Genomic DNA, 144179 nt, shown 5'->3' with positions numbered 1-144179 from the left:
GCTCAAGCTATTAAACTCATAAAATCACAAGTGTGATGGGGTTTTTTGGTGGAGATGGAGGGTATGCAAGGTGTGCACACCAATAGCTGATCTGAGGGGACAAGCACAGAGGCAGGAATTGAGGGCCATGTGGGCGGAAAGCCAGGGGCATGCAGAAATCAGGGAAGGTGTGAACTGACACAGGCTCTGCAACTGGCCAGTCAGTACATACTAGCTCCCATAGTCATTGGCTTAATAATGGACACATGATCCTAATCAGCCAATGAAAATCAGCCCTGTGACTTTTGCTGGAATGTCTAGAAAAGAGAATTTTGTCTCCCTCGCTCGCCCCCTCCCCCAGAGCTGCTGCTGATCACTGTAAGGGGAGCGCCTGCCTACGAAATGAAGCCGACATAGGGGAAAACATAGTTTTACATGCATGATTTAAGCTTCTCAGCATGACTGAAGCTCCCTGCACCATGAGATATTCAACTACACAAGCCAATCATTTTTCCTTTTTTGTCTAAGGGTATTTGAGATGGTTTATCACACTGGTGACCTCTAGGGTGGTGACAGTGGGTGCAAAGACCTATAGGTGGAAGATGGTCGGTGTGTCCAGATGCTCCCACTCAGCAGGTTATAGAAGGAAATGCAGTTTTGTGTAGGCGGATGGTGGCTAGGTCATAGAGAGCCATGATGTGAAGCCAAGCATGGGCTGTGGGAAGCAGGAAAGGACTTTAAGCAAGGCAGCGGTACAATCAGATATATATATATATATATTTATGGACTCACTCTGTTTATTCAAATGTGTTTAAAACCTAGAAAGAATTCCCCAAGTAGAATGTGAGCCAGACATTTTTCTTCTCCAGTTTTTCAGCATGAAGGTGCTATCCAAAGTACTAAGATTCCCAAGCGGACTCTTCCAGGAAAGGGAGCTTGCTGAGGCTTGTGGGAGGAAATTGGCATGCTGGCTCGTACATTTGAAATGCCAGCTAGTTCCCGTCCCTTGTTTCTGCACAAACTAAATCAGTCCTGAGCTGTTTGTCTCCCTGCTCCCATAGACAGGGAAGAAAGTCTATTTGTGCATGGCTGCTCCCTGAAATCAACCCCAGGACACACACCAATCTTTTGTCCTTGCCTCTGCCTGGGCTGATGGAACAAATACAACTTATAGACAAGAAGATGGGGTAATGAGTTCTTTATACTGGATGTTTGCAAACAGCCAGAATGATTCATACTTGTCTAGGGTTGGTGGTAGATGGTATTATTGGCCCCAATTCTTCAGTTTTTCCTACATCCAAGCCCTTTGTCATGTGATGAGTCTCTCTCATTTAAAGAATAGGGCGTAGGGAGTTCCCATAATGGCTCAGTGGTAATGAGGACTCAGGTTTGCTCCCCGGCCTCGCTCAGTGGGTTAAGGATCCAGCATTGCCATGAGCTGTGGTGTGGGTTGCAGATGCATCTAATACCTGGCATTGCCACAGCTGTGGTGTAGGCTGGCAGCTGCAGCTCCAAATCTACGCCTAGCCTGGGAACCTCTTTACGACGAGGGCACAGCCCTAAAAAGACAAAAAAAAAAAAAAAGAACATAGTGTATTTCCCCTTTCTTTGACTTTGGGCTTGGCCATATGATTTGCTTTGGCCAAAACAAGTGGATAAAAGTGACCAGGAGCCTGTTCCAGACCTAGACACTAACAGACCTAGGCATTTCCACTTAGCTTCTTGCAGTTCTGACATCACCAGGAAGAGTGTGAACCAATCAGGCCACTGTTGGAGGATAATTCTCCATTCTCCACACATCTTGTGAGCAGAGCCACAACAGGCTACAAATTTTCAGGTTCCACTGCAAAATGAAAAGGCAGGGTCTCTTATTCAAAAAGTATCAATAATCATTCAAGATCAATGATTGCTATATTCATGGCCCTGTGCATCTGCACAGTTCACACACCCAGAAAGTCAACCTGGCAGAGGCAGCGATAGCTTTTGTTTCAAACCAGGGGCAAGCAAACTACGGACTTCAGGTCAAATCTAGTCTGTCACTTTTTTTATTTGGCCCTAGAGCTAAGAATGCTTTTACATTTTTAAATGGTTGGGGGAAAAATCAAAAGAAAAACACTATTTTGTAACATACAAAAATTATGTGAAATTCAAATGTCAGTGTTCATAAATAAAGCTTTATTAATACACACATCTGAAAGGCACATTTCTTTTACATTGTATTCAGGGCTGCTTTCACACCACTACAGCAGAAACAAAGTTTGTCAATGCAACAAAGACTGTGTGGTCCATAGAGTCTCAATTGTTACTTGTTACAGAAAAAGTTTGCCAGCCCTCTTCCCTACTAGAAAGAAGAGTCACCTAATCAATTCCTGCCTGGATGGGCTGAGCACCAGCTAAACCACAGAGCTCTGAGAATGAGGGCTGTGGTTGTACACCCCTGAGATGTTGCATCTCTTGTGTAATGAGGCAGTCACTAACCCATCAGGCTTCAATCTAAGTTAAGGTTTCTCAAAGACTGTCATGTGGGATGACTTCACAAGTAGGTGGAGGAGTCCTCCATGGCATTGAATTGCATCATAAGAAAGCACTACTGTTTTCCATTCTCTTTAAGTCTTTATTTCATCAAGTAGAAAGCCTCTGTTTGTTTCTGGTAAGTCTTCAACGCTTTCCTCACTCCCAGCCATTCTTCAAACAGAAACAGAGCAGACCTTGAGCTCAGTACCTCTATCAGGTAAGGCATCTCTAGAATAGATACGAGTGTTGTTTTCATTGTATTTCTTTTTATGATTTGCCTTCTATTTCTGGCAAGCAATACTAATTTTCTATTTATGCCAGTGTGTTTGTTTCCTTTTAAAATGCAGTTGTTGATATAAAACTGGTGAGTTTATTTGAACAATAATTAGAAAGGGGGTATTATTTAAATCAAAATATTGAGCAAATCATTGTGAAGGTACAAGTAAATATGAGAAAAACATTACAAAGGTGGGGGACAAATGGTTGAGGTTTGGAAAGCATGGATAGAGATGACTTCTGAGAGGAGTCCCCATTGTGACACAGCTGAAACGGATCCAGCTAGTATCCATGAGGATATGGGTTCGATCCTTGGCCTCACTCAGTGGTTAAGGATCTGGCATTGCCATGAGCTGTGGTGTAGGTTGCAGAGGAGGTTCAGATCCCACTTTGTTGTGGCTGCAGCATAGGCAGGCAGCTGCAGCTCTGATTCAACTCCTAGCCTGGGAACTTCCATATGCTGTGAGTGCAGCCCTAAAAGAGAAAAAAAAAAAAGGGGGGGGAACTTCTGAGAGCCTCTCTTCTCTGGTTGCAGAACATGATGCTAAGCAGGTTAAATCTGGGATGAGTGAGAAAAAAGAATGAATATATGTAGGTGTGACTGGGTCACCTTGCTGTACAGTAGAAAATTGACAGAACACTGTAAACCAGCTATGATGGAAAAAAATCAAAATCATTTTTAAAAAAAAATCTGGGATGACCCTCCCTGGTTCAGGCTCTCTCTCTGATGCTCGTTAGCTGCGCAACCAGAATTGCCTCACCTCTCAGAGCCGTTATCCCATTGCCACAAAATAGAGATGATGTACTTGTCTCTAAACTGCAGTGAACACTGCTAGCTGCCTACCAGCGTGCCTCTTCCTCTGGCTCCTGTAAACAGAACCTCAATTTTGTTCAGGTATTTACTATCCCCCAGGTAAACACGAGCTTCAGGAAAGCTGATCCCAGCTCCAGATGTAGCCTAATTACCCTTGTCAATGATTTGTCCAGAGGTAGATTATAATCCAACGCTGGCACTGAAGCACAAGAGACTTGTGTGAACATTTCGTAGCTCCCAGGAGAGAGTCACTGGAAATAATGTTCTCTTATCTTTGCCTGGATATTATTGGTTCTGGATGTGATTCCTGGAACCAGTGTAGCTAGCTGCTTCTGATGAAACCAACAGCAGAACAGATGGGTGGACAGACCCCAGGCTTGGCAATATTGCTGAACTGCCCAGTCCACCGACCCCGAAGCTAACCTTCCCCTTGGAAGTAAAATATGTGGCCTCACAGAGCTGGGGTTTCTCACACAACCACACATTGGCATTTTATATTCCAGGTTCAAATCACTATGTTAGTACATCTGCCAAATGGTCCATTTATACCATTCTGGTCTGTGATTATACAGACAATCTTTGCACATAGGCATCTGTAACAGAGTCTCCCATTTGCCAGCCAGTGTTCCTTCCTCTTCTGCCTTACAAACAGAACCCAGATTTATTCAGGGTAACAATGTGTCCAGTTAAAAGGCTATGTTTCCCACTCTTCTTGTGCAGGTAAGTGCAACCACATAACTAAGTTCTGTCCAAGGATGTGCAAACTAAAGTGAATTGCAGGCATTCCAGGAAGACTGCCTCAAAGAAGCTGATACAGCCAAAGCACACTCCTTTCTGCCCTTCCTCTCTTCCTCTTCCTCCTGCCTCCAGTGGAGCTGTGAGAGTGGGAGGTCCGGGAGTCTTCTTGGATCACGTGGTATCCTTGAGGATGGAAGTCTTGTGCAGCAGAGCACAAAGATGGAAGGAACCTGGGTCCCTGATGAATTTCTGAAGCTTCTATATCAGCCCTGCACTCTACCTTCCTGCCTATTTGATACAGTAAAATAAACCCCATGTGTTTAAGCTCCGGTGACTTTGGGATTTCTGTTACATACAGTAGCACCTAATCCTCCCTGATATGTTTCTAATTGGAAATTCCTTGTTCTTTATCAAGAGGCTCATGTCTGCAAATATATAACAGTGTGGCTGGAATAATTTTCAGATACACAAAGAGCTAAGATTTAATACGATTTTTATTGACACTCAGATTCTTCAAAAAAAAAAAAAAAAAACCTTAAGAGCTGTTGGGAGAGTGAAAATGGATGATTTATGTCATGCCCTTAACTCAGAATCTCATGCACACAAAGCACCCAAGCAGTGATGCCTTCTAGGTAATTATTATTGTCCGCTGGTCCAATGCCTTGATTTGACACATGAGTAAATTGAGATCCAAAGAGGGAGAAGTGCCTTGTCCAAATCTTGTAGCCACTCAGCAGTGCAGGCAGGACTAGAATTCATACTTCTTTGCTCTTGCTTCAGAGGTCCTTCCCCTCTCCTGTGCCCTTTTGCAAGGTAATGCATTCTACCACCAGGGAAGTGTGTGGGGTGGGCGTGAGGAGGGGGGCTGGATACCCACATCCTTCCAGAGACCCTTCTTGTAGTGATCTTAGTCCACTGAAGCTGCTATAACAAAATAACACAGACTGAGCAGCTTATTGATTGCTCACAGTTCTTGAGGCTGAAAGTCTGAGATCAAGGTGCCAACATGGTCAAGCAAGGGCCCTCTTCCAGGTCACAGGCTTCTCATAGTGTCCTCACATGGCAGAAGGGGCTCGGAAGCTCTCTGGAACCTCTCTTACTAGTGCACTCATCCCGATCCTGAAAGCATCACCCTCGTGATCTAATCACTTCCCAAAGGCTCCCAATCTCCCACTGCTATCACCTTGGGGATTAGGATTTAGACATTTGCATTTGAGGGAGATACAAACATGCCAACCATAGTATCCCTCTCCTAGGCAGCCAGCCCGGGGAACACCTCAGTTTTCTTCCAAGTCCAGGATTCCATAACTTGTTCAGGACCAGGATGAAAAGGAAGAAGTGAAAATCCTTCGCTCTCCCATCTGTGTGCTTCCCTGTTTCTATGATGCCTGTCAGTGGGTATAATAAATGTGTGATGGAATGAAAACAAAATTGGAGAAAGTAAAGAGTCTAAACCTCAAGTTTTACCAACACCAGCTGCCCATGGAGGTGGCAGCCATCTCCTGCCTCCGCTCTCAGACCCCTCTTGAAGCCCAAGATCATCAAAAAGAGGACCAAGAAGTTCATCCGGCCCCAGTCAGACCAATATGTCAAAATTAAGTAGAAATGGGGGAAACCCAGAGGCACTGACATAGTTCAAGGGCCAGATCTTGATGCCCAATATTGGTTATGGGAGCAACAAGAAAACAAAACATGCTGCCCAGTGGCTGCCGGAAGTTTCTGGTACACAATGTAAAGGAGTTTGAAGTGCTGCTGATGTGCAAAAAACCTTACTGTGCTGAGATTGCTCACAACTTCTCTTCCAAGAACCGCAAAGCCATTGTGGAGAGAATGGCCCAGCTGGCCATCAGGTCACCAATCCAAATGCCAGACTTCACAGCAAAGAAAATGAATAGACAAGAGTTCTGCTGTGGCTCAGAAGGTTAAGAACCCAGCTAGTATCCATGGGGATGCTGGTTCGATCCCTGGTCTCAGTGAGTTAAGGATCTGGCATTGCCACAAGCTGTAGCAGATGTGGCTTGGATCCCGAGCTGAAGTGAATAGTGGGCTCGTGTGCACATTGTATCTGTGTTACCAAAACCATGAAACTTGAAAAAACTGTTTTACCAATACCTGGAACACAAGCAGGGTGGGTTTCTAACCTACTTCCTCCTATCTTTGGGGTTTTTGCTTGCCTTCCTTTCATTCGCTCTGTCTCCTGCTGGGAAGGTGGGCGCCATAGGACTTGGGGGTAGATAACACCCCCGTGGAAGAGGGGCTGGAGGTGTCTGATCTCACTCTAAGGCCTAAAGAGAAGACTCAAAGGCTCCAGAAACTGTTTGGATGCTGCCTCCCTGCTGAAGGAGTAGCTGTTATTGGCAGGACTTTATCAACATTTTCTTGGTGCTGTTATTAAGGCAGCCAGCTTGCCCCAAGCTGACGAAATTTAAAAGCAGCATAAAATGTTTTTTTTGAAAAAAAAAAAAAAAAACCTTAAAGCTGAGAGAGTAATGAATGTTTAAAAGCTTGGTTCATTTGAAACTTCTCTCTGGAGGAGATTAACCCATTCACTGATTAGGGGTTCCAAAAAAATGATTATTAGTGAATTCCCAAAACCATGTTAGACATTAAAATATCTCCAACCATTTAATTCTTAGAAGAACCCTATGAGGCAGGAATTACCAATCCAGGGGTAGCTGAGGGAGCTAGACTCACACCTGGGCCCATGAGATGGCACCACACACTCTGGTCTCCACTCTGGGCCCTCCTGTGTTCTGGTCTCCACCATGGGTCTGGCCTGGGATTCAGCCAGGACAGATGGCCAATGCAGCCTGCCCAAAGGCAATCTCTCATACTTGCCTGCCAGTTCTCAACTCTTCCAGCTTGGCCAAGAAGGTCAGAAAGCTTTTGGGGTGGAGCGTGGGGGAGGGGAGGGGAGAAAAGGGGATGCCATGGGGCATCTGCTTGGGCTACTTCCTCCATTCTGGTTCTCATTGCCTCAGAGGAGAAGGCTGCCACACTCCAAGAGAGTGGAGGGAAAGCTAGTCTTGGTGGCCCCCAGGGCAGAACTAAAGACCCCAGAGAGGACGCCCACAGAGAGGCAAATTTGAATTCCATAGATAAGCTTCTAACAGAGCTGTCCAACTAGACCGTAATGAATGTCCTGCCACTAGAGGTATGCAAGCAGAGGCCATGCCGCCACCTTCCAGGAATTCACTAGGAGCCTTGGGTGATCTGAGCACTCACTCAAAACAACCTTTTTTCCAGGAGAACATATCACAACCGACCTTGTGTTAGTATGTGCTGAGCACTTGCCCTGCCTGGCTCCACTCTGGGTGCCCATTCACTCCTAACAACTCTGCAGGGAGGGGTCATTGGATCCATGTGCAGAAGCTCAGAGAGGGCAAATATCTTGTCTAAGGTCACACCGCTTGACCCACGTCCTACTGTCTCCTGCATCTCTGCGTTAGTCACTCTGCATCCTACTTGATGTCAGCCCCATTGGCAGAAGGCAACATTTCCATAGGGGAGAACTTGTCTTCCTAACATTGAAAGTCACTACTATTTATTGTAAGTTTGCTACGTGCCAGACACTCTCCCATGTAGATGTTACGTAACTTAATTCATCCATTAAAATCATCTTTCTCCTTTGATATGTGAAGGAACTGACTTCCAAAGTTGAAGTCACTTGCCCAAGGCCACAGCTAACTAGTCAGTGGCAGAGCAAGCCTGACTGTGAGCTCGGGCTCTGCTTCATTTTGATGCTTAACTGTTCAGGCAGGGGGCAAATCCAGCTGTGAGAAATGGAGAATAAGAAGAGAACAATGAGAAAGAGGGGGAAATCGGGATGGTCTGGGGCAGCCATATGAACAAGCAGGGCTTATAGGGCTGTTGGGAGCCTGAGGAGGACCCTTCCAAACAAAGCTTGGCTGCAGAACAAGGGAGGCTGCCCAGGCTCCACTGGTTTGTATGGCTAGCTGTGTAGCCCTAGTCAAGTCACTGCTCCTCTCTGAGCTTGGAATAGTCCATGGTTTAAAGCAGAGCTCCAAGCCCAATGGGAAGAGGACAATTTGGGAAACTGAGGTAATTAGGCAGAGTTAGAAAAAGGTAAGAATCCATAAACCCAGACCCTCCCAGTCCCACTCACCAGTTGGCCATCTGGGAGTGCTAACTCACCTCCCTGTTCAGGAGGTACTTGGAAGTGGAGATCCCACCATCTGCAAAGCATTGAGTCCCAGCTATTCAGGGAAGGAGCTGCAGTAGCTCTTAGAATCTGTCTTAGGCTTCTGTACTCTCAGATCTTGGATATTCATGTACTTTGCCTTCTTCCAACCAGAACCTACCAGGGGCTCTCTTTCCCAAACCAACCAGCTTCTAGGGAGTTGACACTCTGGGTCTCTTTCATCCATTTTTTTATCCATTCAACAAACATTTGTTGGGCACCAGCAATGTACCCATCCCAGAGTTAGGCATGTTCAGGTTCATACTCTTGTTACTCAGGGGTAAGGTTAATTATTCCCCTTGGGCCAGAAAAGAGAGAGCAATTCAGCTATGGTCATATGACTAGGAAGGGGCAGGGTCCATACTTGAACCCACGACCTAGCTACCACACTGGCCAGCCCTGGTTCCCTGTGACTGAGACAAATCCACAACCCAGGGCCTGCTACTGGTACCATGTGCGTGTGGGTCTGAAGGTCCTGGATTTCCCACCGTCCTGGCACCTGTCACAGTTTAGCAGGTTACCATGGTATCGCTCCCCAGCACCCCGGGCAGCGGGGACCACCATCTGTTTACACGGCTGTCAGAGGAATTGATGTCATGCGAAATTGTCAGCTCAGCAGGATGGGAGGAGGAAGAGTGGGCGGCTCTGAAAGCTTCCAAGCCATCAAAACTCATCTCAATCAAAGCCACGAGCAAGTGCTGCTCCCCCGGGTGGAATGGAAGAGAAGAGGATAGGCTGAGACCAAAAAAAAAAATCCCAGGAGGAAGAAGCAGGTAGCAAGAGTAATGGTTAGTATCATTCTTTCCATTCTTACATTCCTTTACAAATCACAAGCTCATTTTGGCCTCTCACAGCTCTGGGAGTTGAGCATCACCATTAGCTCCATTTGACAGATGTTCTCAAATATACAACTGAGGCTCAGAGATGTGAACTGCCTGCTCAAGGTCATAGAAAACTGGATGGCAGTTCCAATAGGAAACAGCTCCCTGTTCCTCAGACTAAGAGGCAAAGAGTTGCTTTTGGACAAGATGAGAGGCAGGCCTGCTCTAGGTGGCCCTGCTTAGGGATGCAAGGGCATTTTGCCTGTTGATCACACCAACAGACACTGGAAGCATGAAGAGCATGGGCTGAGAGTCCCAACCTCTGATTATAGCTCTGACACAGCCGATGCTGCAATAAGGGACAAAGCAGCTGGTGGTTGCCCAGGACTCAACTAGGAGACATTTAATATCCCTAGAAATATAACTGGAGAGTGGAAATCCGATACTTGCTGCTCAGCATCCAACCCTCTTCCTCAGCAACAGCCTACTGATTCTCCTCTGGAAACAAAAAACTCCTTGAGTCTCACTCTGCTGGGGTTTGAGAGAGGCTGGCCCACCACCTATATAACTCAAGTCTAATCCAATAAATATCTCAATTCTGGGCCGCAGTGACTGTCTCAGGCATAGGCACATGACCCAAAGTGAGCCAATGACAGCCAGGAAGGAGACCTCTCCCTCCCTCTCCCTTCTGCTGGGCTGATGAAAGGAGATGATGTGGGCAAGACACGGGCCATCATCTTGTACTAGAGGGCAGAGCCTGCCTGAGAAGGGAGACAACATCAGTGAAAGCAAGGCCAGAAAGGGGAAGAGGTCAGATTTCCCCTGTATCCAACCAATCCTGAAGGAGAACCTATTGGACTTGCATGGACCAACACATTTCCGCTTTTGCTGAGATAATTGAGTTGGGTTTTCTGTCACTGGCATCACCCCTACTCATCTCAGTGAGGGTGCCCTATGGGATTGGGAGGAGTCACTGAAGAAGCTGGGGTAAGAGTGAGACCTCCAGGGCAAATTGAATAGCAGATGGTTGCTAAACTGACTTCAAAGGAGTGTAGGCAGGGTAACTATAGGATTTTGGTCCTACTGGGTGGGTTATGCAAGTTGGGACTGAAATGGAATTGCTAGAGTGAAGGGCAGACTGGGGCAGCCACCAGAGTCCCCTTTCTCCACCCTTCTCTGTGTAGCACCCAGCTTTGCCTCTAAATAAATGCTGACCAAATATTTTGAAAATACTGATTTGAAGGAACCTAAAATATTAGCCCACTTAAATGACCTGCTTGTCTCCAACTAGCCCAAGTACTATCAAATCTGGTAACCTTGAAAAAATCCTGTTCTTTTTCTGGGGCTCAGTTTTCTCATCTGTAAAGTGGGGACTCTCCTTTGCATTTTGCTGATGAGGAAAGGGAAGCAGTGAGGGGACAGGACTTGATTGACCTGCACTGTGGAAGCATCAGGAAGAGCTTAGAATCTCTCATCCCTCACTGAAGATCCTGGTCTTCCATTTTCGAATAAGCAAAGGCTTTCAGCTGGGAAGTTTTCCTTACTTTAAAAATAGAACTAAATAGAATGTCTTTCCTCCACTGAACGTTCCTGCCTTTTTTTTGCCTTTTTTTTTTTTTTTTTTTTTTTTTGGCTTTTTGGCTTTTTGGCTTTTTGCTATTTCTTGGGCTACTCCCGCAGCATATGGAGGTTCCCAGGCTAGGGGTCGAATCGGAGCAGTAGCCACTGGCCTACGCCAGAGCCACAGCAATGCGGGATCCGAGCTGCGTCTGCAACCTATACCACAGCTCACAGCAATGCCAGATCCTTAACCCACTGAGCAAGGGCAGGGACCGAACCCGCAACCTCATGGTTCCTAGTCGGATTCATTAACCACTGCGCCACAACGGGAACTCCTGTTCCTGCCTTCTTTGTCATAGATTAGTTGACCATATGTGCCTGGGTTTATTTCTGGGTTTTCTATCCAGACCACTGATCTCTATTTCTGTTTTCATGCCAGTACCATACTGTTTTGATTACTGTAGCTTTATAGTATAGTCTAAAGCCAGGAAGCCTGATTCCTCCAGTTCTGTTTTTCTTTTTCAATACTGCTTTGGCTATTCATGGTCTTTTGTGTTTCCATACAAATTTTAAAATATTTTGTTCTGGTTCAGTGAAGAATGTCATTGGTAATTTGATGGGGGGAGGGACTGGGATGGACTGGGAGTTTGGTGTTAGTATATGCAGGCTATGACATTTAGAATAGATAAGCAATGACATCCTACTACATAGTACAGAGAACTATATCCAATTCTTGGGATAGAACATAATGGAGGATAATATGAGAAAAAGAAAGTATGTACATGTATGACCAGGTCATTTTGCTGTATGGTAGAAATCGGCACAATGTTGTAAATCAACTAGTCTTTAATTAAAAAATAAAATAACTCTGTTGCTCATTTATTTTATATAATTAAAACTAATATAATATTGTAAATCAACTATACTTCAGGATAAGTAGATATACATGTAATTACTCCCTTAAGGACATAAACTGAAATATTTATGGGTAAAGGATTTGCCTCAAGATCATATGGAAGAGAGATCATAGATTAGTTGACCATATGTGCCTGGGTTTATTTCTGGGTAGAGTTAAATAGTAAAGAAGAACAGCCAGGAGATGTTGAAAACGGGGTGATGAATACATAAGGGGTTTATTATACTGTTTTTCTGCTTCTGTATAAATTTGAAATGTCCATAATAAAATGGTAAAAAATAAAAATAAGCCCCATGGCCTCCTATCAATGTGAGCTGCTCTGACATGTTTTAACACATTCCACCCGCAACCTGGGACAGGTCCAGCCCAAGGGAGTTGAAAAGAAGTGTTCCAGGATAATTAATGGAGATAATCATTTGCGCTTTTCTCTTATTGTGATTTTTGTCTTCCTGCATCTCAAACACATTAGTGACTTTGTGCTTCCTGACTTGCAGGCAGGCTGAGGCAGGGCAGGAAGGTAAGGTTGCTTGGGTCTTCAGTGAAGGGCAGGGGGAATATTATTGAAGTTGGCAAGAGGGGAATAGAAGAGGCTTCCCCAGCCTGGATGGGGTCCCACCTTGACAAAGCTCCTGAATCTCAAGGGCAGCATAGAAACCACAGAACCACTAGTTCTGCTGGAGCCGGGACTGGAACCATTTCCGTGGTGACCAATGGGCACCACTGATGCCTGGTGACAGAGGGGACCCTTTGGAAGCTTTGGCAAAGAACATGTGGTTTTATCTTAAACCAGGGGGGAAAGCTGCTCCCCTGAAGCCTGACATTGACCTTCTTGTCTGTCAAACAGGTTGGGGTGTTTGGATTTTAATTTAAGCCAATTTAAAGAAAATGGAGGAGTGTAGACATAGTGGGCACACAACAGGGATGGCAAAATAAAGCAAGAGGCTCTGGAGGCCAAAGAGCAAGATTCTGGTCTGGTTTTGCTGCTTTCAGGGCTGTGAGACCCTGGTCAAGTCTTTCCCCCTCCCAAGACCTAGCTTCCTCACCTGTAAGATGAGGGTGACGAACGGACACAATGGGCTTGCTGGGAGGAGGGGGATGAGGAGATGCCCTGCACAGTGCAAAACACTTTCCACTACCTTCTCTCTCCACCATCCCACCCGCCCCCCACCACCCTGCCTTTAGGAAGAAGCCATTTAAATGGAACTGTATGTAATCAATACACTGGCTGCAGAGGCTAATTCAGAACTTATTTCTGTTCCTTGATTAAATGACAGTTTAAAATCTGGTATCTCATTTTCTGGGTTGGCTCCACAGAGTCCTCTGGAGTCTTCTGCACACAGTGAGGAGACCCCCCCAGTTAAATCCACACACAAGGATAGGTCATCTGGAGAGCCAACAGCCCGGCTAAGAACCATCTTGCCCTCCAGCCCCCACATGGCAAGGAAGACGAAACTCACACTGTGACAACTCCTGATGTCCTCTAGTCTCGCTTCTCTTCTGGACTGCTCTGTCTCAGGAAATGGCATCCCAGCCCCCACCCTGAATCATCCTTAATTATCTCCATTCCTCACATCTCCACATCCCATCTATCAGCAAAGCTGCTGGTTTCCCCCAGCTCCTGCCATCCACCCACTTCGCTCCATCCCCACGCCGCCTCCCAATGCAAAAGCTGCCATCTTCTCTATCTAGAGCCTCCTCACTGGCCTCCCAACTTTCCCGGCCCCCCTCTCCTCCCTCCACATGACAGCCTGAGTTTGTCCAAATATAGAACATACTTAAAATATTAATCAAAATCCTCCAATGGCTTTGTACTAGGCTTAAAATAGAAAGCCACTTCTCATATTGGCATACCAGCATCTCCTAGCATCCACCTCATCTCATTGATCATGGACCCATCTTTGTTCATTCAGCTCCAGCCCCTCTGGCCTCGTTCTGTCTCTTAAACACACATGCTAAGCCTTTTCCTACTTACGAGGCTTCTGTATCTCCTCAGAGCTGCCTCCTTCTCATTCCTCAGGTGTCAGCTCAAAGGTCCCTCTTCAGAGAGGCTTCCCCTGACTGCCCCACTTAAAGCAATCCTCTCATCCTAACCGAACTTCATTGTGTAAGTGAGCCAAAGATAGTCGCTGTATATTAGCCACCTAGGTTGTTTCTTCAAGGAGGGCTGAGATCTGCTAGCTTGAAAGCCCATCAAACTCACATTGTTAGGCATTTCATTACTTTTTTATTATTTATTTATTTATCTATTTTCTTTTTAGGGCTGCACCTGTGGCACATGGAAGTTCCCAGGCTAGAGGTCGAATCAGAGCAACAGCTGCCAGCCTATGCCACAGCCGCCAGCTTATGCCACAGCCATAGAAATGTGGGATCCTACACTGTGGCTTGTGGCAATGCCAGATCCTTAATCCATTGAGCAAGGTCAGCTCAATGGATTGACCCACATCCTCATGGATACTATTCTGGTTCTTAACCTGATGAGCCACAGTAGGAACTGCCATTTCCTTATTTTTGAAAACTAGCAAGCAGGTTTTTAGCTATTTAAGACCTGCCTGCTTTTCACACTCCATAAAACTACACCGCACATCTGCTGGCCATTGATAAGGTAGAACTGGTGGTTATAAGACCTCAAGCTACTATGGCTGTTCAGAGGTCTCTGACCCAGGGGCTCCCCACTGTGATGCTGAGTGACACCACCTAGACTTGTAACCCTCATCTATGTCCCCCCTCCCCCAGGAATCCCTTCCGTATGTGACCCCTTTGCCATGAGGCTCTGGGCAGGCTCCTCCTATGAGAGACTTCCCCCGCCTCATGAAACCCTATTGAAGTCCCACCCAATAAAGCCTGCTGTGTGTTACAACCTCTCAGGGTCATATATTTTTCCTTAATGAGGCCTGAATTTCTTGACTCCTCTCCTCCCCCCACCCCAGACTCTTATCCACTACCTTGTTTTATTTTCTTCATAAAACTTATCACTCTCTGAAATTAGCTGGTTACTTTGCTTGCTTGCTTTTTGTCTCTCTCCTTTATTATAACGTAAAAATCCATGTAGTCAGTCAATAAGTCTATGAAAAGGATACATGCCCACTCTAGGAATCAAAGAAATTGCAGAGTACAATAATGAGATGTTATTTTTTCACGCACGTTGGTAAAATGTCTAAAGTTAAGGATGTGTTATTGCAAGAGGAAGGGGGAAAGGGTTACCCACATACTCTGCCAGGGGGAGTGTGAATGAGCATAGCATCAGGGAGGATAATTCAAAACTTAAAACATATACAACCCCTGACCAAGCAATTCCACTTTTCAGTAGCTACCCTTTTATTTTTTTGTCTTTTTGCCATTTTCTTGGGCCGCTCCCACGGCATATGGAGGTTCCCAGGCTAGGGGTCTAATTGGAGCTGTAGCTGCCAGCCTACACCAGAGCTACAGCAACGTGGGATCCGAGCTGCATCTGCAGCCTACACCAGAGCTCACGGCATCGCAATGCCGGATCTTTAACCCACTCAGCAAGGCCAGGGATCGAACCTGCAACCTCATGGTTCCTAGTCGGATTCATTAACCACTGAGCCACAACAGGAACTCCTTCAGTAGCTACCCTTTAAAAATCCAGGAGTTCCCATTGTGGTTCAGCAGGTTAAGAACCAGACATAGTGTCCATGAGGATGTCCTTGATCCCCAGCCTCATTCAGTAGGTTAAGGATCCAGCGTTGCCATACACTGTGGTGTAGGTTGTAGATGCGGCTCAGTTCTGGTATTGCTGGGGCTGTGGTGTAGGCCAGCAGCTGCAGCTCCAATTCAGCTCCTAGCCCAGGAACTTCCATATGCCACAGGTGCAGCCATAAAAAAAAAAAAATCCTTATGTCTGCATAACGAGGAATGTTAAGAAATAAATCAACAGAAGAGGACTCACACTTCCAAGAAGATGGAGTAGTTACACTTTCCCTATTCCTTTGTTAACTACAACTAAAAACCCTGGATGCTATATATAAAAGAGACATTAAAAGACTCTGAAAGGTGAAAGAAGGTAAACTGGCTAGGGACTTCAGAATCCAAGCAACAATACGGTGGTGAATTCCCTTGGGATTTTTGTTTGGTTTGGTGTTTTGTTTTTCTGTTGTTGTTTTTTTTTTTTTGTCTTTTTTTGCCTTATCTTGAGCTGCTCCCTCGACATATGGAGGTTCCCAGGCCAGGGGTCGAATTGGAGCTATAGCTGCAGGCCTATGGCAGAGCCACAGCAATGTGGGATCCAAGCTGCATCTGCAACCTACACCACAGCTCACGGCAACACCAGATCCTCAACCCACCAAGCAAGGCCAGAGATCGAACCTGCAACCTCATGGTTCCTAATCGGATTCGTTAACCACTGCGCCACGACGGGAACTCGTGGTGTTTTGTTTTTCTGCTTTCATTGGTTTTGTTTTTGCCTCATACATCCCAGACTTAGAGCCAAAAAAGCCAGCAACCAAGAAATGCCAACAGGCATAGACAGAAAAGACCCAACAAAAGCCTGCTTTCTCTAGCCAAAAGACTGGGGAAAGGGCAACCTAGAAAAACAGAAAACTTCTGGACAATAAACACTACTCTACCAGAGTCTCACCCTCACCCATACCAGAAAAGACTAAGTGGGGAGCCTAGAACTCCATCCTTAGCAGGCTATAAAGAGGCACCCCAAGCCCCCATCCCATCAACCCCAGCTGATGTCAAAGAAAACCAAGCAGGGAGAAGAAATGAGCAACCCCCTCCATCCATGGTGTCATGGAGGCCACCTGAGGAATAGTAACAGGGCACACCCTTCCTTCCTTACCAGATAGGTGTCAGTGGGGGCCACATGGGGAACTAGAACTCCCTCACACAGCCAGCAGTAATGAGGAGTTCATACCACCTTGGGTGTCAAGGGGAGCCAGATGGAGAGTCTGGACTTCCGTCCCTATCTGGCAAAAACAGAATAGCATTCAACTTCCCTTGCCAGAGAAGTTTCAAAAGAAGCTAGCTAAACTGGAAGGCTTAAGTAAGATACAGAGCCTAATAATTCCCAAAATGTCTAGGCCTCAATCAAATCATTTATCATACCAAGAACTAGGACAATCTCAAATTGAGTCATAAAAAGCATTAAGAGATGCTAACACTAATATGGCATAGATATTAGGGCTATATGACAAGGATCTTCAAGCAGCCATCCTAAAGATGCTTCAACAAGCAATCAGGAATATGACTGAAGCAAATGAAAAAAAATTGAAAGTTGGGCAGAGAAAGAGATAGTCTCAGCAAAGGGGCAGATAAGCGTAAAAAAGAATTGAATGGAAATTTCAGAACTGAAATATATAATAACTGAAAATTTAAAACTCAGCAAATGGGTTCAGCAATAGAATTGGAGAACAGAGAACCCAAAAATAGAACAATAGAAATTAGCCCTTCTGAACAACAGAGATAAAATAGATTGGAAAAAAATTTAACAGAAACTTGGGGACATAGGGGACTATAAAAAAGACTCAACATTCATATCATCAGAGTCCCAGAAAAAGAAGAAAAAGAGGGCAGGGCTGAAAAGGTACTAGAAGAAATAAGTGGCTGAAAGTTCCCAAAGTTGGAAGAGACATAAACCCACAGATTCAAGAAGCTGAGCAAACCCCAAAGACCCAGCAATGAAACCTCGGATATCACTTTACCTATAGAGGAAAAATGATTTTAATGACAGCATATTTCTCATCATAAAACATGAATGCCAGAAAGAAGTAGCACAATAGTTTTCAAGTGCTGAAAGGAAAGAATTGTATGCATCAAAAATATTCTTCAGGAATGTAAGAAAAATCAACATCCTCAGATAAACGAAAACTAAGAGAAATTATTACCAGCAAAACTACCCTAAAAAATGGCTAATGGAAATTCTCTACATAGATAGAAAATGACAAAAGAATAAATCTTGAAAAATCAGAAAGAAAGAATATTGGTAAGCAAAAATATGGGTAAATACAGTACAATTCCTTCTCCTCTTGAGTTTTCTAAATTAATCAGGAGTAGTGATAGTAATATATCAGCTGAAGTGGTTTCAGAACAAAGAAAATCACCAGAGACAGAGAAGGATATTATGTAATGATAAAAGAGTCAGTCCACCAAGAATACAGCAATTTTAAATGCATACGCACCAAAAAACAGAGCTGCAAAATATAGGAAGCAAAACCTGATAGAACTAAAAGGAAAAAAAATACAAATCCGCATATTCATTTGGAGGCTTTAACACACTCTCTCAATAATTGAGAAAATCATTAGACATAACAATTAGGGAGAAAATCAGCAAGGATATTAAAGAGCTTACCAACAACAAACAGTATCTAATTGACATTTATAGAACCACTCTACTCAACAACAGCAAAATACACATTCTTTTCAAGTGCGCATAGGACATATACTAAGGTAGACCATATCTGGGGCCATTAAAAACCAAAAGAAAGCAAACAAACAAAAACAATCTCAACTGGTTTAAAACAATTGAAGTCACGCAGAATATGCTCTTCAAACACAATGAGATAAAACAAGAAATCAATAACAGAAAGATAATAGAAAAATCTCCAAGTATTTGGAAACCAAACAACATGCTTCCAAGTAATTCATCAATCAAGGGATAGCAAAAAAGACAAATGAACCTACATATAAAATAGAAACAGACTCAGAGAGAGCAGGCTTCTGGTTGCCAAGGGTGAAGGGGAAGGAGTGGGATGGATTGGGAGTTTAGGGTTAGTAGATGCAAATTATTACATTTAGAATGTATAAGCAATGAAATCCTACTGCACAGCACAGGGAACTATATCCAACCTCTTGGGATAGAACATGATGGAAGATAATATGAGAAAAAGGATGTATGTGTATATACATATATACAACTGGGTGAGTCACTAAGCTGTATAGCAAAAATTGGCACAACATTGTAAATCAACTATAACTTAAAATTTAAAAAAAAAAACTACATTGAGCTGAGTGAAAGTGGAAATAGGGTATATCAAAATTTATGACATAACATAAGCAGTGCTAAGAGAGAAATTTCTAGCACTAATGCATACCTTAGGAAAGAATAAAAGTCTCAAATCAATACTCAAAGCTCCCACCTCAAGAACTTAGAAAAAGGAGAGTAATAAACTCAAATAAGCAGAGAAAAGGAAATAATAAAGAGAAGAGGATAAATAAACGAAATTTAAAAATAACAAAACAATGGAGAAAAGTCAATGATAGAAAGAGCTTGTTCCCTAAAAAGATCAATAGAATTAACAAACCTCTGGCACAATCAAGGAAAGGAAGAAGAGAGAATGATGAATGAAGCCAGGAATATTACTACAGACCCTGCAGACATCAAAGGGATAAAATACTCCAACAATTCTATACACATAAATTGACAACTTTGATAAAATGGATCAATTCCTTGAAAAACACACACCTCCCCCAATCACCAAATATTAAGTGATCCCCTGAATAGCTCCAAAACTATTAAGGACATTAAATTCTTAATTTATTTTTAGAACTTCCAAAAATAGAATCTCCAGGCCTGGATCACTGGACGATCTCCTGCTAAACATTTAAAGAAGAATGAATATCAATTCTCCACAATCTCTTCCAAAAAACAGAAAAGGAGGAAAGACTTCTTTTTTTTTTTTTTTTTTTTTGTCTTTTTGTCTCTTTAGGGCCGCATCCACGGCCTATGGAGGTTCCCAGGCTAGGGGTCTAATCAGAACTGTTACTGCCTGCCTATGCCAGAACTACAGCAATGCCAGATCCAAGCCGTGTCTGAGACCCACACCACAGCTCATGGCAACGCTGGATCCTTAACCCACTGAATGAGGCCGGGACTCAAACCCACAACCTCATGGTTCCTAGTCAGATTCATTTCCACCACACCAAGGCGGGAACTCCGGAGGAAAAACTTCTTAACTCTTTTTTTACGAAACTACTATTACCCTTATAACAAAATCAGATAAAGACATACAAAAAGAAAAAAAAGAAACTACTTACCAATATCCCTCATGCATATAGACACACAAAAAAACTTAACAAAATATTAGCAAATAGAATTGGCAGTATATGAAACAAATTATACACTATAACCAAATACTGGTCAATATTTTAAAAACAATTAATGAGACTCTTATTAACAGCCTAAAGAAGAAATATTGCAGGATGCATCAATTGATGCAAAAAAAAAAAAAAAAAAAGTATTTGACGAAATTCAACAGTCATTCATGCTCAGAACTCCCAGAAAAATAGGAATGGAGGAAACTTCCTCAACTTGATAAAAGCATCTACACAAACTCAACAGCTAACATTCTACTAAATGGTGAAAGCCCAGTGTGTTTTCTCCCTGTAAGATTAAAAACAAGGCAAGACTGTCTGATCTTGTCATTCTCCTTACTCAACACAGTGCTGCAAGCTTTAGCCAGTGGAATAAGGCAAGATAAGGAAATAAAAGGCATCCAGGCTAGAAAGTAATAAATAAAATCATAATCATGTCATCTGTCAGTATTAGCAGATGACATGATTACGATTTTACATGTAAAAAATTCCAAGGAATTTAAACCAACAAACCAAACAAACAAAAAACCCAAAACAAACCTATAACTTATTAAGTATAAGCAAGTTCAGTAAGGTTGCAGGATATAAGATAAACACACATACAAATACAATTACACATACAATTACACACATACAATTACACACATACAATTACACATACAATTACACACATACACATACAATTACATTTTTATATACTAGCCATACACATGTGAATGCCAAAATTAAAAACACAATAATGTTTAGAATCACTCAAGAAAAGAGAGAATATGTACAAATCTAAAAAGATGTGTATGAGATTTACATGCTGAAAAATATAAAATGCTGATGAAAGAAATCAAAGAAGATCTAAACAAATGGAAATATTTATTCTGTCCATGGATTGGAAGACTCAGCATAATAGGTTATTGTTTCCCCAAATTAATATACAGGTTTAACAAAATTGCTATCAAAAGCCAAGCAGTTTTTTGTGGATATAATTTCGATTATTCTAAAATTTATGTGGAAAGGCAAAGGAACTGAAATAACTAATGCAATTTTTTAAAAGAAGAATAAGGTGGAGGAAATCATTTTACCTGATTTGAAGACTTATTATGTAATTATAGTAATCAGGATTGTATGGTATTGGTGGAGGTAGACACACATAGATCAATGGAGCAGAATAAAGAACCCAGAAATAGACCCAAGTAGATACACTCAATTGACTTTCGATAGAAGTTCAAAAGGAATTCGGTGGATTTCAGCAAATGATGCAGAAGCAATTGGACATCCCTAGGGGGAACAAAACTCAACCTAAACCTCACATCTTAAATAAAAATTAACTCAAAATGAATTATGGATTTAAACGTTAAAATTATAAAACTTTCTGGAAAAATAATAGAAGAAAATCTTCAGGGTCTAGAGCCAGGAAAAGACTTCTTAAATTTGATGCCAAATGTGAATCCATAAAAGGAAAAATTGATAAACTGAATGGATCTCATTAAAATAAAAAAAAATATTTCTCTGTGAGAGACCCTGTTAATAGGATGAAAAGACAAGCTAAACACTAGAAGAAAATATTGCAAACTATGTTTCCAACAGGGATATCTAGGGAAAAGAAGTGTGTGAGCGTGTGTGTGTGTGTGTGTGTGTGTGTGTGTACATATATATGTTTATATATACATACCCATATATGTAAATATGTATTTTTGTGTGTATATATATATTTGAGAAGTTCTGAGAGTATGTAAATTATATATAATACAAACATACATAATATAATAATATAGTATATATATCAATCATCTTGTGATGATAGAATGGTTCTGTATCTCTACTGTACCAATGTTAATACCCTGGTTTTGGGAGTTCCCGTCGTGGCGCAGTGGTTAACGAATCCGACTAGCAACCATGAGGTTGCGGGTTCGGTCCCTGCCCTTGCTCAGTGGGTTAACGATCCAGCGTTGCCGTAAGCTGTGGTGTAGGTTGCAGACGCGGCTCAGATCCCGCGTTGCTGTGGCTCTGGCGTAGGCCGGTGGCTACAGCTCCGATTAGACCCCTAGCCTGGGAACCTCCATATGCCGCGGGAGCGGCCCAAGAAATAGCAACAACAACAACAACAACAACAAAAAAGACAAAAAAAAAAAAATATCCTGGTTTTGATATTTCACTATAATTTTTCAAGATGTTACCATGGGGGAAACTGGATAAAGGGCACATAGGCTCTCTCTGTATTATTCCTGACAAGTGTATGTCAAGCTACAACTACCTCAAAATAAACAGTTTAATTAAAAAGTAATTGTTTGCCGCATGGAAAATATTGTATTCAGGAGAATAAAACTGGAAACAGCCTACATCTTCTTAAGAAGCAAAATGGTTGTCTATAATGTCAGCTCCATAAAATAGAATATTGTGTAAAACCAAAAGGAAAGAGAAAAAACTTATCCCTGACCTGAAAAGCTGGGTTGCAGAACTCTGTATAGCATGGTGCTATATTAAAAGGCACACACACAGTGTGGCTATCTAAATGCTCTCACACTGCATTCTCTGTGATGGCAATATTACAACCAGGGGGTCGATACTTAATTTCAGGGAAGCTAAGAAGTCTTACTCTTCTTGTGTATAAAGCACAGCTATACCCAGAGTACATAGCAGACAAACAATATATCTACAGTATTAAAATATTTCATGGGGAGGGGAGATGTGTTAAGTATCAAAAACCAAAAATGTTTCAGAATTCCCTGGTGGCCTAGCAGTTGAGGACCTGGTGTGGTCACTCTTGTGACTCGGTTCACTGTTGTGGTACAGTTCTGATCCCTGGCCTGGGAACTTCCTCATGCTGTGCCTTTGGCAAAAAACTTTTAAAAGTTTGGGAAAAAACAAGAGAGAGATTCTTTTTTTTTTTTTCTTTTGTCTTTTTGCCTTTTCTAGGGCTGCTCCCATGGCATATGGAGGTTCCCAGGCTAGGGGTCTAATCGGAACTACAGCCACTGTCCTACCTCAGAGCCACAGCAATGAGGGATCCGAGCTGCGTCTGCAACCTACACCACAGCTCACAGCAATGCCGCCAGATCCTTAACTCACTGAGCAAGGCCAGGGACCGAACCCACAACCTCATGGTTCCTAGTCAGATTCATTAACCACTGAGCCACAACGGGAACTCCAAGAGACAGATTCTTTAAAAGGGCAATAATGAAAGAAGTTGAGAACTCCTAGCCTAGACTTGAATTTCTCAACCTCAGCGCTGCTGACATTTTGTGCTAGATAATTCTTCATCATGTAAGGCTGTCCTGTCATTGCAGGATGTTTAGCAGCATCCCTGACCTTTACCCACTAGATGCCAGTAGCACCGACATGCAGTTGTGACAATCAAAAATGTTTTTAGACGTTGCCAAATGATTGCCCCAGTTGAAAGCTACTAGACAAAGACTGGAAGTCACACACCAAACCCCAGCTGTGGGGCAGACAGTGCAGTAGGAGTGATGAATCCGTAGTGCTTTCATTTTTGACAAGGAGAATATATTCAAGGTTCACGTGTGTCATTAAAAATTAATTTTTCAAAAATTGCTCTAGCTGGGAAAGGCAGTCCTAGAGGGGGGAAGGGACATGGGTAGCCCTTGGGACTTGGAGCTAATCCCAGCCCCTTCCCTCCCTGCTCTAGGACCACCAGCAAGCGCCCCCAGCCCCCAGCGAGCCTCTGTTTCTCACCCTCCTCTTGCACATGCACCCCCATGCTGACACTCTCCACCAGGCCCTCCATTCTCCATGCTTTGCACCCAAACCCCCATGCTCAGGCAGCTCTCTGTCAGGAATGCTGTCTGCCTCTCCTCTGCCTGGAAAGCTCTTACTCATCCCTAGATTCCTTCCTCCAGATAGCTCTCATCACCTCCCATCAGCATTTAAAAGGGCCCTGTGCTGGGATCCCACAGAATGGTCCCACCATGCAAGATACACACACCATACCTGCCTGGTGGATAATCCACCTTGACTGCCCCTCCCCCTCCACTGCTCTCCACCTGGCCCTCAGCTGGGCTCCTCTACCCTCTGAATCTGGTTGGCTCAGCAAATGTGAGGCACCAGCAATGACGGAGTGGGAGGGGGGAAAGAGTGAGGTGGATGTTGAGTTTCCCGCTTCCTCCCTGCTGGCCAGCCCCATGGCCCTGCCTGGAGTTCTCTTCCTAATACCACAGCTCTGGCAAGACTCCTTCCTCTTGTCCTCTATCCTCTGAGGGTAGTCGCGGCTTCCCTCTTGCTACCCCATCTCTTGTTAGTGCCTCAACCTGGTCCCCATGCAGTAAATGCTCCTTTCACTGTGCCCACTTCTGCTGTCCTCAAATTGTTCTTGACAGGGCCCTGATCTGATACCCATCTCCATTCCCACAACTCTAATATGAGCTCCCAGGGGGCACAAGGGCTGAGTGCTTTCATTCTGTTTGATTTTGTTTCTAATCTCAGAACCCCAGTGGTCAGCACTGATAAGAACTAGAACATGGGCAAGGTTCAGGGAAAGCTCACTGAAAAAATGGATGAAAGAATAAAGAATGGATGGATGCACTTGCCAATAGAGGGAAAGACAGATGGGCGGGTGGACAGATGCATCCATGTATGATGGCAGGACGTTCAGACTCCACTTTTGCAAACATTAATAACCACTGAAATTCCTTGAATGCTCGCTACTTGTCAGGCATGGCTCCAAGCCTCCACCCGCTCTCTAGCCCGTAAGGCAAGAGAGGTTTTCATGAGAAAAGAGAAGCTCGGAAGGGTTAGGTCACTTGCTCAAGGTCACAGCTGGGAAGTGGCAAGGCCAGGATTTGGTCCCACCAGCCTCCAGAGTCTGCAAGTCTGATAACAGGGAAATGTGGCTGGATGACTCCAAGGTCCAACACTGCCGCAGGGATACTCCCCCAGGGCCTCTCCTATCCCATGCCTGCCTCTGACCCCCAGGCCCTGGGGGGCCCTTGCTCTTGGCACAGTGGGTGTGGCTTCAGATGCTTCCCTCTGAGACCACCCCCACCCCCACCCACCCTGCACTCTGAGGACATCTGGTTTGTACCTGTGGGGCCCAGAGAGGCACCAGGCCCCTTCCACTCCAAACTGACGAGACCTTGTTTATCTCTTAAGCAGGCAGGAGCTTTGCAGGTCTTTGGGTTTCTGCTCAAAGGAAAAATCTCCTCCCCAGGGAACTGCTGGGCTTGTGAAGAACAGCCTTAGGCACCTGCTCCCAGTTCTGGCTCTAGAGACACAGGCGTGGCCCATGATCCCAGCTCTGGAGTATTGTGCTGGACCCTTCCCCTCTGAGCCTCCGTAAACCAGGACCCCTAGTGCTTCCCCACTGGAAGGTGCGAGCAGGAGATGAGAGGTCATATAATTAAACTGCACAGGTAGTGAACAGCCATCACCATCACTCTCTCACGTGCCTGGCTCACCTGCTCCCTTTTCCACAACCATTTCGGCAGAACTGTTTGATTTAGCCATCTCTGTAAGGACAGCCAAGAACCTTTCCTCCTCATTTGGCAAATTAGGAAATTGAAACACAGAGAGCTTAAGGGGCCTGTCAGAGGTCACGCAGCAGGACGGAGGCAAAGCAGGGCTCAAACCCCAGGAAATCCCTGCCACTTCCCAGCACCCCATGTCCCCCACCGCACCTGGCCCCAGGCTCAGCTCTGTTGGGGGAGCAGCAGGCATTATTTATTTCCTGCATTATTTATGCATGGCACGTTTGGAACAGGGCCCTTGGTGATTAAAGCGCCTCGGGACAGAAAAGCCGAGCTGAAACATGAGTGAAAATATTAAAAGGAAAACAAAACAGCAGCATCAACAGGGATGTCTCCCGGTGAAAGCGCAGGAATACTGCTGAGGACGTGACCTCATCTCAGGCACTCAGGAGGTGACAGCGTCACCTTGGATTCTTCTTCTGGATTCTAGTCACCCTAGGATCTGGTCAACCAATGTCATCATCTACAATCTCTAGAGTTCTGGGGTCAGGCACACCTGATTTGCATCCCAGCTCTGCCAGTTCTAGCTGTGTGACCTTGGACAGGTGAACTTGCCTCTCTGGGCCACAGGATGCTGGCTGCTGGGGGCAGCTAAGGAGTAGGTGAAATGCTGGAGGTGAAGGCACAAGCAGAAGACCTGCTACATTTTAGCCTGAATCAGCAATAGATTTCTATTCTTCGTTTACATTCTAAAAAGCTTTTTTATATACAGTTTAGAGAGGGTGAGTATTCAAGCTCTGCAGCAGGAGGTCTGCAACACAAGCCTGGCTCCAACTCTTGTGATCAGAGAGAAGGTTATATAACATTTCAACATCTCATTTTCCATGTTTTTAATTGGGGCTAACCATCACCTCTATACCTGAGTTGTGTGAGGTTTAAATGGGATAATACATACAGGGGCTTGTCACAGTGCCTGACACAGGACATGCACTCCATAACTGTTACTAATATTTCCCATCTTCCCAACATGCATCCTTGGTAGTCAGGATATGGATCATTGTCCCTTTTTGCAAGTGATGGAAGTCAGGCTCAAGGGGATGAAATGGCTTGACCAGGTCACAAAGCCAGGTACTGGCAGGGCCGTGACCTCTGCAGCGGGCTCCTGACTCTGTCGGTACCTGATCCATGACAAGAATCCTAAGGTCATTTATTCACAGAAGCCTGTGTTCTTGGTCAGCTCTGCCCAAGTGAAATAGACTGGAAGACCGTTCGTTTAAAAAAAACAAAAACAAAAACAAAAACAAACAACCCTAGTCCAAGCTTCAGGCTGATTCTGGTTTCAAACCCTCTCCCTAGCTGTGTGACCTTGGTTGGTTTACCTAACCTCTCTGGGCTTCAGTTTTTCAGATTTAATTTGGCGGTATGATTACTGCCTATTCCTCAGGGTGGCCACGAGCGGGAAATGAGGATAGGTGTAAAAGTGCCCAGTACTGTGCCAAAGACACAGCGAGGGCTCAGAAAATGCCATCATTCCCTCCCCTGCCCCCATCAGTGCATCTGTTGTTGCCTCCCCTGGGGCTCCTGGCACCAGCTTCATGCCCAGCCAGAGGGACCTGAATGACTGGCGGAACCTGACATTCTGGCTGACAGAACAGCTTCGTCTCCATCAGCCTGCCCCGGCATCCCAGGCACCTGCCACAGCAGGGTCCTTCTACCTAGACACGGGGAGCTAATGAGACCACGAGGGGGCTGGGACAGGCCAGCCCAAGCCCCCAGGTCCTGCCTTTCTCTTCCTTTCCCCTTTCCTTCTCTCAGCTCTGATTCCTCTCTCCTTCCCTTCATCCCTTTTGAAACTTTCAAGGAAGCAGCCTAAGCCCTCTGATGATGATTCAAAAATGATTAACATCAAAGATGTACAAGGGGACTCAGAGCATCTTACTCTGCTCAAGGGGCACTGAGAATGCAAAGGCGAATCGTACACTGCGTTGCCCTTGAGGATCTCCAGAGAGAGTGATGCTTCAACAGAAATGTGCAAAACTCCTGTGGAGTTCCCATCAGGGCTCAGGGGAAACGAATCTGACTAGTATCCATGAGGACACAGGTTCAATCCCTGGCCTTGTTCAGTGGGTTAAGGAGCTAGCATTACCATGAGCTGTGGTGTAGATCGCAGACATGGGTTGGAACCTGCATTGCTGTGGCTGTGGGGTAGACTGGCACCTATAGCTCTGATTCGACCCCTAGCTTGGGATCGAATGGGAACCTCCATATGCCAAGAGTGTGGCCCTAAAAATTCCAAAAAAAAAAAAAAAAAGAGAGAGAGAATGTCCGGTAATAAATTAGAATGATAACAACTGCCTTTTATTTATTTGGCGCCTTGTATGTGCTACTATTGGAGGTCACAGCTCCAGTTCAGAGAGGTCATGAGTATTACCTCAGGTCACACATCCAAGAAAGGTTAGAATTGGAATTCAAAAGCAGGAGTTCCTTGTCATGGCTCAGTGGAAACAAATCTGACTAGCATACATGAGGACAGGTTCGATCCCTGGTCTCGCTCAGTGGGTTAAGGATCCGGCATTGCTGTGAGCTGTGGTGTAGGTCGCAGATGTGGCTTGGATCTGGTGTTGCTGTGGCTGTGGCATAGGCCAGTGGCTACAGCTCCAATTCACCCTTAGCCTAGGAACCTCCATTTGCCATGGGTGTGGCCCTAAAAAGACAAAAAAATAATAATAATAAATTAAAAAACAAATCTCTCTGTTCTCAAATTCTGGGTTCCTTCTACTTCATCAAGTTTATCTCTGAATGTCTAAAACACAAAAGAAATAGTTATCGTGCAATATGCAAAATGAAGCAGAGCATGCGAGTTCCACGGTGGCCCAATGGGTTAAGGATCAGGCGTTGTCACCGCTGCAGCTCAAGTCACTGCTGTGGTGCAGTTCTTCTGATCCCTGGCCCAGGAACTTCTGCATGCTGCAGGCATAGCCAAAAAGTAAAAACAAAATAACAGCACAAAGAAAATAAAAAATTAACAATAAAAAACAAAACCTATATTTTAACTTTTTTTTAATTTAAAAAAAATTTTTAAAAAGAAAGTGAAGCAGAGGACAAATGACAGAGTGAATGCTTTTAAGGCCCAGGGAGGGGGCAGGAAACACTTCACAGAGCATTCTCATAAGCTGGATGTGGAAGGACGGTGGCGGCGAATGTATCTCCCTACGCCTATGTCTTTATTTCCACTTTCCTATCTCTGTGTCTCTGTAGATATATCCTCCTACCTCTAGATCTATAAGCTGGCCTCCCAACTTCTCAGCGACCTGAACAAAAAAGTGTCACCACTCCTCACTGTGTATGGTGATTACAACTGAATTCACAGAGTTGGGGCTGGTTAATCAGAGTTGAGTGGTTAATCCAAAAAGTCCATTAAAACAGGAAATAATGTAAATGAAATGTATGCTGCCTGTCTTAATTCACTCAGGTTGGTATAATCAAATACCTCCCACTGGAGAGCCCATAAGAACAGAAATTTATTTCTCAGAGATCTGGAGGCTGGAAGTTCAAGATCATGGTGTCAGCATGGTCACGTTTCAGTGAAGGCTCCCTTCCTGGATCATAGCAGCACCTTCTGGCTGTGTCCTCACATGGTGGAGGGGGCTGGGGAGCTCTCTGGGATCTCTTTTATAACATTAAGCCCATTCTGAGGGCTCCATCCCCATGACTTACTCACTGCCCAAAGGCCCCACCTTTGATACCATCACATTGGACACTAGTATTTCAACATATGAATTTGAAGGGGACTCAAATATTCAGACCATAGTTCTGCCTAAATATCTTATTCTAACTTAGCATATACATGTGCCTGTATCTGAACAGTATTTAGATGGAGGCCTTGAAGAATAGGTCTGTTGATGGAAATCTGCCTCTCTTTTCTCCATAAACTGTAGCCATAGAGTTCCTATTGTGGCTCAGCGGTAATGAAACTGACTAGTATCCATGAGGATGCCAGTTCCACCCCTGGCCTCACTCAGTGGGTTAAGGATCTGGCATTACCATGAACTGTGGTGTAGGACACAGAGGTGACTCGGATCCCATGTTGTTGTGGCCGTGATGTAGGCCGGCAGCTGCAGCTCCAATTCGACCCCTAGCCTGGGAACTTCTATATGCAGTGGCTGTGGCCAAAAATAAAACAAAACAAAAAACACCAAAACCCCACAAAACTGAAGCCATAATATGTCTAACATTTACCATTTACATTTTAGGCACCCTCAAAATGAAATAAGAAAAAGCATCCTGAATGCGGAATCCTTCTGGATTTTTATGCATATTTTCCTACTACTTTACAGGTCTCTCATCCACACATAATTGGACAGATTTCTTTTTTAGCAACTGACCTTTATGGAGTGTGTCCAACACATTCGGCTTAGTTCTTCGAATAGAAATAGAGCTTTCTTTCCTATACTTGTATTGAACTCCTTATTGTAAGTTATGCAGTTAAATATGATGTGAACTCATAAAATATGAGTGCAGAAAAGAGAAAGTGGTTGTTCCCAGGAAAGCTAAGTTGAATGCTTTGGATGCTCTCCATAAAAATGAGTTATTTCAAGGTAACAAGTACAACTGATTCCTGCTACACAGCAACTTGACTGGCAGAGCATATAGACTTGTGGCAACTCAACTAGAGAGTAACCTACTAGCCTTGGTTTTCACCCCCCACCAGCTTCAGAGTGGTGGGTCTAGTGACTCCAAGGAGTTTAAGACATTTTTCATCTCAGTTCAACAAGATTTTCCTGGGCTCCCCTGGGTGCTGGCAATTTAGGATGAGCTTCCAGTGTTTGCCATCTTTCTCCCCACTACACATGCACACATCTAAGCAGACGGTAGTGATCACCAAGGGGGGTTCCCCCCAGTTGCGTAAGAGCTCTCAAGGGCAGAGTTAAACAGACACTGCACGCTGGGCCCTGGGCACAGCAAGAGGAGTTGTGCCAAACCTACACCCTGGGGGCTTAGAGCCCAGTGCTGGGCATCAGTGAGTCTTGAATGAGCTTTTTCTCCAGGAACCAGTGTCCACCCCCGCCTCAGGCTCCCTGCCCATGCACAAGGCTGCCAGCCCATCTGTGTCCTTGAGAACATGCTGGGCTCCTGACCCAGGCAGCAGCTGGTCCACTACCTGCAGCCCCCAACCCGGCACCTGTCCAACTCTGAGACAGTGAGGACAGAGAACTGGAATCTGTGCTGGGAAGGAATGTGGAACTCATCCAGGGCATGGAATGTGCATCTCACTCAACCTGGAGCCAGAAAAAGCCCTGATTTTCAGCAAATTCGGCTCTCTACCAGCTCTGCAGAAGGAGGCAGGCACTAAGTTTCAGTTTCCTTATCTGTGAAAGAGGCATAATAAATGTCTACCTCATAGAGCTATTGTAAGTACTGAATAAGAGAGATGCCATTAGAACTCTTTTGATCGGAAATGACAGACATTCATTGAATTCTGGCTTAAGGGGGAAAAATGAGATGGTGTATATTGGTTCAAGGTGTAATTGAAAAGTTTAAGAGTCCATCTAACCTGAGAAACTAGGTTCTCAAATGACATCATCAGAAATCTTTCCATGTCTCTGTCTGCCTCTCCCTCTCAGTTTCTCTGTGTCTTTGTCTCTCTGTTTGTCTCTCCATCTCTCTCTCTCTCTTCTACTGTCCTCCAAAACAACCTTTATTTTCAGACAAACTTTCCCTTAAAGCAACCCTAGGCTTATTTTCACCAGCAAAAAGATAGTGTTTCTTTACCAGTAGTCTTTTATATACATATATATGTAGTGATTTTTATTTTTTTCCATTATAGCTGGTTTACAGTGTTCTGTCAATTTTCTGTTGTACAGCATGGTGACCCAGTTACACATACATGTATACATTCTTTTTTCTCACATCATCATGCTCCGTCATAAGTGACTACTACCAGTAGTCTTAAGATTGGCTTTAATTGGGCTTTGCTTGGCATACTTTAGGTTAAATGTCTACTCCTCAACCAATCACTGTGGCCAGGGAGGTACCATATTCCCACTGGCCAAGCTTAAGTAGATGTGTCTGTGTTTGAAACCCCAATTCCAGGTTGGCTCAACCCCACACAGTTAACAAGGACTGGTTATGAAGAAAGAGGTATCCAATAGAAAAATCAGGATGCTATTATACTGGACATGTCAAAATAATAGATATCGATAAATATGTATAGGAAGTCTGTTAAATTTCAACAAATGGGGTTATTTGCCATCCTTATCAACATCATCATCATTATCAGTCATCACTATTAACATCACTGTCATCCCTGTCATCCTCACAGGCACATAATAAATCCTACTTGTGTTCCTATGAGCCACTGCTCCCGTGTATCTTCTTCTACAACAACCCTATACCTAGAATAGGGCTCTTTGCACTCAGATAGGGTCTCTGAGAGCTCAAGGCTCCTCTGTTTGCCTGATCCCCTGAAAGTGTCCAGCCTCTGTCCTCATCCTTTTTCTGTGTTCTGAGATAGATAGGTGTGGTCACTGCTCTCACCCCAGCATCAGACCCCAGCCTCTACTCTCCTCATATCCTCATAGCTGAAGCCCCCTGACCACCACTCTACAGACTCAATTCTTCACAAAATCAAGAAGTTTGACAGAATTCCAGCCCCATCCTCTAAAGCACATCACACACAGTACCACAGTCCTGCCCATGACATTAGGACTTGTTTTCAGCAGTGGAATTTATCCTTGGCCCTATAGGCTCTCTGCATTGGAATTTATTCTGAGTCCTAGCTGGCTATCTGTATTGGATGAATACATCAGCAAACTTTTGGTTGCAAATAACGGAAAACCTCACTCAAAATGACTTTTAAAAATAAAAGGAGGAGACTTCCTGTCATGACTCAACAGTAACAAACCCAACTAGCATCCATGAGGACATGGTTTGATCCCTGGCCTTGCTCAGTGGATTACGGATCCAGCATTGCCATGAGCTGTGGTGTAGGTTGAAGTGAACCTGGAGGTGAAACCAAAGTTTGCCTATATTCCCAGGGACAGCCTGCCCTCTCTTTTCACTTAAACTCTCTTTTGGAGTTGGGAGACAAATAGTTTAAATTCTTTATCCTGAGTCTGGGTAAGGAATAAATTGAGTTTCTTTGTACTCCACTTGCTATTTTTCTGTAAGCTTGAAATGATTTCCAAATAAAACAAACAAACCAAAAACCCGATAGGACATGGCCCCCATGTTTCTTACCCCCAGGTGAGATTCATATAATCTTGATATTTGCTTTATCTTTGCCACAGAAATGATAGGAAAAGGGGAAAATCGACAAAGTTGTTCAGAATACAACTAAACAACTGGGAGTACTGGTCTGGGAAGGAACTTCTGAGCTTTAGTTGGCTAGATGTACATAAAGGAACAAAATAATCAAAGCCTTCCAGACAAAGATTAAGGGAGGGAACCAAAAAAATAAACACCTCCAAAGTGGAGCCAAATGTTACTTTATCAGGAGCACGTCTCCTGTCTAACTACCCCAAAGATTCATACAGGATGTGGGTTGATGAAAAGAGACTGACTTGTTTTCTCCCTTTCCCAATGGAAGTGTTTATAGCAATTATACTGTGCTTGCCTCATCATTTAGGTTGAGGGGAGGAGCATATAACTTGTCTGTTTAGTTCCCTGGTCTTTAGATCGAGAGGAATGGCACTCCAGGAACTGTACCAAGACACTGCAGCTGAGGAGCCTTGTCTACACCTGAACCTGATTTAGAAGACATGATCCTAAACTTGAGTCTCTGCCTGACAACACAGTAGATTTGGGGGGAAGTACTAGCATGAGTGAATGTATTTTACACATGGGAAAAACGCAAACTTCTGATTAGAAAGAGGACCATGGTTGTTTTAAAACATGGCCCCCAAACTCCTTGATGTTCCTCCCATTGAGAGGTTGCATCTGTGCCCATTCCCCTTGAATCAAGGTCAGGCATAGAGATGGGTTGACCCATGGAGTTTGATAGAAGTGACACTATTTGACTTCTGAGGCTAGATTAGAAATGGCCATGCATGCAGCACTATTCACAATAGCCAAGACATGGAAATAACGTAAATGTCCATCAACAGATGAATGGATTAAGAAGATGTAGTAAATACACACAATGGAATACTACTCAGCCATAAAAAACAACAAAACAATGCCATTTGTAGCAACTTGGATGGAACTAGAGACTCTCATACTAAGTAAGTCAGAAAGAGAAAGACAAACACCATATGATATTACTTATATCTGGAATCTAATATATGGCACAAATGAACCTATCTACAGAAAAGAAAAACTCATGGAGTTGGAGAACAGACTTGTGGTTACCAAGGGGTAGGAGGAGGGAGTGGGATGGATTGGGATTTTTGTGGTTAGTAGATGCAAACTATTGCATTGGGAGTGGATAAGCACTGTGATCCTGCTGTATAGCTCAGGGAACTATATCTAGTCACTTGTGATGGAACATGATGGAGGATAATGTAAGAAAAAGAATACATAGATATATAGATAGATGATATATATATATATATATATATATATATATATATATATATGACTGAGTCACTTTGCTGTATAGCAGAAATTGACAGAACATTGTAAATCAACCATAATAGAAAAAATGAAAATCTTAAAAAAAAAAAAAAAGAAAGAAAGAAAGAAAAGAAAAGAAACAGCCATGCAGCTTCTGCCTAGTTCTCTTGAGATGCTCACTTTTGGAATCCAGACAAGAGGAAGGCTGACCAGCCTGTGGCAAAGTCAAGAGGAAAGATATCCCTCAGTTCTCAATCCCAACTGAGCCCCCAAATGACCATCGACACCAACTTGCCAGCCATGTGAGTGAGCTGTCTCGAGGGTGACATCACCAGCTCCAGTCAAGTGTCCCCCATTGATGCCACATGGAGACGAGACCAGCCTTCCCCACAAAGCCTGCCCAGATTGCAGATTAGTGACCTAAGTAGATGATCATTTCTTATCAAACCACTGTCTTGAAGTGGTGTATTGTGAAGCAAAAGTAACTGGATCACCATGCAAATGGATGCAAAGGCACTTCAAAAGAGAATGATTTTGATATCAAGTATTGAGATACTCTTGGGAAAATTTTTTTAAACCATGAATATTTGTTCAGAAATGAGTCTCTTGGAGTTCCCGTCGTGGCGCAGTGGTTAACGAATCCGACTAGGAACCATGAGGTTGCAGGTTCGGTCCCTGCCCTTGCTCAGTGGGTTAAGGATCCGGCGTTGCCGTGAGCTGTGGTGTAGGTTGCAGACGCGGCTCTGATCCCGCGTTGCTGTGGCTCTGGCGTAGGCCGGTGGCTACAGCTCCGATTTTACCCCTAGCCTGGGAACCTCCATATGCCGCGGGAGCGGCCCAAGAAATAGCAACAACAACAACAACAACAAAAAAAAAAAAAAAAAAAAAAAGAAATGAGTCTCTTGATAAATGTGCTACAAAAATCAAATGAAAAATAAAGAATGTTGTAATGAACTGTCCAATTTTACTGAAAAAAATAAACTTCAGTAGTTGATGCAATTCTCACCTGTCCTTAAAATCAACACGGAGTTTTAATTACCACCTTTGTTAATTACATGCTATCATTAATCTTATTATTTTTAAACTCTTGGCAAAGTCCAAATCAAATCTGTTAGCCTGCATATATTACAAAAATGGTTCCCTACTTGAAGTCATTTTTATGGAGTGGGATATTTTTCTCCTGGTCCCCAATTATTCTTAGAAAATCAGATCTTCTTGGGAGTTTCCATTCAGTGACGAACCTGACTAATATCCATGATGACATGGGTTCAATTCCTGGCCTTGCTCAGTGCGTTGCCATGAGCTGTGGTGTAGGTCACAGATGCAGCTCAGATCTGGCATTGCTGTGGCGGTGGTGTGGGCCGGCAGCTGTGGTTCTGGTTCAACCCCTAGTCTGGGAACCTCCATATGTCATGTGTGTGGTCCTAAAAAGACATGGAAAAAAAAAAAAAAGAAAGAAAGGAAGAAAAGATCCTCTTCGATGTGCCTTGACCATGTCATGCTATTGTTGTATCCTTTGGCTGCCAGACTTGCTTCTTCCTTAGCACCAGAACGAGAGGATGTTTCCCAATCTTCCAGGATACCCTCCCAAGGCCAGCCTGCCCATCCTACAGCATATGTCCAGCCCTGCTTCACATCCACTGAGAAAGGGCATCAGGGACACCACAGCCCCACCATGCCCTGCGCTACCTCAGTACCCTGCCTCCGACTCAGCTTTTCCATTTATCTGAACCTCCCTGGTCTTTCATCTTTCTTCACCCTCTTCTCTGTGCTGTCCTCGGCTCTCCTCTTCATTGCAGATGTATACTTGGATTTTACCATCCTCTTCCAGGAAATAACCCAGACCTGTTCCAGCCAGTCCCCAGTGCCAGTTCACAATGCTGACATTTCTGCCAGATTGGCCTGATTTTTCACCAAGACAAATCAGTAGTAGTTAACCACACATTCTCAAGGAAAACTGAGGTTGACAAACTTCACACTGCCTTGGGGCTGGGTCTTGGGGCAGGAAGCTTGTGGATGGGACTTCACATTAGAAAATTCCAGCAAGGCATCTCGAGGGGGTGGCAATCACCGAAATAATTACCAGCCATACTAAAGGGGGACATTGGAGAAAACAGCGAGAACTTCATTGCAGGCCGTGTGTCACCCTGATCACGTCTATCTCTGGGGGTCGCACGTTTTCGGGCAGAGCCCAAGGCATACACCAGAAAACGCTGTCCTGTGGAGGAGATTGCTAGAGTAACCCATCTTGCAGAACAACGCTGAAGATTGGTCTTCCATGATTATTTTGTAAAAGACTTTCTAGTGTACAAGACACAACTGTGCCCAACTGTATATAGCTGCCAATTAGTTTCCTTGGTTTTTACTTTGTCTTTTGCTATCTGTGTTATGACTCAGTGTGGATTTGTGTTTATATAAATTTTATTTGTATGATTTCATGTTATTACTATTTTTTTTTTTTTTGTCTTTTCTAGGGCCACTCATACGGAGGTTCCCAGGCTAGGGGTCTAATCAGAGCTGTATCCCCAGGCGTACATCACAGCCACAGCAACGCAGGATCTGAGCCGCATCTGCAATCTATATACCACAGCTCACGGCAACGCCAGATTCTTAACCCACTGAGCAAGGCCAGGGATTGAACCCACAACCTCATGGTTCCTAGTCAGATTCGTTAACTACTGAGCCATGACAGGAACTCCTGTGTGATTTCATGTTAAACCTCAAATAAATGCTTCCTTATGCGATTGTTAAAAAAAAGAAAAAAAGAAAATTCCAAATCTAGTCCAACCTTCTTTCATCAAACTTCAGGGGCCCAGAACCCATATATAGGGGTTAGAATTCTTTTTCTTTTTGGATTTTGATTTTTCCATTATAGTTGATTTACAGTGTTCTGTCAGCTTCTACTGTACAGCAAAGTGACCCAGTCATATATATATATTCTTTTTCTCACATTATTCTTTATGTTGAAAGTATCAGAACACCCAACTCCAATTGGTTTAAACAATAAAGGAAAGGTGTTGCCTCATATAAACTGAAAAGGGCAGAGGTTGGCCTAGCTCAGGTCAGGCTTGACTCAGACTCTCAAACGATGGCACCAAGAATCCAATTTCATTCTAGCTCTCCTCACTACAACAGTAGATGCATCCTAAAGCTGGCTCCTCTCTTGTCATAGGATATCTGCCAGTATCTCCAAAGATTACTAAAGTCCTCTCACCAACAGCTCAATACAAGTCTCAGAAATAAGTCTTTATGTTAATTCAGCTCCATCAGAGAGACCATTATCTTCCCCCAACATTCTCCCTGCACTTCCAACACACACATGTGTACACACACACACACACCCTGAAAAGTATAAAGGGATGTAAAGAAAAAAATGAACACTCATACCATCTTAGCGTATGTTTTTTTCAGCATTTAAAATATCTGTATGTCTATATATCTATATTACTAGAGAGAGAGATTATATGTATTATATATATATACATATTTGTATACAACAAAAATGTTATATATAGTTTATACCTAACAAAACATTTACTCTATGCACTCATTTTGAACTTTTCCCCATGTTAATTAATATTCTTTTATAATATAATTTCTAATGGTACCACCTAATTCTGTCTCCTGTATCAGGGACCAAGTACCTGTTTATACATATCATTGAGTTTTCACAAGGACCCTGCCACACAGGCATCTTTGTTTCCATTTTGCAGTTAGGGAAACTGAAGCTTGGAGAGCCCATCATCTCTGGTCCCTGAGACTGGATAAACACTCACAAAGGACTTGCCTCTCAGTTGCCCCAGAGAGATACGAATAATGGTGTCCTTAGTCCCTGGATGCCACCCATAAACAATGAGCCAGGCTCTGCTTATCTGCTATTCTCTCTGTTAGGACTATGCCTCCCACCTAGTCATTAGAACCCTCTCTACCCCCAACCAGGCAGTGCCAGAGAAGTTGCTGACCCTGATCAGCTGGACTGCTTGTCTACTGCTACAATAAGCAGCTTGGTGGAGAGATAAATGGATGTGATTATTAGCTCAAATGAGGTTTAGGGATTATCTCTGGATTTTCTCTATCCTTGTGGCAGACACAATGGCCAAGGGAGGGACTGTGATTTCAGAAGCCAGGGGAGGGGATCTTTGTGACTTGAATTGTACCAAAGCTTGAGAGTCAAATGGGTTTGGGTTGGGAGCCAAGCTCTATGACCTTGGACAAGTCAAGATCTCTCTGAGCCTATTTCTCTGTACAAAGAAGTGGAGACATGCTCAGAATGTTCTTTCCCATCAGAAAAAGATCACTGTCAAAATTTGAAGGATTTTGTGTACAATTCTATAAAGTTCTACATGAGTTACTGTGAAGCATCTCATCTCCTATTGTGACTTCTCAGCAACATCTTAAAAGAGCAACTGAATTACTATTCAAAACAACAACAATAATAATAGCAGCCATGGAGTTCCCTTTGTGGCGCAGCAGAAACGAATATTGACTGGTATCCATGAGGATGTGGATTCCATCCCTGGCCTCACTCAGTGGGCTAAGGATCTGGCATTGCCATGAGCTATGGTATAGGCCACAGATGTGGCTCAGATCTGGTGTTGCTGTGGCTGTGGTGTAGGTTGGCATCTGTAGCTCCTATTCGACCCCTAGCCTGGGAACTTCCATAGCCCTAAAATGCAAAAAAAAAAAAAAACCAACCAACCAAAAAAAAAAAAAAAAAAAAAAAACAGACAGCATTTACTGAGCTCTTTTTTCTTATTTATTTATTTTGTCTTTTTAAAAATTTTTATTTACTTTTATTTTAGGGCCACACCTGCAGCATATGGAGGTTTTCAGGGTTCGAACTGAAGCTGTAGCTGACAGCCTACACCACAGCCACAGCAACACCAGATCTGAGCCACATCTGTGACCTGCACCATAGCTCATGACAATGTGGATCCTTAACCCACCAAGGCCAGGGATGGAACCTGCGTCTTCATGGATATTAGATTCATTTCCACTGAGCCACAATGGGAACTCCCTGAGCTCTTTTTATATGCAGGCACTTGACAGGCATATTACCATTTAATCCTCTCAATAATCTTAAAAAAAAAAAAAAAAAACAGATTCGATTCTATTCTCACCTTATGTATGAGGAAATTTGGTTTCATGTGGCTTGCCCAATGTCACAAATTTGGTAAGGGGTTAGACCAAGCCTAGAATATAAGTACTATTCCACAAAAGCAATATATATATATATATATATATATATATATATATTTTTGTTTTTTGTCTTTTTAGGCCCACACCAGCAGCATATGGAGGTTCCCAGGCTAGGAGTCTAATCAGAACTATAGCCGCCGGCCTACACCACAGCCACAGCAATTCGGGATCCGAGCCACGCCACGTCTGCGACCTACACCACAGCTCATGAAATATGGGACCCTTAACCCACTGAGTGAGGCCAGGGGTTGAACCTGCATCCTCATGAATACTAGTCGGGTTCGTTAACCACTGAGCCACGATGGGAACTCCCCCAAAACCAATATTTAAAGCTTCTGCTAAATTCCTTACTTGCATGTGCCGTGAATCATGTGGAATATCTTTTTTTTTTTTTTTTTTGTCTTTTCGTCTTTTCTATGGCCGCACCCTTGGCATATGGAGGTTCCCAGGCTAGGGGTCCAATTGGAGCTGTAGCCACCAGCCTACACCAGAGCCACAGCAATGTGGGATCCGAGCCCTGTCTGCAACCCACACCACAGCTCACGGCAACGCCGGATCCTTAACCCACTGAGTGAGGCCAGGGATCGAACCTGCAACCTCATGGTTCCTAGTCGGATTCGCTAACCACTGAGCCATGATGGGAACTCCAATCATGTGGAATATCTTGATATGGACTTGAACTGGCTTCATTTGACCCCTAGCCTGGGAACTTCCATAGCCCATAAATTCCACAGTAATTTTTATGCAACCTGATTGTACTGTTTTATGAGCATTTACCATTCTTGCTTCTCTGAGTCGTTGTTTCTTTACCTGTAAACTGGAGGTGATAACATTTCCCTTCAAGTGGCTGTTTAGAATTGAGTAAGGTAAAATAAGTGTTCAAGAAATAACATTTTTCCTTCTTTTCTCCCTCAACAATTAGTACAAATTGATTTGTTGGAATAATGACAGCTAGGATCTTAAGAACATCAATAAAAACAGGAAAACAAGTCATGTGTGAAATTGATAATGGTGGAATTTTTCAACCTACCTAGTCAGTGTGTCACACTGTGCCACAACTTTTGAGATGCTCTGCACCACACAGACGTAAGAAGTGGATGGCCTGGAAAATAGAGCGGAGAAGGTATCATTCTCATTGAGTCAACCAACATTCATTGAGCCACTTTTCCCAGCTCTGTGGGTTCAGAGAGAAACACAGCTGACTTGTTCTCATGGAGATTACATTCTGATGAGAGAAACTGAAAACAAATAAATGTCTCAAAGAGTAAGAAGTGTTTTCAAAAACGAAACAAGGTAATCAAATAGAGTGTAACTTATGATGAGAAGGGGCTATTTCAGAGAATGTAGACAGATACAACTTCCCAGAGAAGACGTTTGTACAAAGGCCTGAATGCTGAGAAGTAAGCAACAATGAAAAGAGCCGAGACCCTGAGCTGTGAATGAGAGGTGCACATGAGGAATGAAAAGACACTGTGTGGCTGGTGTGGAGGAAGCAAGAAGGTGAGAGGTGGAGCAATAGGATCTGAAAGATAGCTGGGACAGACCATGAGAAATTTTAAAGGCCTTGAGAGGAACTTAGTGTTTTATTCTGAGTTCAGTAGGAAGATTTATTAGAGGGATAGGAGGCTAATAACTTTATCTGTTTCATATTTTTATTTATTTTTATTTATTTTTTATGTTTTTGTCTTCTTAGGGCCACACCTGAAGCATATGGAGGTTAGCAGGCTAGGGGTCAAATCAGATCTGTAGCAGCCCACCTACACCACAGCCACAGCAATGCGGGATCCAAGCTGTGTCTTCGACCTACGCCCAGCTCATGGCAATGCTGGATCCTTAACCCACTGAGCAAGGCCAGGGATCAAAACTGGGTCCTCACGGATACACATCAGATTTGTTTCTGCTGAGTTAGGACAGGAACTCCTGTTTCATATTTTTAAAAGCCACATAGGGCCCAAACAAATACGAATACTTGATTTATGACAAAGATAGCATGCAGAACAGTGCAAGGGAAATTGGTCTTTCTTTCAATAAATGGTGCTGTATCAATAGGGTAGCCATATGGTCAAATAAAATTAATCTTAACCCCTACTTCACACCACACATTAAAATCAATTCTATGTGAATCGTAAATTTGAAGAAAAAGGTAAAATAATAAAGATTCTAAACGACAACAAGGAGAATGTTTTCATGACCTTGAATAGATAAAAATTTCTTAAACAGAAGACAAAAAGCACTAACTGTACAGGAAAAATTGATAAATTGAACTGCACTAAATTTAGCAACTTTTGTTTTTCAAAAGACACCATCAAGAGAGCAAAAGAGAAAACCACAGACTAGGAGAAGACAGTAACAATATATCTAGTCTCAAAGGATTCCTATCCAGAATATATAAAGGATTCCAGTACATCAATAAGAAAACAACAGATATGACAGTAGAAAAATTGGCAAAAGACATGAGCAAGCACTTCACAAAAGAAGTTTTCTAAATAATTATTAAACATGTAGATAAGTACTTCACTAGCCATCAGGTAAATTCCAATTAAAAGAACTACATGCACAGAATGGCTAAAAGTAAAAACAGATTACAATGCCAAGTATTGGTAAGGATATGGAGCAATGAGAACTCTCATACACAGCTTCTAAGAGTATAAACTGGTATCCCTGCTTTGGAGAACTGTTTGGAAATATCTACTACTAAAGTTGAGTATATGTACACCTCACACATTTGTTTCATTCATGGGACAATAAAAACGCTTACATATATATATATATAACAAAAGATTTTATATATAAAAACTCTTACATATATATATATATGCACAAAAGATTTATACAAAGTTTGAAGGCAAAAATTCATCAACAAATTGAGATATAGTCATAGAGTAGAATAATAGAGCGATGAAAAGCAACCCATTGCTGACAAAGGCAGCATGAATGAATCTCACAAACACAATACTGAGGAAATGAGGCCAAACAAAAAATACATTCTGTATGGTTCCATAAGTCAGCAACACTAATTTAGTGTCAGAGGTAAGAACTGTGGAAGAATAAGGTGATAATAACTCTTCTTTGAGGAAGAGTAAGGTGATAATAACTCGGGTGTCATGAAGGGGACATGCAGTGTTCCGTTTCATTCTCTGGGCACTGGCTGCACAGGTGTGATCACTTTGTGGTAATTAATCAAACTTGTTTTCACGATTTGCATTCTTTTCTGTATGGGGTATTCCTTTAATTCCTTAAATTATAGTTGATTTACAGTGTTATGTACATTTCTTCTGTACAGCAAAGTGACCCAGACATACACACACACACACACACACATACATACACACACATACATATATACCATATACATACACATATATATATATATATATATACACATTCTTTTCCTCATATTATCCTCCATCATACTCTATCACAAGAGATTGGATATAGTTCCCTGCACTATACAGTAAGACCTCATTGCTTATCCATTCTAAATACAGCTGTTTGCATCTACTAACTCCACATGGGATATATGTTTTAAAAATCACTTGGGGGGGCAAGAATGGAAACCAGGGACACCAGTTAAGAAGCTGTTGTAGTAGTCAGCTGAAGATGAGGATGATGTATACAAGATGGGATGTAGAGGAGAGGGAAAGAAGTAGACTAATTTAAGATATATTTTGGTGGAAGAGCTTAAATGATTTGCTGATGGATGGGATACTGAAGGAAAGGAAGAATTCGACAGCGGACCAAGCAGCTGGGCAGATGTGGAACCAGTGGTCCAGATGAGGAAGACCAGGAAAGGAGCCAGCACCATTTAGACACCTTCATATGTTACCTCATTTCCCACCCATCCCCAGCAACATTCCTTTTTATCTCAATTTAACAGAAGAGGAAACTGAAGCTCTCAGAGATTAAATTATTTGTCCAGGCTTATACAGGTCTGGGAGGAAGCAGAGTGGGAAAATCTGTACCTGGGAGGCAGCCATGTACAGAGTTGGCGCCTACAGACCCAGGTCAAACAGCCAGGGTTTGAAGCCTACCTCTGACAGGGTGCAACCTTGGGCAAGTCTCTTGATGTCTTTTTTCTTTATGTGTAAAGTAGAGATGAGGCACACCTCATAGGATTAATATATGTCAAAGGCTTTAAAGGGGCCTGATAAAAGTCAATTGTCTGTAAGTTAGCCATTATCAGGGTCCATGTGGACTTCCCAGAAGGGTGGAGAAACAGAAGGTAGATTTAATTCTGGAGCCAAGACTGAGTTTCATTAACATGGTGATTGGCCTTTTAAAACACTGAAACAAAAAATGGCATGTAATATTATTGCCACATAATAGAGACCATTGAGACCAAAATCCAGGAGCCAAAAGACCTAAAGTGCAGAGGAAATCCTGGCTTGGCTGGGTGTTGGCCGCCTAGGTGCCAAGATGATTTTCTGTATGTTGGAGAGGAAAACTGTTGCAATTTTTCAGCAGCCATTATGGATAACTAAATTCCAGCCTCCTCAAAGTGCTCAGAGGTAAGGGCCATGGGTTTTTAATTTTCCAGAGTCAGTAGTTCAAAGAATTCTGCGCTCTTAATTAAATGATGCTTCTCTCAAACCTCTCTTACTTAAATGATTACAGCAGCCTCTAAACTGATTCCTCCAATTTCTTCCTCTTCAACAAATGCTTAGTGAGCGCCTACATTGTACCATGGTCTCTGCTAGGTTCTAGGAACAATAAGAACAAGCCCAAATGTATGGACTCCTCATGGAAGTTCACGACCACATCACTCCAGAGTGATATTTTTGTTAGTAGAAAGCACTTTACATACTGTAAAGGACGGACCCAGTGTTGCTACTGTGAGATGATCAAGGTGATGATGCCAGTTGTTAAAGCAGAGCTCTTGCCTTTCAATGGCTCTCCATTGCCTGTAGGATAAAAGCATACAGTGAAGTCCAAACTGAATTCCACACTCATTTCCCATCTCTCATCCCTTTTGCCAGGTTTACTTTCCATTTCTATCGAAGCACAACCAGTCCCCTGGTTTCCATACCTTCGAAGGTATGGAAAGGATCTCGAATATTCCATTTCCTCTGTCTGAAACACTCTACCTCAGTCTGCCTGGAAACTCCCATTTAATCCTTCAAGATCCAGTTTCGACTCTGTAACTCCTCCCCACAGACAGTGTTCATCCCTCTGCCTCACCGTCTACGTGAGCATTTCTCAAATGGGATGAAGATATAAAAGAATGACCTAAGAATCACCTTAAAATCCTAGGTCCATCCCTACTCACCAGACACTCGGATTCAGTAGATCTGGGGGTGCATAATGATTGAGAACTCCAGCTTCAAGTCAAACAAACTCAGGTCAAGTCCCAGCTCAGCTCTTTACCGGCCTTATGACCTTGGCCAAGTTACTTAACCTCCCAAAATCTCTGTTAGCTCTGCAAAATGGGGATAGACATAGGCAGGAATGATAAGTTGAGACATCATGTGTAAAATACTTAGGACAGTACCTGATACCTGGAAAGGGCTGAACAAATTGAAATTGTTATTGAGAAGAATTCTATTCTGACCCTAGCAGTCTATCCATTTCTTTTCCAACCTACCCATCCCCAGCTTGAGAACCACTGCTGGACTATTTATAAAATTGTATTATGATCTATTGTTTCTGTGCCGTGTCTCTTACTAATGTTAAATCCAGGAGGGCATGGGCCATGTCTTAGTTCTAGATCCTCAGCACACAATACAGTACTGGGAATAGCATCACCACATAGACTGTGTGATCTTGGTCAAGTTAGTCTTGCTCTTTTAGCCTCAGATCTTTTCAATGTTGGAGAGAATAATATCTATCAGATAAGGTTGTTATGAATATCCAATGAGATTATGAATGTGAAAGTGCTTTTTATGATGTGGAAAGTGAGTTGCTATGGTGAAAGGGGACTGTGACTCGGACCTGTCATCTCACAGTCACACATCTATAACCCTCCACCTTCTCTTCTTCCCCAGCCCATGGAATATAAATGTGACCTTCTTTCCTTAAACATTCTCGTTAATTTATACCTAATAGAAGATTGCATGATGACATGCACAATAGCTCAAACCATTCCAGGAAGAAGGGGACTACAGATTCATTGGTGTGAGGTTAGTGCTCCTCAGAATGCTAACTACTGAGAATACTGCAGGGAATTAGACATTCACAACCTTTGCCCTAGTAAAGTCTCAGTCCCATTTGAGGGAAAGCCAATGATAGGCAAGAAAACATATAAATAAAATTTTTTTTGTTGTTGCATTTTTAGGGCTGAACCCGAGGCATATGGAAGTTCCCAGACTAGGGGTCCAGTCAGAGCTGCAGCTGTCAGCCTACACCACAGCCACAGCTACACCAGATCCAAGGCATATCTGTAACCTACACTGCAGCTTGCGGGAATGCAGGATCCTTAACCCACTGAGCTAGGCGAGGGATCAAACCCGCATCCTCATGGATACTACTTGGGTTCTTAACCCAAGAGCCACAATGGGAATTCTTGACCTCTCTCACATGTACATTCACTCAGCAGATATAATTCAATTCTATTATATGTCAGTCACCATGCTAGAAGATGGAAATACAGAGAAAAATAAAATATGCAACCACTTTTTATGAGCCTGGTAACAGAGAATATAGATACATAAGTAATTACAATACAATGTGACAAGAAGCCTTGTAGAGAGATGTAGAGGCTGGGGGATCTTAGAGAAGAGAATGGTTGTGCCTTAGGGATTAGTTAATATTCTTTGAGAATGAGGACATTTTAAATTGAAGATAAAGTACAAGTAGTAAAGGGAAGAACATTCCAGACAAAGGGAGCAGCAGGTGCTAAGGCACTGGGGTAAACCTGTTCCAAAAGAGTGGATATCTGCCCTCGTGGGAACAAGCTGAAGAGGAGACGCTGAGTCTTCCTGGCAAAGGGTCTTAAATGCCACAACGAAGAGCTTGCATTGTATTATAGGTACACGATACATATGGAAGGTTTAGAATGCTCCCTCTCAGGAATGGTGGGTGAAGGACTAGAGTGAGGGGCTGTAGGCAGCTGAATCAGTGAGTGGAGTTTGCAACAGAGAGGGTACAAGATCTGCATTTGGTCGTTAGTCACAGAAATGGAGAGATAGATATTTCCAAGGCAGGATGTCCTTTGTTCCCTAAGTAACAGGACCCCATTTGTCCCCGAACTTCACGGCAGACACGACTGTATGGGGAACTCCCACATGCCTCCCTCTTGTTTTCAGACACCTCTGCTGGCGCCCTCTCTCGTCCCCGTCGCCAGCCCCCGCCTCCTTTCTCTGGAAGCTTGGGTCTCCCTGGGAGCGGGTCTGCCCTTGGGGGAGGCCTCTCGGCTCTGTGCCCGGCAGCTCGGCTGACATTCGGGGCGGACGGAAGAGGGGTTCAGTGCCCCCAGCGTGCACATGTGCTAGTCGGGGCAGGAAGGAGCGCCTCCGCGGAGGAGTCCAGGAAGAGGGGGAGGGAGAGGCGCTCCAGAAGCTCGGTCCCGGGCACCCTGGTCGGCCGCGGAGGAGCTGCAGCCTCCAACAGGTTCGTAGAACGCGCGCGCGCTCTCTGTTGCTGAGCCACCACCTCCTCCGCTGGAGAAGGTTCGCCGGAAAGACCCCAGCCATAGGCCCCGCGCTGCGGGGCTCCCAGAGGGCGGTTTCCTCCGCCTGCCTGCCTTCTCCCGGTAGCGCTCAGCTGCCGCCGGCTCTTCCGGGGCGAGGCGGAGGGCGCCTCGGGCTCCTTCTCGCTTCAGCACCACCTCAGGGACAGCTCCCGCTCCCGCGGGGGTACTCCCCCCGGGTGAGCCCTTCCACGGGCGGACAGCCGCCGCCCCGCCAGCTCCTCTCCTGCTTTGGTTCGGGTTCGGTACCACCGCCGCGGAGGCCGGTCCCTCGCCCCCACGGGCTCCGCTCCCCGCGTCAGCACCGTGGCGGCGGGCAGCTCTCGGCGGGCGCCAGCTTCCTGGCGAGCAGGGAACAAAGACCAGGAACTGGGGCCTCCCGCGTTTCTTGGGAGTGGATGGTGGCACTGATGGGGGAATTTCGGCTACCCCAGAGCGGTGTCAGGGGCGACCTGGGAAGGGGGGCCTAGTCACAATCGCTCATCACCGTCTTGGCTCTGTAGTTCGCCAAGGCCTGGCCATGCAATGGCGGGTCCCGGCTGGAAGTGGGAAAGAGGGTGGGAGGGAAAACAGCACAAAAGGGTCCCGGGCCACAGTTGGGCAGCCTGGGCCTAGGCTGGGAAGAAGGAGCGCGCCACCCCCTTTTTCCTCCAAACCCCCACCTCCACCCTAGCTCAGGACCACGGACTTCCTTCAGAGAGCCTAACTAGCACAGGTGCTTGAGGCCGGCTGCTGCAGTCACTGACTCTGGCTGTCCCCGGAACATCCCTAGAAAGTGTGAGGCTGAGTTTCCGTGGGGGGAGGGGGCCGAGAAACCGCGGGGAAGCCTCACGAAGCTGGCGGCTACACGCTCCCCCTCCCTCCTCCCCAGGGTTCCGCCCCCACCTCCAGAGAGACGCCTGCAAGGAAGGAAGGGGGAAGAGGGGACCTGAGCAGCAGGTTGTGAACAGGGCTTGGTTCTGGGAGGTTGCAAGTAGCAAGAAAAGAGGTGGAGAATCTCGGAGGTTCCCAAACAGGAAAGCCAGTTCAGCAGCAGGAGACCAAATGTGAAAGAGGAAACCTTTTCTCTGCTAGCGAAAGCTGGGAGGGCCCTTGACTCACGTGATCCTCTCCCTCACCGGGGAGAGTCTCCTGGGGAGAAGGGAAGACTTAGCTTGGGGGCAGAGGTGATTTGCCCAAGGTCACTCAGCAGTTTAGCAGCAGAATTGAGCCTAAACCCCGGGCTCTGCAAATCCTGGGCCTGTTGTGTAAGATTCATAGAGAAGTCTTAAAATTCCAGATGCTGGGAGAAGGGCAGAGTAGTTTCAGTTCTGAGTCCTAGTCTCAGCTCTGTCACACTGTCACCTGATCTTGGGAGAGTGACCTTTGGAGAAGACAATGGGTTAATAGTACCCATTTATAGTGAGGATTTAACGAAATACCTATATGAGATTAGGGCAATCCCTGGCACATAGTAAGTGCTCCAAAAAAAGGTAGCTACCATTCCTGCTAGTATTCCCTCTGTAAACATGTGCTGAGGACTCTTAATGCACTGGCTGTGAACTGGGGAGACGGAGAAATATGCCAAGAAGGCCACAGACCAGCACAGGAAGCAGAAAACAATTGCAATGTGATATGATTTGTGATGTAATCAAGGAGAGTATATAAGGCTGTGGGATCTCAGAAGCAGGAGTGATGAACTGTGGGAAAAGAGGAGGAAAAGTACCTTGGACAGATGGAACCATGTGTGAAGGTCCAGAAGTATGAAATCACAGCCACCAGGGTGATATCTGTGTGCCAGAGGCTCCTCGGTATGGGGACTGTGAAATGAGAGTGGAGAAAAAGGCTGGTGTCAGTCTCCAAAGGGCTTTTTGTGATGAAATATTTCAAACATAGTTTTTAAAATAGAAAGAATAGTATAATAAACCCCCACATACCCATCATCCAGCTTCAACAGTTGGCCAATTTTGTTTCATCTCTACCCACACCCACTCTCATCACACATACACATGCACACACAGGGAGGGAGGGAGAGAAACTTATTTTGAAGCAAACCCAAGATATATCATTTCATGCAGAAGTATGTTAAATATCAATAACGATTTCTGCCATTCAAATGCGGTTCCACTTTGGAAGTCATTAACTCAAATCATGACTTTCTCTCCTCAGTGTGTTCTGAACATTCTTATCCTTAGCAGAAAGTTTTGGTAAGCCACATACATTAGAGTAACTGTTTCAGGAAAAGTAAGGGGTATATCAACCCGCAACAGATTCTTCCAAGCCAGAATGATCTCCACTACCTACGCTGTGCCCAGAGGCCATGACTGTTGGCAAGGTTGATCAAAAGAAAAATAAAAGAGTGAGAGCTTTCCGTTGAAAGTAATCTGAATCATAAGCTCATAAAGATAGAAGACTTGAAATGGAAATCATTGATTTAAAAATCAAGCCCAACAGCCACATGAGGCAAGGATCAGAGACAGAGAGGAATTTATCCAAATTTCCACAAGGCTGAGACCAGAGCCAAGACCTTTGAATTCATGATCAAGAGTTCTATTCAGTTCACCATTTTGCTTAGAAGATTAAGCCTTAGAGTTCCCCAGCTCGTACATTTGGGATGCTATTTCCTTCCCCATCTCAAAGAAGCTTGAAGGAAGAGGTGGAAATGAACAAGAAAGGTCCCTCCTGATTCTCAAGAGGATGAAAATGTATGGAAGTTGGTCTCTCAGGTACCTTGACAAATTTCCCTTCTATATCCTTTTGGAGAAGGTTGAGGATGGTGGTACTTATATTCTGGCTGATGCACATTAGCAATGACCCTGCATTCAGACACTCGGACCTTATTTCTGTGCCTTTTTTGTCCATCCTGCTCGCTTTAACCAGATGCATGTGAAGCCTCTCTTTTCCAATTTGCCCTGAGTTTGGCTGCACATCCCTGTAGGCAACAGACCACCATTCCTTTGAGGTCTTAAATGAGGAGTGTTTGGCCCAGGAGGCCCTGGCAGGACTCAGAGCTCTTGTGCCTTCCTGGAGCATGATGTCTCTCCTGTTACTGATAAAATGTGACAGCCGTGATGACTGTGTGTGCGTGCTCCCATTGGGTCCTGAGCACCTCTAAGCCAGCATTTTTGCTTTTCAGGATGTCCCCAGGTATTGTCCTTGTGAGGGCAATACCTCACAAGTTTCCTTGAGTCTTAGGTAGACAAATTAAAATGTATGTAAGAAGTTCTAATCATCCCTGATGAAGAGAAGTCAGCCGAGAACAGTCAATAAAATTGCCTTATTTCTGGGAGTATGATTGCAGGTAAGACATAGGAAGATGATAAAGATAGTGAATTTCAGCTTGTGAAATTATCCCAGCTTTTAGCCTGAGATGAGACCAATTTAGATATAACATATTATATTATCTGAGCCTAGCTGAATTGTAGCATCACAAAGGGCCTTGGTGAGCATCTACCTTCCTTCAACATGGACTCATCGAATGGTTATTGTGTGTCAGGCACTGTTCCAGGTGCTGAACAAGACACCCCAGATCCCTGCTCTCATGGGGCTTATAGACTTCAGGTAGACACAGTCATTAACAACAATGAAAAGGTACATATGAAAACATTTAAATAAACAAACAATAGGGGAGGTGTGTCTGCAATGGTGACATGGAACTGAGGCTCAAATAATGAAAAGTCAGTTTGTAAGAATGTGAAGCAGGGCGTTGCATGCAGGGAAAATAGCTCTGGCAGAGGCCCTACTGAGAGCCTAGACTGTCTGGGATAAAAAAGAGGCCTCTGTGGCTGGAGTAGAGTGAGCAAAGGGGGAGAGTAGCAGCAAATGAGGGCAAGAATGAGGCAGGGACCAGACTGTGCAGAGCCTTCTAAATGCAATCAGTTGTCACTGGACGGGTTAAGCAGAGAGGCATGATAAAAACTGGTTTTACTTTTAAAAGCTGTCTCTGGTTGCTGCATAGAGAATGGATGATATTGGGATGCTGAACTGGGCAAGAAGGGGCAGAGAAGTTGAGTTGCAGCCTCCCTGCTACTGAAGTGCTCAGGATGCAGCAGAGAAGACAATGCAAAAACAAACAAACAAAAAATACAACAATAGTCTATGAGAAGGGCTGCTTTGAGAAGGGATGTGCAAGGCATTGTGGGAATAAAGAAACAGAAGAATTCATTCAGCCTGAGAGGCATCAGGGAAGGCGTCCTATTAGTGGACAATGGCTGTTGAATTATATCTAGAAAAGGAGAGCAGTAGAGTCAGTGCCCAGGAGAGAGAGGCAACAGAGCAGCAGTGGAGTTCATGGAGTGGGTGCCGGCTTGCCTGGGTCCAAATCCCAGCCCTGCCATTTAGCAGCTGTGTGCACTTAAGCAAGTTACCTACCTCTCTGTGTCTCTGTGGTCTCATCTTTAAAATGGAGATGATGAGAATCACAACACTAATTCCAAGAGCCTTCTGTGAGGATTAAACAAGTCAAAATTTGTGAAGCATTTAGACTATGTCTGGCACTTAGAAAGTGACAATAGAGTGGCGGTTAAATTAAAATGGAGCAAAGAGGGGGTGGGAGAGCAGAAAGCACATGCTGGAAAAGATTGAATAGAGCCTAACACTGAAGGGCCTTGAAGATCAGGCCAGAGATGCTCATCTTGCTCTATATGCAACAATGGGTCATTGAAGGCTTTTAAGCAGGGGGGTTAGGAATGAAGAAGATAAAACCCGAAGGCCCAGAGAGGGAAGACAACCTATCCCCAGTCACACTGCCAGTTACTGGACATTGTTATCTGTCTCCCCTACTGATCCAATATTATAGGAGGGCAAGGGCAATATATATTTTGTCGTCCCCCCCCCCCCCATTGTAGCCTCAGGATTAGAAGAATGCCTAGGATATTCTCAGGAAATATTTTTGGATACATTGCTGAATCAATGACCACCCAGGGCAGGGAAAGTCAGAATCCTTGAATCTTCGAGAAGGTCAGTGCATTTTTGGACAGCGGAGAAATTGCTCTCAGGAAAATAGAACAAACTCCGGGGGATGTTGACTTGGGGACAGAGAGCTCTTCCAAATCTTAGCTTCTCCTGTGACACAGACACTGCCACCCACACTCCCCCAGGCGCCCCCTCCAGTGGCAGCAAGCATTGCTACATAGGGTTCAGAAGTTAATCTTGGTAAAGTGCCTGGAAGATGAGAATCGCTCCCCAGACATTCAGCGTGGTAATTGCCAGTGAGGAGAAAATGTATCTCTCCATTGGCAAGAGGCAGGACTTTGTGTTCCACAAAACCCAGCCATTAGAATTCCTGTCTCTGTCTCATCAGGAAGCTGTGACAGCCAGGCAGGCAAGTAGGGTCTTACAGTTCAAGCAGCAGATGGCAAAAGATTCAGAGGCACTCAGATCCAGCTCTTATGTTGCTGACCACCTACTCCAAGCAGGGAATGGGGCCAGGTGCTTCTTCAAACTGGAGAGAACTCCAGCCCTAGCACTTCTGAGTTGCGTGCTCTTGGGCAAGTCCCACCATTTCTCTGAGCTTCAAGTTCATCTGCTATAAAATGGGGATAACAGTGCCAGCCCACCTAGGTCATTTTGCTTTTTATTCTGACCATGTGTTACCTCTTCTCACAAATGTGGAAACTGAAGTTTCAGGGTACAGCTCATTGATTTGTCAATGCTCACTGAGGACTTATGATGGGCCAATTACTCTGCAGGAACTGGAAAGACAATGAAGACTAAGACAAATAAGACACAATCCAAGCTCTAGCAAAGCTTGTGTTCTAGTGAGGAGACAGGAAACAAGCGAGTGAACAAATTCCACCAAGTTATCTAAGTTCTAGGAAGGAAATAAAAGAGGGGGTGTGCTAAGGAGGGCAGGGGCTGCGGGGAGACTTGAAAGAAGACACACTGAAGCCGACACCTGGACGGGGAAAAGCAGCTGGCCATGAAACAAGTGTCCAGGCAACAAGTGCAAAGGTCCTGAGGTAGGAATAAACCTGATAAGGTCATGGGACAGAAACCTAGTGAGCAATGGAGGACGGTAGACAGGAGGGCAGAGAGGTTGACCAGGACCAGAGCAGGCAGGTCCAAGCAGAGGGGTGGCAGAATTTAAATTCCAAGTCACTTCTCGCCATCACCCCACTGGTAAAGGACCTAATGTGGCAAATCCCACGTCAGAGTGATCCCTGGACCACCCTCAGGCCCACAGTCCCTGCTGCCATCCCCAGAGCAGGTCAGCCAAAGGGCAAGCAAAGGGATGGATTCCCCTGCTGGGAAATAAATCCATCAGCTGGCTGGCTGCCGGGTGGGCACCCCAGTGCCTCACAGGCAGCATCCTAATGCCATGAGGCAGGAGGGGGAGGGAGGAGACACAGGGCCAGCCCGAGCTGAAGTGACTGGGTAGGAGAGGCACCTGCCTCAGGTGCCAAATGTAAGGAGATGCTAAAAAAAGAGAAAAAAAAAACCCTCAAGTCATGAAGACAAAAAACATTATGTGCAATACTTTTAAATAAAATTAATGCAAAAAAATCCATGATGAATCAAATACAAAACATTTTCAAATAAAGGCAGGATTCCAAAAGAGTCAGGTTGAGGGGTGAGTCATTTGTGTGCAGACTCCAATCCTGATCCTAAGATGTTCACTCAACTGCCAGGACACTTCCTGGGCCAGGGCTTTGTTCCCACTGGGAGCCAGCATCCAGAGCTGATCTGTTAATGACGAACCCAAAGAAGCAGTTCCCAGCAGGGGCCTCAGAGATCACTGCACTGCTTCAGTTGCAGAGGCAGAAGTCCAAGCAGGAGCCACACAGCTAGGAAGCGTTTCTTGCCCTGTAGCCCCGGTGCTGTGCAACATCAAGCAGTTCAAACCCACCCTTTGTATGTGATGGGACCCTCGGTAAGGCACACTGCCTCTCAAGAGTCAGTTTCCCCATCTGTGACCCTGGAACTAGTAAGATGTGCTCCCCGGGATTCAAGAAGATGATTTTTAAAGTCCTTTAGCACCTTGCTACTCATGTGGTCCACAGTCCAGCAACATCAGCATATCTTGAGAGCTTATTAGAAATGGAGAAGAGGGAAATCCCAATGTGGATCAGTGAAAACGAGCCTGACTAGTATCCATGGGGCTTGGATCCTGCATGGCTGTGGCTATGGCACCGATTTCACCCCTAGCCTGGGAACTCCCATGTGCCACAGGTACAGCCCTAAAAAGCAAAAAAATAAACATAAAAAATAAAATAAAAAATAAAGAAATGGAGACTAGTAGCCGATTATCAGACCCACAGGATCAGAGTCAGCATTTTAACAAGACCTCCCAGGTATGGGCATTCATGTGAAAGCCCAAGAAGCTGGTCAATTCTCGGCACATGGATGTTGCTCAATAAATGATAAGGCTACCCCTCTACCCACCAAACCTTGGGTTAGATCCCGACTTCAGGCAATTGGAAAAATCCAAGATGGAGAGAAGAGGTCCTGACATGGCCACTTCATTAAATTTTAAAAGGTCAAATTTTGAAGCCAGAGTCCGGCTGAGCTCCTTCTATGCATAACCATATAGAGCCTCCATTTGTTCATCTGGAAAATGGGAATAATAATAGCAGGAACCCTATAGATCATTGCAAAGATAAAATGAGTACAACCCTCAGCACAATGCTTAGCACAGAATAGGTGCTCACTAAATGCTTGCTCTTGTTTCTAGTGGAGGGAGGGAGTGTGGGGGATCTCAATACATTGCTGAGCACAGCCCATGTGATGAAATAGATAACACTTGGGAGTTCCCATTGTGGCTCATCGGAAATGAATCTGACTAGTATCCATAGGCTCAACCCCTGGCCTCCTCAGCAGGTTAAGGATCCGGCATTGCCGTGAGCTATGGTGTAGGTCACAGATGTGGCTCGGATCTGGCGTTGCTATGGCTGTGGTATAGGCCAGCAGCTACAGCTCCAGTTCGACCCCTAGCTTGGGAACTTCTATATGCCACAGGTGCAGCCCTAAAAAGACCAAAAAAAAAAAAAAAAAGAAAAAAAAAAAGAAAGAAAGAAAAAGAAATAGATAACATTTGTATAGCTCTTTGGCATTTACAAAGCATTTTCATTCATGTCATTTCACCCAACTCTCAATCCTTTAGGTGAGCTGGCACGAAATTTATTTACTTTACAGAGAAAAATAATCTAGGCTCTGAAATGTACAATGATGTGTCCAAGCAAACCAGGGTTTAAATCCATGGAATCTGACACTAAAATCCATGTCAGCAATGAATCATCCAACCAATAACCATGAAAAAGATAAAAACGGAAAGAGACAATTAATATTAGGCTCTAGGGATGGTGTCGTCCAATCTCCTCGTTTTATAGAAGGGCAAACTGAGGCTTGAGGAGGAAAAGAGACTTGTCCAAGGTCACTCAGACAGAGCACCAGCCCTGGGGTCAGAACCCAGTTCACAGAGTTCCCAGTCCAGTGTCCTGTCCAGAATCCAGACCCGTGTGCTTCATCTGATAGACTAGCCTCCATCTGATGAGCCCAGGGGTGCAGGCTGCAGGTGGCCAGGGCTGGTCCCCTGGGCAGGGGAACAGAAGGTGCCCCCAGCCCCTCTTTCCACTCCAGCCCAATCAGAGGAGGAGACTGCAGAAGCTGGAGTTGCCAAGGCGAGGCCTTTGGGGTTGCTAAGACACAGTTTGTGAGCCGTCAAGTGGCAGAAGAGGACTTGGCTGAGGCTGGGGCTACGAGAGAGCAGGACCTGCCACAGTGATCTTGGGAGCTGGGGAAGGACCTCTAACTCTACAGGGTGTATCAGCCAAGAGGAGGGTTGACTCTCACAGACAACCCTGTATCTCCACTCTTGACACCCCACCCCAGCCAGGAAGCCAAGTCAACTCTCCTGGCAGAAGGATAACCCCCCCCATCAGCAATAATCTCATCAAGCACAAGTCCGCAGCTCACTCCTCCCATTCCCCAAAACTCCCCTGACCCTGGCCCTAGGAGGAGCTCTCTAGAGCACAAAGCCAAGCCCTGCAATGCCCTTCATCACCCTTGGGATGAAGCCCACACCCTGCTAAACGTATCCCCTCAGACTTGGTCCCCATAACCTCCCAGCCTCGTCTTCCTCCCCAAGGCTCTGGCCAAACCAAATTCCTCCAAGTGCCTGGAAGACCATGCCTTTGCTGATATGGTTCCCACTGCCTAGAAAGCCCTTCCTGCCCCACTGTCCTCTAAGCCTCAGCTCCAGACTCACCATCTCAGGGAAGCCCTCCCTGCTGCCTCTTGGCAGTGAGGCACCTCTGACCAACCTGCCTTCTAGAGTTGGGTGTCATGTTGTATTTACACTCTCCGCTTTCCTGTTTGTGTCCCCATCAGGCTGTGAGCTTTTTACATCTCATTCCTAGAATAAACCCAGGTTCCAACTGTGCAAGATCAAGACATCTCTGAGCCTCCCCGCCCTCCTCTGTGCGATGGAGATTATGACCTTGGCCTTGCCAAGCTAATGAAAATATTAGAGATTATGGATGTGAAGGGCTTGACATAAGGCAGGTGCACTGAAACTGCTGCCATTGCCCTGTTCTTCATGTCGACACCACTAGCGCCCAACACAGAGGGCTCACTCATATACCTGCGCCTCTGAGTCCTTCACCTATTTTCTCACTGAATAATCACCCACTGTGTCACTAAAAGGCTCTATAAACAGCAAAGCCCCATTCAAGTATAGGTCGTAATAATTCTGATCATTAACACTCTTGATTCCCTTAAGCCCCTAGACCTGTGTCATCCAGACTTGCTCTCTATCCACCCTTCATTCACAGAACAAAATTTACTAAGTACCTACTTTGTGCCAGGTATCTGCCTAGCTCTTTGGGACTCAGCAGTAGGTCAACATGAAACACTTAACTGCACCACCAGCCTCTCTTTCTTCGACTTCTTAAAGGTCACCCTCCCGACCCAGCAGGCAGGTGGTCCTGCCTGAGGCCAGGGAGGTTCCCATTTGCACAAAGATGCCGAAGATGCTGGCACTGGGTGGTCTGCAGGCTCCACCCACACCCATACCTCCCTCCCGGCTTGTGCACCTCATCAGTCAGGAAAACAGTAAATCTGCCCAGTTTCCAATCCAGTCACTAGCTTTAAATTCAAGTACTGTCAGATCCCTGAGAGCAGGGAGCACGCCTGCCCTTTTCACTGCAGTTGTCACCAGCATTTAGAACATGGCCTGGCACAGTCATTCAGCGTCTTATTACTCATTCATTCACTCACTCAACAGATATTTATCAAGTCCTGCTAAGTGCCAGACTCTGGGGAACCAGCAGCAGGTCCCTGCCTCACTGAGCTCCTGTCTTAGAGGGATTAAGGGGGTGGGTGGATGGAGGAGATTTTATTAGGAAGTAACGGTGCCTTGGGGGAGCTGAGACTGAGGGATTGGGTGCTGTGTCACCCAGAGTGGTCCCAGAAGACCACCACTAAAGGAAAGAGCCTTGAGACAGCTGATCTGTTGGAATCCCTGCTTTGCCCCGTACCAGCTCTGCAATATGGGGCAAACCCCAGTCCCTGTCTCTGTTGATGAGGCCAGAATCTCTGCTTTCTGAGTCACCATGAGCAGGAGGAGAAAATATTTAAGGAGGAAGGGATAGGTTGTGCTCAGTTCCCCCACCCCATCCCCACCCCTACCCCCATCCTGAGCGAACACTGCGGGTCCCTGCCATTGCCAAGCCTTGGCATCCAGCCAAGAGCAGAGCTGACTGCAGTGGGTTGAAAAGGGTGAGGGCTGCAGGTTCTCATCAGACTCCACACACATCCCTGTGGGAAAATGAGCAGATCATTTCCCCTCTTGGCCCCTGTGTGTTCTCATCTATAAGATGGGAGTGGAACATTGACCTCCTTCTTCCTAACTATGTGAAAGCAGATCTAGCAAATTTGTCAAGCATTGACCAATGGACAAGTACTTACTGGGTACCCATTGCCTTTATGGGAATGCTTGGTGCCTCCCAGGAGAAAGAGGAAGGTAACTAAAATTTGAGGGGCTGCCATGTAATAGAAATCTTCACAGTCCTTATCTTATTTAACACCACCACCGATAATAATAAGCATTTATATGGCACTTCATGTATGAAGTTGGTGTTATCAGTAGCCCCATTTTATATATGAGGAGACTGAGGCTGAGCAAGATGGAATGGATTTCCCAGAAGCCAGAATTCAACCCCCCATATGACTGACAGTATATCCCACCCATCGACACCAGTCAGAAATCAGAGTTAAGCCAGAAAGCAGAATGGTCAATGGTACAAAGAGAAGCATTGTCTGAACCAGTGACCAAGATGGGCAACTGCTGCCAAGAGTAGGGGAGGTGGGGACAGGGGGATTGAGTCTGATGCCACGCAGGGCCCCATCCTGCCCAGCCCCTTGCTGGAACCCAGAGGATCAGGGTGGCTTTAGCACAGGTGAGGGGCACGCCCCTGGAGGGGCCTGGGGTTCAGTGCCCATTCAGGAAGCCCACTCCCCCCAGAAGCTCTCTCCCCTCAGGACTTAACACCCTCTCTCCTCCTCCAGGAAGTCGTGTGTCTCTGGCATGCTACCTGCTCTGCTCTGTGACTGAAGGCTCCGGCATCACAGCCCAGCCGAAGGTAAGAGTGCCGCCCAGGGTCACACCCATGGACGGTGTTCAGAGTGCCCCCCTACACCTGGTGAAGGGCGTCATGATGTCACTTCCCCTTTGCGATTGCCAAAAGCGCTCCTAAGCAACATGTTGGAATGATGTTAGCTTGTGTTACAACAGGAAAGTACTTTCTTGTGTGTGATACCTTATTCAATGATGCTCTTCAAAAGACCTTAAGGAGGTATTGTTCTCAGCTTCTGGACAAGGAAACTGAAACACAGAGAGGGAAAAGGACACATAGCTGGAAGGTGACTAAGCCTGAATTCCAACCCACTTTTTCTTGTCTGTATTCCCAAGTGGTCTATGCACCTTGTAGGTGGTTGGTATCTGTTTGATGAATGAATGAGTGAATTAATGAATTGCCCAAGATCAAGGACTGGAGGCTGGCTCTCCTCTCCCTCCCAGTTCCCAAGTTTTTCTGCTGAACTGTGGCTTTCTGTGTTGATGAGCTCAACACACCCTTCCACACCCCCACCCCAGAATCTCAAGCATCTCACGTGTGATGTTTTATTACCCACCCCCATGCTGCAGACAAAAGGATGAAAGGTGGACCAGTCAGCATTGGTCCCTCTCCCAGGTGGCCCCCAAGCTCCGATCGCACCCAGCATCCCTCCATCCACATCGCCTCTTCCCCACCACCCACTACCAGTAATCCAATGTGCATAGTTGTAAACTTGTTTCTTTAAATAAACAGTCTTGAGTTTCATACCAAATAGTCTTTTAAGAGGAGGAACGTCTCCAGGCCACCTCGTATTTAGCATACAGTGAGCCACATATTTGCACAGAGAGAGAGTGTGTGGATATAGAGATCGCTTGATCGCTATAGATATCGTTGCTCATCCAGATGGGAGCTATTTATGATGCTGAGTCACTTGCAGAGAGTGCCACTGAGGGAATCTAGGCTGGGCTCTGAGCCCCAGCATCACAGACCTCATGGCTCTTTGCCTCATCCTCACTGTTCACACATGAGAGAGACAGAGAGAGAGAGACAGAGAGAGTGGTCTCCCCTCGTGGTGCAGGAACAGAAGGAGACATTTTGGCCACAGTATATGAAGACTTTCTCATAACCTGATCCTGTTTCAAGGCATTGTCCTCCATCCAGAACACCGCACGCTTACAGAGCATCTCATCCAATTTATTCATTATATAGGAGCAAAACCTGAAACCCAGGGAGGAAAGGGACTTGCCCAGTGTCACACAACAAATCAGCTGGTCCCACAGCTCAAATTTTCTGATTGCTGTCTGGAGCTCTTCCCCAGCCCCCAGCAACCTTCTTCAGTGTACCTTCAATATCAAGCCATTTCAGCCCCTCTGGTGCTTCTGTTCTCTGTAAACCTGGAGCTGTCATTAAGCACTTCCTTCCCTGGGCTCCTCCAGGAGGGGAGTTGAGTCTGACTCATTTGGGTATCGGCCATGCTCAATGCAGGACCTGCACACACTAGGCACTCAATGCATGGGCACGGGGTGTTATATAAGACCAAACTTAGTACTAATTCCTGGGAACCCTAGTTCTCCATTTGGAAAAGCACCCATTTATCTCCACTCTCTCTTTCTTTTCTCTAAGCCAGTTCTCTATCTGTGCAAAAATAGACTCCCTCCCACTCACCACCCACCTCTACCCAATTCTATAATGAATCAATTTTATTAATAGGTTTTGGGATGGAAACTTGACAAAGGCTTTCTGTGAAAGTCACCCTTTATCTCTGTATATAGTTCACTTCTCAAAGCATTCTACTAAACTGGTCAAGTGGGATTTCGCCTTACATAAAATATTCATTAATCCACTCTTTCCCTCCATACAGAATGTGTTTGTTTAAGCATTTGGTGATCTCTATCCTTTATTATGGATTCTATTCAATTGTTCTAAGAGACAGTGGGATGAGATAGAAAGAAAGCGGGCTTTGGAATTAGGACTTGGGTTGCAACCTAGCTGCCCATTTAATGGCTCTGCATTCACACTGATTGCTGTGAGAATTAAATGACATAATGTCTGTAAGCTATCTTGCACATGTAAGTGCTTAATATAGGTTTGTGAATGAACAAATGAATGAATGAATTACTCAGGACTCTCATAAAACAGATCCTGAAGAGTGAGAAACCAATTGACCCTGGGGTCTGAAGTCTTGAAGTCTGACAAGTCCAGGAGGGTAGTCTGAGATGTCCTGTGAGGCAAACCCCAGGGATTAAGCTTCTGGTTGGATGGTCTCCAGGCCAGAAAGGGAAGTAAGTTCTTTCTGGTGGCCTCTTGTGGAAGGGATTCCCTCGGCTCAAGGAAATTTGAGTGTTGAACCGAGGTCAAAATAGAAAACTCCTTGAGAGTAAAAGTTGTGTCTTTTTAACTGTCAGATTCTAACTTTCCTCCAACCAGAGCCTGGCTTACGGTAGTAAGGCATAGATGAAGAGATATGCAGTAAGTGTGCATGGAGTTGAGTAGAATTGACTTGAGCTGACTTGGCTTGAATTGACTTGAGCTGTTTTACATTTTCCAATGGACCTAATACTATGGTCTCCCAAGAGAGAAGCTTCCTGGAACTCAAGCTTAGCTTAGACCTGGTCCCACAGCACATGCCTGGTCCCCAAGCCTGATGTACTGGGACCTTTGGAGCCTTCCAAAGATGGAAGCATCTCAGAGAAGACCATGGCCATAGCCAATACTGAGGTAAAAGTGTAGCAACTTGGCTGGGTCAAGGGGCACCACAAGGCTATGTCCTTTAGGAATCTTTAAAACTTACTGGAATTCTGCCAGGACCTTTCCATGTTTTTAGGGCAACAGATTCTTCTCTTCCTGACAGAGAAAGGCCCCTTGGAGGGGGGGGTACCCAGTTAAGTGGCATATGGCCTCTGGCTTTGAGGGGAGAAAACAGGTGGAGGCCAGAAGTTACACAGAGCCCCATACTGCAGATTCTGGCACAGCTATAAACTGGTCCTCCTGTTGAAGTGAGGGTTTGGGAATCTGAGTGATGTATGATTCTAGACTTCTATCAGGCAGTGGTTGCTAAAGGGAACAGTGACCCAGGAACCATAGTGAGGAATCAGACTATACATCTGGCATCATAATATAGAGGTCAGCCAGCATCACTGGGGTCTCCTTTACTGGCTCCATCTCAAGCACTGCCCATCAACAGGATGCAACCAGTCATCTGAAGGAGAAATGCGGGAACAAATGAGACTCAGCTGAGCAGTGGCTGCTCGAACCCTCATTGTATTTAGCTGTATTGTATGCATCCCTCTCCCACACTGGCTTGGGAACCCATCAGAGGCACCACATCTATTCTTCTCAGTACCCCCCATGTGCCATCTAAAAATCTTGGTACAGGTTAGATATTAGTGTTCAGTAAATGAATAATTAGGTCAGAGTAAGGCTTACAATGCCAGTGGAAGATTTCAAGAGGGAAAGATGGAAAATTTCAAGATTTCGAGATGGCAAAAGTCCAAGGTAAAGATATCCAGCCAGGAATCACAGCATAGATTCAAAAGTTGCCCCTCAGCAGTGTGGCTTAAAGGGAGAATTGGACTAAATGGAGTCAAGACAGTGTGATGCAGTGTGGGCTTAAAACAATGTTCCTCAGTGTCTCAAACTTCTGAGACAGGCTCTTGGGGTCATCAGAGGCTGAGTTTGAGCAAGAGACATTCCCCCAAACAATCCTATTTACATTTTTTAAAATCTTCAATTTTATCTGTTTTATATATCGGATTTCCACACACATTTTCATTTTTAAAGGACTCTTACAATTTTAAAAAAATGCATTTGGAAAGCACTAGCATTAAAATAGCCTAGGCATTTGGAGTTAGACTGCCTGGATTCAAGTCTCAGCCCCAAGCTTTGACATCTGTGGGAATTCAGGAAGGAACCCTTTTGAGCCTCCGCGTTCTTATCTATAAACCATCCTTCCAGAGATGTGTGAGCAGTAACTAAGATATTACAGTATTTCCCAAAGGCTAACACATGTGTGATTGATGGTGCGCACAATGGCTTTAGGTGGTATGTGGATGAACATTTATTATTTTAATAGCTCACAATTGATGCATGTTAGAAAAACATAAGCAGCACATTAGACTCTGTGATTTATGGAAATAATATAGCATTTCCTTTTAAAATAAAATTCTGTGCTTTTTGAAAGGCAAATCACTAAGTAAATGAATAGTACTGACATAGCAGAAATCATGAAGGTGGTACATGAATAACTGAAATGTGGGGAAAGTTGAGATAAACTATATAAAACCCTATCACAGTGTCTGTCATTCAGGAAGGGCTCAAAAGATTAGCTCATGTATCCTTCTTCTCTTGTTTTAACTTGCTGGGATGGCTGGTCCTAGAACAAAGCTCATCCATTTGGGCAAAGTAGCTGCCTAGGCTTGGTCAGTCTGGAATACAGTGTGTGGTGCTGCCCATGGGCAGGCAGCAGTGGTCAATTCAGGGCAGGACAGCAGTAATCAGGTGCCAGCAGCCAGCTGGCCACAGAATCTTAAAGCAGGCTGAGGCTGCTAAAGCAGCATCCACAGAGTGGACACCAACCATCAGTGGTCCATGAGATCACTTGAAGGATTATTCAGGCACCAGTTAAATACTGGCAAAGTGTTACCTCCTTTTTGGTTGACTGAATCAAAGATGAAGCCTCAACTAGAGGTTAGCATCTCCTAATGCCTCTTTGACACTTGTTGATCTTCCTTTTCAACACTGAAGCCCAGCCTTCAGCTGGCTAGAGTCTCTAGCTGAAAACGAATAACAATGTTGTATTTTCTGTGTATTTATTTTTACCATTACCTTCCATTTCTAGAACACAATACAGGTGTCCTATTTCTTAGAATGATCTCACGTTCCCTTTTCAAATATATGTATTAAAGGTTAAAAGGTGAGGATGTTCCTTTTGTTCAGTACAAAGTGAATCATTGTACTAGCAGGATATATACACAGAAACAAGATAAAGGTGATGCTTGAGCCAGAGAAGTTTTAGCCTGGCAGAGGCACAGCTCCAGAGCTCATGCTGGGCCCATAGGCAGGATGTCTTCCGACTCTCCCTACAAGGTGTGGGGCAAGCTAGGTCCTGGGGAGGGCAAAAGAGGCCCCATCCTAAGAAGGAGTCAGTTTGCTGGGCAGATGACCCAAGCCTCCGGACTGAGCCAGGGGTCCAGGGACCAGCCAGCAATCAGTAGAGTTAGGATGGCTCTGGAAGAGCTCCCAGCCCTCTAGTTTCTGGGTAGGCTGGGCCTGCAGAGGATAACCCAGTGGCTCCGGCAGGGAGAGGAAGGAGCTAAGTATCAGGACCAGGCAAGGCCTGACTCCACAGCCTGCATTGGCTAGGCGGTCAGGGGAATCTGGTGTGAGCACAAACCATTCACCAGCCTTTGAAGGGGCTGTGTACAAGTTAGGATGCACTGGTAGCAGGCAACAGAAGCCAAATCTGCCCTATGCCAACAGAAGAGAGGTTATTAAGAGATCACCAGGCAGCACCCAGAATCAAAGGGCAGGCTGGCAGTCAGGCTCAGGAAAGGACAGAGTGGACTAGGGGAGTCTCAGAGCAGAAACTAAGGCCATTCTTTTCAAAGCTCCTCTTGGGGATGCACCAGCCACAACTATTTTTTCCTCCTTGCCTCAGTCTGCTCGTGATTCACAGCCCCAGGAGTATATCCGCTGGCCTGCCATGTGCTTCATGCCCTCCTCTTGGCCAACAGAGAGCATGGAGGCTTCATTAACCCCCCTCCAAGTTTGAACACTGAGGAAGGGGTGGTTCCCAACAAGAAAATTAAGGAGCTGATGCTAACTGGAGGAGGAATGGAATCTGGGCAGCCCAAACAGCAAATGTCTACTATGAGGAGCCAAGACGGGGCCCGGCTATGTGGCCCCCTGGGCCTGACTCTCTGGGACCATCTCTGGGGCTTCCATTCCAGTCTGGGGCCAGTCGTCAGCCGAGACAGGGGCCTCTCCTGCTTCTCATGAGGGGCTCCTGGATCCTCTGATGGTCTGTGGGAGGAAGAAGCCTAGACAAGTCCAGTCTTGGGCCGCCTGCCTGAAAAGGATCTGCTGGACTGGGAAAGTCCAATGACAATTACTCACTCAGGGGTTGCAAACCCAACTGTCCTCCGGCTGGCAGGGAACAAATGCATGAAGATAACTGAGGTGACCTGGGATACGCATGCCTCTCTAAATGGCAGCCACAGTAGCTCCAGCCAGTGGTTGCCATATAAGCATGTGGATCCACCCAGTGTTGATTAATACCCTGGGAGGTTTTTTTTTGTTTGTTTTTTATTTTTTTTAATTTTTATTTTTGGCTTTTTAGGGCCACACCCGCAGCATATGGAGGTTCCCAGGCTAGGGGTTGAATTGGATCTACAGTTGCTGGCCTATACCACAGCCATAGCAATACCAGATCCGAGCTGCATCTACAACCTACACCACAGCTCACAGCAACACCGGATCCTTAACCCACTGAGCGAGGCCAGGGATCAAACCCGCAACCTCATGGTTCCTAGTCAGATTCGTTTCCACTGAGCCACAACATGAACTCCTATCCTTTTGTTTTGTTTTGTTTTGTTTTAAGTGAAGTCCCAAAGCCTGAATTTTATGAGACTCATTTTTTTTCTTTTTAAAAATGTTTTTAGAGTATAGCTGATGCACAATTTCTACTTACAGCAAAGTGACCGGTCATTCATACATTCCCTTTCTTATGTTATACATTCCCTTTCTTATGTTGTCTTCCACAGTGGAGACTCCCCATTTTTAAATACTGTTAACTACCAGAAAAACGTTTTAAATATTGTGCTGACCAAACAGTACAAACCACCAGTTTGTGGTCATTGCACTAACTTCTGTTCATCTACTACAACCCAACTTCCCAGCTGAAAAGCCCCACCCTCTGCTTGCCACCCTTTCTTTGGGTTCCCACAGACCCTGGATTTCCTCCCATCACAGCCTGGACACTCCGCCTTCTAAAAACTCATTTGTCTCCTCATGGGTGAGGATCGCCACCACGTCTTATGTCCATGCTCAGCACAGAGCCTGACACATTCTGAGGTGCTGTGGCATCACTTAAAGGGGGCCTGTGGGTACTGCGTTTGTCAAAGTGGCTAGGGTATGCAGTGTTAACGAATAAATCCTGAAATCCCTGTGGCTTAGCACAACAAAAGCTTGTTACTCTCTCATATGAAGCGCTCCAGGCAGCTTCCTTCCAAGCCGTGACTCAGGGATCCCGACCAGGAACACCACTCAGAAGCAGGGGAAGAGTCAGTGGAGAACTCACACCCCCTCTTAAATACCTCAGCCTAGAGTGACACTCATTGACTCTCTTCACAGCCATTGGCCAGAACTAGTCCCATGACCTGTCTATCAGGACCTGGAAATAGGGGTGGAATGCAGCCAGGGCCCATCATGCACAGGAAGCCATGGAGCTCTCATGGTCAGTGCGTGGAAGCACCTTTTAATCTGTGGGAGAGAATTTCATTAGCTTGAGCTTTTCATCTTTCCTCATTTTTCCAATCCGTAAATGTCAGGGAATGAAAATCAAATTGATGGAAAATAGAGGTCAAATGCCAACGAGCAAGCTATTGCTAGTGAGATCACACTGGCCCCTTGGCATCTCATTTGAGGTCCATGATGACCTGGAAGGGATGGCAACTATTCAAAGGGTCTCCTGCCTGTGTTTAGATGATGGTACATTCAGGGATCGTAACCCGCACTGTCACCTTGGCCAGAAATGTGGCTGATGGTGAGTCAGTGGGCACCCCCAGGGGCTCAGAGGCACACACCGTGCCTTCTACAAGCTGGGCTCAGTGCTATAGCAGATGCTTCCCTTAGAATAGACTCACAGGATCATATCTTATCTAGAAAGAGGGCAAGCTTGGGAACCAGAAAGACCTGAGTTCAAATTCCAACTCTTTCCTAATAAGTCAAAATCCCCAGCAAGACTCCACTTCTCTGAGATTTGGTTTCACCATCTCTAAAATGGGGACAACGATAACACCTTCCTCCCAGAATAATTTTGCAAAGTCTATGAGGTTATACCTGTAAAGGTAGTACCTCAGCTGACATCATTTCTCTTCCTTGTCCCCATTTGGGGTTGGAGGGACCAAATCTAACCTCTCACCAATAGCATTCCTGACCGCAGTCAGCCAGTCCCCATTTGCATGCCTCTGGAGACAAGAAACTCAACATACATCTGCTCCCCCAACCCCCAAACACCCTGCTCCATTTTTTGAACCACTCCCATGGTGTTTGTGATGAGAGGATCTGATGCCTCTAGGATGCTGCCCTGCTTCTCTGGGCCTGCAGAGGCCGACCCAGGGGCTCCGGCATCAAGAGCTGTCTGAGAACTAAGTGTGGTATGAACAAAGGAGCGGAGGGGTTCAGAATAGGGGAATATGTGTCTATTTCCAGTTTACAGAGAGGAGACAGAGAAACCTAGCACATGGGAGACTGCATCCCAGAGAAGAGAAATCACTGGAAGACCATCACACAATAACAATGGGGTCCAGCCTGGGAGTAAATGAGGGAAGCTGCAGAGGAGAAAATAGGAGCTCAAAATAAGAATGAGCATTCCACAGAGTTCCCATGGTGGCTCAGCAGGTTAAGAACCCAACATAGTGTCCCTGAGGATGTGGATTTGATCTCTGGCCTCGCTCAGTGGGTTAAGGATCCGGGGTTGCTGCAAGCTGCAGCGTAGGTTGCAGATGCAGCTCAGATTCAGTGTTGCTGTGCAGAATAGTTGGCAGCTGCAGCTCTAGTTAGACTCCTAGCCTGGGAACTTCTGTAGGGCACAGTTGTGGCAGGGAGGAAGGAAGAAGAGAAAGAGAGAGAGAGAAGGAAAGGAAAGGAAAGGAAAGGAAAGCAAAGGAAAGGAAAGCAAAGGAAAGGAAAGCAAAGGAAAGGAAAGCAAAGGAAAGCAAAGGAAAGGAAAGCAAAGGAAAGGAAGAGAGAGGAAGGAAGGAAAAAAGAGGGAAAGGAAGAAGAAAAGAAAGGAAGAGAGAAAGGAAGAAAAAAAGAATAAGAATTCCTTTAATCATTCCACAAACATCCTGTGTCCACCATGCCAGGCCCCATGCTGAGCACTGGCAGCAGCACCATGAGTCAGCCATAGGCCCTGAGCTTGGGGGAGTAGGTCAAGCCTGTGATGATAATATTAAAACCATATGGGAATCGTTGAGATGAAGGGAAATGTGAGAGCTCAGAGGAGGGCTACCTGGTCCACCTGGGCATAGGGTGTTAGGGAAAGGATGAAGAGGTAGACACAAAGGGGAAGGAAGGATGCCAGGTGGAGGGGCAACACTGGCAGAGACACAGAGGTGAGACACAGCCTGGCCTGTGGAAAGACCTACCCACTATCCTTTGCTGCTTAAGGCAGGAAGTGATGACAAGGAGGCTGGAGCAGGCAGCAGGGGGCCTTGAATGACAGCCATAGAGCTGGAACCTTGCTCCAGGCTAGAAGGGAGCCATGGAAACGTGGGAGGCTTTGCATAAAAATTGTTACTGAAATACAATCTACATTCATAAAAGTGGTTGTATCACATGTTTACAGTTCAATAAATTTTCACAAAGTGAACATACCCCTGCAGCCAACCAAGAAACAGAAACCAGCATCACACAAAGCCCCTCTTGCTCCCCTTCCCAGTCACCATCCACCCAAAGGAACCACTGTCTCAACTTCTAACCCCATTGATTAGCTGGCTTGTTTTTGAACTTCCTGTAAATGAAATCATGCAGTGTTTGTTTCTGACTTCTTTCACTCAACATTATGTTTGAGATGCTTTCCTACTGTTGCATCATGTTGCATCTTTTCACGGTGTTCATTCTCATTGCTGAATTTTATTCTGTTGTGCAACTAGACCAAAATCGGTCTAGGTGGATACTTGAGTTGTATTCAGTTTAGGGCTCTTATGAAAAATACTGGAGTTCCTATTGCGTCACAGTGGAAACAAATCTGACTAGGATCCAAGAGGATGTGGGTTCAATCCCTGGCCTCTCTCGGTGGGTTGAGGATCTGGCGTTGCGGTTAGCTGTGGTGTAGGTCGTAGACGAGGCTCAGATCCCGCATTGCTGTGGCATAGGGTGGAAGCTGTAGTTCTGACTCAACCCCTAGCCTGGGAACTTTCATATGCTGCAAGTGTGGCCCTAAAAAGCAAAAATAAAATAAAATAAAACAAAACAAAACAAAATAAAATAAAATAAATTAAAATAAAATAAAAAACCTTCCTCAGAGCCTTGTAGAGAAAAGCCGGTGAGCCAGCTTGGTAGCCCCTGGTTTATGTAACATATGCCCATTCCTTCCCTTGACCCTTCCAGGACTAGGGGGTTGGGGCTCCCCATCCTGCCCAGGGCCTAGTACTTTGGCTCTTGTCTCCCTGAGTAGCAGGGGCAGCATCCTTTTGTTTCATGAGCCACAACAGGCCCCTAGCGGGTTTCCTCACTGCTGGAGAGCAGGTGTGGCAGGGCCAGGAAGAGCATTCTCCACCCCATCCCCCACCCTGGAGCTCCAGCTCCCGCCAGCTGTCCACACTCAAGCTGATGCCACACAATGAGCCCCAGAAGGACCTTTCTCTTCTCAAGGGCCCTCATCTCAGAGCCCAGACACCTTTATTTGGGGAGACTTTCTTGGCAGAGTGTTCTGTCAGCGCCACCTCCAAGCAACCCTCCCACCCCCACCACCTACACAACACACAATGCCTTTCTGCCTGCACTTCCATCATGAACCCACTCAACCTGTAGTGAGCAGTCCAGACACCATGCTAGGCATAGGGACACCCGCAAGGTCTCTGTCCTTGTGGAGTTTCCCCTGCAGGGGGAGGGTTGGATCATAAACAAGCAGATGGAGACAGTAGAGAGGAAGACTTCAGATGGCGCCTGGGGCCATGAAGATGGTGAAAGGGAAAGCTTTGATGGAGAGGGGCAGCTGGGCAACCACTCAGTCCCGGCTCCTCTGCCTGCAAGCATTTGTCCTTCTCTGGCTTGGGCTCCACCTTCTTAAAGGGAAGGGTCACACTGCAGCCACGACTGGGGGTGGTCCCAAGATGTAGCACCAGAAGGTCCTGGCTGCAGCTGACCTCCAACTACTTTGCCCTCTTCCCTCCGTCATTGCCAAGTCTGATCAGCCCCTTCAAGGTCTGCCTGCTCCTCACAACTGTCTCTCCTGCCCCCAGCAGTGGAGAGAGGGGTCACAGGAACTCTTCCTTGACCCATCAGCTTTTCCTCACTCATCCCATAGACTTATCCCTCCAACTCTACCAGATTCACAGCAAACTGAGTGCTTTCCAGATGGTTCCCCCAACAAAGCCTTAGGGACAAGGCCAACTGAGCCCAATCGAGGCCAACAGACCCTCCTGAATCTCCACACCCAGGACTCTCTCTGTTTCTCCTTCTCAGCACTGCTCCCCGCTTCCCTCTGTCTTTTACCCTCTGGCTGACTCATTCTTTCTCTGTTTGTCTGTCTCTGTATCTCGTTTCGATTTCCCCCTCTACCTCCCTGTTGCTCTAATTCACATCCTAAATGTACTTCTTATCTGGACGTTAATTTACTTCAAATACTGATTTTTTTTTTAAATGCATTGAGCCCCTACTGGGTGCCAGGCATGGGGCAAGAAGCTTGGGTCTAATCAAAGATGAGTAAAGCATGGACTTCCCCGGAAGGGAGATGAGTCATGCACTTAAATAAGTGAAATGGGGAGGCTGAAAGTGACCGATGTTATAAAGGAGACACTGATGGCAGCTGAAGAACACCAAGGAGGGGGTTCCCGGGGACTTCATGGAGGAGGTGACTTTTCAGTCAGACCTTAAAACGTGGTCATCCCACAGAATGTTGGCTTTCTGTAGGGTGGAAGGTCATCTCCCTCAGACCAGTTGTAATTCAGTGCCTTCTTCTCTCAGATCTAAATCCTACTCTCCAGCATCTGTCGTATTTAATCTCTAAGGCATCCTGAATAAAGCATGGACTTTGTATCTGAAAGACCTGGGTCTGAGTCTCACTGACTCAACATTCTTGAGCTTTCATTTCATCATCTATAAACAGCTTCCTAGGGCTATTGTGAAAATCAAATAAGACAAAGGATGTAAAAAACGCCTTCCTACTGTTAATGAGGCTCATTACTGTTAATGAGGGCTCTTTTGAATGCAAGTGACAGAAACCCAACTTAAAATGGCTTAAAGTAAAGAAAGAAAAATCTAACATGGCTAGCTAGCATCAGGCACACCTGGATCCAGGGGTTCAAATGATGACCTCGAGACTCTTTTTCTACGTCTTCAATTCTGCTCTCCTGTACATTAGCATCACTCTAAGGCAGGCATTCCCCCTCAGCAGGGCAACACAGCAAACACCTTTCCACCAGCTGAGTGACCCCAATGGAAATAGAATACCCCATTCCCAATGGTTCTGGGAATCGGCAAGCTCTGAATTGCATCTCAGTGATCTGATTCCTAACCCACCCCTAGAGCCAGGCCTGGGTCACACACTCAACCTATGGGACTGGTGAGGACATGATCCTCCCACCCAATCCGTAAGGACCAGTAGTGGAAAAGGAGTAGGTCCTCCCAAAAAGGTGCTGTTACACTGTTCTAAGAAGAAGGGGTAATGGGTGCTGGGTATCAATTCGTTGGGTAATGGAGACAAAACAGAGGAAAAGAAGGTTCACTCCTTCTTATCTCTCAGGCCTTGGCCTAGCTGTTATTTCCTCCAAAAAGTCTTCTTTGATCTCCCAAGGCTGTTTTGGGTACCACAATCACCACCAGCCTTGTGCACCTACAGCACCTTCCCTTAGCATCATATTCATCACATTTATTATACCTTTCTATTTACGTGTCTGTCTCCTTTACAGTACTCTAAGCATTGGGAGGAAAAACACAGTGCCTGTCTTGTGTGTTGCTGCCGCCCTCATGTTGACAAATGCTGGGATACTTAGTAAACAGCGATGGATGGATGGATGGATCAATGATGGATGGATAGATGAGCGGTTGAATGTAGGCTGATGGATGGAGGATTAGATGGTTAGATGAATAGATAATGGATGGATGATTGAAGTAAATGAATGAATGAGTGGTTGGATGAATGGATTGGTGGATGGATGGATGGATGGATGGATGGATGGATGGGTGGATGGATGGATGTCTAAATGAATGGTTTAGGAGAAAACTAATGAGATTAATTTGAGATGTGGTAAGTTCAGGCTGCCTGTGAGCACAAAGAGATGTCCCTCAAGCTGCTGACAGATAAACTTGGAGTTCAGAGCTGGGCTGGAAAGAGGTTTGAGAGCTATTAGCATGGAGACTGTCATGGAGGCCCTGAGAGTGGATCAAGATCACCAGGGAGGAGGCAAGTGGTGCCTTCAAGGTCACACATCCCATAAATGACACTTGAACTCAGGGCTGCTGTGGTGTCTTTGGGGTCAGTCTGCTCTCCTTCCTTCCTTCCAAGGCCACCTGGCCACTAATTGAGGTGGCAGCACGGAGTTAACATCTCTCTCTCCCCCCTCCCTCCCCCTCCTCAAACCACTCAGCCAGAAGGGAGCAGCTGCCTGGGAGGACAGAGAGACAGATTATGTAAACTGTGATTGCCACCCACAGGAGGAGGAGGAGAGTGAATAGGTATTGAAATGCGCTTTCAATAATGCATGTCCTCCTCCGCAGAGGCCTGGGGCTAGGTGGAGGGGAGAAGAGCCTTAAAGGGACCAAGCTTCTGGTCCCCAGTGGCACCACCCACAGACCTCAGCCACATGGGCCTCTGTCTGCAGCTGGACAGAGGTGGACATCCACCCCAAGAATACTCAACCTTTTACCATCAAGTACACTTTTTATTTTCCCTCCGGGTCCCAGCAGATTTGAGTTTTTAAAGATTCTGTTTCCCCAACACACTGCATTTAAGTCATGATTAATTCATTTCCCCCATTTTTTATTAATCAAAGACACTTAACTGCCAGTCAGAGCTTTGTTCGGCAAGAGGTAAGTCACGAGGTGCCATCACTCCAACCCAAAGCTGAAATATGACAACATTTTTAGCCAGGCCCACCTTGCTGCTGGTAAGTGCCCTTCTTCCCCATCCCCCATGCGTTATCTTTGGAAAACCCCAGGTAGAGGAGCAGGTATTCTGCCCAGCACTCTTACTTCACAGAGAAGAAAAGTGAGATCCAGAAAGGTGAATGGATTTGCCTGAGGTCACATGATTAGTGGGAACTGGAGGCTGAGGCCTGACCTCTCCAGTTTCAGTTGACTTAGAACTTGGCAATGAGATAAGTCATCCAAGGGATGTGACAGCAAAGAAGGCAGCAGGGGGAAAGGCCTCAGAACCAGCACCTTCATCACACCCCTACTATGCACTTGATCCAGTAAATATCTTCTCCCACTTTGTTCTCACACAATGGCCCTGAGAGGTGGGATTACCAGTACTGGTGTGCCCATGAGGAAACTGAGCATTAAAGAGGATCTGTGGGTTACATAATCCACTTGGCTGGAAAGTGAAAGATCAGGATTGCTGCAGGTTCGCCCACTGACTGTGAAACTCATGCTCTTTCTACCTCACTGGCCTGGTGGGGATGAAGGCGAGAGTCACTCAGACTGGATCTGAACTTCTGCTCACCACTTAGCAGCAGTGTGAGTCTGGCTAACAATCTTACCTCTCTGAGCCTCATTCCCTAACTGGGATAGCACCTCTTCCTTAAGTGATGATGGAAGGTAAGAAGAGATGATGGGGTTCAAGGCTCCCATATACTGTTGGGGCACAGTGTTTGGAGATGGCATCCTCTCCCTCCTCTGCTCCCTTTTCCTTGTTTAAAATCCTCTAAGCTGGCAGAAGCCAGAGTGAGGGATTGATTGCTTATGTCTTTGGGGATCTCCTAGGCTGGGAATTAGGAAAACATTGCTCTGTTTTCCCTCTGTTATCAATTAAATGAACTGTCCTTCTCTGGTCCAATAATTCTAAGACAAGAGCTGAAAGGTGGGATGAGGCTCTCTCCCTCCAGTGTGAATGCTCTCCTGGTCATCACCATCTGCTTCCACGTCTGGTTTAGTTGGCTTCAGGTTGAGATGTCTTGAACATTCCCCCCACTCTCCTGGCAACCCCATTTATTTCCCCAAGGCAGGCTAACAAAAGATGAAGTGGAAACCTCAGCTCCCAGCAGCTGAAGAGGGTGACCTCCTGCCCTGCCACAGTTGTTCCCTGGACAAGGTGGTGGTTGAGTAATTGACTCCCTGGTCCCCTCCTCCAAATGGTTTTAAATGATGAAGTTCAGTAAATGTGGTAAGTGGGATAGGGCGCTAACAACTCCTTGGGCACTATGCAATGTATCAGAGGTTTGTGGGGCTCCTCCTGGTGCCAGATGTAAGCTAAGCATTGAAGACTCAGGGATGAATGGCACCTGGCTGTGTCCTGAAGGAATTCCCAGCCCAGAGGGAGAAACAGACCTGAAGACGAGCTAGGACCACCAGGCAGTTTAGGAACTGTGACAAGGGCTATGCAGCGTCCCATAGGAGCCCAGAAATGGGTGGGGCTGACTGAGTGAGAAGAGAAGCACAGGGAAGGTTGACCTTTAAGCTGAACCTGATGGAAAAGGCAATTTCAGACTGTGGGACAGATGGTAAGACAGGAGCATGTGAGAGCATTTGAAGGAGGAGTCTAGATTGTTTAAAGGTAAAGGGTTGAACAAAAGGAAAGGCTAAGTTGGGTCAGATGGTGAAAGGTCTTGAACGCCATTGCCATTGGTAATAGACTCCAGGCTTTGGCTAGGGAGAACCATGGCACAAGAGTGTGGACAGACTACCGTTGAAGAAAGACCTCTCTGTAGGAAAAAAAAAAAAAAAAAAGATTCATAGGGACTAAACTGGAGGCAGATGTTCTAAAGCCTGAGTGACAGTTCATGCAAAAATCAGAGGAGCCTTGAACTAGGCTGGAGAGGTTTTAGAGGGTGAATGAATTGAATTTGATGGTTGATTGGATATGGGGATGAGAGACAGGAAGGAATATCTCAGGATGGCATCCTGCTTTTTTGGACCTTACCTGCCCCTCTATTCTGCTTGGCCAACAAATATCTGGGCCAGCTCAGTTCCCCAGGGAAGCTTGGATAAGGATGGCTTCCTATCAGCTATCTAACAAAACTGAAGGAGAAGTTTACCTCTTGTACTCTCCTATTAGCCAACACACTTCCAATTGCAAGTGAAAGAAACTCAATTCAAAGTGACCTTAGCAAAAAGGGAAGTTGATTGGCATATGCGATGAGAAGTTCAAGGAATGATTTGTTTCCACCACAGCTAAATCAGACAACTCAAATGATGAGAGCAGATCTCAGTTTCCCTCCACATCTTGGCTCTGCTTTCCGCCCTGTTCACTTCAAGTTCAGGCAGCTTCCGGCCTCTGCATCTGCAGGCTTAGATGCCACAAAAGGAGACTTCTCAACAGCTCCAGCAAAAGTCCCAGAGCTCAGTCTCATTGGCCTCTCATGGGTCACATGCCCATCCTTGAACAAATCACTGTAGCCCAGAAGAATGGGCTGCTCTGATTGCCCAAAACCTGGTCATGTGCCCTCTCCTGGAGCACTCAGGCTGGGGGCTCAGCCCACCTAAACCATATGGAAGGAGATTGGGGGAGGAAGATTTTCCCCAAAGGAAATCAGGGGGAGCCTTACAGAAAGGGAAATGGATGCTTAGAGTACAAAATCACCAGCTAGCTTCTTGATTGCTTTTCCATAACAGTTTGGAGCTATCCAGAAGGACCACCATACCTTTCAGAGTTTGGCATCCATATTATGTTCTTGTACCCAGGCCTGTTCAACACACCTCTAAGGTCTAGGAGATCAATGAGCAGGAAGATGCACTTGACCTTTTGCACATTCCAAATAACAGCCAACTGAAACTATTCATTCATGTATTCATTGGCCTCTCATGTGCCCAGGCCAGCTCTGGCTGCCGTGAGTGATAGAAAGACTCAAACTCTTCTCTAAGGAGTTCAGAGTCTATTTTAGGTATATTTTTCTGATAATTTAGTACCGTCAGGTTTACCCTCCAAAAATTACATTTCACTGCATATTTTTGTCTGGCACTTGGATTCTTTTATTTGCTTTTAGATTAACTGCCTCACATGAAAATCACAAATTGAAAAGGCCTTTAAAATTCCCCTTTCACTTCTGAGTTAATTTTGTCTTCACTCATTTAAAAAAGAAATCAATTGTTATTGCATTTATTGAACATCCTCACTGAGGCAGCCTCTGGTGTGTTTGTGATTTATTCTTTGGAAAGCTGGGTATGAACCTTGAGAAGGTGTGGTGGTCCCTTCACAGACTAAGAGGGTGAAGCTCTGTCCTATGAGACCAGGGAACTGCAAAACAGAAGACTCAGGCATATGATCTCTATTGTCATGTCTCTACCTGCAGAAGTCCTTGCATGTTGATTCTGAGGGCATAGTTTGGAGTGATTGGGAATACATTTTTAGCTCAGTATGAATGAGAAATATCTAAGGACTGGAGCTGTTTACAAAATAAATAAGCAGAGTTCCCATTGTGGCTCAGCAGGTTAAGAACCCAACTAGTATCCATAAGGAGGCATGTCCGATCCCTGGCCTCACTCAGTGGGTTAAGGATCTGGCGTTTCCATAGGCTTTGATGTGGATTGCAGATGTAGCTGAGATTAGGTATTGCTGTGGCTGTGGTGTATGCTGGCAACTGCAGCTCCAATTCGACCCCTAGCCTGGGAACTTCCATGTACCATGGGTACAGCCCTTAAAAGCAAATAAAATAAAATAAATAAAATTTAAAAAGCTACCATAAGACAGTGAGCTCCTTATCCTTGGACCCGCGTAAACAAGGACTCTTAGATGGGAAGATGGGAAGTTGGACAAAATGATCTCAGCCTCTTCCAACCAAGAGATTTCTGAACCACGGGTTGAGGTGTACCTCAGCCATTGCCTTGCTGTGTGGCCTTTGGAGAGGGGCCACCCCTCTCTGAGCCTCAGTGACCTAGATAACTCTGTAGCTTCTTCCTCTTCTAAACCTTGCCTCAGGCATTCATACCTACCTCAGCACACTTGGGCAATTTCTGTCCCATGTATATCCCCAGGCGCCTAATGCCTGAGAAAAGCCGGGCAGTGAATCTTCAGGTGTGAGGCACCTTCTGTTCCTAGAGATGCTGTGATTCACAGCCATGGGAACAGACGGATCTGGGGGAGGAATCCAGCCCCTGGAGCAGGATGCAGCCCCCACACGCCTGACTTGGCCTCTAACACAGCATCATCTCCCTGCCCAGGACTGGTCCTCAATTCACAGACAATCTTGGGATTTGGCCTTGCCCATCAGATCAGGCAAAAAGCAGTGGAGGCTGGGGATCCCTGGTGGTTCAGCAGCTTAAAATCTGGTATTACCACTGCTGTGGCTCTGGTCACTGCAGTGGAATGAGTTTGATCCCTGGCCTGGGAACTTCTACATGCCACAAGTGCAGAAAAAAAAAAAAAAAGAAGAAGAAGGCAGAAGAGGCTGATGCAGATACCACCATTGTGGAGGAGGAAAGTTTTCATGAGCAGGTTTCAAGCTTCTATCATTTGATTTTCTCAACAGCCCAGCAAGAGAGGCATTATCATGCCCAATATTAGGGGAAATCTGAAGCTCAGAGATGCTGGTGATTGTCAGAGGGAAGCCAGCAAATAAGCAGTGGAAAGGGCACTGGATGAGGCCCACCTGCCCCACACCATGCTTCTTCCCCAAGGATGCTCATAAACTCATTTTCCAGAAGGAGGCATAGCCCCTCCTAGGAAAGTGCCTCTTTGCCAGGATAATTGGCCAGAGATGGACCAGAATCTCATATCCCTCTGAATTGTGCTGGACCTTTTGGAGAGGCCACTTGCCCTCTCTGGGCTGATGTAGGCTCTCCAACACTAACACTCTAAGAGGCCGTGGTCCAAAGTCTCCTCACTCCGAGGTCTCCATCTGGGTGGGGAGGATGCCTTCTGGCCATGTATAGGCTGACACAGTATTTTCCACACTAAGATGACTCTGAGATGTGGACGAGAGAGGTCCCCCTGTACAGGTGAAGAAGCGAGAGACTGCACATTGTACCCAAGCGCACACAGTCAGGAAAGCACAGAGCCAGGTGTGAGGCCCAAACCCTTAATACTCTAATGGCGTCTGCCCAAAACTCACAGTCAGCCCAGGGCTGGCTGCTATAGGCTCCAGAGATGCAAAGTTCAGCCAGGGACAGGCTTGTCAGCCCTGGGTGCCACCAGCAGCCAGCTCCCCCTTCCCAGGGCCTGATTCTTGCACCATCAAAGCTCCTGAGTCAGTCCCAGGTCATTGCCTGGTGGCTCCCGTGACCCCCAGACAAGGCCACGCCCCTCAATGCACTCTCTGGGGTTCTGAAAGCAAGAATGCACAGTGCCTGGTTATCCAGAGGAGAGGCCACGTGGGCAGAAGAGGCTGAGGAAGAGGACAAGAAGGGCGAGCAGGCTTGAGGATGCCCGTGGGAACCAGGCCCATCCCCGCCCCCAGGATGGGGTTGGAGAGCAGCATGGGGTGGGGAGCAGCCGAGCAGGGGAGAGAAGACTAGACCTATATATACGGTGGCTTCATTTGCACAACTCATGAGAGAGTGAGAGGGGATTCACCCGCATCTTTCCATTGAAAACACTGATACTCAGAGACATGAAGCAATTTACCCCAGGTCACAAAGCCAGGGGATGGCAGGTATAAACCACTATGTCACACCACCCCCAGGAGGTACATGTTGCTCCCACCCAGGGTTGCAGGGCCAGCAGCCTTCCTCCAGGAGGGGAAGGTTTGCAGGGGAAGCACACCCCCACCCCAGCCATCCAGACACGCTCAGCCTCTGCCTCTTTGACTCAGGCCACAGGGCATGGCTGGGGAGACTGAGCTGCAGGCTGGTGGTCTCTTGAGGGTCCCTTTGCATACAGCGCCACAGGCAGGTGAGGAGCAAGTAAAATCTAGTCTCTGGAGTCCTTATTCCCCAGAGCTTTCCTGGAAACGGCAGGAAGCTATTTTTAAAAGCTGCATCCATAGGCTGTAACCTGGGAGATGGGTCCCTAGCCCAGTCTGCACCCCTGTTGACCAGGAGCAGTGTTTATCCAGCTCACCACTCAGCCCAGAGGTAAGGAGCCCTGGGCACGCCTGGGAGAGAGGGCAGGGGGACAGCCACCTGCCAGGGGAAAAGATGTCTGTCAAATTCCAATCATCCCCACCCTCCCAGCTGGAAGGAGCCTTAGATCCCCAAATGGAATGTGTGTGTGCTTGTGCACGCACGCTCGTGGGTGTCAATGAAGCTGTGTGTCTGTAGAGTATTGTAAAGTCGAGTCTTGTGGATCTGGGGGTGGTGTGTGTCCATGGAAGCCCAAATGTCTTTGTATCCTGTGCAAGGTGCCATGTAGGCACCTGGATATCTCTGTGCTTCTGAGGATCAGTCTGTTGATGCGAATCTGGGTGTGTGTGTGCGCGTGGGGGGGGGGGTAGGCTGTGTCTGTTTGTTTCAGTGTGTAGGTGTGTATACACATCAGTGTTTATATGTGTCTGTCAGTCTCCAGGAAGCCCAGGAAATAAATGTATACAACTTTAGATGCTGGAAGAGCGTTAGCTCTCTCTAGAGCTCAGTTCCTTTTTTCCCCAAGCCTCAAGTTACACAAGGAGCAATCAAAACTCAAAGAGAGAAAAGGACTTGTCCCTGGCAAGTCCCCAGGTCAGGCAGCACAGAGAGGACTGGAACCCAGTTCATTTCCAAAGTCAATAGCTGCTCCCTCCCTGCCTCCAAGCAATTAAGGACCAACTGAGTCCATCATCCATGAGACTTGGAATTGGCTGCTGAGAAGGAGGACGTGTCTAAGCGCAAGTGCATCTGTTCTAGGCTCTGAGTGGATGGATCACTCACTAGGACAACACGCCTTTGCTGCAGAGAAGGAGCATGAGCTGAGCCTACTGGCTACTGAACCTGGGGCCCACAGAGATCCTGAGAAAGTCTGGATGGTGCTTGCTTTTAAGGGGTCTGCAGGAGGTCAGGCAGGTAAACTCAAAACGATGACGAGGGGTAAAAGTGCTTACTTGAAGAGTTCCCTGATAGCCTAGCAGTTAAGGACTCAGTGCTTAGCTGTCACTGCCATGGCTCAAGTTACTGTTGTGGCTCAGGTTCGATCCTTGATCTGGGAACTTTTGCACACCCCAGGCGGAGCCAAAAAAAGAAAAAAGAAAAAAGGTGCCTACTCCAGGCAGATTCCTTTTTTTTTTTTTTTTTTTGGCATTTTAGGGCTGCGTCAACTGCATATGGAAATTCCCAGGCTAGGGGTCGAATCAAATCAGAGCTACAGCTGCCGCCCTACATCACAGCCACAACAACTCGGGATCTGAGCCGCTTCTGTGACCTACACCACAGCTCACAGCAACACCAGATCCCCAATCCACTGAGCAAGGCCAGGGATCAAACCCACATCCTCATGCATACTAGTCAGATTAATTTCCACTGTGCCATAATGGGAACTCCCATGAACAGGTTATTGAAGGATTCTGTACAGAGAGAGGGGTAACTGATTCTGCCCAGAGGGTTGAACAAAGCTAGTGAGGAAGTGACATTTGAGTTGGGATTTAAGAGATGCAATGTGAGAGTTCCCATCATGGCTCAGTGGTTAACAAAACCGACTAGGATCCATGAGGATGAGGGCTTGATCCCTGGCCTCGCTCATTGGGTTAAGGATCTGGTGTTGCCGTGAGCTGTGGTGTAGGTCCCAGACATGGCTTGGATCTGACGTTGCTGTGGCTCTGGCACAGGCTGGCAGCAATAGCTCCGATTAGACCCCTAGCCTAGGAACCTCCATATGCTGCAAGTGCAGCCCTAAAAAGACAACTCCCCACCCTCCAAAAAAAAGAGAGAGGCAATGCCAGTAAGTGAATAAGTATTTCGGACATTTAAGAGAAAGGGCATTTCAAGCTGGGGGCGCAGATTATGCAAAGGCATCTTATGCACTTCCTGATACTTTGTTCTGGCAAGATCCAGCTCCTTCTTAGGCTACCCTAACCCTCTGCTTAGTCTATGCTCCATGTCTCTTGTCTGTGCTCCTGTTACTCCCACCATCTGAAACCAAATCATTCCTTCAACATATGTGTCCAAAAAGGTACCCAGCCCTGACAGTGGTATAGGAGATACAGAAGGGAATCAAGCACAGTCTCAGCCTCTAAGAGCAGGAGACAAGGGTAATTAACAGCCAACCAACCACAGCTCCTTGTTTTCTATGTGCCTGGTCCTGTGCTTAGGGCAACGAGGGCTGAGAAGACCATGGGCAAGAGGAAGGAAGCTCATTGGAGACTTTGCTATGCCAGCCGTGAGGTCCTGCCACAGCACAGAAAGTTAGGTCCTGATGATGCATTTCTGGAAGAAAGTTGAGGCTCAGAGAGATGAACTAGTTATTTGAGGTTGCACACAGTGTGCAGAGTCAAGCCAGGTCTGTGGGACTCTGGAATCTGGGTTCTTTCTGCCAGCTCCAGCTGACTGCCTGCATGACCAGGAACATGGGCTTTGGAAACTGCTTTTTCTGCTATTCTTTTGCCTGTAGCCATCTCTTTCCTGGGTCTCCTATGCTTTTAGTTATGTTCCTTTCAGAAATGCCAGTGAATCATCAGTATGCCCTGGAGCATACTGGAGCAGGCAGCAGAAGGCAGCCCAGCGTCTGGGTGGGATTTCCAAAGAAGAGGCTGGCTATGACAGGAAGGGAGAGAGAGAGTCCCCTCCAGTCTGGGGACCAAGTGACATCAGATGTGGGATCCCCATCCCCTCTCCAGTCTTCCATCCTGACCCCAGGTCCTTGTTGCCAAACCTTTCCAGAACCAATCCATTGACTGGATATGTTAAACCAAGGCTTCACGGGCCCCAATGCCAGGCTCTATGCTCAGAGCCGGAATCTAACAACGAACTGAGTAGATCCATGGGGGTCTGTCCTCAAGGATTTTACGGTCTGAAACAGGGATACACAGAGGCAAGTTCAATCTAATGTGATTCATGCCAGGACAGTGACTACCTCAGCCTGGGAAGTCAAAAAAAGTTTTGCAGAAGCAAGATCCCAGTGGAGTGAGGTAGGGCAGGATCAAGAGCGAAAGCTCCGGAAAGAGGCAGCAACACGGGCAAAGGTGAGGAGGCAAGACCGAGGGGGCAACTGGGGATGCCGCAGAGTGAGAAAAGCAGCTGAAAATTAAGCAGGGCATAGCCACTTGGAGATAAGATCAAAGTTAATTGTTATTATGTTAATATCTTTTAAGCAGATTGCAAATAATGTGGTGATTTTTTTTTAAAGGAAGAGCAGAAAACCATGACACATAACTTTAGATACTAAATACTATATACATACTAGATAATACGTACTAGATAAATACTAAATATTAGATACATAATACTAAAATTATTGGAGCCTGGTGCAAGCCAAAGCAAGAATTTAGGTTGTAAAATGACGCCATTAAAACCACGTGTTTATCCTAGCTCCAAGTCAGCTAGAAAGGCAGGACCTCTTTCCTGGTAGCATCTTCTAAAGGCTTAGGTTTCATTCGGATTGGCTGGGTTTAGGCCATGTGGCCTCCCTAAACTAGAGAGGTGCAGTGATCTGACGGGCTGGATTCGGGAATAGCAGGTCGGACAGTATTTCTTCAGACAGTAGACAAGGGGCTGTTACCAGAAAGGACACAGAAAACAGTCAGGTAAAGTCAGCCATGGTGACTTGGGATTTTGTCCAATCCTCCGACCTCCTACCACTGTCCTCCACAGCCTGAAAGACAGAGACCTGGAGCAGAAAACATAAGCAAACAGTAGCAACCATTCCCACCCATGCTGCCCTTTCAAGTTTATAAAGCCCTTGTCTCAGCTAATCTCTACCCTGCAAGGGAGCAGACAGGTGCCAGCATCATGTCCACTTCACAGATAAGGAACATGAAGTCCAGGCTGGAGGAGATCCCCAAAGTGGTGAAGCCATGGCTTGTGTTCAGATTTCCTAGAGTTGACGTTCCAGGGATCTTCAATTCTCAGAAACCCTCTCCAGAGGAAGTCCCAAGCTTGGGGTCCTAAGGAGTCACGGGGAAGGGGACCATGGTACATTGAATGCCTAGGGGGCCCTGGGTGCCAGGGCCAGTGCCAGCACTTTCTCACAGCCTCCCCATCATTCTGAGGCTTTGAGAGGAGCATTGACCTGGCCAAGGTCACACAGCTAGGAAGGGGAACCCAAACCCCAAGCCCTGCTTTTCCATGACCTTCACTCAGCTTTTACAAGAAAGACCTCCCAGCCACCGGCAGAGTGTCGCCCTGGGCTGCCGCATCAGGCAGGGGCGAATTGGAAGGCGGAGCGCTGAAAACTCCCCGCTGGGTGAGGAGTGGCCCCACCCTCCCCCTCTCCACCTGGAGCCAGGGCCATCTGTTCCCTTTTGTCAGGATGCAGGAGAAGATGAAACTCAATTTAAATACTAATAATACTTAACATTTGTCTGGAAAATGTTTTGCACACTAATTGCTGATTAATCCTCCCCAGGCCCCAGAGAGATTTGGTCTTTCTGTCCCCATTGGCTGATGGGACCTGGACCGGGAGGCTGGAGGGTGGGGGTTTACTGGGCAAGAGTCTGGTCAACCACCATCTCTCCTCAGCAGGATAGGGGTGGGTGAATATATTCATCCAATTCATTGTTGCTCCACAGCTAATGATAAAGCTGAAGGCAGAGCCCTGCCAGTTGCAGCCCCTTAACCTCTCCAAGCCTTGGTTTCTTTGTCTGTAAAATGGGAATGATGTTCCCTTTTGTTTCAGTCAATCATTCCCCATTGTTTGCTGAGCACCCACCACATGCTGGCCACAGGCCAGACCCTGGGCCTCCACACTGAACAGAACAGATGAGGTTCCTGCTCCCTCGAGACCCCGAAGTCTGGTTGGGGGACACAGATCAATTACAGCCGGTGATAGTGGTGTTGTTAGGAAACAATTTATGAGCATATATTTTTTTAAATCGTGATACACCTCAAAATTCTTCTGGGTGATAAAGTGACTCCTATTTTCCTGCACTGTTCATCTAGAAATCAGCTCAGTTCCCAAACTGGAGGCAGTGGCCACAGTGGATAGAATCATGGGCCCAGGAATTTTGTTGGGGTTGGGGACACCCTCATATATCCTGGCAAATCCAGGGCATCAGCAGCTTCCCACCATTTCTAGAATTTTCCACATCTCCCTTCTTTTGTCAATCACCTTTACACTTCCCCAGGGCTTCCAGAGCTGGGCCTTTCTTGTGGAGTTGGAGGCCAGGGGCATATGGACTTCCAGCTGTGTTCTTTGAAACCCCAATATTCCACAGGAGGCCCTGGGGGTCAGGGGTGAGAAGGGGCCCCTACATGGGTCTCTAAGCCCACCAGCACCCAAGCCAGCACAGCTTCCCTCTAACCTTCTTATCAACTTGCCTTCCACATCAAATTCATCTGAAAATAGGATTCCATTTCTTTAAAATAGGTTGGAGGGTCCTCACTGTGGCTCAGCGGGTTAAGAACCTGATACAGTGTCCCTGAGAATGAGGGTTTGATCCCTGGCCTTGCTCAGTGGGTTAAAGATCCGGCATCACATATGCAGCTCGGATCTGATGTGGCTGTGGCTGTGGCTGTGGCTGCGGCAGGCAGGTGCAGCCCCAACTCAACCCCAAGCCTGGGAACTTCCATATGCTGCAGGTGTGGCCATAAAAACTAAAATAATAATCATAAAATAAAATAAGTTGGAAAACAGCCACCTTCTTGGACATGGAGTCAGGAGACCCAGATTTAAATCTAGACTCTATCACTTAACAGCAGTGACCCTGAGCAGGGTGGATGTTTCACCCATAAAATGGGGTTGCAATCTAACCAGAGAAATGAGACCACATGAAGACACACCAGGGCAATGCTTGACTCAGTGGGGGCTCCGGAAGAGCATATTTTAATCTGAATCTCTTCCCCTGGGTATTTACAAGATGGAATAGAGCTGGGTTGCAACACCCAACTTCACCACCAGGTGGACCCTGTCTGGGCAGGTCATAAATTCTCCAAAACAAACTCATACCTTGGTTTATCAAACCTGTACCTTCGAAAATTCTGTGTGACCCATACATTTTAAAATGGGAAATGCCTCTCTCTTTTGTTTAAGAACTTAATGTCTACCCTTCCACAAGGGGTGAAAAAGCAGCACAATTCATGGCAGGGCTAAGTCACAAAGCGCACACAAGCCACATTGTCCCAATACAAAGCTGTGCAGTTATTCTGAGACACAGCAGGTCTGAGAGGGTCTGGTCTCTTCTGCATTAGTTAGTGCCAGAGAAAAAGATGAGTGTTTCCAGGAGGCAAGGAAAATGTTTTTCAATTGTGTTGCGGAAATATCCCTTGCTTCCACACGTGTGGGGAAGCAGGAGGGATCACATGTGTGCTATCTATAGCACATTGCGCTCAAAGAATCTCCTCCAGGCTAGGCACATGGGTGTCATCTCCGGTCGTCACCACATTTTGACAGAGAAAACCAGGGCCTGGGAATGTGGGTAAATTACCAGCCTCCCGCAGAGCAGATGGTGGAGTTGGGATTTGAACAGGGAACTCTCTAACTAGAAAGGCTGTGCCAGAACTGTTTGAAGGTAGAGACAGGAAAAGTATTGCATTCCATTACTGACTGATTCAAGAAGCAGAGAGCTTGAGGGGGAAAGTGAGGCTCAAACAGTGGCTGCTGAAAGTCCCCATATCTCTGGCAGCTTCTTACCCTACATCCCAGCCCCCCCCCCCCACGTGGCCAAACGTTTCCCCCCAAAACTGCAAACTTATACGTGGATACAAACACTCAGTCAGAACCCATGGCTGCACAGGTGCGGGCTTTGTACAAAACCCCAGCAGGTGCACACAGGCTTACCCATGTGCTTACATAGTGATGCCCTGCCACACACACACACACACACACACACACAGACAGCACATACACACAGGACACACACCAGGAACACACAGCCTGAACCTGAAGGTGGAGACAAGCCGAGCATGGAACTGCTGTGTGCCTGCTCCTGCTGCAGAAAAAAACCCGACTTCTGACCCCTAGATACCAGGGCCCCCCAAACCTCTTCCTCCCCACCCCACCCCCGCCCCCTGCTGTGCCAGAGGACTGAGGTTCTGGCCCAGGAGGGACACACAGGCCTCTCTATTGCAGAGGTGGCTCTCAGACCCATCCAAGGGCAGTGGTGCCTGGAGGGTGGGGAGGCAGGCAAGGGGCCTCCCTTCTTTGCCTTGGACCAGAATGGCATGGCCATTAGAAACACAGACAGAATGGAAATCCAGCTCCCTTTCTGCCCAGCTGCGAGTGACCTCAGACTAGTCTCTCTTCTCTCTGAGCCTCAACGTTCTCATCAGCAAAATGGGGGTATGACACCTGTCTTGTAAGGTTTTAGTGAGACATGAGATGAAGTGTGCAGAACACTTAGCAGGAGCTGAATGCATGTGAATCATCTTCCCCTTGACCTTGCACTTTCTGAGCTCACTGCTCGATGCAATAGACAGACACCCTTCAATGGGCCACCGGCATTTCTGCCCTCATCTCCAGGAGCTCTGAGAATGTGGAGAAGACAGAGATCCAAATTGATAATAACTGTCTAACAGGAAGGAGGGTCACAGGACACTCTGGGAGCCAGGGGGAGGAGGATGCAGCAGTGCAGGCTGCCCAGAGGAGGCGGTGCTGGGGCTGCAGGCCACAGGGGCCACATTAACATCAACAGCAGCAGGTCTCTCGTGGTCATCTCCTTGAACACCCTCCATGTGGATGCTGACTGAGCACCGACTATGTGCTGGACACTTTATATCCAAGTCCCTGTTCAATGAATCAACACTCCCAGAAATTCAGCAGAGAAGCTATTATTATCTCAGCTTACAGAAAAGGAAAGCAAGAGAAGGAATGTGAATTTCTCAAGGTCACAGAGATCAGGGCCAAGCCTGACACCAAACCCCATACTATTCCACTCCACTCCCCTCTCTCAGCTGCTGTCACAAAGGGCCCCCCCACAACAAGACTGTCTTCCTCCCCAAGTTCATGGGAAGCCACATGGCATCCTCCTGACTCGACATCTCTTCAGATGCTCAGTGCATGTGGAAGGATGGTGTGGGGTCGGTGCTTCCCGGTCCCCAGCCCTGCTCCTTCCGCCCCGTCTGGCCCCCTGCCTTATCGGCCCTGCTTGGCCACCTGCAATTGCCAGATGGTCTCTCCATGGCCCCAGCACTGGCCCGGCCCTCTGGGAGTTGAGACAGCCTCTCTTCCATCCTTTAGGTGACAGGTCTGGGCGGGGAAACCTCTGCCTCCCTTAGACTCTCTCACTGCACAGGCAAAGTGTAACAACCATTTCGCAGAGGAGAAAATTGAGGAAAGTAACACCAGAGGCCTCAGAGATGACAGCCAGAGGCCCCGGGGTGGGGGTGGAGGGAACAGTGGGTCTGAAGATCTAAAGAGCCTTCTCCTGGAGTTCCCGTCGTGGCACAGTGGTTAACGAATCCGACTAGGAACCATGTGGTTATAGGTTCGATCCCTGGCCTTGCTCAGTGGGTTAAGGATCCGGCGTTGCCGTGAGCTGTGGTGTAGGTTGCAGACGTGGCTCGGACCCCTAGCCTGGGAACCACCATACATCGTGGGAAGCAGCCCTGGAAAAGGAAAAAAAAAAAGACATAAAGAGCCTTCTCCTTCCTGCACCCAGAGAATCAGGAAGCATAGCTCAAAAGAGCAAATAGCCTGCGGGCTTCCCACGGCCTGGGCTGCTTGAAAGAGCGAGTTGCCCAGCCCAGCAGGGTCAGGCAGCCACAGGGAGGGTCAGGGGGCCAGGCAGACAGCATCAGCGACCCACTGTCTGGCAGCCCGGCTCTGAGTCAGCCAGACAAGGGGCAGCCGGTCAGACTATGACAAGCCAACAAACCGCCCTGGCTCACACCCTCGTCCACATCTCCCTCTCCAGCCCTGCCTCCTTGGGAGCCTCAGGAGAACTGGCCAAGCTCAGAAGCATCGTCATGAGGGCCTGACCTTCCTCAGCTCTTGATGAGGCCGTGGCGTACCAGCCAGAAAGCCCGGAGCTGCCGACTGCGGCCCAGGAGCACACACTGTGTTCTTTCTCTCTCTTCCACTCTTTCTCTTTCACACGCACACACACACACACACACACACACACGTGCATGCTTACTGTGTAATAACACATACATGCACTTACACAGTCATGCATATCCTCACACACCCGCACCTGAGGCACACAGATGTGTGCATGCACATACCTGCCTGTACACACATGCCTTCACCACAGCACACACAACACCTCCTCTCTGCTCACGTTTTTGCAGTGAAGGCACTGAGGTTTTCCCACCTAAATCCATCACTTAAAGGACTGAAGAAGCCTTTCAAGGGATCAAGGAGGTCACTCCTCACCAGCAAGGGGTTAATGAGAGATCAAGAGCGTCAGACAGGGGGTGGCTGGCTCTGCAGGGCCAGTGATGACCCTTCAAAATTGGGGGGTGGGGAGGTAGGGGGACCAAACCAGCAAGGAGAGGGTTTGTAGGAGCCACTGAGCTCTGGGGAGACCTCATACCCCACTCCACCCCTGAGATCTCCCTTCCCTGCTCCCCACACAGAGGTCTCTGTTTTGCTGCCTGCCCCTCTGAGGCCTTCCTGGTGTGGCCCTTCCAGCGCTGCTGTTGCCCTCCTTTTCCTTGTCAGGGGAGGGGCCATGGGAGGGGGTCACTCTAGAGAGAGCAGCCCTCCTGAGAAGGTGATATTTGAACTGTGGGATAACCTGCCAAGGGGAGGAAAAGGCAGATGCAAAGGTCCTGGGGCAGGAATGAGCTTGGTACTTCAGAGCAATAGGCAGAAGGGCAGTGTGGCTGGAGCTGGGAGGGCAGGGGGAGAGTTGGAGTAATGAACCATGGGTGGCCAGCAAGGGCCTGGCCACACAGTGCCTTGAGGGTCCCAGAGGGGCCTGTGGATTTTAGTCTAAAAGTAGTGGATCATGCAGGGTTATAAGTAGGGGAGGGACAGCTTTTCTTTTCTTTTTTTTTTTTTAGGGCCATACCTGTGGCATATGGAAGTTCCCAGGCTATGGGTTGCATCAGAGCTGCAGCTGCCAGCCACAGCCACAGCCATAGCAATGCAGGATCCAAGCCGCATCTGTGACCTACACCACAGCTTGCAGCAACACTGGATCCTTAACCCATTGATCAAGGCAACCACTATCCTCATGGATAGTGGTTATGGTCTTAATCCACTGCACCACAACAGGAACTCCTGGTTTGCTTGTCTTTTTTTTTTTTTTTTTTTTTTTTTTTGTCTTTTTTTGCTATTTCTTGGGCCGCTCCCGCAGCATATGGAGATTCCCAAGCTAGGGGTCTAATCAGAGCTGTAGCCACTGGCCTACACCAGTGCCACAGCAACACGGGATCCGAGCCGCGTCTGCAACCTACACCACAGCTCACGGCAACACCGGATCGTTAACCCACTGAGCAAGGGCAGGGACCTAACCCGCAACCTTATGGTTCCTAGTAGGATTCGTTAACCACTGCGCCACGACAGGAACTCCTTGCTTGTCTTAAGAAGACCTCTCTGGCTGCTGTGTGGACGACAGGTGAGGGCAGGGGCCTGAAAGTGGGGAGGTGGGTTTAGAAAGTAGTTGCTGCTTCCTGTGAGAGAGGGACAGTGGAGATGCTAAGAAGTGTTTCGTTCAAAAAGATACATGCACCCCTACGTTCACTGCAGCACTATTCACAACAGCCGAGAAATGGAAACACCCAAATGACCATCAACAGATGAATGAGTTAAGAAGAAGTGGTACATATATACAGGGGAATACTCAGCCATAAAGAAAGGATAAAATACAGTGAGATCCTGCTGTATAGCACAGAGAACTATATCTAGTCACTTGTGATAGAATATGACGGAGGATAATGTGAGAAAAAGAATGTATATATATAGGTCTGGGATACTTTGCTGTACAGCAGAAACTGACAGAACACTGTAAATCAACTATAATAAAAAAATTTTTAAAGGACAAAATAATGCCATTTGAGCAACATGGATGCAACTAGAGAGTCTCGTACTAAGTGAAGTAAGTCAGAAAGAGAAAGACAAACACCAGATGATATCACTCATATGCAGAATCTAAAATATGGCACAAATGATCCTATTTACAAAACAGGAACAGATCATGGACATGGAGAGAAGACTTGTGGTTGCCGGGGGTGGGAGGGGGTGTGGGAGGAGGGAGGGGGAGGGAGTGGGATGGCCTGGCAGTTTGGGGTTGGTAGATGCAAATTATTACATTTAGACTGGATAAGCAATGGGGTGCTACTGTACAGCACAAGGAATTATGTCCAATCTCTTGGTAGATGGAGATGGAAGATAGTATGGAAAAAAAGAATGTGTGTGTGTGTGTGAGTGGGTCATTTTGTTGTACAGCATAAATTGAAGGAACATTGTAAATTATGCTATACTTTAGTAAAGTACTATTTACTATACTTTCATGAAAAATAAAAAAAAAAAAAAAGAAGAGTTTGGCCTCTTACACTTGCTGGTTGGTTAGGGGCATATAATGCCCTTGTAGGGGCGGGGCAAGGAGTGAGCCATCTACCTTTCCCAGTAGGCAGCAGAAAGGAGTAGGCCAGGTTGCTCAAGGTGGGGGAGGGCATTAAAATGAGACAGGTGGGGTGATGATAAGGGTCTGGTAATTCTTGCCTTGGCCAGAGGCTTTGCGTTCTATCTCCTTGAAGGGGCCTCGATACCCCACAAGAGTGATACAGTGGCCTGTGTCTGAGACCACGCCCCTCCCCGAAATCACTGGGACCAGACCTTGGTTGGGGGACAAGCAATTCTCCTGCCACATGGCCCCCATGGCTCTTTCCTCCCCTCCCCCGGAGGCTTACCTTGCAGCTACTCACTGCTGGCCTCGCCTCATGCATCCCTCAGCCTGGCCAGTCCTCTCCAGGGCTGGGTGACAAGCCCAGCACCAGCCATCCTGTGCCCCCAGGATCCCAATCTGAGACTCCACAGGACAAGCCCAACATGCCAACTCTCCAGGCCTGTGGGTTCCCAGGGGCTCGGGGCACATGTGGCCAGCCCTGCATTGCGTTAACAAGGTCACAGGGTGGGTAAGGAGCCCAGGGACCCAGGCTCCGGGCTTCCCACCGCCCTCTAGCTGCATGACCTTGGGCAGGGCATTCCCTTCCTCTGAAGCTCAACTCCCTTGTCTGCAAAAGGAAAAGAGGGTGGATTTATTGATCTCTGAGGGATTTTCCAGCTCCAAAGAGAAAGAAAGGGCAAAGCAAATCTGTTCCCCTCTCTGAGTGTCAATCAGCTTCCTTCCTCATGGAGAGGGTACTTCTTGTCCTGGGGGACATCGAGATGAATGGAGGAGGCAAGGGTCCCAGGGACACAAAAGGGAGACTCCAGACGGGACCCTGAGTATAGACACAGAGAAACACAGGGCTGGGGTTGGGGGGCTGGGGCGGGGGAGATGGGCTCATCTTAGGCAACGTGGGGCCACCGCAGGAAGCTTCTGAGCAGGGGAGTGATATGATGGAAGTATTTTAGGAAGATTCTTCTGGCAACACAGCACAGGTTGGATTGGAAGAGCTGTGTGGAGGAGTGTGAGCAGCATGCATGCCTGGAAAACGTTTATAAATGAGGCTCCCCTCTCTTCCAGCCCTCAGGCATCCGAGGCAGTCTGAGAAGCATGGGCTGAGGCTGGGGGCTTCCTCTTCTCCCACCCAGATTGCTTCCAAGATCCAGGGAAACTCAAACGGGCTCCTCTTCTGAGCTGCACTGGCCCCTTTGCCATGATGAAGTGCTTTTTTGGTGTGGTTGCAGCTGGGAACTGGGAGTTGAACCCAGGTCCACAGGACACAGAATCCAGGGCCCCTCCACACAGAGTCACAGAGACTCCGAGGTGGGGGCAAAACGATCCCTGGAGCCCAGTCTGAGCCTCTAATGGGCATCTTCTGTGCTCACCTCTGTCCCAGGCAGGGTTAGACAGAGTGGGAAGCCTTGCTCAGCCTGAGGCTCTCCATTCTAGGATGGGTGTGAGCCAGCAGTGGCAGATACAGACAGACCCCATTACTCAGTACCACTCAGGACGGATTTAACCCCGGCTTCCCCAAGTCCCACTAGTCAGCAGAGGAAAGAGAAGGCCACAGGCAGCCACTGAGGGGCGGGAGGTGGGGATGCTGCTGGCCCTGCCTGGGAACCAGGGGTCCAGTCTCTGGCACTGGCAGCTCTCTGCAAGGCCCAGGCCTTCTCGCCATCAGCGAGCTTCCTGACCACTGGTCCCGGCCATGCTGCCCCCTCTCCCCATCTGGCAGCTGCCATGCAGGGTTGATGATCGCTGCTGACTCATTCTACCTGACCTTGAGGGGCTCCCAGCCCAGCTCAGTTGGGAGCAGAGGCTCTGGTTGAGTGGGGGAGGCCCTGTCTGTGAGATGAGGGAGGGCTCCTGGAGGAGAAGTCCTGTGATGTGAGTCCTGATTGGATACCTTATGGGACGGCTGGGCTTTGATGCCTCCCTCTCTGGGTTCGAGTCTCCACATTATCACTTTCCAGCAGTGTGAGCTCCGGCAGGTCCCTCAACTGCTCCACTCCTCTGGGAGCTCCCTCCTGGCACCATGTGGGTGTTACAAAGTACCAAATACAGTGCTCTCGTAAACCTTAGCCTCCTCCTGGAATCTTACTAAAATCATCCCTTTGGGGGGATGAACACGTGACTCTGTGCATGACAAGCGTGGCTTTGTGCGCCTTTTATTTGCCATGTGGATCGAGGGCTTTCGGGGCCCCACATACACTCGTGTCCCCCTTGGGCGATGTGCTGTCTGAGCAGCGGCTGCAACCACTACAGCAAGATCTGTCAGCTAAGCATCATAAGTGAGGGGCCTGCCCCAATGCTGATTAAAATCTCCAAGTTTGTAAAGTTTTTTAAGCAAATTAAAGTGGATCCAAGATTTCCTGATACTAGTGTCACACTCAGAGTGACCTCAGGGCAGCAAGACTTGGGGCCGTGGGGTGAGAGGAGGCTGAGAGGACTTCCAGGCTGCATCGTTCAGAAAGGCTTGGGAAAGGCGACATTTGGGCTGGACAGTGAGAAAAACGCATATCTTGATGGACAGAAAGAGTGAGCTGGCAGGAGGATGTGTGGGTGGCAGACAGAGGCAGGAGAGCCGCCGCAGGCACAGGAAGCATCTGGAGGTTCTCTTTGGCTGGAACTTTCTGCATGTTAGGGGACTGACTGGCCAGAGCAAGAGCCGGAAAGGTAGGCATGGGCTGTGCTGCAAAAGACCTTGACCTTAGAGTTCACCTTGTGGCTCAGTGGGTTAAGAACCTCGCATAGTGTCGGTGAAGATGCAGGTTCGATCTTGATCCCTGGCCTCACTCAGTGGGTTAAGGATCTGGCATTGCCACAAGCCACAGTGCAGATCACAGATGCTGCTTGGATCCGATGTTGCCGTGGCTGTGGCGTACGTGGCAGCTGCAGCTCTTATTCCACCATAGCCTGGGAATTTCCATATGCTGCAGGTGCAGCCTTAAAAAGAAAAAAAAAAAAAAAAAAGCTGACCTTGACTGCCAAGGCAAGGCACTTGGGCTCTGCCACCACTCCAGCAAATCTCAAAGCATGTCCCTCAGAACATCCCTTCCCGGGATGTTCCACAATGAAAGGTATCATGATTAAATAAGCTGTAGAAATGCCACACGCAGCTCTGTCGCCTCTCTGAGGATCATAATCCAAGTAGTACATCAAAGATCCTGAACGTTCCTGCAGGGAAAAATCTGTGTGACTTCATTTAGCCCTGCAATCCCCTCTCACTTGACCAAGGGCTCCCTTACTCACGGAATGCCTGTTAACACCTGCCGAATCCACTTGGAAAAAAAAAATGCCAGTGGAGAAAGGAGTGAGCTGCCAGCTGTTTGGAGCAGGGTCAGCACTGCGTGGTCAGCACTGAGCTCGGAGAGGAGCTATGAGTCAGCCCCACACAAGGGACATGAATGAAGATGCGGTGGAGGGAGCAGAGGGGTGGGGGTGGGAGACACATGGAGAGGCTGTGGTGCGGGAGCAGCTTATCAGCCTTAGGAACCTGCAGGGAGCAGGGACAGAGGGAGGGAGGCAAGAGATGGCACAGGCTGAGTGGTCCAGACCGGGACCTGGATATCCATGCTGACCAGGACTTTGGGCTGGAGGAACCAGGGAGATGGTAGAGCCGCCACCTGTGGCAGTTCTCGTGGGGGATAAACGAGACCAGTTAGGGGTGTCTTGTGTGGGAAGAGCCTGTGGGCAGGTGGCAGTACCTCTCTGGAGCTGTGAGCCTGTTTGCTTGTCTCTCTAAAGCTACCCTCAGGTTAGGGAGCTGGAAGGAGGTTCTACACCCTCTCTTCCCTGACCAAGCGCACGGTCACCATCAACTCCCATCAATTCCCTGTGGTTGGAGCGAGGGAACCCCTCAATGGAACACGCCAACGCCATTCATGCCTTCAGTATGTCTGGCCCACCCTGGGCAGGTCAGGCCCAGCCCAGGGCCAAAGAGATGACTCTGTCCTCTCTGGGACCAGCAGCAGTGCCAGGTCACCAGGCAGGCAAATCAGGGCCACTTGGAAGCTTGCGCAGAGTCCCCATGAGGCAGGAACCGACTCTGCCCAGGATTGTTCATGTCCTGGTTCCTGAACCGTCCTAAGAAAAGGAAAGGCACCCCAGGCAGAGAGGCAACAGCAGCTCGAGGTGCAGAGGAAGGCTTGGAGAAGAGGGCTGGAGGAAGAGCTCAACACAAGAAGTCACTTCTTGACCTGGGCCTCAGTTTTCCCACCTACGAAATGGGTGTAACCACCCCCATTGCAGCCTCCTCTGCAAGGTCCACAGAGGAAGGGCTGTTAACCCTCCCTCATCCACTTCCCAGGCCCTGCCAGGCACTGTGCCAGCTCCAGGGACCACTGAGATGAGTAAGCCTGGAGACCCAGGTGGCTTCCTTCACGCTCGCTACTGACAAAGGATATCTATTTTTTGCCCTCCGGGGCTTGGGAAGTGGCTATTGTTGGAAACAAAAGCCAAGCCTATCCTCAGCTCCCAGGGGCCAGGTTCCAGATGTGCGCGACTGGCAGCCGCGCTTCGGTCCTGGCGCGAGGCTGAGGATCCGTGGGCCGCTTGGGAAGAGGCAGATGTATTTTGACAAGGCTGCCACAGCTTCTACAGCATCCTGAGTCAAAATAAGCCCTTCTCATGGGCAGCCCCTGGGACGGGCTATTTCTGCACTATGTTCACATGGGGGGTGGGGGTGGGGACTCAGCAGCAACGGTTCCAGCTAAAAACAGAAGCTGCCTCAGCTGGAGACCACGACGTTCCTCTCAACAGAGACATCAGCTCGCCGCCTGTCGTGAACTCAGGAAGTCTTTGGTGTGGGCTCACACTCAGATGATTTCCCCTGAGGGTACAGACAGTCCAACCCCCGGAACCCTCTGATAATCCTCCCATCCCAGAGGGTTACAAATCATACAAATAAGTCTTTATGTGTGTACAAAACTTTCATGGGTGATGGTGTTTACTTGCCCATACAGTAACACAACGAGGTGACTGCAACTGTTCCCATTCTCAAGATGAGCAAACTGAGGCTCGGAGAGGTAACCTGACCCTTGAGGGGCTGAAGGAGAGATGATCTGAGTCCAAGGCTGTCAGAGTCTCTAGCGGAAAAGAAAGAGCCCCTGAGAACGGAAATGGAATTGAGGCAGAAGGAGCAGGGGCAGTTTCTGAATTTTATTGGATCAGGATTCAAGGGCAGGAAGGCATGTCACCAGAGTCTCTGCTCGCTGTGCCGGGCACCACACAAAGTCACTCCAACACAGAGTATCTCACTTTCATCTTCCAAACAGGCCTGGCCATTGGAATCATTATTCCCATTTTCTAGATGGGGAAACTGAGGCTTCAAGAGACAAAGTGCATTCCCTACTTGGGTATAAGGAAAACGGTTTCAGCCTGGGATCTTGCATCCAGTGACTGAGCTGCAAGGTCTTTGCTTCCTTGGTGCTGGAGGAGCTGAGGCCAAGGAGGGCTCAGGAGGGAGGGGAAGTGAACGTGGTCCCAGAGAGAGCAGGGTGGGGGGTTAAGGTGTCTACTGGTGTTTTCCGGGACACAGAACCCTGGCTCCCTCAGTGACTACAGGTGCTCCAGCGGTACCACTTTAAAGAGCAGGTAGTTCGCTGAGGAATTTATTCCTCCTTTTTAATTCTCTTTCAATGTGTCAGTGGCGCCTGTGAGAAAGTCTCAGGCTGGGTCCTTAGAATTCTCCAATCAGCCCCTCCCTTTCACTGATCTCAGGCTTGGGTCAGCAAGGGGTCCCCAGAGCACACAGCTGGGCAGAGCTGGACGTCTGCACATGTTTCCTTTTCACTGCGCGTGTGTGTGCATCCTGACCCTCTTACAGCAAGTGACACTGGGTTTCCGGTGTGAAGTGACAAGATGAGGCTTCCTTTCTAAACAAACACCATGAAGGGTTTTATTTTTGCAAGCGAGTGGAATTAGAGGGTGATGGGAAATAGATCGCAGAGGTGGTATGTAGAGACAAACTCATTGGAGGTACTACTCCAGGGAGTGAGGTGGGCTCCTCACCTCTGGACTGGGGCCCCAGCCTCACGCCGTGCCACACAAACTCGCTGGTGAGACCCCTGAGAAACCAGCTCCAGCACCCCTCCCTCCTGCTGAGCAGAATGGGCGCCAGGTCCTGTTTGTCTCTGAGCCCTAGTGCCAGCGCAGGCCACCGCAGGTTTGCTGACAGATGTCCCCTGAGTTATGCTGAAAGAAGGGGAGTTGGCCCTTGGGGGTAAAACCATGAAAAGAGAAACTTGACACCTCAAAGAGGCAACAGGACTCAGCAAGCAACTGTCCACTGGACCACTTTCCCACCAATATTCAAGTTCAGTTTCTAGAGAAAAGCAGGATGCTAAGAGGAGGTGCTGGGTCCACGGGGCCAGAGCTCAGGTCCATCTGCCTTTCACGTGCTAGATGACCCTGAGCAAGCCTGCCCAGGCTCCTCCCCCGCAGAGTGGCATCGTCACCGGGCCCACTTCCTAAGGTCCTGGGGAGGCGCACATAAATTCATGCAGGTAAAGAATTCACAGCAGCCCCAGCATGTGGCTTGCCCCCCCACCCTGCCCCCCGGTACACAGTGCCTGTGACGCCATGTCAGGCCCTAGCTCAGCAATTTTCAGGTGCTGTGTCAAGGCTGGTGTCAGTCCTGCAACACGGGCTCAGAGAGGTGCAGTGCCTTTCTCCAGGTTACACAGCCAGGAAGAGCTGGGGCCGGGGAGGAACCCAGACTCTCTGGTTTCATCCCCGGGGCACCCTTGAGCTCTCCCCAACCCTGGTTCCCTTGTCCTGTGGGCTCCTCCCTCTCCTCTCTGCTCATCCCTCCTGAGACCTTGACAATGATGACTCTTTTCCTTTCAACAGGGTACAGCCAGGCCTCCATCTGCTGGGTCAACCCTTTCGCTCCCTTTCAGCCTTTCTACTACTCTTTGCTTTTTTGTTTGTTTGTTTACCCCATGGCATATGTCTTCCCAGGCTTGTGGACGAATCTGAGCCTCAGCTGTGACCTACCCACTGTGCCAGGCCAGGGATCAAACCTGTGTCTCAGTGCTCCAGAGATGCCACTGATCCCGCTGTGGAACAGCGGGAACTCCCCTTTCTGCTATTCTTGCTGCTTTCCCCAGCCCACACTCCACCCCACCCCACCCCCATTAAAGTCACTGGGAGAGCAAGTTTTCTTTTGATTGCATAAGACAGAACCTCAACTCAAACTGAAGAAGCAAAAGAGGCCACATAACCTCTCTGAGCCTTAGTTTACCCTTAAGTATAATGGGGTCATAGCAGTACACATACCTATAGTTGATAAAAAGGCAATGCATGTTAAAGCCTAACAGAGAGTAAGTGCTCAGTATTAGTATCATTCTTTGTATTATTCCTTATTATTATTACTACTACTCAAGGGATGATGGTACTGCCCCCATCTTCAAAGAACTCACTATCTAATATGTACACAAAGATATGTAAGTATCCAAGATCACAGATGCCCTACAATAGAGAAGAGCTTGAGCGAATTTTGCAGTGTCAGAATGATAACAACACTGCAGTCAAACAGGTGCACAATGATCCAGGGCCACAGTGGGAGTGACAAAATTGCACAATTCATTTATTCAGCAAACATTTACCAGGTGCCCACCAGGGCCAGGCACTGTGCCAGGCATCAGCACTGCAGCAATGGCCAAACAGACGTCATCTCTGCCCCCGTGGGACTCCCACCCAGTGGAAGAGATAAACCGGGAACAAATCATTACTGAAGTTCAGTGGAGCTAAGAAGAAAAAGTACATTGTGCCATAAAAATGTCTACCAAGAAACAGAGCTTAGGCTGAGGGTGTAGTTGAAGAAGGCTTCTTTCCCGGAGGAAGTGGGGATTAAAGGGATAAGAAAGTAGAAACAGGGAGAGCAGCTGGATGAGATCTGGAAAGGAGAGATTACAAAAGATATTTAGGGGGTAAAACCAGCCTTCTACCATAAGGCATAGTGATCAAGGTACAGTTTAGGGCCCAAAATGCCTGAGATCTAATCCCAGCTCTGCCAGTACTGGCTGTGAAAACTTAGCCAATATAATAAATCTCTCTGAGCTTCAGTTCCTTCATCTGCATAATGGGCAGAATGCCAACTACCTCATAGGATTAAATGTGATAACATACGTTATCCTATTTTAGATGCAAACGATAGAAAAATTAAAATGGTTTAAGGTCACAAAGGGGCTGTATTAGTTCATGTAACTAAAAATTCAAGGGCAGATTTGGGTTTCAGGAAGAGCTTGATCCAGGAGTCATGCAATATCATGAGGGCTCAGTCTCTCTATTAGTTCTGTTTCTCTATGGCTTGGTTTCTCCCTTAGGAAGGCTCTTTCCACACCATGACACTGTAGCTCCAGGCTCACACTTTCTCAGTTCAGTAACTCCAACAGTAGGAGAATTTTTCTAATATTTCCAAAACAAGCTCCAGGACTGAGTACCCCTGGACCATCTTGAGTCCCATGTCTATCCCTAAATCCTAGTCCTGGGTTATGTACCAATCCCTAGGGCTTGAGGAAAAGAGGATTGGAGGACTCCATCCAAACTACATGGCCAGAGAACAAGGGAAGTCTGGATCCTCAAAGGAATACTAAGACGCTATACAGAATCAAAGCTATGGAACAAGATAAGACAGCCTGTGTCTGCCATAGCAAATCCAGAGACACAAGACAACCGTGCTATGGTAGTCAGTGATACACTGACAGTGTTGAATAATAACTCAGCATCTCCTCAGCCTGCACCCAGCCATGGAGTGAGCCCCATCTCCCATGGAGACAGCCTGGTCCCAAAAGAGCAGAGAAATGAGGGCAGGCTCCAGGACCAGACAGCCTAGATGCAAATCTTTTTTTTTTTTTTTTTTTTTCCTGTTTTTTTGGCTGTACCTGAGGCCTGTGGAAGTTCCTGGGCCAGGGATCAAACCTGCACTACAGCAGCAACTTGAGCCGCTGCAGTGACAATGCCTGGTCCTTAACCCACTGTTCCACAGCGGGAACTCCCTCGATACAAATCCTGAATGACACCTTGTAGCTGTGTGACCTTGACAAGTTTCGTGTCCCTCTTTGCCTTCTCTTTCATCTGGGAATTGGGGATAACAGAAATACCTCATAAGGCTATTGTGTAGCTTAAACAAGGTAGTATGTATAAAGCACATGGAACATTGGCTAGCACACAGTAGCCCAGTAAAGCTGGCTCCTGTTATGACCATCATTCCACAGGCTCTGAACCTCAGGAGTCACATTCATTCATCCCTCCTCACAGGTAAAGCCCTTTCCCATTTCTTCCAGAACATTCGCCAACAGCCGATGAAAGCCCACATTTGACCTCTCCCTTCCACTTGGTGGAATTAGATGTCAATACGAAACTTTGGGGTGGCAGGAAATCTTAGTGAGTAGATCCTGAAATCTGGGGGAGTCTGCAGCCAGCCCTGTGTTAGAGGGCACTCTTGCTAGAGGGCATCAGAGACCTCTAGACCACCCAGGCCCTGTCCTCCCAGAACCAGCACCTGTCCCACCCCAACCCGGGTTCAGGTTCTGTGCTAGTCTACTCAGGAAGCCAGCTTCTTCCCAGTCCATTTCCAAGGAGTCTAGTGGACTCCTGCTTGGCCCTGCAGGTATCCCGCTGTATGGACCCTGCCCCCCCATGCCCCACACTGCAAAATATCTAGGATGCAGAACTGATGAAAGAAGGAAGAAATGAGGAAACTCACTTTCATGAAGCACTCTGAGCATGCCCCACACTCAGCTGGGCCCTTGTTTACAGGTCCTCATTTAATCTCCATTGCGACGTTAGGTCCCACCCCGCCCACCCAGCCCCTGAGCTTCCGGTGAGGAAACTGAGGCTCAGAGAGGTGGACCCCAAGGTCACCCAGCCAGTGAAGGAAGGAGTGGGGTGGGGGGTGCCCTAGGCCTTCAGATGCAACTTGTCGCCACTCCCGCCATGCTCAGCACTGAGCCACGACGGGAATCTAACAACCGGCAGCCTGAATCCAAAGAGAGAGCAGGTTTCCAAGGAGAAGGAGGAGAGGTGTTGGGAACATGCAGTTATTTACAGGATGCCGTGTGGGTTGTTGCAGGAGAGAGGGAGATGTCCCGAGGTGAGGAAGAAGCGGGAGATGCTGGGTCCTCAGTTTCCTCATCTACAGATCACACCAGCCTCTCTGGGAGATGGAGCGGGAAGGAAACAGCACATGTGCAGGGCCAGCGCTGCACCTAGAGCACAGCCGGGTCTTGGGAGGGAGCCCGGTGGCTGTGATCTCCCTCAGGTCCAGGGTCTGACTCAGTTTCCCTAGAAGTGAAAAAGGAATCTGCTTCGATCCTTAACAGAGCCACTCAGTTCTCCAGAAATTTGTTAAAGAAATTGACCAGGCTAATGACAGCAGGGAACTTGGGGCTGGGGACAGGAAAATTCCACCAGAGACTCACCAGGGATTTGACCTGCTACTTGAAATCTCCTAGTCAATGTCCTTATCCAAGTTTGATAACATCCAGACCCCTCAGTGTGGCTGACAAGGACTCAAAGGACCTGGACTGCTCATCGCTCTGACCCCTTGCTCCCTCCACTCCCTCCCACCTGGGCTCCGTTCTGTCCTAGGAACAGGCCACTCAACAAACCAGTTCAGAGGGGGTCCTTCAGGCCAAATCTTCTGCCCCAGATCTTCCCACGTTCAGGTCAATCTCCAGTGTCATGAAAGGCTTTCCCATCTTTTTTTCTCACACCTCCCCCTTTTGTTTCTTCAGAGCACTCGCCCCTCTCTGAATTATCCATCTTTCCACTTACTTGTTAATTGCCCGTCTGCTCCCACCAGAAACAGCAGGCAGGGACCTCTTCTGTCTTGTCCACCCCTTATTCCAGCACTGAGACATGCCCAGCCCTGAGCGGGTGATCAGGAAAGAATGTGGAATGAGGGCATGGAAGCTGATCTTTCCAAAGCAGGGATGGGATGGCTAATTCTAGCGGCCATATCCTGGATGCCTTCATGTGTACGTGCACTATCCCAGCTCTATGGCGTACCTGCAAGCAACACAGCAATACTGCACTTTGCAAATGAAGAGGCTTAGGTTCTGACAGAGAGGCTGACTGGGACTAGGCTGACTGGGACTGTGGACTTGCCCAAAGTCCACAGTCAGGATAGGAACCTAGCTCCTCCCATTCTGCCATGCCCCAGGAGAGAAGTTTTTAAAGAGCTGTGAAAGGTGGTACACCCTATGAGGTATGGGCCCTCATTTGAAAGACCTTACCAGGATGCCAGAGTGCTCTGTGCCCAGGACTGGGAGCTATGTGCCTGAGGTGGACTTGACAAGAGCACACCCACACCCTGCTTACCTCTGTCCCTGAGTACAAGTAACACCACGCTTCCCAGCTCCTTGAAATCAACAGGTCCAAGGTATAAGGTCTGGCCAATCAATGTGAGCAGAAGTGTTGATATCAGCGAGAATCCTGGCAGGAAACATGGACTGGTTCATGTAGGCTATTTGGGGAGAGCTTCAGGAAAGTGTGGGCAGGACAGGCAGGTCCCACTGGGACAGTGCAGTTCCCCAGGGCCAGCAATTGTGGGGATCCATCATCACCTCTAAGCCTGAAGGGCAAGGAGGGAGTGGTTGCCAAGCCTAGAAAGGATACCTATGTGGAAAGGACCACTTGACAGGAGCTGAGACCTTCAGCCAAGGGATACCCTCATCTAACTCCTCTCCCATCTATAACCCCTGCCAGTAACTCTCATTGATAAAACCCAACCAGAAGCCCAAGGGCAAAGTGAGCCTGTTTATTGGTCCATATGGATGAGTCTCCAGAGCTGGGTGGAGAGAGGATCTGGAAGAGCAAACAGAAGCTAGCCTACAAGAGCACCTCCCCACTGGGGCCGTGGGGACCTCTTTGACAATCCAGCTCTCCATTCCTGCCGCATATTGAGACGGCAGCATCACCAAGGTGGGAGGGCCCTTCATGAGCCTCATCAAGCTTGCACAGAATCTCCCTCCTCCAATCATAGCATGGGGTGGTCTGACCATTACAGTGAGAAACAAAACAAAATAAAACAACAAGCTAAAGAGAGGTGTTGCTGAGGAAAAAGGCATCTTTTGGAAAATCTTTAAAAACTGATGACTTAGGATCAGAAAGCTTACCCAGGGCAGTGAAACTTTGAAATGATGCAGTCCAAAAACACCCCAAAAGTCACCTTGAGAAGGCCTGTGGGGCCAAGAATCAGAGGCCTTTCAAATCCATCAAATGGAAAGAGGTCAGATAAAGGACCAGCAAAATGCTTAATGATCATAGCTCTGAGAGAGAGCACAGAGATGAAAAGGAAGTATCCAGAATATCTGAGGGAGCCTTGGCCTTGACTGAGGAGGACCTCAGGGAAATTCTTGCTCCCAAATTGCCTTTTGGAAGTAGGGGCGCCAAAGGCACTGCTCTGACAGGCAAATGTTCCAACTCCAATTGACAAACGAGATGCAGACAAATCACCAGAAAAGGATGGCACCCGCCCAAGAATGCTGATGCCACTCAAGGGTGAAATTGCAGAGCTCTTAGCCAAAAATATGTGCATTTTTGAGGGGATGTGGCTATGTGAACCAGGATCTGTGGGTATGAACTTTGAGCTTAGGCAAAGCTTTGAGCAAAGACCCACAATGTGAGCTCCTCTCACTGAAGTCAGCATGACCTTGGGGACCATACTGCACAGGTGAGGAGGTGGCACAGAGATAGAAAACAGGGACCAGAATAATCAGCTCCTTCATGGAATGTAAGAATATTAAACAGAGGGTCCTGCCAGGGTCAGAGTCTGCTTGATTAGGCATTTTCTGGAGGAGGGGACACGCAGCTCCAATGTACAGATTCCAGCAGGTCTCTCACAGGTGGCAAAGCTAGAACCCTCATTCAGAACAACTTGAGTAGAAAAATGGCATTTACTGGTTACAGAATGGAAAAGTACACGAGCAGATTATGCTTAAAGGCACATTGGGATCTGGACACTCAAACACTGTCATCAGGAATTTGTCTCCCTCTCTTCTCTTGGCTCTGCTCTTCTCTTTGTTGGCATCACCCTCAGGCAGGCTCTCTGGGTGATGGCAAAAAGGTCCAGCTGCTCAGGCCAATAGTTTGCCAGCCTTGCAAATCCCATAGAAGTAGAAAGCTTCTTTCTCATTGGTTCCAGCTAAAGTCCCAGAGCTGACTCTTACTGGCTTAGCTTGTGTCACTTGCCAACCCTGAGCCAATCACAGTAGCCAGAGCTGATAGTGCTCTGATTGGCTATCTATGGGTCTAATGCCCACCCATGGACGTAGGGTATGGAGTCAGCCCCACCCAGACCATAAAGCCTGAAAGTGGGGGAGAACAAGATGCCAAAAAGAGACCAAGCAGGCCAAAATGTGTTTCACAACAGCAAATGATGCCAAAAACACCCCAATGACAAAATGTCACAGTGATGGGGCCAAAACATGGAAGGAACTCTTGGGGTTAATGTGTATGGACTAAGAAATGCAAAAAGGAGGTCAAATACAAGATTTAACAAGGATGCCAGCATGTAGTCTAAGGCCCAGCAAGGAGCCTAGGTCTTCAAGTCCCCCTCCTCCCCAGGATAGGGACCTCAAGGCCCATGTGCCAGGACAAGCCATTTCAACCCTGAGCAGGTAGGGCAATGCCATGAACAGATTTTACTTCTGCAAATACTCACTGAGCGTTCAGGAAGGAGGTCCTAAAGTTCGATGTTGGGGATTCAGGGAAGAACAAGACATAATCTTTGCCTTCAAGCAGCCTACCCTTCAGGAGAAGGAGACGGTCAAATTTATAACAGAGGAGCAAAATGAACATTGAGATGTCAAGTGCTCCCTAGAAGGGACTGGCATGTAGGAGAGGAGTCCTGGTAAACAGGCCAGCAGGGGAGGCATAAGCAGATCAAGGGAGGCCCTCCTGGGTCTGGACTTGATGCCGTGGGCAATCATGAGTCATCGAAGGCTTTGGGGCGTGCGAATGACACAAGCAGGAAGAAGTTTCATCCTCTTAATGGAGCCAGATCAAGCCCAGAGGAGAGTTACAGAGATGATCAAAGGGCTGACAATGGGCGGGTAGAGGGAGACGGCAGAGTGAGGACTGGAAAGATGAAGGCCAGGCAGAGCCGTGATCAAAGTCAGGCAGAGGAACACACAGCTTCCTGACGCCAGCCTGAGATGCGGATGGAGTGGCATCATGAAGTCAAAGAGAACATGGCTTTGTTCAACTCCTGTCTGGAAAGGTTAGTGTCATAAACACACACAAAATGTCGTTTATATAATGATGACCCCTCCCCCCCAAGAGGGGCTGTCGGCTGGAAATGGAGAATAAATCACTAACAACGCAGTTCTGGTAGAGTTCAGAGTGACAGTCATAAAGGAAGGCTGAGGGGCACCAGGGTGTCTGGGGATGTTCCCTATTCACTCATGAAAAGACCACTTCCTGAGGGTCTGCTTTGAGCCCGGCCTTCCTCTAGGCTTCCTCTTATCTTATTACATCTTACTCCTACCGAACTTCCGAAACGACCCTGTTCCATGTGTATTTACTGGAGCAGGGTCTGCTTCACCTCTCAGACAAGATAGGAATTTGTTGGGGGGTTTCTCTTGGTTGTATCCCCAGGACATAGAGGAGTCCTGGCACATAGGAGACACTCAACACATATTTGCTGAGTGAATGAATCCCTTAGGCTCCGTGAGTCCTCCTCCTTCCGGGCTCAAAATCCAGGGAGGAAGTCAGACAAGAAAACCAACATCAAGCAGCAAAGTTTCCTTTCAATGGTGCTACAATGAAGAGGTCCATGTGGGAGCACACAGGACACCCCTGACTCAGCTTGCTTCCCGGAAGGGATTCCTTGATGCTCTAGCTGAGCCATGCCGGTCAAAGTAAAACAGAGCAGGCAAGGCTCCTCTGGGAACAATCAGCATGGGTACAATGCTGCAGAAACACCAGGTGGCAGCGTGGCCAGGAGTGACAGAGAGCCCCGGTAGTTATTAATAGAACTGGAGAGAGCAGTTCTGATCATGAAGGGCCTTAAGGGCCAATTTAAAGGATTTGCACTTTCTCCTGAGGGCAAACGGAAGACATTAAAGGATTTTTGTGTCAGTCAAGATCCTTTTGTTTGTAAGAAAAAGAAGAAAAAAAGCCATCTAAGGTGGCTTTAAGGAGAACAAAAGGGAAGGGGCAGTTATTGGCTCATAAATATGATAAGACCTAGGAGAGCTGTAGGTACAGCTTGATCCAAGGTGGAAACAATGTCACCAGGCTAGGGTTTCTCCCTCTCCTTGGCTCTACTGGCTCAGCGCTGGTCCCCATTCTGAGGCTCCATATGGTGGCTCCTGGGAAACCCAATTCATACCTCACTGAAGCCAAAAAGAGAGTCTGTTTTCCTTAGCTCAAGCAAAAATCCCAGAATTGAGTGTCCCTGGCCCTGACTGGTCTGATTTGGGTCCTGGGACTATCCTGGGGAGGTCAGGGAGACCTGAGTGCTGATTGGCTTAGCCCAGGTCATGTGATCCATCCATGGCTCCAAATGAAATAGACAGGTTGGCTCCTCCAAAGCTGATGCCACCCGAGGGAGGAGTGGGCGCTAGGTGGCAAAATAAGCTGTGACCACCATGTGTTGTAAGGAGGGGAATGATGCAATCAGACCCGTGTTTTAGAAAGCTATGATTCTCCCACAGATCTGGAAGCCAGTTAGAAAGCCAATCTGAAGGCAAGAGCAGAGGCAGGAGCAATGGTTAGATGGCTGGAGTTCAGAACCAGGCTGAGCCGAACTGAGCAGAGGTGAGCAAAGGATGGCCACAGAGGGTTTTTTATTTATTTAAATCCTTAGGGTAGTGTTCCAGGATCCTGAACTATAGCCCCCATCACTTTTTGGGTTTTGTTTGTTTGTTTGCTTGCTTTTTTTTTTTGGCTTTTCTAGGGCCACTTCCCATGGCATATGGAGGGTCCCAGGCGATGGGTCTAATTGGAGCTGGAGTCACCAGCCTACACCAGAGCCACAGCAACGCATGATCCAAGCCATGTCTGCAACCCACACCACAGCTCACGGCAACGCCGGATCCTTGACCCACTGAGCAAGGCCAGGGATCGAACCCACAACCTCATGATTCCTAGTCGGGTTCATTAACTACTGCGCCACGACGGGAACTCCTTGCTTGCTTGCTTTGTAGGGCTGCACCTGCGGCATATGGAAGTTCCAGGGCTAGAGGTTGAATCAGAGCTGCAACTCCCGGCCTACACCACAGCCACAGCAACATGGGATCCTAGTGGTGTCTGCGACCTACACCATAGCTCATGGCAATGCCAAACCCTTAACTCATGGAGCGAGGCCCGGAATCAAACCTGCGTCCTCATGGATACTAGTCAGGTTCATTACCGCTGAGCCACAATGGGAACTCCCATCCCTCACCACGTTTATAGACCTTGGAACACCCAGTCCTATTAAGAACCAGCCTATGGCAAGGTCCCCATAGAGGTGACCTGGCAGGGTCACCCACATTCTGCAACCAGTTGCTCTAAAGCCGCAGACCCTGGCTTAGCTCCAGAAACCCACCTAAACACCCCCCACCCTGGAAAATGTGGCCACCTGTAGAGACACATCAAGTTCCAATGTTGCTGATGCCACCGCTCCTCAGCTGTGTTCCCTTGAACAAGGCGCTTAACCTCTCTGAGTGTGAATATCGCTATCTGAATATAAAGTGGAGGTGATGATATTTAAGGTAAGGCAGGCGCCGGTGTGGGGATTAAATCAGATAAAGATTATGAATCACCTACCACAGTGAGAGGCTTAGTACATGAAAATTCCTTCCTCTTCAAACTTTTCAGCGTTTCCCTGGCTTCATCTTCTCCAGACTTCTCCAACCCCTTGTCTGTTTGCCAAGTAAAAGGTGGTTTTGTTTTATTTTGTTTTTCTGCCAGAAAGAAACAAGTGGAGGGTGAGTGGCACAGAGAAGCCATTTTTAGATTTGTGGGTGGAAAATTCCTCCTGGTCTTGGGCCTGAACTCTAAGCCCTTTCTGAGCTTCCTTCAGATGATTCCCATTTGGGGACATGATACCCCGGTCCCTTGTGTGCTGGAGAGGAAGGGAGCAAGCTCAAAGCGAGGGTGAAGAAGGAGGAGAAATGCACTAACTTTTTTGTGCATTTCATCTCCTCCTTTGGCTCCACTCCCCCCTCTCAACTGTTTCCTCTAAGCTTCGAATTCTTCCTTCTCACTCCAACTTAAATGAACCCAGGGGACTCATGAGGTAGAGTTCTCTGACCAAGAAAATCATAAAAGGAAGCTTTGCCTAATGGTTGCACTGTCCCAAAGTCCAGAAGAAATCCCTGCCCTGCTCAGGTGTTGGAGAGAAAGAGGATCAACACTTGCTGAGACCACGCTGCTATTTCCTATTGTTTCAGCTGAGCCTCACAAAACCCTCAGAGGTCGGGATCATTTCCCTATTTCACTGAGTTGGAAACTAGGTCCGAGCAGAGCCACACGATCCGGAAGGGGTGGCAAGATCTCCCCGGTATCTCTACATGACCAGAGCCCAACATTGATTGTCTCCTCCTCGGCGCCTCTGAGGTGACTGGGGCAGCCCTGGAGCCAGCCTCCCTGTCCCTTCCCTGCTTTGGGCTTCCCATCCCATCTGGCTTGCAAGCTGTGTGTTTTTGATTCTCCTCCTTAGAGCTGCCTCTTCACAAGGATAGCACTTAGCATGCTGTATTATCGTCAACGGTTGGTGGCCATCTCTCCCCGCTCACTCCTGAGTGCTTCAAATCAGAGGCTCTGATCTGAAAGGATCTTGAACTTGTGAATTGGTCCATGTGTTATCTCTCTGGGGTATTTGCATCTCTCACTCTAGCATAAAGAGAGGGAAGAGAAACTCTGAAAGTTCTTATCCCTCTTTGCCTCGGAGAGTGCCTGGTGGGTCACAGGCTCTCCATCTATGTTTAATAAATGAACAATGGAGTAAAAAAGACCTACTGCATAGGGTTGTCATAAGCTGGAAGGGCTGACATCTGTGACATCCCTAGAACAGTGCTTGGCATGCTGGAGGTGTTTTAAGAAATGTGGTGCTGGAACACTGAGTTACAACTGGGAAGGAATACCTGACCCAGGAGTTAGGACTTTCATTAACTTGCTGTGTGGCATTGAGAAAGTCCCTTCCCCTTTCTGGGCTTCTGTTTCTTCAACTAGAGGACCAGAAATGTAGCTCTTCAGCACTAACATTTTATGTATATTTCATCTCCTCCCTTCATTCCACTCCTCCCCAAACACACACACACACACACACACACACACACACACACACACACACACACCTTGCATGCTTGCCCATCAATCTCCAGGACGGCATTCTATTGCCCCTCAGTTCTTTTTCTTTTATTTCTTGACCAGTAGCTCCATAAGCTTATTAACCTCTGTTATCCATGTTCCTCAGCGATGCCTGCATTAGTAAAAACAGCAATAATATCCCCTCAGATTAATTTATCAAATTGTATCAAAGAGCAAAATCTGTTTTGTGGGCCAGGGTGTGCTGGTCCTAAGTGGAAAGTAAAAGTCATGTCCAGCTCACTTGCTCCGTAAATGCAGCGGTTCTGCCGGCTGCCTTTGCACCAAGATGGAAAGAACATTTATCTTCACAAATGTAGGCAACACTGCGGAGGCAGCCCTGCAAGGGACAGGGGGGGAAAAGCCTTCCATTCCAAAAGGAGCGGTGAGGCTGAAAAAGAAAAATGTCTCCCAGAGCAGGAACAAAATCACATTGCACGATCACTTCCAACTCTACGATTCTAGACATTAAGATTCATAGAACTTAAGGTTCTAAAGTTGTGAGTGAAGGTGTGTAATTAGTTGAATCTAGTTTCTATTAATCCTAAAATATTCTGTGATTCCATGGTTCAATACTTGTTCCCTATAAGATTAGGACCCAGGCTCATATGATTCTCAGATTCTATTGACCCAAAGACAAGGGTTTTTCATCTAGGGGATGTATCCCAAACACCTGAGGTCTTGGTAACCATCAGAGATTCTTGGGATTTCATCTCTGAGATTTGGTTCAGTCCACATGAGATGAGCCCCAAGAATCTGCAGTGTTTTTAGTAGGTCTCTCCACCCCAGTGGATCTGAGTAGGAGGGGGCTACTCTTGGACATATGGTGTTTAGATAGCCTGTCATTCTAGATTCTGTGATTCTAAATGTGATTCTGAAATGGACCTTTACTTATGATTTGAATATTCCAGAACCCTTATTCTGATCCCATATGCTTAAGGACAAGATTCCAAGGTGTAAAGACTACCTTTCTGAGCAAGGCTTTCCCTGGGGGGCGGGGGGTGAGGAAGGGAACCAAGTGTCACAAGGGTGGAGGGGCATTCTGGAAGGGGGACCTCCTGAGGGCAGAGGGTAAACATTGATGCTGCATTGATTGCACCTGAGCAAGTCCAGTGCTAGGACTCAAATGAAGAGTCTTGGTGGGGTGCACTGGCTGGCTATGGGATGACATGAGCATCTGGGGTCATCACAAGGAGTTCCTGATGGACAGGGAGGGCCAACCATGTCCCAGAGAGTTGGAAAGGCTGACGTTGGAGGAGGGGAAACAGATGTTACAACAGAGAGCTGGAAAAGGAACCACTGGCAAGGAGGAAAGTATTTATCACCAAAACATTTTCCCGTGCCTGTACCAGATAATGGGGGAACTGCAGACTGGTGGGGTAGACATGAAAATGTAAGGTTTCAGGAAAACTCAGGATGAGAGGGAGTTAACTGTGTGGGGATATCCCAGGGTACAATGTGTGGGATGAAAGAGGACTGCCTTGACATGCTAATGAGTGCCTGGATCTGGGAGGGTGGGGATGGGATGAAAAGTAGGAGAGAACCTCTAAGGAGCTGGTAGGCAGATGCAGGACTAGGGAGGGGCTCTGAGCTGGGGGGGGAGGGTCTGGAATAGAGGAGGGCTCTTCAGGATGTTCACATACACAGACTCCAAGCACCACCCATGAATCAGGATGCAAATAGGGAACTTGGGACCCTCTTTCTAAGAAACCAAAGGGAAGAATGGAGAATCCAAAGGTTTCTGCCACTTCCCAGGTAGGGCATGAGCCAGCTGGTTAGGTTACCAAGGGTTTTTTCCCTGGTGGTGGGGGTGGTGGAGAATGAAAAAGAAAGGATCAGTCACTCTAGGTGCCTCATTTAACATGTATGCCTGCACGGTGGTGATGACACACTCCTGGCCACACATACAAATCCCTCTGCCCATACAGTGACAGTGACATGTATCCCAGCCCATTGTGACACACACCTGCACACTTATCAACAATGACGGCACCACTTCATATTGATGGTAACACACTATCGCCTGCGTCACCTCTCACTGACAGCAACACTTAGGACATACACCATTACACAGAAGCGGTGACATGTCCCCAGAACCTTTGCATCTGGCACCGTCTTTGTCAATAAGACCCTCTGTAGTTGTGCACGGCACAACCTGCATAGCCACTTATGGTACCTGTGCCTTATACCCAAAATATCACACAATGCCATTGACATGTTCCACTGAAACGACAACCTACTTAGTGCTACACCCCGTAACAAACTTGCACCAGAGTCAGTTCAAATCAGGAAGGATACACCACCACACACTGGGAGTCATGTGGTGACAGATCCACACCTGCCCTACTAGCACCTGCGTCCCTCCACATGGTTGCTGCCCACTTCCACTGGCATGGTCCCCAGAGGTGGGCATACACACAAATGCATCTGTGCACACCCGTGAGTTTGCCTTCACGCTGTGTCACTCCATGTTGAATGAGGCCGATGGGGACCCTGCCCTCGCAACCTGACAATGATGGCAGCCTCACCATTATTAGTGACAAGAGGGGAGGCACTCATCAGATAAGCAAGGTGGCCCAGAGCCCTTCCCTGTGCCCTACCCCCAGAGTTCTGTTTCTGCCTCTGGCACATAGCCACCCGCTCAAACCCAGACCAACTCTGCCCCTCCAGGCTCAGGCTAGAATGACAGGATGAGGAGTCAGGTCTGGAGCATTTCAGATGTCTCCCCTATACTGACCAGCTCACCTCCTGGCTGAGGTCCGGCCCAGCCGGCAAGCTCTCCCTCATCTCCCAAGTGACATCCAGAGTGCCCTTTGGACTGAGGCAGCTGCAGGGAAGAAACGGGCTGACCTTTGGACAAGCGCCATTCTCACTGATCACATTTATAGTCTGTGACAGTTGTCATTCCTCACACGCTGTTCCTCAATCCTCACACAAAGTACTGACATTAGCTCTCTTGATTGGCTTTTTAGTGAACATTCAAGGCATGTACATATCATTTTAAAAATCTGTTCAAATCTGGCCCCCAGCCCACAGGGCTCATAAATAAAAGTGGAAATTCAGTACCAGCTAGGGTAAGACGCTTAAAGCAGAGCCACATTCATATTTTACCAGGTAACCCTTAGAAGCTGTCTACAGGGCAGGCTCTGCAAGGACCAAGGAGTGGGGCGGGGGGGGGAGGGACTTGCAGCGGGCTGGATTAGAAATGCAGGAGATGAAAGGAATGCTGGCAACCCACATGACATGAGGACCCCAATCTGAGTGTGAATTCATGGCAGGTTTTTTTTTTTTTTAAGTGAGAAACTGGAGAACAGGGAAGATGATAAATGTCAATGTAAAAAAATACATCGGCAGAGCAAAAGTTACATTTCCATCGGCTGTGGGATGTGTCAGAAGAGAAGCAGCTCAGACTGGTGGAAGGACCCTAAGCTCAGTGTCAGGCAGGCAAGGGCTGGAATCCAGGATCTGCCAAAGACTCACTGTATCTCCCTGGGGCTTGCGTTCCCCATCTTGAAAATAGAGGTTTATATGAACTAAAGGAGAGAATGTAATTTATGCAGAGTACAAAAATGAGCACCTGAGACTCATTTGGGGTCATAATGGGGGCCTGATGGTTGTATGATTAGTAATATTATAATCATTAAGAAATGCCTATAACATTTAGTGGCATTTCTGCTGTCATAAAAGAGTTTAGAAATCATGTCCAGGCTGGTAACACCGAACAGGAGCAAGTACTCATCTCTCCACCATCTTTTTTTGGCAGGCACCATCAATGGCTAAGAGGTCATGATTTACCCTTAATTGTTCAAAGGATGAAGCCATCGAAATTGGACTGTGCTGCTGTTTTATTCACAAGCAAGATTTTCTGCAGCTAGACATGATTCATGTCAGTTCATGCAGTTTTTAATAGGCTCATGGAAGCTGAGGTTCAAAGGGAGGTTTAGCTATTATTTGCCACCCAACTGCCATCTTCTAGGGATGGGGAACTCACCACCTCACTGGAACTCACCATACTATGGCTAGACAGCTTTAATTGGTAGAAGGTTCTTCCTCTTAGAGCTTCTATCTGCTTTCCTTTACATTTCCCTCATTGCTTCAATTCTGTCTTCTGCTCCAGTAAAAACAATAGTCTTCCTTTTTCCTTGTAATAGTCATATATTCATTCAACAGGCATTTTTTTTTTAGCTCCTGCATTGCCAGGTTCCATGCTAAATGCTGGAATTACAAATTGAGCAAGTCTTACCAGTCCTTCAAAGGCTAATAATCCCCCTTCAGCATTCTCTCCTCCAGGTCAAACATTCTCAGATTTTTCAACCTTCCCTCATGCAACCTGATTTCCAAATACCCACCACCAAACCACTCCCTTCTTTTTTTTCTTTCTTTTTTTTTCTTTTTTTTTTGGACCGCTCTCATGGCATATGGAGGTTCCCAGTCTGAGAGTCCAATCAGAGCTGCCTACACCTCAGCCACAGGAACATAGCATCCAAGCCATGTCTGCAACAGCTCACAGCAACACCAGATCCTTAACCCACTGAGTGAGGCCAGGGATCAAACCCACGTTCTCATGGATACCAGTGGGATTCATTTCCACTGCGCTATGATGGGAATCATAAACCACTCCCCCTCTTTTCTAGCCATGCTTGAGCCTACTAAAGTCCATCTTGAAGCATTATGTCCAGAACCGTGCTTGGTATTTTTCTCAATGCTAAGTTAGATTTTCAGCCCAGCTTAGTCAATGTCTGTGGCAAAGGCAATGCCCATTGTGGAAAAATCCCAGTTGTAACTAGAGTGCTGCCCGCCAGGGCCCATTCACTGAGTTTCTGTTCTGGAAGAACAGGGAAGAAGGAGGGAGGAGGAGAAAGGAGGACTATGACTCTTGAAATGACAAGGATATCAGATCTCCCTGCCCAGAACTCCCCTCAGGCATTAGTGGCAAGTCTAAGTCACTCTAATCAAACAGCCTCCCCTCTGTCCCTTCCATTAGTGTCTACCTCAGGAAAAGGAAGAAAAATATAAATGCGCCTGCAGATGGGCCAACACAGCACAAAACAAAAAACTCATCCATAAAGGAAGGGACTTCCCTATAGCCAGCCCCAGAACCTATAAGAGGAAAACAGATGAGTTTCAGAAAGTGACTCTCCAGGCGAGGAAGGTGGGTCCATCAATGGCTTCTGACTTGTAGAGGGTCCCCCATTTTGAGGCCTTTGCTGTGAACAGGCATAAAGGAATAGTCCCCCTTGTTGGAATAAAACCATGCCTCCTTCCTCTCTCAGATCCTGTCCTTCCGCAGCTCTTGCAGCTCCCTTCTTGGAAGGAGGCCATCCCCTTACAGAAGCAGAAGTCGTTTCCACTCTGACATAACCCTGATTGATGCATAAACTCCTGCAAATCTTTCAAAGGCCTGGTGCAAGGCCCCTCCTCTCTGAAGCCATTTTCTTACACATCATGCTGGATTAAAGGAAGGATTTTGGAGCCAAAAGATGGCAAGCAGAATGGAGAAGTTCATTAGGATTGAGGAATAAAATGAAAAGTGAGTGTGAGAAGAATAGGAAAAGCAGGGGTGGGGGCCTACATTATTGCCCTGTCTCTTGGTTGTCCCTTTTCTTTCTGGGCAAAGGAGAGAAACACATGGCATTCTGGAATAAAGTTTGCCAAAGACTTCTTTATTCTTCACAGGATATCACATCTAGAAGGGACTAGAAAGTGACCAGCCCCAGCTCTATGGCAATTTTGCAGTAGTGTCCCTCTGGGTCCACATGGAAGGCTCCTCACCCTCTATGAGGGCCTTCCCCACATGATCCATCAATGTTTTCTGAGTGCTCCTGTGGCAGGACAGAATGCTGAGGGGCTGCAAAGACGATCAGAGTGTGGTTCCATTGTCCTGTAGGAGCTCACAGGCAAGAGGCATACAGAGGAAAAGGGGACCCTGAAACAGGTGTGTGCCTAAGGGTGGAGGGAGCTCTGAGGAAAGTGTGACCAGTTCTGCCTGGAGGAATCAAGGAGGCTTTCCTGAGCAAGTGACCTTAGAGTTCTGATAAAAAACAAAAAACATAACACACACCAAAAAAACCCTTCCTCCATCCCCTTACCCCACTGCCACCGTCAAGCTTGAAGCAGCAAACCTGAGGTCCTAAGAGCTGTGGCCAGGATAGGTGGATGCAGGGGGATTGCTGGGGGTGTCTGCAGGAGAGGGTGGAAGGAGAAGTGGAGGAGGAAGGGAAATGGAGTTTTTTTAAGAGAGGGGAAAGGAAGGAGAAAGGGAAAAGGAGCCGGAGGGGGAGGAGAAAGAGGGAGGGAGAAAGGAAGGGAGGGGAAGAAGGGGGAGAGAGGAGGGAGGAGAGTAGAGAAAGAGAGAGAGAGAGAGAGGGGGAGGGAGGGAGGGGGAGAGAGAGAGAGAGAGGGAGAGAGAGAGAGAGAGAAAATTTGAATTTCCCATCTGGAAGGGGAGAGGCAGCGCGTCAGGGACTGGCTGACGGGCGTGATTGGAGGGCGCCTCCGGCAGCCGCCCGCGGCAGTAGCCGTGGCCCCAGCTCGCCGGGCGGAGTTGCACGAGGCAGCGGCGGGAGCTGGAAGAGCCGAAGGAACCGCCTCGCTGAGTTCGGCCGGAGCCCTGCAGTGGCTCAGACGGTTGCGGGGACCGCCAGGTCGGTGCTGGCCACGGGCCGGGAGGGCGGAGCCGGGCTGTGGGCATCAGAGTCCGGGCTCTCGTCTTGAGGCCGCAGCGCAGCCGGGGAAGCTGCGGAGTACGGCTTTCGGGGGCATAGCTCCCCAAGATTGCCCGGGCGCGAGAAAAGGAGGCTGCGCGGTAGCAGCAGGCACTCTTCCGGGCGCGCTCGCCGTGGTGCTGAAAGGACAGCTCCCCAAGAGGGGGAAGCGAGCTGGCGGAGGGAAGGGAGTGAAGCAGGAGCCAACTGGGAAGGTGGGGTGGGCCCTGGAGCCGGAGACCCCCGGGCAGAAGCCCGAAACTACCCTGCTCCCGGGGAGCCAGGACCTCCCCGAGGGCGGCGGGAGACTCAAGTCTTAACCTAGAGAACAACTTCGAGCTCTTCGGGTAGGGATGGAGGCGTCGATCTAAGGTCCTTCAGGCTGTGGTTTTCCAGAAGCCCGCCAGGGCCCTCTTCGCCCGGTAGGCGAAGGGGTACAGTTCGGGTCCCGGAGTGAGTCAGAGGGCGGCGAGAGTAGGGCGAGCAGATCGAAGGGGGAGGGGGAGAACCTAAACGTTGACTGGGTGGGGGGGCCAATAGGACTATTTGTCACGAGAGGAGGAGGAGCCGAGGTTTGGTAGCACCCGTCCGTTGCCTAGGGTCATCAGGGACAATCTGTTCTACGCCCTCGCCGGCCCCGCTCTGCCCCCTCCCTCAGCAAAGTTTGAGACCGGGCCGGGTCTTGAGGTTGGAGCTCTGAGTATTGGGGGGAAGGGCACTCTCAGTGGCCAACGGTGAGCTCAAAGCAGAACTGGTGGCTACGGTGATCTCCTCAAGGGACCGATAGAGGGGATCCAAGACTCCTGCTCCCTCTTTTGCCGGGTGAATGCGAAACCCCCGCCACTTCCGCTCTTTTGCAGGATCGTCTCTACCCCCTCCCATCCTCCACTACCCCATCCCCCCCCAGTGCTTTTCCTTTCTAGGGGTGTGGGGTGGAGGTGGGGTGGGAGTAGAGGGACATCTCCTGTCTCTGTCACCGCCATTAGCGTAGGGTCCCCGCAAAAAGCAAATGAGTGCTGAAGTGAGTTGCGGTGAATGTAGTCTGGACATAAGCCATTAAAAAAAAAAAAAATTACGGAAAAACAGCCACAAGGACAAACACTGCAGGTTTGTCTGCTTGTCAGATGGCGGGGCCCAGTCCCGAAAACCCCCTGGGGTTTCTGAACCTGAGGAGATGCCTCAGCTGCCTTCGGGTTGGGATGGATTGGGAGAAAGCCTGGGAGGGGAAGCTGAAGGCGCGCCCTGCATCCTGGGCGCGCTAAAGGCACAGAAACGTGGTGCTGCTGCAGCAGCATCCCTCCCCCACCCCCGCCAGTTTCCCCTCCCCCAGCCTAGCGTCCCCACTACCACCACCACCATCACCACCCTTCCCGCGCAGGGATAGTCCAAGGCTTCCTGCAGACCCGCTGAGGAGCGCCTCCTGGCGGTCTAGTCAAAATCCTTAACTGCACGTAACCTGCTGGACCTCAGCACTCCTACAGGCATATGGCAAAACATCTACAGACACACACACACACACATACGCCTGCACATACGCTCACGCAGAATTACAACGATGCCTAAGTTCAGAGTTAGATACGCAGGACCATACCTTGAATGAGCACACTCTTACTTGCTGACACACATTAAATTCAATCCAGCAAATACATCCTAAGGATCTACCGTGAGCTAGGAGATGTTGTAGATTCTGGGACAGGAAAAATGTACAAGATACAAGCCCTGCTCTGGAAGGAGTTCAGAGTCCCTGGGAAGGTAAAGACACATAGCTAGATAGAGTACATGAGCTGGAGGCAGGAAGGGCTGCTCTAGAAAGTGCCATGGGTCTCAAAAGAGGAAAACACCATCCCATCTCAAAGAGGAGAACTGGGAAATTTCATGGGAGGAGTGCTGTATGAGGGGGACCTTTGAAAATTACTGCTGCTGCTTCTGATGATGATGATGATGGTGATGGTGGTGATAGCTAACATCTACTGAGCACCCACTATGTGCCAAACACTAGGATGAGCACTTTATTTGCATTATCTTATTTAATACCCACAACATGACTTGGGCATAGGCATTATTGCCTCCATTTTATAGATAAGAAAAGAGTCATTCATTTGCTCAAGGTCACACTTAGTACATAGTGGAGCCCAAGATGTGAACTGGCAGAGATGAGATTAAGAGGGTCCAAGGTTGTGGAAATAGCATGAACAGATGCTCTTGGAAAGAATATGTGTGGAGGTACAGCTGGCACAGAACCACATGCAAGGGGTGGGAAATGAATGGTGAGGCAGGCAGGTGCTAGACTGTAAGACTTGAAGGTCGGCACAAGGACTCTAGTTGGTTTAACGAGGCCATGGGGAGCCATTGCAGGGTATGTTTGAATGAGCACATCTGCCCTTTAGGAAGATTAATCGGACAGCCATGTGGAGGATGGATGAAAGGTAGGAGAGGGATAGAGTTAGAGGTTATGCACAAATTCAGAATCTTGAGGCCCTGAACCAAGGCATTAGCAGCCGCAGAATAGGGGTGTGTGGATGCAGGAAACAGTGTGAAGCTATAGTCTCTGGACTTCTCCCTCAGCACCCAATTATAACTTGCCAATTCCTTGTGTGGTTTTTTGGTCCGATGTCTACCTCCCTAGCTGACTGAATGCTGTAAGAAGAAATGCTGTGATCTCCTTATTCCCTGCCACAAACCCGGCACCCAGAACAATGCCTGGCAGATGGTAGATGCCCAGAAAATATTTATAGTGTGAATGAATGAATGGATGGATGGATGGATAAATGAAGAATTCACTGACTTTGGAGTTTTCCATTGAGGCAGTTGGAAAAAGGCATGCTGGAGGAAAAGAGTTGAGTGGGAGAGGGAAGACTGAGCTGTATCTTTGGCTAGATTCAATTTGAGAATATCCAGGAAAGAGTTAAGTGTGCAGGCTGGGGGAGAGAGCGATCTGAGGCTGAAGAAGGGCAGAAACCAATATAGGTAGGTGAGATTCCCAAGGAAGACAGTGAGGGAGGGGCAGTGGGAGAGGGAGGCAGCAAAAGAGAGAAAAGACCGTCTGAGAAGCAGGAGGATGACCACAGGAGTGCTGTGTCATGGAATTCAGGAGATTCAAGAGGAAGGCAGAAAAAAGTGGGTGGGAAGGAGGGCGGTAAGGGGTCTGCATGAGCATGTGATGCTACACAGGAATGGAGGAAGAGGAGAAGGGCTGTGAAAATGCTTCCGAGTCTGGTGACTAGGAGGCCTCTGGAAACTCTGACTAGGGCCGTTTTGGCAGCAGTGCAGGGGCTGCAGATCTCTGATCTCAGAGAGCCATTGGGTTTGGCAGGGTGGTGAAGTAGTGGTGACACCAAGTGGAGACCATTTGGTCAGGAAGTTAGCGGGCAGAGATCAGAAGGATGAGGTTCAGAGCCAGAGCTAGAGAAGGAAGGGGATATAAGAGATGAACAGAGAAGAGATTGAAGATGTAAGGAAGAAGGAGTGATGAATGGATCAAGAAGGAGGTGTAGAGAGAGAAAATCTGGAGCTCAGGCAGATGGATTGGCTAAGAGCAAAGGAGGGAGACCTCTTCCTTAGCAACTGGAAGGGGAGGTTGCAGGAGTTCCCACTAGCTGGCATTAATTGTTTTGATAATGATTACGGCCATCATTTACTGAGCCCCCATCATATGACAAACTCATTCCATAGATTATTCCTAAGCCTTCAAAGTGGTGGTTATCATCCTCACTCTATAAAGAAAACCAACACTCAGAAAGGTTAAGTCATTTACTCACTACCACACAGCTAAAAAGGAGCAGATTCGGGCTCCAACTCAGATGTGCCTGACCCAAGAGCTCGTGAGCCTCCAACTGCACCGCACACCGCATGAAGTGGAAAGGGAATCACCTGATGAGTGGAATGGGGTAAGAGGAGATTGGGCCTTAAGAAATTGGTTAGGGGAGTCTCAACAGGGTGAAGACATTGCTTCACAGCTGGAAGGACCATGCTGGGAGTCGGCAGCAGGACTTTGGGGTGGACCCAAGAACCTCATCTAAATAATTCCGGCAGGCTGGGAGTAGGAGGCACCTGGAATGTTGGGAATGTAAGCATGCAGAAGACTCAGCCTTTGAGTAGATATCCTTTGCATGTGGGGGAGTCAGATGGTTATGTTTTCTGAATGAATGCAGGAAATAGAGGAGTCTAGAGAAAGAGGTGGTTTGGTGATAGAGAGGTGGCATGTTGAGTTTGAGCAGTGCCATGGGACATCCAGGGAGAAGTGTGCAAGAGGGAGGCAAGAGTATTTCTTGATTTCCTTTTGGCCTATTTCACCCCTGCTCCCCCCCTGCTCCCCCCCCCACACACTCACACATCCCAGAATGTAATTTGCACGAGGACAGCACTTCGTCTTTCTTGTTCACTGCTATATCCCCAGTGCTCAACACACTGCCTGACACATAGAGGCTCAACTAAAGGATGAATGAATGAAGGGGTCCAGTGCCCAGATAAGACATCTAGCCCCTGGAGAGGATGTGTTATCCTAGAGAAAGGTTAGAGACAGGGGCTAAGGTCAGAGTCCTGGAGAACATACTTTTGAAGAGACAAGAGGAAGGAAAGAAGCAGTAAAAGAAGGGAGGGGAGGAGGAGCCCTAGGAGAGGAGGGAGGGCAGGGGGAGGTGGAGGAGGGAAAAGAACTGAGTCACAGAAGCAAGGAAGGGGAGAGGTTTGAAGACACAGTGCGGTGGCCAGCAGTTCAAATGCTGCAGAACTGCTTCAACAGAAGCTCTGGGAAAAGGGCCCAGAAGATCATCTGGTCCAGGAGAGAGACTTGCCAGAGAAGCAAGTTAGGGATGAGGCGGGAACTAAAGCCCAGGTGCCCCTGTGGACCAATTTGAAACATCTCAAATTAGAGTCCTGCATCCTCTACCATCACCTGGCAGTTCCTTGAGCTGCATGTAAACACAGAAGAGGAACCCAAGAGTCCCTGAAATCATTCCATTATTAAAGTGTTCGTTTCCTGTTCTTAGAAATGCCGTCTCTTTACAATGTTTCGAGTCAAATGAAAACATCTTGATTGACTGAGCAGAGCCGCCTTCAAACTGGGGATTCTGGGTCAGGGTGTGTTCCCCGGCATTTCCTGGAAATCCTGTTCCTTTTTGGCATATCCTCATAAACATGCAGTCAGCAAAAGCTGACATTAATGAGCATCTGCTACCCACCAGGCACCTGACGCGTGTCTTCTCTTCCCCGTCAAACACTAATTACAAGGGTAGCTTAATACCCCTTCGTTTTGCAGGAAACAAACTGAAGTTTTTCCAAGGAGCCACAGCCAACGAGTATGGGGGTGGGGGTGGGAGTGGGGGTGGGGGTGGGGGAGATTTTAAAACAGTTGTATCCAATACCAAAGTCCCTGGCGACTGTTTTCTACTTCATCATGACTTTCTCTCCTCAAAACATCCTATCAGGTGATCTGGTCACACAGACACCCTCAAATAAACTCTCAGGCCCCATTTTATGAAAAGATCTCAGGCCGCCGATATGTTTTCTCATTTTGAAAGAAATGAGGAAAATCCATCATCGACAAATAGCCAGGGACCTTGAACTCAACCTGGTTGCAATATCCGGGCTGACTCTTCTGACACCATCTCCTAGGATTTCTTCTACCTCCTAGCAAATCATAAAGACCCCCAAGGCTGTGGAATGAAAGGCCCCAGGGAGTAGGCCTGGCCTCAGATGACCATCAAGGCACATGACACTTGGGATAGCTCATGGATGGCCCCCTCTGCACCTGAAAAGGGATCTGTGGTGGCTTTGGATGTGAAAGCACCAGGGAAACTGAATGGCTAAAACAAAAAGGACATCTCCAAGAGTTAGAGCATCCAAGTTCAAACTCTCAGGGATGTGGAAAGAAGGAGGCCAAGGGGAGAGGGAGGCATTAGCCTCTCTACCCTTCCCCCTCCCACCACCATTGGAAGAGTTCCATTTTTATGTATTTTGCATAACGAGATCCTCATTAAGATTTTATTTGGAGAGACTCTTCCAAGGCAAAAAAAATAATAATAATAAAAAGATAATAAAAACTGAAGGTCCATGACTTAGGGAAAGGAAGACTAACATAAGCTGAGTGCTTGGCACTTTTAAAGGCCCTGAGCGCCAAGAAGATTATCCTATCTCCAACCCCCTATGTATCTCAAAATAGAAATCAATATTAAGCTATAAAACACAAAACATACATGTATGGTGCAATAAAAATAACATATTTCTCCATTTGACTAGTTTCAGAAGCCTGGATGTGTTCAGCTAAAGCTGACTGAAAAAAATAAATAAATAAAGCTGGCTGTTCTCATTTTCCCACCCACCTCTGAACTGCTGCAGCCCTGAGCACAAGCTCACTCCTTCTAGGGGTTGATCCAGTGGCCTGGGCTGGAATCCTCTCCAGTCTCCACAGTAGCCCTGAGAAAGGAGGCACTGCCATCTCCGTCTTGCAGAGGAGGAAACCTGCATGCAAGTTAGGGTGGCATTAGGAACCAGCTCTGCCTGTAGCCAAAGTCCCAGCTTTTTCCCACATTCCTGGCTTCCACAAATCAGAGCAATATGATCAGAAGCCATTTGGCAGCACATATGTGCCTGGCACAGAGCAAGTGCTCAAGGAATAGCCCCCTTCGGTCTCCTCCCCCCGCCAGGTACCAGACACTTGGTCTTGGCCTCAGAGGACTGAGGCACAGGATGCCTGAACCAGGGTGAGGCTGCTCTCCATCTAACCCCACTGCCCTGCCTGGGCAGAGGCTTCTCCCATCTGACCCCCAACTCCTCTTCTGCAGGTCGCCACATCCCCCCCGAGCCAGGCCCGCCTGGAGCACTGCATGCAAATACAGCTGCTGGCTAGGACACACTAACTGAAGGCGTAGGCATGGACTTCGTCATGAAGCAGGCCCTTGGAGGTAAGGCCCTCGCCCTGCACCCCTCATGTGTTACCCAGTCCAGGCCCAGGTCGGAGGGGCCTCTGTGCACAGGCCCTGCCGCCTTAGCCCCAGGCTTGTCCCCCATGACCCCGCCCTCTTCCTCCCCAACCCATCCCTCGCAGGGGCCACCAAGGATATGGGGAAGATGCTGGGGGGAGAGGAGGAGAAAGACCCCGACGCACAGAAGAAGGAGGAGGAGCGGCAGGAGGCACTTCGGCAGCAGGAGGAGGAGCGCAAGGCCAAGCACGCGCGCATGGAGGCGGAGCGTGAGAAGGTCCGGCAGCAGATACGAGACAAGGTCAGTTCCGCCCTTCTGCCCACTCTAGAACGTAGCGGTTAAAGGGATCCCCCCAACCCTAGTCTCGGGCTTTCTTGAATCTTAGCTCTCACCTTAGACCTGGTTCTCTCTGAGCCTCACTCTTATCAGAAAAAAATGTCTATCACGGGAACACCCGCCTCAAGGCCCCTTATGGGGATTAAATAAGACAATGCACATAGGAAGTGGCCCCAAATGTTTGCTGCTGCAAGTCCACCACCACTTACCGGAAACCCTGGAGACGAGACAAGTTTGGAATCCGGAATGTGGGGACTTGGGGAAAGTCCCGTTGTGTCCCAAGCTTACACTGTTACAGTGTCACTCCCAGTGGGTGTGCAACAGCCACCCTATGCCAAATAGTTCAATCCTTGTTTGCTCACCCTGCCATAAATTAAAGCTATAAGTAGCCTTCCATCAGCTCAAGTCAAGTTTTGTCCCCAAAATTTGGCTGCAGGGAGAACTTCAGATCTTGGAGGATTTCAGAAGGGCAGAGAAATTATGTGAGCCAGTATTAATTTTAAAGGAAACCCCATGCTCCGTCTCTTTCTTACTGAACACCAACTGAAGACTGGCACAAACCCCAAGGATGGTATCCTTGGCTCCACTTTAGAGATGAGAGGCCTGAGGCTCAGGCAGTTCTCATGAGCTGCCCCAGCCTGTGTGCATGACCTTGAGACCCAGCTCTCTCCTTGCCCCATTCATGCTCTTCTCCACCCTCCCCCTCCCCAGTATGGGCTGAAGAAGAAGGAAGAGAAGGAGGCTGAAGAGAAGGCAGCCCTGGAGCAGCCGTGCGAGGGGAGCCTGACACGGCCCAAGAAGGCCATCCCAGCAGGCTGTGGGGACGAGGACGAGGAGGAGGAGGAGAGCATCCTGGACACGGTGCTCAAATACCTGCCCGGGCCACTGCAGGACATGTTCAAGAAGTAACTGGCCCTTCTGTCCCGTCCCCACTCCACTTGTTACCTTTTTTTTTTTTTTTTCCCAGGTCTTTCTTTTCTTTTCATTCAGTTAAGTCTCAGTTCTGAAGGGGAAAACCTCAGTTGGCCTCTGCCCCTCTTCCCTGGCCAGGGGCTTCTCCCCCTCAGCATTCCTTCACCCCCCCTTCATCCCAGGGTAGCCAGCTCCCACCTCACTCCCAAGCTGCTTGAAGAGGAGACGACAGCTTTTCTCCAGGAGGGTGCGTTGAACCCGGTGCAAGAGACACTGGGCACCCCTCCTCTGGAAGCCTAAGGTCTATGCTACCATGGTAATCCCCATACATTCCTTCATGCTCCCCACTGCCAGGAGGACCACTGTCCCCAGCCAGCCAAAGTAATGATACATTCCAGCCCTGCCCAGCATGCTGACCTTTGACCTCTAATCCCCACTGGGGCCTCCAGGTCAGGGCAGGGGCGTTGAGTGGCCTGACTCTGAAGAAGGAAGTCAGGGTAAGCCTGCCCTGGGAGGGCCCACCCTGAGGCTGGTCTGTTCTCTTCTGGCTGGGCCTGGGTCTGGGCAGGAGGCTGGGGCTCTCCTTTCCACCCTCTAATGACACCTGGTCCAGGAGCACCCCTCCCCTATCCTGCACCCGAAGAGGCATAGCCCCTGCCAAGCCAGTCCCTCCAAATGGATCCTCTATGGACTTTAACTCATCTGTGGAGGGGCCCCAGGGTAGGGAAACCCCTAGGTCCTCCCCAACTCCACTTAGGTCCTGGGACCCCACTGCCAGGCTGAGCCCAGCTTGCCCAGCCAAGGGGCTGCCCAGGCCCCCCCCCCAGAAAACACTTGGAGCCATTGGGCAGCGATGGCCAATGCCATGGGACTCCCCCATTGGTGCAGCCAAGCTGCCCCCATTCTTATCCACCCCTCTTCTTTACCCTGTCCTGTTCATGTGCTTCCAGAGCCCCACAGTCCCCAAGAGGACCCTTCCTGGCCAAATCCCCGAGCTTTGGGGGAGAAGCCAGGTCCCACTTGACAGAAGGTGTCTGTCCATTCATCTCACTGGCCAAGAACAAACTCTCCTCTGGGATGTGTGAGGCTGGAATTTGTTCTCCTCACTCCAAACTGTCAAGACCTGCTGCTCTGTCCACTGCTTGAGAACTGTGGGGCCATGGAGTAAATGAGAGAGAAAAGTGTGTGTTCAGGCATGAGTGTACATGGCAGAGGCTGCATCAGGAATTGTGTGTCCAGAGATTGTACAAATGAGCCTATGGTTAGAGTATCTTGAGATTTTGTATGTGTGTGTTAGTCATCATTGTTGTGTTAGAGACCATGTATGTTAGGCAGTCTTGCTTGAGGGGGTATGTATGAATTGAGATTGTCATGTGTGCATGCTAGCCGTCTCATGCGTGTTAGAGCTTGCATGTGTTAGCTTGTGCCTGTATTTGTTTTCAAAAATAGCATGTATGTCAAGAGTGATGGGAATGTGTTAGATGTTACAGAAGTACGTGTGTGAGAGAGTTGTCAGATAGGCTGAGACCGTTGAGTGTGTCTCTGTGGCTCTGAAAAGCCAATTGGGTATAAGATGTGTGCTTAGGGAGAAGGAACATAGGTAAGATGACCCCTCTTGGCCCCCAAACCATTTCATAGGTGGCTACATCCAACAGGAGACCTTGTCCTTGGCCTCGAGTCCTCCCACCCTTGGGGGGTTCCTGCCTGAAGTCCTCAGAAGTCCACAAGGACAGACCCAGGCAGTGCCCCAAGAAGCCATGCTGGGCCCCCACCAGGGCCTACCCCAAAAGCAGGGGCCAGGGAGGGGGCGACTTGCCTGCCCCAAAGCCCCTGCCCCATTGGCCCCAGTTTGCATTCTGCAGGTTTTCCATTTTAGTGAATTTATGCTTTTATTTCAGAGAGAGACACATGTCTTCTCTATCTGTTTCCAATAGTTAAAGCCATATCAGTTAGACTGCAATACTTTAAAGACGAGACAAAACAATCCATATGTTTAGGAAACCAGAAAAGTCCCCTGGTCTGTCCCTTCTCTAGGGAGCAGAGCCTCAGCAGCTCCAGCTCCCTGGACTTGCCCTTCTCCCCCACCCCCTCCTCTGTGCCCCTGTGTCCTGCCCCCCAGGGGGCCTGTGTCTGTGTCTGTGCCTGTGTCTGTGATGGGGAGCCACCTTGCACCCCTGTTGTCTGCTTGTCTGTTTCTGTCTGTTATCCTGGGCAGGATGGTCATTCTCAGGAGCCCCAGGGTTCTGGGGCAGAACAGGCAGGGCCTGGTCCTGGGGCCCCAGGCCTCCCCAGACCCTGTGTGTAGGCCCCACCTGGACACAGGGGTGGACCCCAAGTGCTCAGAAAGGTCTCCCTCTTGACAGGGGCCCACAGACCTCAAAGGTGGTGCCAGGGCACAGAGAATGCCCAATGGGCAGCAGGGACAGAGGCCTAGGGATCTTCAGATGAGCAGGGGGACCCAGCCATGCAAGACATCCCAGGAAAGCCTGAGGAACCCCAGATCCTCAGAGGGCATCCCTCTTGGTCTCCGCAGCCCCTCTATACCCCCCCAGAGTGGGCTCAGGGCTTTTCCTATATGAGAGTGCCTTCTGGGCTGGCTGGCTTAGTCTGGTGCACATCCTGGACTCCTCCAGACTCCTCCAGTCTGCTTCTGTGCAGCAGGACTGGAGGTCTTCCTGGAGGTGGGGACAGGAGGAGAATTTCTGCCTGGGGCATACCTGGCTCCAACCACTGCCAGGTGATTGCTTTGGGGTCCACGGGAACATGAGGATCATCATTCCTGGCACAGACCTCACTGAGGAGAGAGACTAATATGTGACCTAGAGAGGATGTCACATGTCACACACTTAGAGGGCACAAAATATGTGTGAGGTGCTCTGGCAGGGAAGGGGGTCCACATGAAGTACTGGGGGCAGGAGGTATATCAGGCCCACCGATGGGAGGGGGAAGAGTGAGTCACACACAAACGGGGCAGTGTGCATGTGACACGCTTAGGAGTTGGGGGCAGGGAGGGAGCCACCCTAGAATTCAGCGAGTACACACACAGAAACAGTATACAAGAGAGATGGCCCCCAGCTAGAGAAACAGCAAAGAGCAGTCATTGCATGTGGGTGAAGAGAGAACTTCAGGGAAGTTGCTTGCCACGGAAGGCCACTGTCATGCTCTGTGCCTGGGGGCTGACTGCCAGAGAGTAGGGAAGGATGTGGGATCTCCTGTGCTGGACACTGGCGATGGCCAGAATTTCCACGCAGGTACATCCTCTGCTCTGGCTCCAGAAGTTCCTGAAAGGTGTCCTTAACTACAGAGGGGTCTCCTCCAAGGCAAGCAGGAGATCAAAAGACTATCCCAGCGAGACAGTGAGTGGGGAGGGCTCCAGAGAGAAGGAAGGGGAACGAGAGACAGAACAGAAGTACGTCAGTTCAGGCTCTTCTCAGGTGGAAGAGCTGGTGGGCCAAGAAGCCACCCCTTGGCTAGAGTAAGATGGGGCAGACCACCAGCCCCAAGAGCCCCCAACACTCAGCTGACAGGATTGCCCACCCCCCCCACCCCACCCAACTGCTCCATCCTCCTGGGGTCCCGCAATCCCTCAACTGCACAGGGGACTGAGGGGGACGCAGACTGGCTCAGATGACAGGATGTCTCTTGAGCCTGAGGACATGTCTCCCCCCCTCCATGTCCCTCTTGCCCCCTTTTCCCACCTCCTTCACTGGGGAGAGAACAAGAGGTGCTCCTGCTCGCCCTCGGGTGGGGACGGAGGTCCTAGTGTGACCCAGGTGAGGATGACCATCCTGCTCGCACGGGGGGGATCCCTTTCCCACATCTGTGCTGTGTCCTTGTTGCTCTGCTTCCTTTAAATGTGTCAGTGCCTGGGGGGAGGGGAGGGGTGCCCCCCCGACCCCCCTGAACCTGACCAAAAGCCATGGCTGTTGTTCCCCCTTTGTATGATGCAGATGCTAAGATGTACCAAACCAACCATGACAACAAAGAAAAAACCTTGTACAGCACCTCTTGGTCTGTCTTCTGTCCGTCGGCACCGCCAGGCCTACCAGCTGAGATGAGGCGGGAGGGCAATCCACAGAGCTCAAGAGACCCTCAGAAAACCTTCAGTTTTACCTTTGCTTCTGGCCAGGACACTCTGGTGGTGATCCCAGACCCAACCAAGAAAAGAGTCAGGGCTGGCCCCAGAGATCCAGGGCCACTCACCTGCCCTTTGAAACTAAATGACAACCCCCAGAACTTGTGGTCTGGCCTGATTGTACACCCCACACCCCATCTCTGGCCACTTCCACCCCCCGCCCCCGCCACTGCACTCCCCCCCCAAGCTCTTTGCGTGGGGCTTCCTGGCACAGAGTCAATTTGATGGGTAGGCAAAGGTCTGTCACTGGTCATCCCACCCACATTGTTGGAGTTCCTGCCTCTGCCAGGCAGTGTTCAGGAGGCAGGAGACACAGAGAAAGGATTCCACTCAGCATTGCTCCTGGACACAGACACATCCCGGGCTTTGTTGAGGACTCAGGATCAGAACACCCTCGGCTGCCCTCTGCCATCGCCCTGCCTTAAGCTAGGCCTCTTCTTCTCTCTGCTTGGACAGGCACCTCCCATTCCCCACTCACAGATCTCCTAGCCTCTACCTCCTACCCCCAACCCCCTACTCCACCTAAAACTTAGATTTAGCCATGTCACTCCCCGGCCCAAGACCCTTCAGTGGGCGGTTGAGGACAACCTCGAAATGGTCAAAATAGCCCTGTGTGATATGGCCCCAGCTGGCTAGATCAGACCCACACCCAACTCTGCAGCAAGCACCCCAGGTCCCCACAAATACCATGCTATTTTGTGTCTGCCCATTCTGTTCCCTCTGCCTGAAATGAAAGCTATCCTTTCCCTCCCTGGTGTACCCCTAAATTCTCAAGATCCAGCTCCAAGGTCACCTTCTATGTGAAGCCCACCCTGACACAGCCCTGCCCCTCTGTCCACAGCAGACTTTTTTACTGAGTTCACACACCCCAGAGCATCATGGTTGAATGCTCAGACAGTGCTGGGTTTCTGGTGGGTTCTGTGGCCCAGCACAGTGATCTTGAAGAAGCCACTTAACCCCTTGCCAGTATTTGCTTGCAAGTAAAATGGGATAATAAGACTTTCACCAGGGCTGCGAGCATTGAATGGGGTGCTGTCCACTCACTCTGAGCACCACACGCCATGTATTCAATGAATGACATGCTGCAAATTCTGCTCTAATTGAGGTTGTTGCACATCTTGCTCACTTGGGAGCTCTATAAGGACAGAGCTGGCTGATACCCCGAGGCCTCCCAGCAGTCACCCTAGAATCTAGCTTACAACGAATGGGTGCTCAGGAGCCCTAATGCTGATGATCTCCATCCCCTCCACTTGGTGGCCACAGTCACTTTGTTCTTAGCTCTCTGCATTTCCTGGGCAGTGCACAGAGAAGAAAACATGACCCCTCCCTCTTCTATGCCCTAACATCATCCCACTCCCCACCAGTCCTCCCAGATCTGCTCAGGAGTCTGGGCTTGTGCATTACAGGTTGTAGGTCCCCTAGACTCTTGGAGTCTGGGGAGCTCAATGTGCAGTGGGAGGCTGTGTTAGTTATCTATTGCTGCATAACACATAACCACCAACTTAGTGGCTTAAAACGGTACATATTTATTATCTCACAGTTTCTGTGGGCCAGATGGGCTGAGTCCTCTGCTTCAAGTTCTCTCACCGGGCTGCAGTCAAGGTGCAGGCCAGGGCTGTGGTCTCATCCTGAAGGTTCAGCCAGGCAAAGACCCCCTTCCAGGCTCACATGTTTGCTAGCAAGATTCAGTTCCTATTGGATTGAGGGCCTCAGCTCCTGGCTGGCTGTTATCCAGAGGCAGTCCTCCATTCCTAGCTATGTGGACCTCTCCATTAGGGCAGCTCATAAGATAGCACCTTGTTTCATTGATGCGTGTAAGCCACAAAGGCAATAGAGAGCACTGGCTAGTAAGATAGAAGCCATAATGTATGTAACCCAGTCCTGGAAGTGACATCCCATCGCCTTTGTCATAGTCTATTGGTTAGAAGTCATGGGCCCCACCTATAGTTACAGGGAAAGGAATACACAGGCTACAAATACTGGGACAGGAATCACTGGGGACATCTCAGAGTCTTACCCCAACAGAGACAACGCCCCCTTCACTACAAAGGAGCACCAGTTGAGCAGGGCCTCATTGGAGCCAGACCCCAGGCCTTTTCAGCCACAGGGGGTGGGAGAAGGGTCTTAGAGCAGGGCAGGGGGCAATGGTGGGCTCTCCCAGAGCTTCTGCCAGACTGAGGCCATTCCCAGAGTTGGGAACTAGGTTCCGAGGGCCTTCCAAGACTGCGGATGGGAGAAAAGGAGACACAAGGGCTTCGGGTTTCCCTGGGAGTCCATCTGTGTGCTCCAGCAGCAGCCCAGCCACTGTCCTCTCAAGGCCCAGGTCCCTCCTCAGTAAACAACCCAGTACTGGGCACTCAGGTATTTCTCCTCTGCCCCCCTTTTCTCTCCTTTACACTTAGTGGCACCCCAAAGCTCCCTGGTGGGACATGCCAGCATCCTCTCACTTTTGGTCCTGAATGTCTTAATTCCCTCAGTTAAATAGTGCTTACTGAGCTCCTACCACTTGCAAGGCACTATACTAGGCACCACCGACACCAATCAACTGCTCTTTCTGTCTGGGAATCTATCCACTAATGGAAGAGACAGGCAGATAACTATACCAGCTACCCACTGCAACATGTACAGTGATACAGGCAGAACTGCGGCACTTGAGGAAGGCTCCCTGGAGGAGGTGACATCTGAGGTGAGTCTTAAATGAGGAGGAGCCAACCTGGTAGAGAAGAGCGGGACTCCAGGCAAAGGGGCTGGCATAGTCTGACACGGGTAGCGGGAGCCAGGGAGGTAGAGGTGGGGGGTGTCTGCAGGAACTTGAGTTCTTGGTGAAAAGCTGAGAGCCTGGGGACATCAACTAGGGTGGGCTGTCACACAGTGGGCTCTCCCTGTAGGCAATAGGGACCCACTGAAGGCCCTCGAGCAGAGTTGTGACATGATCAGACATGCAGATTGAGGCAGATTGTCATGGCTGGGAGGAGGATGAACCGGGAACCTGGGGAAGAGCTGGTGCGATGTCATGGTCAGAGATGGGGAGGCCTGAGCTCAGGCAGTAATGAAGGAGAGGGGAGAAGTAAGCAGATCAGAGGGCTGTAGAGGAGGACAGATTGGCAGGACTTGAGAAGTGGATGTGAGGGGCACAGAGAAGGGAGGGGTGTAGGTTAATGCCTGCATCTGTGTCTTAGGTGGTTCCATTCTTCAAGATCTGCGATGTTGGTAAGAGACAAGTTTGGAGGAAGATAATGGGTTTGGCTTGGAGCTTCTGGGTTTGAGGTGCCTGGGGAGAGTCCAGTAGGGAGTCTTGAGTGCAGGAGAAGCACAATCCATGTGTGCAGGGTGCCTGTCCTCAAATAGTGATGTGATGACCATTTACTTCACCACGGGGATCAAAGCACAGGGAACCAAGAAACCTAGACTGGGAAGAGGATTTAGAGTCAAAGCCATCCTCCCATGCAGCTCAGGGTCCCTCCTGGGCCATCTTTGGTAGAGGGCACTCTGCTCGTGATCCCTGCAGGGCGGGAGAGCGCCTTACAGTAGTACAGGCCTTTTCTTTCTCCTAAACGGAAAGCTGCCAGGAGGCAGGGGGTTAATGAAGCCTCCTCCGGCATCCCTTTAATTGACTGCAAAACCCTGCTTCCAGACCACTCACTTAGCACTTGTAATTAATTGGGGCCTCTTGCCTGATCTGAGAGATGATTCGATACCCCCCAAGGACAATGTTTTCTCCGCCGGGATCCTCCAGCTGGAGCCGTCTCTGCACACTGGACCCTTCATGAACACTACCCTGGCTGTGAAGGCCGACTCCTGGGTGATCTCAGGCAGGGCATTTCCCCAGTCTGGGCACAGAGTTGAGTGGTTCAGGCACATAGTACAGGTTGAGTGGGTTGGGCCAGGGCTGATACTAACCTCTCTTTGGGCCCCAGGCCTAGGGCATCTACCCCATCCTAGGGTGGGCTCAGTGGTCTCCACCTCCCGGCCACATGAATTCCCCACTGCTCTCCTAGTGAGAGACACTTGGCATGACCTTGTCTACAAGAGGGTCAGGACAGCCCATCTTAAAGTACATGGGGCAGGGGGACAGAGCTTCCACTTACTAAACCCCTCCACTGTATGTCCTCCACAGAGCTGAGTGCTTTAAAAGCACCATCTCTGCTCATCCTAACAGGACTCTCAGCGGTCAGGATTATGCCTGATTTACCCATGAGAACACCGAGGCTTAGAAGTAGAATGAGCTCAGGCTTTGGTTTTCAAACAAACCTGGCTTTGAATCCTGATTCTTTCTGTCCTATCTTGGGCAGATGACTCGGTTTCTCTGAACTTTTGTTTCCATATCTTTTCTTTCTTCTTTTCTTTTTTTTTTTTTTTTTTTTTTTTGGCCACAGCATGCAGCAGATTGATGTGGGATCTCAGTTCCCAGACCAGGGATTGAACCTCAGCCACAACAGTGAAAGCAGCAAATCCTAACCACTAGACCACCAGGGGACTCCCTGGTTTCCTTATCTTAAAAAAAAAAAAATGATGAGTATAATAATGTTTAACTCCACTACCACCATCAGGGTCTCTGAGGGAATTAAATAAAATAATGGCTATAGATGCCCTAGCACAGTGCCTGGCACACAGCAGGTACTTTAAAAGTGACAGCCATTACTGCAAAATGCTACTATCACAGACTGATGAAGACAAGTAAGAAGAGGTGGAGAGGAAAAGAGGGAAAACATGTCGAAAGGAGGAGAATTAATTTCCATAAAAGTCCTTAAGTCATTCAAATAGCAAATTGGGAAACCCAGATTGATTGCTTAATTGATGATTACTTTTTAGGGCTGCATCTGCAGCACATAGAGGTTCACAGGCTAGGGGTCCAATCGGAGCTGCGGCTGCCAGCCTACGCCACAGCCACAGCAATGCAGGATCCAAGCCGCATCTGCGACCTACACCACAGCTCACCACAATGCCGGATCCTTAACCCAGTGAGCGAGGCCAAGGATTGAACCCTCATTCTCTAGCTGGATGGACTCTAGCTGGATTTGTTTCCACTGAGCCATGACAGGAATTCCAGAAGCCTAGATTTTCACTGTCATCCAACATAAGCTGAGCGGTCAGGGTAAGAAGTGAGAAGGGGGTCAGATGGGAGTAACTCTTTTCTAGGAAGCTCTCTTCAACTCAAAAGAAACTTAGCAATGTGTATTAGTTATCCATCACTGTATAACAAATTACCCCAAAACTTGGTGCCTGAAAGCAACAACCATTTCTTTTCTCCCAACAGTTGCTGTGGGTTTGGGAGTTCTGGAGTAGCTTGACCAGGTACTTTGGGTTGGGGCCTGTCATAAATTTACAATCCAAATGTTGAGCTGGGGCTGCAGTCTCATCTGCAGGCTTGACTGGAGCTGGAGGATTCACCTCCCAGACAGCTCACTCACATGGCTGGCAAGCCAGTGCTGGCTGCTGGCAGGAGGCTCCCTTTCTAGCAGGGCCTCTCCTGAGGGTTTCTTGAGTGTCCTCACAATATGACAGCTAGCCTCCTCCATAGTTAGTGATCCATGAGAGCCAGGTGGAAGCTGCCACATCTTTCATGACCTGGCCTCAGTTGTCACCCACCATCACTCTGCAAGAACCCTGTTGGTCACAGAAACTAGCTCTGATCCAGAGTGGGAGGATACTGCACAGGACATGAGCATCAGGAGGAAATATTTGGGAAGTCTGGGGGGTATCTTGGAGGCTGCCTCATTCACAGTGCATAACCTCACCCCACTCTCAGCCCCTGGTCAACAAACAGCCCTGCATTCACCCACCCATTCTGCAAACTCTTCCCAAGGACCTCACCATGGCCAAACCCTGGGCTAGGCATTGCCCTTCCGACATGAATCTGACAAGGTCATGGGAGTCCAGATACGCACACCAACAGCAAAGCCTGGTGAGCAAACATTTGGATATTCCCCATCAGTCCTGGTTTCAAGCCTGGCTTGTCAGGCTGAAGCCATTTGACCTTAAGCACATTATTTTCCTTCTCAGGGCCTTCATACAAAAGGATAATAATATCTACAACTACCCAGTAATTGCAGCAAATGTGTTAAAGTGCCCGGCACATAGCAAGTTCTCAATAAATGACAGCTAAAACTATCAATATTATTACTCTAAATAAATGGAGACTGCACTCCCCAATCCAGGCAGCTGCCCCATCTAGGCTTCCCCTGCCCCTGCCCAAAAGAAGATAGGGCTCTTGGACCCCAAGGCTGCCCCCTGGGTCCTGTCTGTCACCTCTTCCCAAAGGCCTAGCTGAGCCCCACCTTGGCTCCAACAGCCAGAGGCTCCCTGGCTGCCAGCCCTAATCAAAAGCTCCAGCAGAGACCTCAAATTGATTTGCCATCGTTTAGCTGGGAAGTGAGAGCTCTTCTTGACTCACGGCCAAGATCCATTCTGTGATAGCAAAGTAATCACCTCCGTGGCGGGTGTCCGGAGACTGTGATAAAGATCTAGGACAAAAAGTCTCCATCCTACCACCCAGAATCCGAGCCTCACTGCGCCTCACCTCTGGTTCCCATCCCTCCTACTGCCTGTGTGCAGCCCACAGTGTCTGTCCTCAAAGCCCCACCCCCCACCCCCATGCCCCACGTCCCTCCCAGGTCCTCCGAGTGTGCGCGTGCGCACACACACACACACACACACACACGCTATGTGTGGCCTAATGCATTGAGTGGCATTGCAGACAGGGGGACTTTCTGGGGATCCTTAAAACATACTGATGCCTGGTTCAAGCCTCCAGACATTCTGATTCAGTTGGTGAGGGAAACACACAGGGCACTGGGATTCTTATCTGTTCTCCTAGTGGTTCTAATGGGCAGAGAGTTGGGGAGCTGCTAGTCTAATGCCCACAGCAGTGGCTTCACCTGGATGCACGTCCCTCCACATTCATTTAGTCACTCGACACTTGTTTCGGGAGCACCAACTATGTGTGAGGCACTGTTCTAGGAGCTGAAGAGACCACCCAGAACCAAGTCATTGCCCTCATGGAGCCAACATTCTGGTCAAAGGAGGCAGACCAGAAACTAAAGAATAAGACAAATATATAATATGCTATGAGAATAAGTACTTGAAAAGTCACATGTGGCCAAAGTTACCTTTGTTTGACACCTGAGTCATCCACAGTCCAGCTTTTCACAGCTGCCCTGTCTCTGGTTGACCGGCTTCTGAGCCTCAGCCAGAGCCTTACTGAGTCTTCACCTCAGTTATACAGTGACCCCCAACTATCACAATGACTCCAACCCTGGCCACATATTAAGCCCTGACACCAGGAGAGGGGAAGATTTTGGGGGCTTTTTTTTTTTTTTTTTTGGTTTCTTATAAAGGCTGCACTCATGACACATGAACGTTCCCAGGCCAGGGACTCAATCCAAATTGCAGCTGTAACACACACCACAACTGCTGCAACACTGGATCCTTTTAACAGGAGCGGGAAAGTTTTAACCCCAAGGACAGAGAAGCCCTAAGTCTTGGTAATCCCTAGCCATTTGCTCAGGTCCCCAATGCTCCCATGAACCCAGCACCTCCTGTGGAAAATCAAGCCTCTCCAGCCCTGCCACAGATCCCAAACTTAGTTCTACTCTCCGAAACTTTCCCTATAGAAAACTTACCGGGTTTTCTAAGGATTCTTACTACTAGTATCTAGAGGCACAATAAAACAGATGGATTAAACAGATGGGAAAGGCCCCCAAGTGGTAAGGTTGTTGATGCTAGAAGGTTCCTTGGAGAGCACTCCACTTCATCCCCTCATTTTTCAGCCAAGCCCAAAGAGCTTACTAACATGCTCAAGGTCACACAGCGAAGAACCAGCTGGAAATCCAGGCTTCCTCTCAATCCAGTGCTCTCTCTGCCACCCTATCCTGCCTCCATAAGAGAGTATAGGGAGTGTTACCCATCTGGTAAAACAACTCCCAGAATTTCCTTTGGGAACCCACTCTTCCTCTGTTCTCTACCCAGGATTTGGGTCAAATCCAACCCACTCCACACCAAGTATTCCCCCAGCGCTGTGATCAGTTGGGAGCTAGATTCAGGAGCCAAGCGAGGCAAGGCGGGGCAGTGAGGTTTGCTGAGACCTGGAAGCTTCTCTGGTACCCTTGAACCTGGGGACTAGGGGGTGGGAGTGGCAACTGCCATGTTGTCATCTCTTGTGGGCTGAGGACTAAGCCAACCTGCGACAGAGAGGAGATTTGAGAGATGAAGAGAAATGGAGTTGCAAGGACATCCTCTGACCCTCAACTACATGGTAACTAGAGGAATTTCTACCTGCGTTTTTTGGGGGGTTTTGTTTGTTTTTTTCATTTTCGGCCACTCCATGGCATATGGAGTTCCCGGGCCAGGAATCAGATCCGAGCCACAGCTGCAACCTATCTGTATCTGCGGCAACAGTGGATTCTTTAACCTACCATGACAGGCTTCTAGGGATCAAACCTGTGTCCCCATGCTGCAGAGACACCACCAATCCTGTTGCACCACAGCAGGAACTCCTACCTGTGCTTCCTTTTTAGTTTCGTTAAGTCAATAAATACCCTTTGTGCTTAAATCAGTTTGGGTTGGGTTTCTATCACTTGCAGACCTGACAATGCAGACAGGAACCCCTTTCTGGCTCTCCCAGAAACTCTCTTACCTGCATCAAATCACCTGTTCTCTGACCCCCACCTACCATTTGCTCTCGATCTCACCCACTCTGAGAGTTTCACAGAGCATAGTCCCTAAACACACAAGGTTCCTGCTTCTCTGTTCCTCCACATTGTGATGGACAGAACAATGTCCCCCCTTCAAGGATGTCCATGTCCCAATCTCTGGAACCTGTGACTCTGTTGTTACTATACACAGTAAAGAGGAAGTAAGCCTAGATGAAATTAAGATGCTAATCATTTTACCTTAAAATGGGAGGTAATCCTGGATTATTCAGTTGGTCTCAATGCAATCACCAAGTTCCTTAAAGAAGAGGGAGGCAGAAGGGAGAACCAGAGAGATGGCAGCATGAGTGGAACTCAGCCCAATGTTCTCGACTTTGAAGGTGAAGAAAGTGCCCAGGATCCAAGGAGAGCAGAAAAGTTCCCAGAACTTGGAAAAGGCAAGGAAATGGATTCTCCTCTAGAGCTTTGGGAAGGAACCAGCCCTGTCCACACTTTGACATTAGCCCAGTAAGATTGAGCCCCACTGGATATCTGATCTCCAGAATTGTAGGAGAATTTATGTGTGCTGTTTAAGCCACTAAGTTTGGGGTGATTTGTTACAACAGTGATAGGAAACTAATGCATACATCAAAGGACCCTGATGTTGCATTTGGGAAACTGGTTGATATTTCATTTCTTCCTGCACCTCTGGTTGATCATTTACCGTTCGCCATCTAAGTCACTGGAATAGCAAGACCGACTAGACACCTGACCCTGCCCTTCCGGGCTCCCCAGCCAACTGGGGGCAGGGGACAGATATGCAGTCAGCTCTGATGGACGGTGCCAAGTGCCATGATTCAGAAGGGTGTGGGATGCTTTGAGAACCCATAGCAGAGGCACCAAACCCGCCCAAGGCAGGGAGAAGGGACATGTTCAGGAAGCATTTCCTGGAGGAGTCAAAAACTAAGCTTATAACCTAAAGCAGGGAAAGGCATTCCCAGGAGATGGAACTGCATGAACAAAGGCTCAGAGTGTGAGAGAATGTGGCATCTCATAAGCCGGATGCCAGGAACAGCAACATGCAAAGGGTTGGAGGGGTATGGAGGCAGAGGCTGCAGCAGAGACAGAGCTGTTTAGAGCTCAGAAGGCCAGGATGGGCATGGACTTCATCCACAGGTGTGGGAGCCATTAAGAATTTTAAGCAGGAGAGAGATATGGACAGGTAGCATAGAGGATCAACCAGCAGCTTAGAGACCAATGTGGAGACTCCAGGAAAAAAGGAAGGGTGTGTGAAATAGGGCACAGCGGAGGGGAAGAGAATGGAGAAGGAGATACTGGAGAGCTAATGAAGCATTGGAACAGGCTAGGTGTGGCTTGCCCATGGCAGGTCTGGGAAGGAACAGAGATGGGAACGACTGCATTTTCTGGTCTGCTCTAGTGGGCAGAAAGTGGCGTCCCTTCTCTGAGATGGCAGCACCACTGAGGCGGAGCAGGCTTGAGGCAGGGGATGAGAAGAGGTAGAGTCGGGAGTTCCCATTGTGGGTCATCAGTAACAAGCCTGACTAGTACCCGTGAGGGTGTGGGTTCAAACCCTGGCCTCACTCAGTGGGTTAAAGATCCGGCATTGCTGCAAGCTGCAGTGTAGGTCGAAGATACGACTGGGATCCTTTTTTGCTGTGGCCATGGCTGGCAGCTGTAGCTCTGATTTGATCCCTAGCCTGGGAACTTCCATATGCCGCGGGTGTGACCCTAAAAAGCAAAAAAAAAAAAGAAGAAGAAGAAGAAGAAGAAGAGGTAGAGTCAGTGGAACCTGGAAGCAGCCCCAGGAGATGTTCAGGAGGCAGCTGCTCAGCAGACCGTCTGAGCTCGAGGGAGGCAGCTGAGTCATCAAAGATGAGCTTCAAGGCTCTACCAGCGGACTGGCCAGGGGATAGTGGGAAGGAAGAAGAGGAGACGCCTGGGCAACACAGTCACTTAACAGCCTTCTCTACAATATGGAAGCAGGAAGCCGCCTCAAGACTACAAAGAGAATTGGCAGGATACTCAGAGACAGAAGGGACAGGGACCGAGGGTCCAGTAGACACCATAGCCCCCAGCCCAGCCACCATGGTAGCCAAGGAGCACCCCCACCCTGCGCAGGATGGCAGGGTACTTTGGAGAGGCCTAGAGACCAGCTCAGACGCCAATCCACCTCCCTGCCCACATCCAAGGAGGCCCAGGACACCATCCCCTGCTGCCAAGGAAGTGCTAGTACCATGGTGACAGGTGTATAGGCTGGAGAACTCCCAACCTCAGCCTTCCCCTCATATAATAAGAAGAAGGGGTTCTCTGGTCCAGACAGAGCGGAGCCAACCCCATCCCACCTCCCACAACTCCCACAGTTGTTTTCTTCCTTCCCCGGCCAAATTCACCATCCTAAAGAGCATTTAATAACTGGCTGCCAAGTCCCCTGGGGACAGACTAATGAGGCTGCCTCTACTTCCTCCAGGGCCTGGGGCTCTGAGCCCAGCCCCTCCCCGCCTACTCCCACCCCTCCTGTCAAACCTCCCACTCTTTCCCACTGAAGCACTCAGGCCTGGGGGCCTCCATCTGGGCCCCAAATTGTCAGGCTTTAGATGAGAAAGAGCGCTCCAGATTCCTGGAGAGACGATAAGATGAGGGAACGGCCTGGGGCAGGGGATCCTGAGGCCAGAAAGCCCCCGCCTGTGCCTCATATTTGAGTGTTCTCAGATCATTTGCTGAGCGGCTGCAAGAAACAGGCAGCACAGCCCACCCGCTGCATTTCTGGGAGGCATCAGGCTGCAAATGGGTCTCTGGTCCCCAGCACAAAGAACCGGGGCTTGGATGTTAATCGGATGTCTCTGCCTCCCAGTGTGTGACCTTGGGAGAAGCCTCCTCACTTCTTGGAGCCTTGGATCTCTGGTACCTAAAATGGGGACAATGATAACTTCCCGCAGGACGGATGAAAGGAGGTCATGTATGTAAAAGCACTTGACACAGGGCCTGGGGCCCAGAATGTTCACAACAAATTATATGCCAGAATGTTTCAAATTGCACTCCTTGGCAAGGTGAGGTATCCAATCAGGATGTGGCTGTTGCCCTGGAAACACAGGTTTCTCTGTAAAAGGGTCAGTGGATACCATGGGGACTAGCTCCCCTCTCTGTCTTCCTCTAGGCTAGTTCTTTCCCTCCAAGGATTGGTATTAATTCAGAAAACCCTTTTTCCTTCTCTTGCTTAATCATTATGAATTCCTGGAGGGCTTCCTCAGGAGGGGCTTGATGATTGAGCCCAAGGATCATGGAAGCTCAGATCCTTCCATTAAACCTCCTTAGTCCACACTGCAACCTGGACAGTGTGGGGAGGAAATAGGATGCTACCCACCACCCCAGCCACAGGGCTGACAGTGACTGCACCGGCACACCAGCAGGGGCTGTGGTACCCCAACCTGTGCTGCTGCCTGGGCCACATTACCTTCTGTAAAGGACGGCATGAGGGTTTTCCTGATCACCTGACTTCCCTCAGCCCTGGGTCATAGGAGACCAATGGGCAGGTCTGTCTCCACAGACCACTTTGTGGGCTACCCACCTCTGGGGTTCTATGAGGAATACCCCAGAAGACCTTGTTCATCCCTGCATCCCTATCCACTAATCAGAGCGCTTTTATACCAGACAGAAGCTTCCACACATAGGCTGACTGCCAAGAAAAACTCACAAATACTCCCTCCCATTTATCTAGCCATCTTCCCCCCACACCTGCTTGGCCCTGGCATTCACTGAGTGTCCCCAGGATAAACTGAGGACGGGGAACTCTATTGCCCCTGGGGGCCCACTATGTACATGAGAAAGATGGTGACATGGAGGCTTCAGTTAATGGAGAATCGGTCCCTCTGGGTGGCTAGCATCTCTCTACAGTATTGGAAATACGTGCTAAATACATCCTTAGGTGATCAAAGCAAAGGCAGAACCTATTATAAATGAAAAGGGGTCAAAGGAATGTCTATTCTTATTTGTTTGTATTCCCCAAACAAAACTGGAAGGATACACAAGGATCTAATATAAGAGTTTATTTGTGGTGAGGGGTTGAGAAGAGGGTGGATGGCAACGGGCGTGGGAGTTTAGACTTTTCATTCTGTTCTGTTTTGCATTGTTTTGATTTCTGAACTCTAAGAATCATTTCTCTGTTTAAAATAAACAAATTGAAAAATGTTAACTAACAAAAGAGGAAAGCCCCATTCGTGTCCAGCTGACTGTGGCCATGCAAAGATGTGGGCATTGCATTCCTGGAGTTTGCAGTTACTCAGAAAAAAAAACAGAACACAGGAGTTTAACATGAAATGCCCCATTTAAAATAATTAATTAATTAATTTTGCTTTTTAGGGCTGCATCCATGGCATCTGGAAGTTCCTAGGCTAGGGGTCTAATCAGAGCTACAGCTGCTGGCCGACACCATAGCCACAGCAACACGGGATCAAAACCACATCTGCAACCTATACCACAGCTCACAGCAATGCCAGATCCTTAACTCACTGAGAAAGGCCAGGGATTGAACCCAAAACCTCTTGGATCCTAGTCAGGTTCATTAACCACTGAGCCACGAAGGAAACTCCAAAATGCCCCCTTTTTAAATGTTTGTAATTATTGTTTCATTAATACAACACATAGTTTTCACTTGTTAAAATCACTGAAGTTGGGGTTCATCTTACAACTGCTGGCATGTCAGAGTTTGTGGGCATTTTTTTCCATAATGGTACATAAAATGGAGGCATACATTGCAATCAGTCTCAGTTCATTTGATGAAATAATACAAAAGTGGTGATGTAAAGAGATGTTTGTTCTCCAGTGGCCCAGTGGGTTGAGAATCCAGCATTGCTGGAGTTCCCATTGTGGCTCAGTGGGTTGAGAACCTGACACAGTGTCCATAGGATATGGATTCAGTCTCTGGCCTCACACAGTGGGTTAAGGATCTGGCATTGCTGCAAGCTGCGGCGTAGGTTGCAGTTGCCGCTCAGATCTGGAGTTGCTGCAGCTGCAGCTATAATTTGACCCCTAGCCTGGGAACTTGCATATGCCACAGGTGCAGCCATAAAAAGGCCGTTTTGCCCCAAATCAGGACAAACCACCTACAAAATTCACTCCAGGGTCAGCTGAGTCTTCGGTTGGCAAAGCATGATAGCTCGACGTCCCTCTCTGCTCAGTCCTGCTTCTTTCCCTTCCCTTCCACAGGTGTTGATTCTAAGAATAATTTTTAATAAATATCCTGTACACTAAATTCTGACACAGAAGCTTCTTTTTGAGAACCCAACCTGTTACATACAGTTGGTACCAAAAGTGGGTCAGGAAAGCAGACACTGGGATGAGAGTTTGGAGACAATCACCTGCTGCCCAGCTGGCAGTGCACCTTCCCCCTTCACAGATAGCCTCTGGCATGAGTCACCCATTAGGATGGCAGCCTGGGAAAGAATTCATCAACTGGTGAGATGCATTTGAGAAAGAAGGTGAAAGAACAACTATAAGAACAATTGAATTGGGTGGCTATTGATAAACCCAATTGATCTGGGAAAAGAACAAAAAGCAGAGTGTGGTTAATTGGCAATTAAAGGCTAAATGGGAAAGCCAGAGGCCCTTCTGTAGGCACTTAAAGAGGTTGTCATCTCCCTCTGCAGAGGGCAGAGAAAGCAAAAACTCATCCCAGGCTCTTGAAGAAGGTTCCATTCCAGCCAAGGTAGGTCTGCTATGCCATGGTTGGGACTCCAGTTAAGAAAGAGTGGATCGCTGACACATGAGGTGGGAACATCTGGATTGCCTGTCCAGATCCCCTTGAACCTTCTGAGCCTGCAGAGGGCCTGCCCCGACCTGCTGGGGCCTAGCACTCCCTCTCCACTTGCAGACCACAGGGGCCATGTCTGAACTCAGGATCTGGAGCAATAACTGGGGTTCAATTGCAGCAGAAATCAGCTATGGATATGTTGGGCCTGATCAGGAGAGACAGAGGTTAAGTCCCAAGGGAGTGGCAGCCCGTGGTGAACATGGGACTGGATTTGGACAGAGAGTGTTCAATCAGGAGGCCCAGATCATATGGTTGGATAATGGGAGTTTTTAACAATTTGGGAGCACTCTCTCAGGATGCAGGATTTAATACCCTCAAGCATACCCCAGGAGATGACTCAAACTCACTACCGAGGTGACTCCTAGAAACACGGGAAAAGCAGTGGCCCAGGTGAAGTCAGAAGCGCCACAACAGATGGGGGAAGAAGGAATTAACAGGCTCAGAGAAGTGGGCACACCGGGGGAGATGTACGGTAAGACTGGAAACCGCCGCCTGCCACAGAGGCCCATGTTACCCACGGTACCCAGAAGACAGACAGCTCAGCCAGGCTGTGAGGAGTGTGCTGGCTAGCAGGTTCTCTGCATCACTTGGAAGTTCAGTGATGGCTCTTCCCTGTAGGCTGGGGCTGGTAGGAGATGCTGTTACAGAACTGGGCTGGTTCACAGCAATGGGGATGATGGGAACATGAAACACAGAAGCCATCCAAAGGCAGAAGGGCAATTTTGTGATGAATGGTAAGGTGGAGGGGCAGACAATGAGCCTGGCCTACAGAGAGTTATGGTTACTAGCACACAGCATCCTCAGGACAACAGAGATGGGCTGCCAACAAGGGCACTACTCTATCTGCAAAATCAAATAAAATCAAGGATGGAGTTCCCTTGTGGCTCAGCAGGTTAAGAACCTGGCATTGTCACTGCTGCAGCTTGGGGGGCTGTTGTGATACAGGTTTGATTCCTGGCCCAAGAACTTCTGCATGCCTGCAGGCACAACCAAAAAGAAAAAGAAAAGAAAAATAAAATCAAGGATGGGTGGAGGAGACTGACAATAGTTTTTGTTTGTTTGTTTGTTTTTTGCTTTTTATGGCTTCACCTGCAGGATATGGAAGCTCCCAGGCTAGGGGTCGAATCTGAGCTGCAGCTGCTGGCCTACACCACACACAGCTCATGGCAACACTGGATTCTTAACCCACTGAGCAAGGCCAGGAATCAAGCCCACATCCTCATGGATACTAGTCAGGTTCATAACCCACTAAGCAATAATGGGAACTCCTGAAGGGTGGTAATTCTTATCTTCCCTCCATGTAACTCATTGGTCTGGCCCCCATGGAAACCACAGATGACCAGAAATGTAACAAGTGGCAACCCCAATTGCAGGTGCATTGCCAGCTATGATACAGCTGCTAGAGTAGATTAACACAAACACAGGTACATGTTATGAAGCCATTTGTTTGCTAAATGTATTCTCTTGGTCCCAATCAAGAAAGAGAATCAAAAAGGGTACACATTCACAGGGAACAAATGACAGTATACAGTCACCACTTTCACCAAGGCTCTATCATGGTGGTCCTCGATCAGGACCATTCAGACGGGTGGCAGGATGTCACTTTGATCCATTACACTAACCACAGATCCATTACACTGACCACATCATGCTGATCTGGCTGATGAACAAGAAGTATTGTTGTTCTTATTGTTCTTACTGGAGGCCAGAGGGTAAGAGGGAAAACTAATAAAGATCCAGGAGCTCACCACCTCAGTGCTATTTCTGGAAACCCAATGGTCTGGTAAATACTGAGACATACCTCCAAAGTAAGGACAAATTATGTCATCTTTCATCTCCGTCACGGAGAAGAAAACACATCACCTGATGGGTGGGCCTGGAAAACACATCACCTGATGGGTGGCCCTGGGACCTGGGAGTACTGCTCCAACCCCATATGCCAGGTGACATGAAGAGCTCCACACAGGGGATGTCACTTGGATTACCTAAGCAGCTGGGTGGTAACTGGTGATAAAGCTGAGTCCCACCCACGGGGTTGGGGAGGGCAGACATTCAGCCTCAATTTCCTCAGCTCCAACATGAGACCTAGAAGGATGCAGCTCGTCGGTCTTGTGGAGCTTCAAGGTTGGCACATTTGCACGGCTCCTGGCAGGCAGACACCTCTCTGCGAATGCAGCCATTACTATTCAGGAGCCATGGAGCTAATCAGCTTCGCTGCGGATGCAACAGGAATTCGCGGTCGGTGACTGGCCCGAGGAGGGGAGGAGAGGCTAGAATATCTCATTTTGACAAATGGCTTTTGTTTACCCACGACTGACAAACAAACGCTCCACGACATGTGGCTAATCACCTAAAAATAACTGCACATATGTTCCCTCTGAGGAGTGTTCCTTGCTAACAAGCACGGGGGCTGTGGGGCGCTGGGGAGGGGGGAGGTTCTGTGCGCCTCTCCCAGCACCCCTATATCCCTGCAAGAGCACCCCGGGAGGCTCTGGACACACATCTTCCAACTCCCCGCATCCAGCCTGCCACCCAGCTGCATCAGTCCCAACGAGCCAGCCTTCCCTCTGTGGACCCAGCCTTGGCCCCCAGCTGCTCTCCCAGGTCAGGCCTCAACACTT

At 48.0% G+C, this 144179-nt stretch overlaps 1 protein-coding gene, 1 long non-coding RNA gene and 1 pseudogene across 3 annotated transcripts; 2 read left to right on the top strand and 1 right to left on the bottom strand.

The window, feature by feature from the left end:
- Window positions 5328-10930, top strand: LOC110259665 (annotated as a pseudogene).
- Window positions 39589-111255, bottom strand: LOC110259397. The gene is made up of 7 exons (XR_002341734.1): window positions 106552-111255; window positions 101116-101229; window positions 100570-100803; window positions 48367-48460; window positions 44304-44453; window positions 43842-43938; window positions 39589-40139 (listed from the first exon to the last, which is right to left on the bottom strand). It is a non-coding gene; the product is annotated as an uncharacterized LOC110259397 (long non-coding RNA).
- CPLX2 (complexin 2) lies at window positions 46308-126970 on the top strand. 2 transcript variants are annotated; one of them, XM_021084435.1, is made up of 5 exons: window positions 46308-46582; window positions 58146-58219; window positions 121580-121699; window positions 121843-122018; window positions 122766-126970. In XM_021084435.1, the coding sequence occupies exons 3-5, from the start codon at window positions 121669-121671 to the stop codon at window positions 122961-122963; spliced, it is 405 nt and encodes a 134-aa protein (XP_020940094.1). In that variant the 5' UTR covers window positions 46308-46582; window positions 58146-58219; window positions 121580-121668; the 3' UTR covers window positions 122964-126970. The 2 variants fall into 2 exon arrangements, with proteins under 2 accessions (XP_020940094.1, XP_020940093.1); XM_021084434.1 differs by lacking the exons at window positions 46308-46582; window positions 58146-58219 and adding an exon at window positions 114457-114737.

This window comes from Sus scrofa, chromosome 2 (assembly GCF_000003025.6).
Source record: "Sus scrofa isolate TJ Tabasco breed Duroc chromosome 2, Sscrofa11.1, whole genome shotgun sequence".
Taxonomy (NCBI): Eukaryota; Metazoa; Chordata; class Mammalia; order Artiodactyla; family Suidae; genus Sus; species Sus scrofa.
The sequence above is the reverse complement of the archived record's forward strand: the minus strand, read 5'-3'. Positions and strand labels throughout refer to the sequence as shown.

Excerpts from the sequence above, each read along its gene's own strand:
- CPLX2 (XM_021084435.1), top strand. The coding sequence starts at position 121,669 with ATGGACTTCGTCATGAAGCAGGCCCTTGGAG. Across the intron at positions 121,700-121,842 it reads CATGAAGCAGGCCCTTGGAG|GGGCCACCAAGGATATGGGG; the intron begins GTAAGGCCCTCG and ends CATCCCTCGCAG. Across the intron at positions 122,019-122,765 it reads GGCAGCAGATACGAGACAAG|TATGGGCTGAAGAAGAAGGA; the intron begins GTCAGTTCCGCC and ends CCCCCTCCCCAG.